This window comes from Cervus elaphus, chromosome 32 (genome assembly GCF_910594005.1).
Source record: "Cervus elaphus chromosome 32, mCerEla1.1, whole genome shotgun sequence".
NCBI classification, from domain to species: Eukaryota; Metazoa; Chordata; class Mammalia; order Artiodactyla; family Cervidae; genus Cervus; species Cervus elaphus.
This window is the reverse complement of record NC_057846.1, coordinates 33364693-33508871: the sequence shown is the minus strand read 5'-3', so window position 1 is coordinate 33508871 and position 144179 is coordinate 33364693. Positions and strand designations below refer to the sequence as shown.

General features: G+C 43.6%; 1 long non-coding RNA gene across 1 annotated transcript; it reads left to right on the top strand.

Annotated features, from left to right (window-relative positions):
• The first annotated feature begins 39698 nt into the window (after nt 1-39698).
• LOC122687914 lies at nt 39699-130826 on the top strand. Its single transcript, XR_006339259.1, has 6 exons — nt 39699-39755; nt 70227-70293; nt 70745-70831; nt 80261-80353; nt 128006-128061; nt 130601-130826. It is a non-coding gene; the product is annotated as an uncharacterized LOC122687914 (long non-coding RNA).
• The last annotated feature ends 13353 nt before the right edge of the window (nt 130827-144179 follow it).

Here is a 144179-nt window from a genome sequence, read left to right as displayed (position 1 = left end):
AAATGAAAAAAAAAAAAAAAAAGGAGGAAACAATCCTTTTTACCTTGATTTTAAGGACCATTCGAGAGTTTGATCCAGAAGATTGTTTATTTTAGGTGACACCTAAGACATCCATCCGCTAAACCATTTCTCTGTCTCAGGTTACATTGGGACTCCGAATTTTACCCCCCATCTCTTTTCAGTTTCCATGCTGTTCTTTTCTGTGAAGGTGCTAATGAGCAGTTAATGGCTTGAGGATGGACTTGCCAGCAAAAAAGAGAATAAAGGCAGGAAGCCAACACAGCAGAGAATTTCAAAACCTGTCAATAGCAAATTAACCATGTACTCTGTCGACCCTCAGATTAAACAGGTTAGAGGAGAACTGCCCTGTCTCTGGCTCCCATGAAGATCCCCACCTCGCCCTCCCCCATTTCCTCTCTGGGGTTTTTGCAATAGCTGTTGGCAGTGTCCTTAAACACCTCCAGAGAAGACAGCCTGGTATTCTTTAGTAGTTGGTGATAAGGGCAAAGAGACTTCTGGTAGTCCTAGGGATGTATTTCTTCATCTGGATGGGTTTGGTTCACGGTTAGAGCCTATACTTGAGAAATTGAGAGCCAGGTAGAGGATCACCTGGGCTAACTCTAGATGTTGGTTTAACATTTGTGGACTCCCAAACCATATGCATTACTTGCACCAATTTGAGAGTGAGCATATGAGGTCCGTTCACCTTGTGACCGAGAAGCAGGGTCAGGGCGTGTGAGCAACAAAAGAAGCAGAGTATGTGTTCATATTCTTGACCTTTGCAGAATGCCGTGACCTTTCCTCCCCCAATTCTCCAGAGTTCCCCTATTTTCATGCCCTCCCTCCCTCCAGACTCATTACTGCAGTTATTTTTGCTATGAGAGCACACACTCTCCTCCCCAGCAAGGCTTGGAGCTGGGGATCCACGCAGTGATCTGACGGAACGGCTTCTGTCTTGCGTGGATGTGACTCACACCAGAGTTTCTATTCTTGGCGCCTGCCGGTCAGCCTGTCCATTACTTGTGATCTGTCCGTCCTCCCTAAGCCTGTTAGCTCATCTGTCTCTGCCAGGCTGACTCTGGGTTTTCTTCCTTCATCTGAGACCCTGGGACTGCAGCCTCACCTTCTCATGGGCTCCGTGTCCAGTATATGGCCACGTGCAGCTGCCATTAACATGCCATTTCCACTCTCCTGGATCACAGATAAAAATGTCAAGTGAGTCAGAACCTGACATGGCCATCTGCAGTGTATTGACATTTGTCATTACCACAAGTGTATGGCCTTTGAAGGCAGGAATCAGGCCCTATCCTCCTAGCAGTCCCAGCTACACCCATTTGAACTTAACTTTCAGCACATGCAGTGATAAACGCTCCCATTAACGGTAATCACCAGCTGTACCATCCACAGGGGCGGCTTAGGTAGCACTCAAAGAGCTGACCTGGGTGGGGGTAGGGGACCGTGGGGGTGAGGGGATCTGAGCCCACGTCGCCAGATCTGCAGGCCAGTGGACTCTGTTCTCTGGGTTTTTGAAGTCTTCAAGCACATACCAGTGGCATCTTGTCACCAGATTGGGTGGAGAAGGGAGTGCTGACCCAGGGCTAGCTCTGCTGTGTCATTTGGAATACAGATTCTTTTTGATTCAAGTTATTGGGTGCCCTGTCCACTGTGATGAAATTGACCCTTCAGCATACACACCATCCAGAGATTTCTACAATACTAGTTATCTTATTTCCTTGGCTGAATTATTAAATATTGTATTATCTTCCAATTTTGTGGTTTGACTTCTCTTTTCTAGAAGTTATCCTGGTTGCTTAAAATTTTAATTTTTGTATATTATTAATTTACTGTTCTCTTCATTTATTGGCTTGATTTTCTCGAGAGGAAATTTTTTTTTTCTTTGAAAATGGAACTTACTGTGTGTGTGTGTGTAACTCTGGACTATAGACATGGGTAGAACACAGTCTTACAGGTTTTCATGTATTTTGTCTTGGGTGTGGGTTATTCTTTTTTTCTGTAGAGGCTTGAGTGATCCTTCAAAAGTCCATGCTGTAGTTGCTGTTTCTCTAGAGAACTGAAATTTCACTTTGAACTTCCCTAGCTTGATTTCTGCACTTTTAATAGCCTCTATGATGGACTGTGATTCTTCTGCCATTTTTGACCGGAGAAGGAATGAGACATAGATGTAAGTGACATAAACACAAGGGACAAAGTGATAATTGGCATCGTGCTAGTACCAGTGGCTGAGGCAGTGATCCAGTCTCTGCCGCAGAGGACATGGACAAACCAGTGTTGTCACAGAGCATGCGCTGGGGAAGAAACCAGACAAGTTCTGTAATCAAGGGTCTGTTTATTCGAAGCCCTAGAACCTGGAACTCCTGGGTCGGGAATCTGGAAACAGGAAAAGAGAGTTTTAGAATTAGCAGTTGTACATATCATTTCTCAAAACAATTTCCTGGCAAAGACAGTAACAGAGGCAAGAAGAGGGTGAAAAATCAGCCTTTGTGAACCTTGAACCATTTATTTAACTGTGATGGATTGTGCCAGGCACTGAATTGCATGCTGAGCTTGCATTAATAATAGTAATTATGATTATCTTAATAATTAGGGAGAATAATATTTCTCAAGAATCCTCCCATCAACTAAGTCAGCTCAGAGAGAGGAAGTAAAAAAAGCTTTTCAAGGTCACACATCTTGTAAGGGGAAGGGATAGAATGCCATCCTATCTGATCTCCAAGTCTGAGCAGCAAACTATTGCTCTAAATGTTAGAGATGCAGACAGGGGTCAATGGTGCCTGCCCTTAAGGGTGTTATAATAGAACGGGAAGGAAGTGCGAGTCATGAAAGCAAATTAGAAAAGTAGTGTGATGGTTGCCATGGTAGAAGCATGCACAGGAGTCAAGGTAGCAAGGGGCTGGGTCTTGAAAGATTAGTTGGCCAGGAACTTCTTTCAGACCAATTTTCTACACTTTTCTTTGGCTTCTGAGTTACCAGCAATCCTGGATTCAATCTGTATTCCCATATTCACTGCAGTATTATTCATACTAGCCTTCAAGATGTGGAAACAGCTTTAGTGTTTGCCTAAAATGGACAGATGAATGGATAAAGAAGATGTGATAGAAATATACGGAATATTATTCAGTCACAAAAAATGAAATTGTGCCAGGTGCAGCAACATGGGTAAACCTGGAGGGCATCATGCTAAGTGAAATAAGCCAAAGAAAGGCAAATACTGCATGCTATCACTTATATGTGAAATCTAAAAAAAAAGTCAAGACCCACAGAAATAATATAACGGTGTTGCCATTGTGGGAGAAACAGGGAGAGAATGGTGAAAGGGTACAAACGGATTTATAAGATGAATAAGGTCTGCACAACTTATGTATTACATGATGATCATAGTTGATCATATTTATTGTATAATTGAAATTTGTTGAGAGATCAGAACTTGGGTTCTCACCAAAAAAAAACGTAAATTTGTGAGGTGATGTGTTGATTAACTCTATAGGGGGAACTTTCATAATTTCTATAGATATTGAGTTATTATGTTGTACACTTTAAATATATTAGTTATTTGTCAATAATTTTAATATACGTGAAAAAAGTTAATATTGTTGGGAAAAAAAGCACCTGAGGATGAATTGGGACTCATTATGTTGGGACACTGAGTAGAAAAGTAGTTTCAGGCAATGGATTGTCTGAAAGGTAAGGGAGATGTTATGGGCGGGAAAGAGTACTTCTCCAAAATGTTGGAGCAGGTTTTGCATGTTGACTTGTATACTAGGCTATGTGAGCTCTTTATTACAAACTCCAAAGTGTATAGTGACTCCAACACAGTAGTTCATTTCTGCCTCTCTGTGATCCTAAAGAGGTGTTTTTGGTCAGCGGAGTTTTCCTCCAGGCAGTAACGAGGAGGCCGGGGCTCCTCCATCAGAGCTCAGCTAACTCTAACATGTAGCTCCCAAGGTCTCTGTGCTGGGCTGCGTCAAGTCAGCAGACGGGAGAGAGAGGGGAGGAGAAGGGACTCTAGCTTTAGTGACCTCAGTACGGCCAGTCCTTCTCATGCTTCATGTTACTGGAGGTTGGGCACTCAACTGCACGCCCCGTGAAGGAGCCAGAAGTGTAGTTTTGGCTGAAGAGACTGGAGTGTGTTGGAATAACAAGTGGAGAATCTCATTCTAAGGCTTTTCCTGAACCGCGTGTTTCCATCCTTTGGTTTGGCAGTCCAGCTAGTCTTGTTCCGGGTCCAGCATTCTCAGGTACCGGGTACCATCTTCCGATAGCATCTTCCGTACGTGGGATTGTGGAGGCTCTTGGGCGCCATGTTTCCTTCTGCTCCTCAGCCCCTCAACCCAACCCTTCGCCCCAGTGTCCTCAGGGGGGACTAGATAAGGGAAGACCTGCGGTGTTATCTAGCAAGGTGGTTTTCTTCTGGCTGTAGGACATCAACCAACCACAGGAGAGCAGAGCGGTAATGCTAAGGTGGGCAACCAGGCATAAGCATTGCTTGAAGAGATGCTAACTCTGAGAGTTATTAAAAACATTTTCAGTGAGTCTTGACTGATGTTGAAAATGGCCTTAGGTTCTGGAAAAAAGTTATTTTTGCATTTACTGGGTGCCTTTTTTTTTTATTAGAGAAGTAATATATGGATAACAGTTTAATGCTGCTGCCTGCAGTGTTAATTTGTTATAACACTGTTTCCCTTGGAAACATTTTTCTAAAATAGACGTGTGTGTTTATGTAAACAGTCAGTTACAGAAAACAGTATATCATATACATTATCTATATAAAAAAATTCCATTTTCTGAGTGTTATTGAACCATGGAAGTAACAGTGTATGCTTTAAAGAAACAAACAAAAAAACCCACTAGAACTTTGAATCCACCTTACATAAAATTACAAGAAATTATGGGTACCAGTTCTAATTTATGGAAGACTTGATAGGATACATCTTGTTGAGAGAAGTCCTCTGAAAATTTCAGTGCAGGTTGCTCTACTGTGTGGCTCAGTGAGGTGAACTAGAGAAGGTTGTAACCTCTTACATTTTGTTAACCACGGGGTACAGGGGACAAAGACCCCTGTTAGTTACTAACCTGGGGGGCAAAAATCCTGTTTGAATTTACAACTTCCTGTGTTTTGTTTCTTGTCATCATGTTATTCTTCCTTTTTTCATACTTGTGGATGTACAAGGAGAAGACGCAGTAGGCTTTCTAAGTCTTTCTGTTTTTTCACTGTATACTTTTAATTCCTGGGAAATTAACATTTTAACTGGAAAGTTGCTAACCAAAAGTGTTGAAAAAATGTGTTTATTGTAGAAAACTGTAGTCGTTTACATAAGCCATAAATTGTATAGGATATTGAATTTGCTTACGTAAGCTATATATGACCTTGTCAGCCCCATGTTAATTAACTCACCGTGACTCTTGTAAGTGAATGTGCCAACTGAGTTAATTGACTTTCCACTAGATATACTGTGTCTATTCTCTTGTTAATCGGAAAGCAACTGTTTGTAAACTACTTTTTCCCCTTTAGGCCTGTTTGAAATAATGGATGCTTGATGCAAATTCATAGTACAGAATTTCATTCTTCCATAGTATGCTTTCTTTACACACATTAGCTATTCTGTGTAAACTTAGCATTAATTTACCACGCTGCAAATATTTTCAGCTAATGACTGCTCTATCACTCTATCCTGAGTTGACTACATTTTGCAATGTGTTGTTTATTATGGTCTCTCTTTCTGCCAATTACTTTGTATTCTGGTGAATCATCTTGACCCATAACAGTTGTCAAAAGTGTATTAGTGATGGTGCTGGCCTGCCGTGAACCAAATGAAAACATCATGGTGGATATTGAAGTTTGAATTCCATGGTATCTGGAGTTTTTTCAAGCACATCATTGCAGAAACAGGGGGTAAAATTTAGTAAGCACTTAGGAACTGGTGGGTATCCTTTTACATTAAGAGTAAAATGATAGGGACTTCCCTGGTGGTCCAGTGCCTAAGACTACGCTTCTAGTACAGGGGGCCTGGAGTTTGATCCCTGGTCAGGGATCCCACATGCCACAGCTAAAGATCCCATGTGCTGCAACCACCACCCAGTGCAGTCAAATAAATAAATAAATTAAAAGATCCACTCTCTCTCTAAAAAAAGAATAAGAACATAAGAACGATTGCAACCTGGGAATGACTTGCAGACTGGAAGTGAAGGTGGGTAGAAATTGTTTGAGCTGGAAAAGGCCTGTTTGACTTCAGAGGATGTGAAGGGAACAATCTGTAATTGGCAGTGGAAGATTCTGGGGTCACATGTTTACCTAGGTGATACCACAACAACCCTGTGAACTTCGAGGGAGTCAGTGTTCCATATCCAGGGACGTATTCTCCCCACTGCCTCTGCTGAGTGAAAGGGGCGTTTATGTTATAGCTCTTGGTAGAAAAACTAGCCACATGAAATGAAAAAGACAAATCTCTATCCTCTTCGCCAGTTCCATTCTGTAGGGGTAACTACTGTTAGCCATTTCAGAATTTTTTTCTACATATACCTGCATATAGGTGAGGAAAAGCAGAGGCAAACTTCAGACCATACCAGGTTGCAAGAACATGGTTAATATATATTTTTTCTGTAGTAGAAATGAATCCTATTTTTAAGTTTCTTCCTCTTTCTTATTGAAGTATAATTGATTTACAGTGCTGTGTTAGTTTCTGGTGTACAACGAAGTGATTCAGTTATATATATATATATATATATTCATTTTCAAATTGTTTTCCATTATAGGTTATTACAAGATATTGAAATTAGTTCTCTGTGCTATACAATAGAACCTCATTGTTTATCTACTTTGTATATAGAAGTGTGTATCCGTTAATCCCAAATTCTTAGTTTATCTCCGTCCATGGCATCCGGTCCCATCACTTCATGGCAAATAGATGGGGAAACAGTGGAAACAGTGGCTGACTTTATTTTTTTGGGCTCCAAAATCACTGCAGATGGTGATTGCAGCCATGAAATTAAAAGACGCTTACTCCTTGGAAGGAAAGTTATGACCAACCTAGACAGCATATTAAAAAGCAGAGACGTTACTTTGCCAACAAAGGTCCGTCTAGTCAAGGCTATGGTTTTTCCAGTAGTCATGTATGGACGTGAGACCTGGACTATAAAGAAAGCTGAGCGCTGAAGAATTGATGCTTTTGAACTGTGGTGTTGGAGAAGACTCTGGAGAGTCCCTTGGACTGCAAGGAGATCCAACCAGTCCACCCTAAAGGAGATCAGTCCTGGGTGTTCATTGGAAGGACTGATGTTGAAGTTGAAACTCCAATACTTTGGCCACCTGCTGCAAAGACTTGACTCTTTTGAAAAGACCCTGATGCTGGGAAAGATAGAGGGCAGGAGAAGGGGATGACAGAGGATGAGATGGTTGGATGGCTCAATGGACATGAGTTTGGGTGGACTCTGGGAGTTGGTGATGGACAGGAAGGCCTGGCGTGCTGCAGTTCATGGGGTTGCAAAGAGTTGGACACGACTGAGCGACTTAACTGAACTGGTCTGACTCCCCACTTTTCCCCTTTGATAACTATAAATTTGTTTTCTATGTCTGTGAGTCTGTTTTGTAAATAAGTTCATTTTAACATATTTTAAGATTCCACATAGAAGTGATATCCTATGATGCTTATCATTCTCTGTCTGACTGACTTCACTTAGTTATGAAAATCTCTAGGTCCATCTGTGTTGCTGAAATAGTTTTTTAAGTTTCCATTATGACGTATGAACTTGATCTTAGACATTTCAACATTTACCACTTCTCTTTTCTGGACCTGTGATTAAGTTTTGAGGGATTTTTGAACGGAGGATGGTAGAGAGTCAAGGTGTGGGGTGGACAAAGGATGCGTTCCTCCGTGTCACCTGCCGCCCAGGTACCGCAGAGCTCTTGTCTCTGATCCGTGTCCCGTCACTGGTCTACGCAGGTGCTAATGGCAGCTTTTCTCATTCTGGCTTCCAGGCCTCTGAGCTCTGGCCTCGCAGCTACTTCTGGACCCCTTTGGGGTCTTCAGGAAGCATCCCAATCTTCCCATCCATGGTGGGTGTTACTCAAGGGGAAATTGGCTGTGTCTCAGGGTTACCCCACTTGACTGTCTTGGCTCTTCTGCCTCCAGGTCACGGGAGGACTCCGCATGCCTGCCTCCTTCCTGGGGGCTCTTTCCCTGCAGCCAGGCCCAGGTCTTCTCTGCCCTCAGATCTTCCAGCTCCTCTGGGATTTCTCTCTGGTCCTCCCAGGGCACCTGGTGGGTGGCAGGGCACAGGGCTCTTTCTTAGGGATCTGAGAGCATTTCACTCACTGCCTTCAGCTGGTCCAAGGGGTCTTCATTTAGGCTGAGAGTGAGCAGAAGTTTTCTAAGACTATGGCTTGAGGCATAAAATGATAGGCATCTCAAAAGCCCAGCTTCTTAAAACTCAAAGGCCTTGAGTTTTGAACCCCTCACGCCTATTTCTGCCAGGATTATCAAGACCTATTTAAAAACACAGAAGCCAGGAGCTGACCTCTGCGTTCTGGGTAGTGCTTCCCCGAGTCAGCCCACCTAGCCCACCCGGCGTATTCTAACTGCTGCCTGACCGGGGGAAGGGTCACAGAGTAATGGGAAATACAGAAACAAAGATCACAGCCCTACTAAAATAATGCCCTCATGTAAATATCTTGCTAAAGTACTCCTGGGGTCAATATTTGCCTTTTTGCACATCAGCTGTTTTTTCCTGTTTGTTTATTTAATAGTATATTTTGGAGACACTTCCAGATCACTGCATAGAGACCAAACTCACCCTTCTGAACATTTGCTTACAATTATTTTGTGGGGCTGCATCATAAATTTGTTCAGATGGAATATTCTTGTTTCTTTTTTGGTTGATGTGTTATTACAGAGAATGCTCCAGCGGGGCATTGCCACCCAGCTACCCCTTCCCCAAGGGGGTTTAAACCCACACTGTGTCCTGCCCTTTTCACTTCAGCATTGTTGAGTCGGCTGGTTCCTAAGGGCTTTCCCAGGACAGAGGAGAATCCTGTCCTGCTGGGAACACAACACCCTCTGGAAAACAGTTTTCTATAAACAGTAAGTTTTCACTTAGCAGTTTTGGGTGTGGCTATTTCTAGGAGATGAACAGAGAGCCGTCTGGCCACCCAGGATGAATTTGGCTACTTGTTATCGAGGCCCCTTGCTCATGCTTCTGTCTGAGTGCAAATCTGGGACCTGAGCCATGGAGAAGGCTTGTCTAAGTGGCAACACCTCCCATGCCTGCCACTGATCACTGAGTTTTGCTGAACCGGCAGTGAAACGGGGTGACTGCCTTCTGACAGTCTTCTCTGAAACAGCTCCACTTTTAGTCAGGAGTCAAGAGGACAACTCCATAAGTCTAATACTCAGGATCTTTGAATCATTGTAGGGGGTCCTCTGGGGAGAAAACAATTGGCCACATTTAACCTCAGGGTGGAGTGGATGCTCTTAGGACCAGACGTAAGTCACTAAAATAAACTTTTTCAGATTCCAATTGTTTGAAGTTGGCTTCAGTGGCAGGAATATATAACTCTGAAACACTTCAGGATTAAAAATCTAAAAAGCTCTTCAGTAAAAAAGTGATTTTTAGGCTATGGCACTGAAGTTTTGGGTTCTAGTAGTCTGACTGTAGCAAGGGAGAGATTCCCTCATGTTAGACTTTTAAAAAATCTTTAAAATTTTTATTTATTTATTTGTTTTTTTGGCCGCACCTTATGGCTTGTGGGAGCTTAGTTCCCTGACCAGGGATTGAACCCTCACCCCCTGCAGTGGAAGGGTAGAGTCTTTCTAGAACCACTGGACTGCCAGGGAAACTGAAAGTGAAAGTGAGTCACTCAGTCGTGTCTGACTCTTTGTGACCCCATGCACTGCAGCCCACCAGGCTCCTCTGTCCATGGAATTCTCCAGGCAAGAATACTGGAGTGGGTTGCCACGCCCTTCTCCAGGGGATCTTCCTGACACTGGGACCAAACCCAGGTCCCCCACATTGCAGGCAGACTCTTTACCGTCTGAACCACCGGAGAAGCCACTGCCAGGGAAGTACCTAATTTTAAAATTAAAAAATATTTCCTTCTTCTTGATTTGTTCTTGAATTAAAAGACATTTATTGGGTGTAAATGTTTATTGATACGTACTGTGCGACAGCCCCTATGTTAGGTCTACGTTATCATTCATCTCATCTACTCTCCCGCTAGTATTTTCTCCCGCCAGAAAATACGAAGACAGCACCCCCTTTCTCCTTAGCACTTCCTCTCCCATCCCACTCTCTCCCAGGCTGCTCTGACAATGTCTGACACAGTTAGGTCAGGAAAGGACAAAGCCTGCATTCCAATCTGCATTCCACGCCCATCTCTTGCTCATATCAGGGCCATTTGAGAATCACCTCCTTGGAAACGGGGTGGGGTGGGGGAACAAGACAGGAAGGGCGATTTGCTGTCAGGGGTGGGGAGGACTTTCACTAAGACTACAGAGATTGATGTGTATGAAATTCTTAGCATACAACCTGGTCCATGATACGCTCTCAGCAGGCATTGCTGTTTGATTATCGGTCTTGCCTCTGGGTGGACATAAATCCGATGAGTGGGGAAGACTCACCTCCTGCCAGCCTGTTGACTACTCTCTTAATGTGTGAAAACTCCCCCGAGGATCTTTTTCAGAAGAGACGCTGTGGCAGAGCGGCTCAGGATTAAATTTAATGCAGCTGTTCATCAAACTGATGAGGCTGAAGGAAAGAAGGATGGTTTCACAGGAAAGGAGAGGCGGTCAGGTACACGGCATACCTCCTCTCCTTGTCCCTGACCTTTCTGGCTCAGAGGAAAACAGTTAACTGTAATTACCTACAGTAGCTGAACTTTAATTCACTTAGGGACCCCAATGGTAAAAGAAATGCAAACAGTTCAACCTCAAATCTAGACCCTCCCCCGCTACTAAAGTAGCTGACAAAGAGATTTTTATCTCCAGACTTGAACATAGAAAACCTGCTCTACCCTGGGAATAACCAATAAATTCACTTTGCCTTCCTACCAACTGCTGGTGGAAGACATTCTTGCCTGCTTTTATTAGCCAGTTCTCCCAGGATTCATCTAGTGTCTCCCAGCATGACCTGAATTGGTCCCTGTTTCTACATATTAAAAGTTCGGTAGATTTGGGAAACTTTTAGGAGACAAATGCCAGCTTCTTATTTCAGAGGTGGGGAACTACAACAATGGTAGCGATTAATGTACCCTCTGTTTCCAGCCTACCAGTATTAGTCTGTTCTGGGGGCTGCCATTACAAAATGCCACAGACTAGGTGGCTTCAATGATGGACACTGATTTTCTCATAGCCCTGGAGGCTGGAAATCCAAGATCAAGGTGCTGGCGGGGCTGGTTTCCGGAGAAGGCTCTCTTTCTGGATTGGGATGGGTGTCTTCTTCCTGTGTCCTCACATGGCCCTTCTTCTGTGAATAATGCTCAGAAATGGGGGAACGCAGGTAAAGGGAGGCAGGGGTCCCTACAAGTAACAATACCAGCTTTTCTTGGCTTACTGCATGCCAAGTGCTGTGCTTCTTTGCACATACACAGACATACACACGCTCACATATAATTTCATTAAAACCTTACAATATACTTCTGAGTTATTAAGGTTCTGCTGCTGCTGCTGCTGCTGCTAAGTCGCTTCAGTCGTGTCCGACTCTGTGCGACCCCATAGACGGCAGCCCACCAGGCTCCCCCGTCCCTGGGATTCTCCAGGCAAGAACACTGGAGTGGGTTGCCATTCCCTTCTCCAATGCATGAAAGTGAAAAGTGAAAGTGAAAAGTGAAAGTGAAGTCGCTCAGTCGTGTCCGACTCTTCAAGACCCCATGGACTGCAGCCCACCAGGCTCCTCTGTCCATGGGATTTTCCAGGCAAGAGTGCTGGAGTGGGTTGCCATTGCCTTCTCCATATTAAGGTTCAGAGAAAGCTAAATAACTTTTCTAAGGTCACAACCAGACCTTACAGACACCCAGATCAAACTCATGTCTGTCTGATTCCAGAGTTGGTCTGGGATTTTATAAGTAAGGGAGGAAATGTCCAGCCCTACCTTCTAAGCATGAGCAAATGTTTTGGTGTATCTCTTTCCAGTTTTCTCTTTCTCATTTAATTATAGACTTCTATTGCAGGTCCTTTTAGTTGTGAGGGCTTAGTACTAGACTGAACTGGACACTCAAAATGGGATTTTTCCTTAATATATTGTATATAACAATATTTCTGTTAATTCGAAGAATTTCTTTCCTTTTTGTCAGGGCTTCCCTCTTCCTCCCTTTAAAAAATTCCTGTCTTTCTAATAAACTCCCTTTTGATGAGATAAGCTCTCTTTCTCTTTGCTCATACCACTGTGTTTCTTGGTTATTAACATTTTTTGACATAGAAGTATTTATTTATGCTGCATCGCCTGGCATTCGGGATCTTAGTTCTCTGACCTGAGATTGAACCCACACCCCCCTGCAGTGGAAGCATGTAGTTCTAACCACTGGACCACCAGGGAAGTCCCCTTGTTAATCATTTACTCCTTCTGTTCTACCTGCTTCCATCCTGCTGCCTAGAATGCGGCAACTGCTTAGGGCCATGATGGTGAGACACTTCATAGTGGGAGGAGTTAAGTCCCTGAGGACTTTGCTCAGCCAGGCCTCCATGCCAGCTTCGGACTGTGAATCTCTGAGCTCCTACCTATTCTAGAGAGAAGTAAATTTCTATCCTGTTTAGGCACTGCTGTTTATTTTATTGTCCACCGCAAAGTCTGTCATCAAACCTAACCCTAACTATATATTGAGACTTGGAAAGATTTTGTGACTTGCTCACGGTAATATGACTGGTAAGCAAAGGTAAAGGGTTGAACCTGGTGATTTAAGTAACAATGACTGAATCAGTGAGTATCTGGTATAAGGGAACTACTGCATCAGATATTCTAAGCCAAATTTTGGTTTGTTTGAGAGCTCTTTCATTACACCCTCCTGACTTTGCCCAGCTTTCCCCCACAATCTGTAACACACAAGTCTCCCTTTGTGCTGGCTTTCCTGTGTCCCTTCGTTTGTACTGGTCTGATTTATGCTTCTGGGCTCACTCTGGAGCACTAGGATTTCAAACATAAAACAATCATTGAAAGACTGAGGAATATTTCAAGCACGAGAGGGAGAGCTAGAGCTGGAGCTTGAATCGAAAGATAAACAGGATTTGGATGGATGAGCGGGGGCAATGGGAGGAAAGACATGAAGGTCCTATCAATTTTCTATCCAAGGTGGTCCCCAGGCGATCTTTTATGTCTCTCAGTAATTAAATTTTATGTGCTAGGGAGACCACATTAACATTATGAAAGAGAACTGGTGAATGGACCACGCCTTTAATCGCAGTGAAACCTTTCAAGACTTAACTTTGCCTTCATTAAGCCATTTTAAAGGTTATAAAGACAGCATAGATTATTGCTGTAGGATATACTGGAGTTTGCCCTTTCAATCAATTTCTTGCTAAAATGGACAACAGAGCAGTGCTAATATGAATTGCTGATTTAAAAGTCTTTTTTTTTTTTTCATACCTTGCTTCATTTGTATCTATCATTCTTATTTTGGACTTTAAATATTACCACTTACATTAATAACTGAGGCTTTTGTTTACATTTTAAATTTTTTTCCAGGCCACATTGCACGGCATGCTGGAGCTTAGTTCCCCAACCAGGGATCAAACCCATACCCCTGCAGTGGAAGTGTGGAAACTTAACCGCTGGACCACCAGAGAAGTCCCCTTGGCTATTTTTTTTTTTTTTAATGTAAGGATTTTGGAAAGAATATTTCAAAACGTCTGCTACTTCTCTTCTTTCAATACAGCTATTAAATGACTGATTTTAGAGGTCTGTAACCTGATAATAACCCATAATTTGAGAATATCTGGATGTCAGCACTGTATTCTGAGGTCTGACTCTAGTGTATGCACGTGGTTGAAATGATAAGTTGGTCAGATGCCCCCTCCACCCAGAATTGTGGGTGATGGATGAGATGATTTGAAACATCTTACTTTCTTTGCTAACACGTGTCTGGCTCACAGGTGTGTGGCTATCTGATGCCTGCTATTCTTTGCTGATGCTGCTTTGAGGCTCCAAAAGAAGAAAGGAAGGCTCAGTGTGGTCTAAAAGAACTAATTATCCTTAATCCAAGTCACTGTTTGACATAGTGGGGCTGCTGACAGATATTTAGTGCAAACATTTATGGTAAACTTAAAGATGTTCACCTGAGCAAGTATACTGGCTTCTTGGTTGTGGGACTTTCCAGGGTCCTTAATATGGTGGCATTCATGCCCCATGGAAAATCCTTTGGTAACCCTGATTTAGGTGATAAGGAGTTTCAGGCTGTGTTCTAGTAAGGATTCAGAGGCTACTGAATGACCATGCCTCAGTATCTAATCTGTGGGACTGGGTCATGACTGTGCACAGAATCCTTTCCGTTTTCAGTTCAAATACTCTGTAGAGATCTCAGTCCCAACTGCTCACTTGATAACTCAAGGTACTGAGGCCCAGAAGGGTTAAGGAGCTTGTTCAAGGTTGTACCATAGTTAGTGGGGGAGCTGATATAAGCACCACAGCCCTCTGACACTCAGACCAGACTCCATGGCCACGCTGGGTGTGACCGGCCACAGGACACAACTCTGAGTTCAGCCAGGGGAGCAGACACTGGTTGCCGAATGAGCAGTGGGGATGGGCTGAATCAGTGTTTAGAAGACTATCTGCATTCCTTCAGTCATGCCTCGGGTGGCATCGTCCAGAGGCCTCACAAACTGCTCACTCAGATCCAGACAGCTCTAGTTTGTCAGCTTCCTCTTAACACACGGAGCCCAGACCTCAGCCCAGTTCTCCAGCTGCGCTTTGGCCAGTGCTGAGTATGCTGGGATTCCTCTCTTCTTGGATCGCTGTTGATATACTGTTCTTGAATTAATGAAGATCAAGAGCAAGATAATTATTTTTCTAGGATCCATGCAGCACTTTTGGCTTGTATTAAGCTTGTGGTTAACCCTAGCTCTGTTTTATGAGTTACTGTCTAGTCAAGTTTTCTCCTAAGCTTAAATTAATCAAGAAAGATTAATTTTTCAAACCTAAACATAGGTCTTTACATTAACCCTGTTTCATTTCATCTTGGTAGTTTTGGCCCAGTACTCTTGACTGTCAGGATTAATTTTGAATCTTGACTCACTTATCCTTTCAGGTCTTTTTTTTTTTTTTTCTAGTAGTACTGTAATAATTGCAGATGTAGTATGCAAGTCGCTGATGTCTTTGTTTCCCAGCCTGATTATGTTTCTCTGTAAGGCGAAAGAAGCAATGCTGAAGAATTCTTACTCCCTACTATTTGCCAGGTACTGTGCCAGGTGCTTGTACATATTTTGTTATTTAATCCTAATAGCCATATATGATCATGACTTCCTCTTCTGTAAAAGGGGAATGACAATTACCATCTCAAAGCATTTTGGAGAATAAACAAAAGATAATTTATGTACTTATTATAGTGCCTCACAGATAGTAAGCACTTGATGAGTATTAGTTGCCTTTATTTCTGCCCCTCTTCTTTCATCTTCTCTTTGGACAGAGAGGGATAAGGACAGAAAACTAGGACATTCCATCAAAGAGTTCATCCCTTGGTGCCACAGAACCATCAGCTCCAACTCTAATTTTCACACCACGTGACTGTTGTTTATTTCTGTGTTACACATTATTCCAACTTAGCAGAGAACCCAGAATAACCAAGGCTTGAATTCCTGACCCACAGAAAAATAGATGTGTGTTGTTTTAAGCTGCTGTTTATTGAACTTCACAAAACTGTTCACTGTTGTACCCCCAGTACCTATAATAGAGAGGCTTTTCTTTGTTGAGAGGCTTTGCCTATTGATTCAGTCTCCTTACTTGTTATGGGTTTGTTTAGACTTTGTTTCTTCATAATTCAGTCTTGGTAGACTGCATGTTTCTACACGGATTCCTGTACAGTATAGGAATAGTAAATAGAATATGCCCATTTCCTCTAGATTGTCCAATTTATTGGTGTGTGACTGTTCATGGTAGTCTCTCCTGATTCTTTGTATTTCTTCAGTATCTGTTGCAGTTCCTCCTCTTACATTTGTATTTCATTTTTTCTTGCTTAGTTCTGCTAAAGGTTTGTCAATTTGTTTATTCTTCAAAGAATGAACTCTTAGTTTTATTTTTCTTATTTATTTCTGCTCTGATCTTTATTATGTAATTTCTTATGCTACCTTCGGGCTTAATCTATTCTTCTTTTTCTGGTTCGTTGAGGTGCATGTTAGGCTGTTTATGTGGGTCTTTCTTACTCTCTGCATTTATAGCTATTAACTTTCCTCTTAGAATTGCTTTTGCTGCATCTCATAAGTTTTAGTATGTTGTATTTCTGTTTTCATTTATCTCATTCAGCTCAGCTTGAGGGTACTGGAGAGGTTGGTTGGTAGCACCTGTTGGCAGGTGGGCTTGCTATCAGGATCTTTAGTTGGGCTCAGGATCTTTCCCAGAGCTCTGTGGTTTAGTGAGGAGGGTGTTGCTGGCTGGGCTCCATAATTGGTAGCCCTTTGGCTGAGCTTCCTGTTCAAGCGGAGACCCTGGGGTGGGCTCCCTAGTTGGGTGGGGCTGCTATCGGTTTTGCATTCAGGTGGGGCTACTAGCGGGGCTCTGCAGTCACTTCTGATCAGGCAGGGTGGCAGGCTTTATTCAGTATCAGGGTGATGCTGCTGACTGGACTCCGTAGAAGGTCAGGGCTATGGGCTGTGCTCCACCATTGCTCCTGGACCGGTGGGGCCTAGGGGGTCTGCCTTCACGTGGGGTCACAGGCTGTACCCGGAAGTTGGGCGGGGCCACTGCTGGGCTTTGCAGTCCGGTAGGCCGTTGGCTGGGCAGTTGCTGGCCCGGCTCCCTAGTGGGGTGGAGCCTCCCGTCCTGTCGCGTGGGTGGGCGGGGCTGGAGAGTGTGCGTCAGGGCTGGGCGTGGCCTCTGTTCAGAGCTCCCTGGTCCAGTGGGGCTTCAGGCTCTGCTGCGTCAGAGCGCAGAGTCACTGGCTGGGCTCCCTGCCCGGTCCAGGCCACAATGCTGTTGTTCAGCAGAGGGCAGGGCTGTAGGCTCAGCTCCACTGGCGTGGGCTGTAGGCTCTGAGGCTGCTCAGTCTCTCTGGCTGTGCGCGGCCTTTGCCAGTGTTCACCCGTTGTGCTGGGCTGTTTGCGTGGCTCTCTGCCTGGACGGATTGTAAGCTGTGCTCCATGCCTTCCAGGCATCAGTGGCCGGACTTCCTGGAGGGGTGGGATTGGGGGCTGTGCTTAGCGGTTGGGCGGAGCTATGAATTTGTTTCCCTGCGTAAGCAGGGCCATAGAATGGGGTCCACACTGGTACTGCCCGTTGGCTTGATATCCAAACTGGATAGAGTTGACCAAGCTTCCTGGCCAGGTGGGGCTATTGGCTCAGCTATGCAGAGAGGCAGACCTCTGGCAGGTATGTGTATTGGGGGCTGCTGCAAGGAAGATCTTAGTCCACTAACCATCTGAATGCTGCCCCCTTCTCCATCTGTGGTCAAACTGCACATTCCCCTAGCGAGCCCCATGAGGTGAGACCTGAGTGGGCCTTCTGGGAAGCATCCTGCAAAGTGAGGTTGCTGGGTGTCCACCTTGGGCTGTCTTTTTCTGCTGGAGGAACTGGAGGCCTATGGGGGCCCTCTCTGTGGGGCTCTGTGCTGTCCTTGGGGAACGTTCCATGCGTTCCAAGTGAAGGCCCTCCTCCTTCCCTTCAAGTGAGATCCTTCTTGGTTTCTGTGCCTCTCCACCAGGCTCTGGGATTTTCCCAGTGGAGTCTTGTCTCTGGAGAGCTGTAAGTTGGTCTTCTGGCGATGGAGATCGAAGTAGGAAATGACCTAAGTTGCCATCTTGATTCAAGAAGATAAAATGTCTACAGAAAGGGGACTGGTTTACCTTGTTTAACCCAGAGTTTCTCAAGCACATCTTACCAGGAACCTCTCTTTTCACAGAAGCCCTTTTAATATCTATACAATCCACTCTGAGAAATGTTGCTAAGATGATTCCCTAATGTAAGACAGAGCTGGAACCCCATAAAGCCCACTCACTTATGTTTTCCCTATAAAAATTTAATGAATAGTTATAAATGATTCATATAAAATTTATATTAAAAGGACTAGAGCCTTTATAGAAATATTGTGATAATTTCTCATTACATTAAGACTATTTATTTTCATTACCTTAATTTTGTATTGTCTTTTAATAACGCATTTGAAATTGTATTACCCTCTAAGGAGAAATGTTTAACTGTCACTCACTTATTCAAGGTGTAAAAAGGCCCTGAGCCTTATTCACAGCTCCTGCCTTCTTCTTCTTTTTTTTTTTTTTTTTAACTCCTGCCTTATTCTTGCAACTACCTTCTGCTGCTGGAGTTAAATGTCTTTGCTGCAAATTCTAATGGCAGTAGCAAAAGGTTCTAATCTTATGCTCTGATAATCTTAGGCTGCCACAGTTTCTGAATACGTTTTGGATGTCTGAGCCTGAGTTTTCTGTTCACACAGCTGCTGTCTGCTTCTTTTAACTTGGCATTCTTTTGGGAGACAGCCATTATTGAGTGCATGGTTTAAATTGGCATTGGCCTGGGTCCCTCATGATGGGCTCTTTCAGATAGAAGATGCTTGGGCACCTGATCCCTTGTCATACCTTCAGCGATGTTACTCCTTAATTTAATAATCCCAGCACACAATGGGATACTTCCGGTCCACCTGTTCTCTAGTGCTCATGTCAGCTTTAGTCTTTGGTTTTTAATCTGACCAATGCTTTGTGAAGACTGCTCTTTTTTTTTTTTTTCTTTCAATCTTTAAACAGATTATAGACAGACTGGGGGGAAGAAAGGAATGTAGAGGTTATTTGTTTGTTTTGTCCCAGGAATATGACACTGTGGGCATTGGTCAGTTCTCCATGGGATCTGACCTGCTTCCTGCAGATGCCTCTGGCCCATTATTCCCATCTCTCGTCGCACCCTGGGGATCCCCTGTTGTTGCAGCAGGGGGTGCCATGGAAACCCACTGGACGTCCACACATTAACAACTTGGAAATGTTGGGGCATTAATACTGATGGGGTGAACTTTGATCAATGGACATTGGGAACTGGTAGATAATATTTCTTCCTCTCTACTCACAGTTCTAAAACATTTACAAAATGTTATTTATTTATTATTTATTCGGCTGTGTTGGGTCGTAGTTGTGGCACAGGGGATCTCCACTGTGTCATGAGAATCTTTCGTCGCGTGCACATACTCTTTCTAGTTGTAGCACATGGGCACAGTGGTTGCTGCATGCATGCTTAGTTGCTCCACGGAATGTGCGAATCTCAGTTCCCCATCTGGGAATAGAACCTGCATCCCCTGCATTACAAGGCAGATTCTTAACCACTGGACCACCAGGGAATTGCTTCTGAAACATATTTTATACGGCATATCAGACCGTCCTGTAGGGCCGAGAAGTCAGTTGTCAATAGTGGAGACCAACTTGATAATGAATATTTATAATGGCTCCTCCTTCTGGCCTGCTTTGCTGACACTGTCACTTATACCTTTTCCTTGGAATCCCGTATCTCAGTAAAGGACTCACAGGAGTCTTTCTTCCAAGCTCTGCATTCCGGGGGAATCCATGTTAAGACAAGTAAGTTATAGCTCTATCTGCTGTAGTTCATGAAAATATGGGTTAAAAGAATCATCATTATATGAGTCTGAATTTATTTCTGAAATGTTTAAAGAGGTATAAACATAGGATCAAATTTAATTACACATTTAAAGAAGTGGAACAGCCTTAAAACTGTATCCATCAATTCTTCCTTCCTTGTCTCCTCTTTATGACCATTCTGAGGAAATGTTTTTAAGACATTTGGTAAAACACACATTCAGAGAGTGACCGCAGTTTGTGGATCCTGGCATTAGAATCATTGGTACCATCACAGACATTCTCTACCAGGACTCTTCTTTCCCTGCCCCAAAGCTTATGGTGATGCCGTTTACTAACCTGCATAAATTATAGACAGATATCAACTTGTGGGTTTCCCAGGTGTCAGGGGTAAAGAATCCACCTGCCAATGCAGGAGACACGGGTTTGATCTCTGGGTCAGGAAGATTCCCTGGAGAAGGAAATGGTGATCCACTCCAGTATTCGTGCCTGGAGCATCCCATGGACAGAGGATCGTGGCGGGCTACAGTCTATGGGGTCGCTAAAGAGTCGGACACAACTGAGTGACTAAACAGCAAAATATAATGTGTATTGACCTGTCTGGGAATTACTTTTTATATCCTACAGAAACAAGAACATAAAAAAATAAACAAAAAAATAAGGGTGAAGGAAAAAATGAGGGAAAAAATAATAACACCACAGAGCTTATGTAATGACCACAAAGGCATGTCAGTTGTATGTGTGCATTATAACTGTATGTGTGTTTCCTAGTAGCCAAAGCAGAAAGATATATATATATATAGAATGAGTAATGATAGTTATCATGCCTATAAAATAAAAATTTAACTTCTTTCCAGGAGATGCAGAACCTGTATTGTATCAAGAGCTAAGGAACATTTCTCTGGCGTTTCCACAGAATAGGTGAGTTTTATATGGCTGATTAATATACTCCATGATATACCTGCCACACAGGTAAGAAGGACTTCATAGGACTGTTTCTTTTAGCCTCCTTTGGTGTTGTCTAGGCGGTGCTCTGACAGCCTCATTGACTGAGCAGGCCAAGAGCAGCTCATCCCTGGGACCAACTTCAACAAATAGGATTTCTCCCATGTGAACGTTTGATGAGAACTGAGTCAGCCTGGAGTTTGCTGGGAGTACAGTTGAAGTCTTATTGGATGCCACATCATTTAAGTATGCATACCCTAAGGTGATAAGCACTTAAACTCTCTAGTACTGCTTCAGGTGTTTGGGTGAAAAATGAGTGGTTTGGTCACTGGTGAAAGGGGACCACATTGTCTGGACAGCAGAGAGTCCTTTGACATCTCTCACATTCCCTTTTGGGAACCTCCCCTCTGCTAACATGCTGATTAACTGGTATTTGAATTTTGCTGCATATTATGCATCTCAGTCTTTGTGATGCATCTGTGGGGGTCTGATGTCAAGCAGGTTCACCGCTTGAAATATTTTCTGCCTTTTTTCAGGGGTATGAGCTGTTTCCTTGGTAAGTTTCCCCCAGATGACTTGGAGGTGGTCAGAGGAGGGGAGCTGTCTGGTGCAAGGCTGTATTCTGCCAGACTTGAAGTGCAGCCTCCAGGAATGGGCGTCATGCGGAGAGTATGGACACATTTTTTTTTTTTTTTTGGACACATATTTTGCACACCTGCTTTGGAAATTATTTCCGTTCTATCAGAAGTGTCACGGCATTTTTCACAATATCTCTTTGAAGGGAGGTGATGTCAGCCCCACTTTATAGATAAGGACCTGACAGATATTCATATTGGAGAAGAATTCTGAAGTCAAAACTTCTCATTGAGAAACATACAGTAAAAAAAATTTTTTTTTTTCCAAGATAGTCTTTTTCTTGGCTTGTGTCTGTGGTTGGAAACCTTTTAAAACTAACTTGAATCTCAAATTTTCTGTAGTTTTTCTTGACCTCTGTTTTTAAAGAATTTATTATTTTTTTTGGCCACACGGGTCTACGTTGCTGCTCAGGTGCTCTCTAGTTGCAGTGCTAGGGCTTCTCATTGCAGTGGCTTCTCCTATTTCGAAGCACCGGTTCTAGGGTGTGTGGGCTTCAGTAGTTCTAGCTCCTGGGCTTTCTAGAGCACAGGCTCAGCAGTTGTGGTGCATGGGTTTAGTGGATCTGCAGCATGTGGGATCTCCTGGATCAAGAATCAAACCTGTATCTCCTGCATTGGCAGGTGGATTCTTTACCACTGAGCCACCAGGGAAGCCCTCCTGACCTCTTTTGATTGAGTAAAAATTTTTATTCCTTCTGGCTTCAGTGGAGCTCTATATAAACATTTGTTTTGGCATGTTTTACTTTATAGTTAATTGCTGTTGTGATTCTTAAGGTTGAGAGGTCAGTCCTTTATCATCTCTGTAAGCCTGTTGCATTGCATGATATTTGAACATAGACCCTAGAGAGTTCTTTAATATGACCTGCCTTCACTGATCAGTTTCTGGTAAGATATCATTATATGCACAAGATCCCATTGTAGAAACCAACAGTTATTTTTTTGATAGGCAATGGAAACCGTTTTGACCTTCTTAACCTTCTAGGAAAGTAAGAAATTTCACTGCTCACATGAGAATGCTAATGAAGTCATATCTTTGCAATGGGAAAGATAGGCAATTCCATATTGCCGTTCCCTCTCTTGACTGATACCTTAAAAGCAGATACTAATAAAATGCAAATACCATTTTAAATAGAATTGCATTATTGTGACCCAATTGCCTGTGTGTTGACAGTGGGAACTCATAAGAAGCTATAATGTCTGCAAAGTAGCCCCTGCGCAGACAAGCAGTATTCCAGCTATCAGCTGGCCTTTGTCAAATGGTTAAGGTGACTTCTATTGAAAACTGAAGCCATTTATCCCGTCTTTGATCTGGGAGGAGCTGTTCTGTCTCCTGGCTCCCCTACCTACTGAATAGGATAATATAGGACTCTCAGTACCTGAGAGTTAATGGTAGGCTTAGAAGAGAAGAATGATTGTGATCTTTCAGGTTGAGAAATTTGGGTGGATTAAGTGGCTAGTCATTGTTAGAAGAGGTAAGGTTGAAGGGAGAAAAGCAGTTTCAGTAAAGGAAGATGGAGAAAGGGCATCGTACCTTGACTGAACCAACTCTTAGCCTGTTAGCTTGAGGGCTGAAAACTGCTGGGAAAAATCTAAGAGATTCTCAAAAGCAGGGGCATGTGTTACTCACCTTTGTATCCCTGAGATTAAACAGAGATTCTCAAGCAGATGGTAGACACTGTGAAAGGTGTAGGAAATGGCACAGTGGAAAGTCATGGGCTTTGGGATCAAACAGATTCATGTGCAGATATCAATTCTACTGCTTTTCATCTGTGTGTCCTTGGGAAAACTACTTAACCTTTCTGATCTTCAGTTTCTTTGTATGTAGAAATGGAAATAGTACATGTTGCATAAATTTTTGTGAAGGTTAAGTGAGGTCTCGTCAGAATGTGCCAACATAGAAAGTTGCCCAAGAAATGATGGTGTATTTGATGAGTAAATTTTTGATGACTAAATAGAGATCAATGTCTCTTTTTTTCCTTATATGAAATATGTTCTTTTATGATTTTTTTTGTGAAGGATAAAATGATAATAAAAATTTCTACACAGGACCTAGGATAGCTGAAACAAAACTAAAAAAAATACTGTGAGAGGAGTCACTCTATCTGATTGTAACACATATTAAGTATCTACTGTAGAAGCCAGAATTAGACCCATACAAATATGCCCAACTAATTTTAAATTGTTTTTTGAATTTTTTAACTGTGGTGAAAAACACATAAAACTTATCATTTTAACCATTTTAAAGTGTACAGTTCAGTAGTGTTAAGTATATTCATATTGTGCAAAGATCTTCAAAATTTTTCCTCCCCAACTGATTTTTGACAAAAGTGCAAAAACAATTTAAATAGAGGAAAGTTAATTTTTTCAGTGAATTATATTGGAGCAGTTGGACATTCATAGGCAGAAAACTGAACTCAACCTCACACTTTATACAAATGTTAATTAACAATGCATCATGGGCTTAAATGTAAAATGTTAAATTATAAAAGTTTCAGTTAAAAAAGAAGTAACTTTTTGGGATCTAAGACTGGGTGAGAATTTCATAGATTTGGCTCCAAAAGCATGATCCATAAAAGTAAAAATGGATAAATTTACCTTATAAGAATTAAAGACTTTGCGAAGGACCTCATGATGAGGACAAAAAGCTGCAGGCTGGGAGAAAATACCTGCAAATCACACATGTTACATAAGACTAGTGTCAAAGATATGTAAAGACTCTTGAAGGTCGATAGTGAAAAAACACATTATCCAATAGAAATAGGCAAAAGACATGAACAGATATCTCACTGAAGAGTCTATACACACAGCAAATAAGCACGAGGAACATGATTGGCATCATCAGCCATTAGGAAATGTAAATTAAAGCCACAAAGATATTTCTACACACCTATCAGGATGGCAAAATAAAGCGACTTAGGATGCACACATTTTGGCAGGGGCTTAAAAATAAAGCAAATGGGTTTCAGAGATGTAGTGTTTGAGAAGACTAAGGAATTCGCAGTCTATTTGGGGAGAAATCTATAGCTTCCAGGGCAGCATTGTCCAATAGTTTTCCTTGATGCTGAATATGTTCTGTATCTGTGCTGTCCAGTCTCGTGGTCACAGTTCACCTGCAGGTAGTCAACACTTGATATGCAGATCATGTGACTGAATTTTACATTTTATCTAGTTTTGAGGAATTAAAAAAAAATAGTTTGGCTGTACCCCACAGTATGTGGGATCTTAGTTCCCCAACTCAGGATCCAGTTCACACCCCTTTCACTGTAAGCATGAAGTCTTAACCATTGGACCACCAGGGAAGCCACTGAGTAATTAGAATTTAATTTACATAGTGCATGTGGCTAGTACTGGACAGTGTGGAGAAGCAGTGTGTTCAGAAAGTAGGAGGAAGTGTTTCAAACACAGGCAGCTCAAGGAGGTTGACCCAAACCATGTTTTCTCACTGAAACATGGCAAGTTTAGATCAGATCAAACAAGTTCTTGGTTGGAATCTTGGAAGTCACTGAGTTAGATGGCTTCAAAGAAAAACTTGGAATAGTTATGGAGAGGTAGACTCAAAAGACATTACTTTCCCCACTACTTAGGGCAATGACTTTACACTGGGGTTGTACATAATGGTGACCCATGGAGAAGAACTTGTCTCAAGAGATAAGATGAATATAAAATTATATGTAGCAGTATTGACCAGAATGGAATATCATGTAACTTTGCATCCCCCAGTTGGTACATCACACATGCCTTGAGATCCTTTAGTCCTACAGGGGTAAAGAGTAGGTGCATGGAAGGATGTCTGCTCTGCTGGTAACCTGAATCTGAATGTCAAGGGGCTTCTTGCCCTAACTATGGGATGTTGAGCCCTTTCTGGGTCTCGATAAGAGCGTCGGACTAGTGATTTTAAGGTTCTTTCTAATTCTCAGGTTTTGCTTATTTTTTATTTTTGTTTATTTAGTAGGCACACTTTAATCCATCAAATGTGAGAATAACCTGTGTTTTTTAGATGCAAAGGCTCTCCTCTCCAGCCCTCGTGTGTGTGCTAAGTCGCTTCAGTCGTGTCTGACTCTTTGCAACACCCATGGACTGTAGCCCGCCAGGCTCCTCTGTCCATGGGCATTCTCCAGGCAAGAATACTGGAGTGGGTTGCCATGCCCTCCTGCAGGGGATCTTCCCCACCTGGGGATCGAACCTGTGTCTCTTACATCTCCTGCACTGGCAGGTGGGTTCTTCACTGTCACCTGGGAAGCCCCCTCCCCAGCCTACCCCATCACAAAATGGTGAAAGTAGAGGGCTGAACTATTATTCAGAAAGTCATAAGGGAAATCCCACTTGGGGTCTGATCTGAATTGTGATACCGTGAGTGCAATATTTGAATCTTTTTTTTTTTTTTGGCCATACAGTGTATCTTGCATGATCTCAGTTCCCTGGCCCAGGGATTGAAGCCAGCCCCTGGCAGTGGAAGTGCTGAATCCTAACCACTAGACCACTAGGGAGCTCCCAATATTTGATGTTAAAAAAAATAAGAAGAAAAACCAGACTTTGTCCAAGAATGATTTATTACAGAAGATGAATTTTCCTTGTGTGCCTTTGAGGGTCATGGCTTCACCATGATGTGTTAAGCTTAATAAATAGTTTGCATCTATGGGAGCACTTTCAGGTTTCTTAGGGTAAGAAACGCTGCTCCTGCTGGTAACCTGAATCTGAATGTCAAGTGGCTCTCGCCCTAACCATGGGATGCCTTCACAGTAGCTCCAAAAGTGCCCTCAAGTGTCCCTATGACTCGAAAGAACCAGGAGACATACTTTCTGCTGGTTTCTGGGGTGACACTTTGGGGATTCAGTTTGCAAAGGAGAATGCTTTCAGAAAAGAGCGTGTACATTAGGCCTCTTTTCCCCAGGGACCCAGAGCGCTTAATTGTCAGTTTCCTGTGAAGGGCGCATGGGGAGCTGAGGCTCGTCCTCTCATGATGCATGGAGGTCCCTAACTCGCAGACTGACTGGTCCAACCTCCCTCTGATCTCTCTGCTAATTAGACTTCCTCCCTTGAGTTAGAGGTCTGGGCATTTAATGGATGAAATGGTGAGCAGCTGGAGAAGGCTGAACTCTTTGATGGAATTAAGTCCCAGAGATCCCCAAGGAGAGGTTTGGTGAGGGAGTCTTTGGTTGTTAGTCAGGAGGTAGGCAGACTGCAGTTGGAAATTTTCACGGCTAAAAATCTTTACTCAGTGGGAGGCTGTAAGCACAACCCATCCTAGATAAACACAGAGCAGGGAGAGCTGATCTCCCCTGCACTGGTTGGTCTGTGTGTTTACCTTGAGCTGGCTGGGTGAGTTTGGCTTGTCCAAGAGCGGAGTGCACGGACAATTGAGGGTCTCGGAGCAATTGACTTTGTGTGCATTTAATATCATGTATAACCCACTCCAGTATTCTTGGGCTTCCCTTGTGCCTCAGCTGATAAAGAATCTACCTGCAGTGTGGGAGACCTGAGTTGGATCCCTGGCTTGGGAAGATCCCCTGGAGAAGGGAAGGGCTACCCACTCCAGTATCCTGGCCTAGAGAATTCCATGGACTAGTCCATGGGGTTGCAAAGAGTTGGACTCAACTGAGCGACTTTCACATTCACTTTCATAATTTCACTTAGAATTTGGGATTTTATTTTAGATTCTGGCCAAGACAATTCATAGAGTCAATATAATAAGATGATAGATCAAACTTTTTACCCAGTTTAACTGTTCCCCTCAGGAAAATGGGTACTTTCAGTAGAGGGAGTTAACTACGAAGATTAGCAAAGGACCCCTGGGACTTGACCTTATATTTCTAGCTGGTTTTTCTTCTTTTTTTCTGAGTCAGAGGGAACCTAAACTGATGTCCTAGTCAGCTGAGACAGCTGCTGCTTTGTCATTTCCGGTCTTGGACTTTGACGTTCTCTTTCTTTTGGCTCTAAGTGTGTGTGTGTTTGTGTGTGTGTATGTTTTTGGGGGAGGCAGAACCTGAGAGGAAAGTTCTCTGAGTTTTTCTCCCTTTGAGTTCACTGGTTTGTATCTTTTCATCTATTAATTTCTTCAGGCTAGTTTCCTTCTTGGCCAGAGTATTACCCCTGTTCAGTACTTAATCATTACACCATGCGGGACTAAAGCAATGTAATAAAGGGGTCCAGCTGATTTAATGGTGTAGAAACCTTTTTCAGATTTGACTTGCTTCCCTGGAGGCCCAGGCGATAAAGAATCTGCCTGTAGTGCAGGAGACCCGAGTTCGATCCCTGGGTCAGGAATATCCCCTGGAGAAGGGCATGGCAACCCATTCCAGTATTCTTGCCTGGAGAATCCCGTGGACAGAGGAGACTGGAGGACTACAGTCCATGGGGTTGCAAAGAGTCGGACACAACTGAGCAACCACAACTTTCATGAAGCCACTTCAGAGATTATGAACGAAGTGTAGATTATTGCTTTGGGATACCCTCTACTTGTATCCTAACAATGAATTTTTATGCTAAAAACATCAGCAGTGAGGTACCATTATGAATTGTGGGTCTATACATGTTTTCCACTGATTATTTTTTTATGTTACCATCATGCATTCTTCATTGTGTGATTGAAATAAATCTTTGTGAATGTAGGGACCCCCTTATCCAGCTCAAGTCATTAATTACTGTGGACCTTCTTCATTAATTACCTATTTAAGAAGTGAATTTTCTCATGTCCATTTATAATCTTACAGGGAACTGTAGAAGAAGTTTTAGGAAAATTTGCTCAGTTGTTTGGGAGCTTTCCAAATGCAAAAGCAAAAAAGTATTTGTCAGCCATTCAAAAAATTATTCAAATCGTCTGTTGTACTCAGAAACCTTGAAAATAGATCAATTTACATATGACATTTATTATAGCTATTTATAGTTTGATTTACAAAATATGCTCAGCATGCAAACTTGCTGGATGCATACTAAAAGAATGAATGCTTGAAGGAATTTTTAGCTAAAGTTTAACTGAACTCCTGCTCAGCCAGGCTTGGTGGAAATGTGTGTTCTTGACTTGCATATGTTTTGTCTCAAAAAAAGATAAATGAATATGCCTTTACTAAAAGAAAGTATTATATATTGAAGGATTTAAATGGGGGGGTTTTAACCTTGCATTCTATTACTTCTCTCATTAAATTCTGGAGTAAATAATGCCATGTACTGCAGAAAATACAAAGGAAATGTAAGACATGACCTCTTCTTTTGGAATCCTGCAGTTCAGTTAGGGAGATAACAGCTAGCATGTATGAAACTATCATCACTGTCAGCAAGACAGTGTATAATCAGATGGTACATTGTGAGGTATGGATTGAGATTACCAGAGAACTTCAATTTTAGTATATGTGCTGCCGAAGCGAGCACTACCAGAGAACTTCAGAGAAGGGGGAGAAGAATATGGGTTGAAATGATCAGAGAAAAAGAATTAGTGTACCTGTTGGGCCAACTTGGACAACTTAACATTCAAGCTTCCTAGGTTTATCTGAGTCTTCAAAAAGTAAAATCCATTCCATTTTCTCTTGGTTGAATGAATCCCCTCCTGGAGCTCTTTCAAGGTGTGTGTTAGTCCTTCTTTATTGGATCCTCTGTCTCTTACCCTTGCCTAGTATTTTCATCTCTTTTTGTCTCTTTGAGATTCGTGTTGAGCAGTTTCCTCAGATCGATCTTGGCACTAGTCCTCTTTTCCTATGTTGACTCTGCTCTTTAATGCATTTGCTGAATTTTATAATTTCAGTCTCTCTTTCTATATATATACATATAAGTATATATCTATCTATCTATATATATAAAGTTCCTAGAAATATTACTTTCTTGTTTTGATGCCTTCTCTCTGAGCTTTTTCTTTGCTGATTTTAATTTTTGAATAATATTCTGTTCTTACACTTTTCCCATATCTTCCTTTATGGTCTTAATCATTTGAAGCATAGTTATTTTTTAGCTTATTGAGATTATCTGTATTTATAGATCGAGGATCTAATCCTGCAGTTTACTTTGATAGTGCATAGATTCGTAGTGGGTTTATGAAATATTGCTCATGTGTTTGTAATTATTGAGCTCCAAGTTCATCATCACTGGTACCTTATCTGTGGGCTCCTATGTGGCCAGGATTGGGAACATAGCCTTTCAGAATTGGTTTGCATTAGCATTCCAGGGGCTTAACAACCTGAGACAAATTTTTATGTTGCTATCTTGGATTGAGGGTTAGCACGTCATATACTAGTATAAACTCAAACCAAAAAATCTGGGTGTTGCCCGGACCCAGATAGATGCATTCTTAGGAGAGAATATTTTTTCCACCCAAGATTAGGCTTGAAATAGACAACTTTTTTTTTTTTTAATCTCCATGCCTCTGGTTAGTTTGTTTTTTCCTTAATCCACTTTTCATGAAAGTGAATCTTTAAAAGGTCCCAGCTTAAATCAGAAGCCTGAATTCTAATTCCAACACAGACAAAAAAACCAACACCCTTAAAGTACCCCCCAAAGAATAATGTCCCCTTCCTTCCTCCGTACCTTGCCATGTGATGCCAATTGGAAGGCTTACCTCTCTGGTTTTTAGCTGCTTCTTACTTCTGGCATTTGAGAATTTTATTTTCTTGCAAATTCACCTATACATTTAAAGAGTGCTTGCTGTATTTTATCCAGCATCTTTAGATTATACTATAGAAGTAGAATTTTCAGGACTCTTTTCCCCGCTTTTGTCAGAACCGGAGGTCCTTTTAGTCACTCAGTTGTGTCCAGCTCTTTGTGACCCCATGGACTGTTTGCTGGGCTTCTCTGTCTATGGGATTCTCCAGGCAAGAATACTGGAGAGGGTAGCCATTTCCTTCTCCAGGGGATCTTCCTGGCCCAGGGATTGAACCTGGGTCTCCTGCATTGCAAGCAATTCTTTACTGTCTGAGTCACGTATTCCAAACCTTCTTATCCTCATGAGTTTCATGGCTGTGATTACCCTTTTGCTTGCCAAAGTTATTAATCAGTCTCTCTTTTGGGGGCATCTTCTTGTCTGCCTAAAATAAGCATAGATTTCCATTTTGAAAAGGTTTCCTTCCACTTGATGGATATTTCTGTCTTTCTATAAATCTTCTTGAGCTCTGTTCTAAGATGCAGTTAAAATACTCAGAAACAGTTTGATCCTTTCCAATATTGGCTTTATTCCTCATGCTGTGGGCTTCCCTGGTGGCTGAGATGGTAAGGAATCTGCCTGCAATGTAGGAGACCTGGGTTTGATCCCTGGGTTGGGAAGATCCTCTGGAGAAGGGAAAGGCTACCCACTCCAGGATTTTTACCTGGAGAATCCCATGGACAGAGGAGCCTGGAGGGCTACAGTCCATGGGGTCACAAAGTCAGAGACGACTGAGCACCTAACACTCTCACTTTTCACTTCCCGATGTTGCACAATATATCCTGGATTTGTAGAGTATTCAAATAGGTTGTAAAGTGCTGGGTCCAAAATCTCAAATCTGAGACAAAATAGTGAAAAAACAGGACATGGCTTTGATAATTTAATGACTCCGGAAGTCTAGATGTACTTTTTCTTAAGTTCTGAATGTTCAGAATCTCTGAGCATTTGGATAGAATTGCATTGCCTCCCTCATTGGAATGAAGTCTCTTTATTATCTGAGTTCCTATCCTGTTTATTCAGACTGATTTTCTACAAGGGAGACATGGCCACACATGTTTTTGTTATGGCTAATGTCATTGCTTCCTTAGGACAGTGGCCAGAGGAATGAAGTAACTGAGTTGGCTGAGCTGGAGCCAGTGACGTATCCATTCAACCCATGTTCTTCTGTTCATTCTGCCTGTCATTGACTCAACAAAGAGCTATTGAACCCCTGCCATGGGCCAGGAATTGTATTAGCGGTGGGAACATAAAGATGAATAAGAGATGAACCATGGGACACCTGAAGGGTAGGTGGGACGCTGCATACTGGAGTGTCAGAATGGGGCCACTGGCCAACCCAGTACTCAGACTCTGTGAAAGGGTGGTGCCCTGTGCTGGGATTCAGGTCAGAGAGAATCTTCACCAAGTAGACTAGCGTTCTCGGGGAAACTGTGGCAGCCAGAAGCAATGGCAGGACGTCCCTGGCGGTCCAGTGACTATGACTCTGTGCTTCCAATACGGGAGGCGTGGGTTCAATGCCTATCTGGGGAACTAGGTGTGTGGGAACTAGGATGCCATGTGTCTCCTGGTTTTGGTTTTAATCAGAGTGATATGATGCATGAATCTGCTTTGAAACTCAGAAAATGAGTTCAAGCCCTGAGTTTTTATTTAGAAACTTCATGGCCTCAGGGAAGTTATTGAGCCTTTATCCCTTCATCAACAAAATGGAAGTACTAATACATGGGTAAGGATTACTATAAGAATTAAATGAGTGTTCTTATAAAGTATAACATGGTGTTTAATATATAGTGTAAATCCAATAGATGTTTGGTCCATTTCTCTCTACACATCCAAAAACAAAACAAAACCAAAAGAACTAGGCATTGAGGCATGAAAAACAGCCATGAATCTTCCGTATCATCTCACAGTGTCCACACAGGTAATTATATGGATGAAATCAGCTCTTCACTTGGCTAGGATTGTGGCCCAGTCAAGTGGCTGTTAGCGGAAATAAGTTACCTGCCACTGTTTCCACTGTAAAAGACATCTTGATTATGGTGCCCTGTGAGTTTTCTGATTAAATAAATCCAAATCATCATTTTCGTTAAAATGCTCCTATATTATCATGGGTAGAAGATGTAGGGAAGTAGATTTGAATCAAATGTAACATAGCAGCGATTTTCTAATTATGACTGTTTTCTGAAAGTATGACACAATAAACTTAAGTTCAGAGACCTGGTTGTGTTCAAGAAGTTGGGATCCCATTTGTCCAAAATGGAACAGAGAGTTCATCCAAATTATGTTCCAACTGTGATGTTTCCTAGATGGATGATTTGGCATTTATTAGATCCAAAGGAGGGAAGTCTAGCTATCTTTTGAAAAGGTCTTTCTGTTAAGTGAAAACTATTCCAGGGAGCCAATTTTCAGCCAATGGGTAATGCTTTTGGAATGCTTATGAAGACTCTAGGCTGTCGTCTTTGACATGTGTGAACTTGGTGAGAAAAAAAACATTTCTTCAAGTGTTTTATAAAATTTCTGATGTTTCAATAACTTAACCATGGCTAAACGTTTGTTATTTTGCCCCTGATTTATTTCACTTTTGGGTTCACCCAGAAGGCAGGGAATGAGATGCTTTGGTTGTCCAGAAAATATCTACAGTATAAAGAATCAGGAGAGAATAGTGGAAAGAAAATTGGGCTTGGAATTGGGAGCTTTAAAATTATGTCCTGGCTCAATTTTTGACAAGTCACTTAATATGATATCTCACCTGTAAGTATGTTGTTGTTTAGTCGCTGAGTTGTGTCTGACTCTTTTGTGACCCCATGGACTGTAGCCCACCAGGCTCCTCTGTCCATGGGGATTCTCCAGACAGGAATACAGGAGTGGGTTGTCATTTCCTTCTTCAGGGATCTTCCCAACCCAGGGGTCGAAACCGAGTCTCCGGCATTGGCAGGTGGGTTCTTTACCACTGAGCCCCCAGGGAAGCCCCTATATTACCTACTTGGAAATAATAATGAAAATTGCCCTTCTATCTTACCCAACAAGATCATTGTTCTGGGATCAGGGTTCTGAGATCAGGGATTCCTGCCTTCTCCCAGCAGCATTAGTGTTTCCAGAAGAGTCTGGAAAATGGGTGAGCCCGTGTGCTTGTACCACTTGCAGCCACAGATATTCACGATGAGACATTGGCACCCTCAAGGGGACTCACTCAAGTTTCCCATCCTGCCTCCAGTATTTCTCAAGAGTAGCTGGTAAAGCCTCATAAGAAAGAACTTGGGCAGGGGGCGGGGGGAACGCAGATTCTGCTTGTGCTTGGGGTTCCCACGGATTCCACACTACTTCATTAACCCTCATTTGACCTTTACGAATTTGTTAAAATTTTACCCATTTTCTTTTTATCCACTTTTAGCTGCCACTTCTTTTGGGCTCTTCCAAAAGGGAAGTAGTTTGTATCTTCCATCCCTCCTCCGAGGGGTTCAGTACTCATTGGAATTTAGTTCACTTGAATGCTCTGTGCTCTCAGCTCTCTGATGGGCTCAAGAGTAGTTGTAATTTTGTGGATTACTTTGCCTTTTCTCATTGTTAGGGTGGCATCAATAGTCTCTTGTGGCTTTCTATATCCTAAATGGACGTGGAAGAGTTTAGTAAACTTTAGTGAAGGAACTGTTTATAGGAATGCATATAGCATCCAGGCATACCTCAGAGATCTTGTGGATTTGGTTCCAGACCGCTGCAATAAAACAAGTATCCCAATAAAATGAGTTGTGTGAATGTTTTGCTTTCCCAGTGCGTATAAAAGTTATCTTTGTACTATACTGTCTACTCAGTGGGCAATAGTAGCATTACAGCTAAAAAAAGTGTACATACCTTGATTTAAAAATAAAAAACAAGGTAAACAAAAAGGATTTGTTGTATAGCAGGGAAATAGATTCAGTATCTTGTAATAACCTATGATGGAAAAGAATCTGAAAAAAACTATTAACTAAATCACTATGCTGTACACCTAAAATTAAACCACTGTGGTAAATCAACTGTGTGTCCATGCTAAGTCACTTCAGTTGTGACTGACTCTTTGCGACCCCATGGACTGTAGCCCACCAGGCTCCTCTGTCCATGGGGTTCTCCAGGCAAGAATACTGGAGAGGGTTGCCTTGCCCTCCTCCAGGGGATCTTCCCAACCCAGGGATTGAGCCTGAGTTTCCTGGGTCTCCTGCATTACAGGCGGATTCTTTACCACTGAGCCACCAGGGAAGCCCATACTTCAATAAAAAACAAAACTATGATATTAGAAAGATCACCAGCCACAGATCACCATAACATATTTAATAATAAAGTAAATAAAGTTTGAAATATTGTGAGAATTACCAAAATGTGACACAGAGACAGAAAGTGAGCGAACACTGCTGGAAAATAGCAGCAATGGACTTCTCAGTGCAGGGTTGCCACAAGCTTTCAATCTATAGAATCCAGGAAATGCAGTACAACGAGGTCTGCCTGTACAGGAAAAAGAAGTGATAATACAGCACCTGTACACAAAGACACGGGTGATAATTCCAACCCTGGAGCTGGTAATTGCCAAGCACTGTTACCACCTTGTTATGGGTTGAACTGTGTCCCTCAAAAGATCTGTTGAAGTTTTAATCCTCGGTTCCTAGGGATGTGGTCGTATTTGGAAAGGGAATCTGTGAGTGTAACCAAGTCAAGATGAGGTCACAAAGGCAGACCGTCCTCCAGTATGACTGGCATTCTTATAAGAAAGGAGAAGAAACAGACAGAAACACGTGCAGAACACCATGTGATGACAGACGGAGAGGGGAGCGACAGCTCTACAAACCGAGGCTCACCCAGGGCGGCCAGAAAAACCCCGGAAGCCAGGACGGGACCAGGAAGGACCATTCCTTGGGCGTTGAGATCATGGGCCTGCCAACACTTGCATTTCAAACTTACAGCCTCTGGAACTGTGAGACAAATTTCTGTTATTTTATATCACTCAATGTATAGTACTGATTTTAATGTTTATTTGTATTTATTTATTTTTAGCTCGGCTCCACTGGGTCTTAGTTGCGGCATGTGGGATCTGTTAATAGTTCCTGGACCAGGGATCAAACCCAGGCCCCCTGCATTGGGAGCGGGGAGTCTTAGCCACTGGGCCCTCAGGGAAGTCCCAGCATATGGTAATTTGTTATGGCATACCCTAGGAAATGAAAACACAGCCTCAGGCATGAAGGGGCAGGGAATGGAGGCAGAAAGAGCCAGGGGGGAGCTGTAATCTCAGAGCAGCGCCCATAGGGAGGAGAACGGACACTTCATCTCTCTGTCTTCTGTTTCTTCCTTCTCCTGCTGGGAAGCTTTTTGACTAAACTCAGCTGGAAGCGGAGGGCAAGGTTGCTGGTTGAGGGAGTTGGTGGTACCTGTTAGCCTCCTGGGGCAGAGGGCATACTGACTCCAAGATGTGGGGAGGACAGGCAGGCTGGCCAGTCCAGCCAGGCTCTGTATCACAATGTAACTTAATCTGTTTCTGGTAGGTGGAAGTGGGTCACCAGAAAGACCACAGAGTTAGTAAATCTGCGGTTTTGTCCCAGCTATGTTCTGACTCACTGTGACCTCTAACACTTCGCTTAACCTTTCTGACCCGCTTCTTTCCTCATCTGTAGTCAGTGGTGAGACTGGGTGACCTCCATGGTTTCTTCTTGGCCATGTGCTGTGTGTACAGGGATGAGTAATCTTACATCAGGCAAAAAGAGGTCTAAAGTAAATTTTCTGAGGTCTGTAACTTGAAGCTTTTATGATTTTGAGCCAGGTTCAGTGAAGACAACTATCAGTGTTGTCGATGATCTTTGTACCTTTTCTGGACTTGTCTTTTACAAGTTAAAAAATGTATTTTCATGTCTACAATCTCTCTCTAAATTTCTTTCTTTCTTTCTTTTTTTTACCGTTTTTATTTGATTTGCACCATTTTTAAAGTCTTTATTCAATTTTTTACAGTACTGCTTCTCTTTTGTGTTTTTTGGTTGCAAGCCATGTGGGGTCTTAGTTCCCTGACCAGGGATTGAACCAGCACCCCCTGCATCAGAAGGCAAAGTCTTACCCACTGGACTTGCCAGAGAAGTCCCTACAATCTCTTTTTAATGTAGCTGTTCTGTGAAAATTTTGTCACTTAGGGGTTAAAATTTTTTGTGTGTGTGTTTTTTTTTTTTTTTTTTTTACAGTTCAAGTGGTCCATCTGAGAGAAAGTTTGAGTTTTTGATTAATGCCATTTGCTTTTGTCAAGGAACTCGCTGCTTTATCACTTTATAGATCGTCTTTTCAGTTATAGATCGTCTTTTCAGTTAGCATAGAGTGGACAGGAAAGAGTATGAGTGTTAAGGAGCCAAAGGTTATCTTATTGATTTTTTTTTTTTTTGGAGGAGGGTTCCTTTAAGTCAATGGTGAATATACTGTAAACTCTTTGTTCTTCCACATGGGCTGTAGAGTTCTTAATGTGGTGATGCCCTTGGGGGCTCTGATATCGTTGATCCAGATGCTAGAGTTGGCTTTGAGCAAAGGCAGAGGCTAATGATACAATAATGTTACACATCACAGACAAAGCCAATGGAATCAGAGTTATATTTCCTGGTGTCTGCAAGGTGAGCTTTTCCCCTTTGCGTGACACCCCACTCAATTCATAGCTGATGCCCCAAATTTTCTTATCACATGAAATCACTGTTACCATTTTGCTTCTGCTCTCAAAATACTCTTGGGTAACAGTTCTTCAGAAATGACCTTCTGATGTCAACCCGTTTCTCACAGCAGAAATCAGGAGGACTTACAATACGGTGACATGGGGAAGGGTATACCTATTAGGGACCAAAAAACCCAACCAAAGTTAGGATAGACACATACTCATGAGAATATATGACTGTGTTCCTTTTCTTTTTTTCTTTTTTTGCATGTATATAACAGGACAGTAATATGTGGATGGAAATCAGGGGTCCACAACCCCCTGTTAGAAACTGGGCCACACAGCAGGAGGTGAACAGTGGGTGAGAGAGTGAAGCTCCGGCTGTATTTACAGCCACTCCCCATTGCTCGCATCCCCCTGGTCCATAGAAAAATTGGCTTCCATGAAACCTTTCCTGGTGCCAAAAAGGTTGGGGACCACTGATTAAACTTGGCAGTGGCTCATCTGATATGGAAGAGCCAATTGCAGACTAGCTAAGTGTGAGTCAGTGACTGCACAGGAGACATTGAGGCAGAGGGAAGCTCGGGATGTAGAGACCCCAGCTGTCAGCAGGAGGGAGAGAGTCAGCCCATTGGACAGATTTCTGTATCTGCCTCCATGAAATGTATTTGCAAAGTTAGGAGAAGGAAGGAATCCTAAGTAACCCCAGGGGTCTTTGGATAGAACTGCATTCTCATGTATCATTCTTGTTTCTTTTGTAATCCTGTGTGTTTTAAGAACACCTTTCTGCCAAAGGGGCTTCCCTGGTAGCACAGATGGTAAAGAATCCGCCTGCAATGCGGGAGACCTGGGTTCGATCCCTGGGTTGGAAAGATCCCTTGGAAGAGGGCATGGCAACCCACTCCAGTATTCTCGCCTGGACAATCCCCATGGACCAAGGAGCCTGGCGTGTTACAGACCACGGGGTTGCAAAGAGTTGGACGGTACTGAGTGACTAAGCACACATTCTGCTGAAGAGGTAGAAAAGAGTTCTTGGATTAGGAAAATAAGTTAATCAAGAGATACCCAGGTGACTGATGTCAGTACATTTACCAGGTCCCATGCCAGTAGATAAACTGAGGCCCGGATCAGTAAGCTGCACACAATTCAAGGTCATCGTTTAGGCAAAATGAAGAGCTCATAAGGGTTGAAATGGCCCTGGCCCACTCAGTATGTGGTATATATGCAACATAAGTTTTTTTGTTACATGAACTAAGCGTGGTTTCCTGGTAAGAGAAACTGTTCCACCTGGTGAAGTTTGATACTGACTTCCTTTCTTATACCAAAATAAATTCCAGAAGGATCGAATGTTTAAACGTTAAAATATGGATCTATAAAAACACTAGAATAAAACTTTTGTGAATTTTAAAAATGATATTGGAATGGGTATGGCTCTTTTAAGCATGATATAAAGCTTAGAACCATAAAGCAAAGGATAAACAGATTTGCCTATATAGAAATAAAAAATTCTACTTGAAAAAAATAGTGTAAAGAAAGTCCAAAGACAGACTGGGAAACAAAATAACAGCCACACTTGTCACAAAAGGACTCATGTTCCATAATATCTTGAGAACTAAAAATAGAACAGATCAAAACCAAAAATTCAGAGACAAATGAGCATAAGACATAAAGAAGGAGGTTGTATAAAAAGAATGAGAAGAGATGCATGCTCACTGATAACGAAATACAAAATAAATGGGCAGATGAGTGTTTTGCCACCACTGAATTGGCAAAGATTAAAAAGTTTGATCATCTCCTCAGTTGGCTAAAGTATATGCCAACAGATATTCTTGTATACTGTTGTTTGTAGAAGAACAAATTGGTGCAAGTGTTTGAAGATAAATTTGGCAATATCTATGAATTGCCTAAAATGCTCAATTCCTTTGACTCACTGTCTCTACTTTTATGAATTTATTTCATACATGAACTCACATAAACTTGCAAAATTATGTTTACAGAATGTTCTTGGCTGCTTTTTAATAATGACATAAACAAACACATAGACACTAAGAAATAGCCTAAGTGCCCGTAACTCAGTGGCCATGTACATTCATTATGGTCCACACACACCATGGTTCATAGCTACTAAAATCAGGTAGATATATATGTGTTTATAGGAAGAGCTCACATGTATTAAATTAAAAAAAAAGAAAACAACTTGCAGAATAACATGTTTAGAATGATCCTATTTGTATCTAAAAACATTCAGAATATTCACAACACATGGAGCTCTTGGCAGTGGTTACCCCAGTAGTATACAATGGTAATTTAAGATGGAGAGTTGGGGGACTTTCCTGGTGGTCTAGTGGCTAAGACTCTGAGCTGCCAATGTGGAGGGCCCCCTCAGGTTCGATCCCTGATCAGGGAACTAGATCCCGAGTGCCACAGCTAAAAGATCCCACATGCTGCACCTAAGACTCAGTGCAGCCAAATAAATAAATAAATATTAGGAAAAAGATGGAGAGCGGGAGAAAGGTGAGGGATGACTGGAAAGTTGCAGAATTTCCCCACCCACTCCCACATGGAGCCTTCTCTACTGTTTTATTTTTAATATTAAAGCTATATTTTGTAAAAACATTCAAAAAAGTTTTATTGGAAAGTGATTACTTACCAAATAAACACATGAGTACCTCCCTCATATATCAGATATCCCCACTTGTGTGATGCTGAGAGCTGGAGAGACACTTATTAAAGTAAGTGGCTTTGGGTAGTGGCCCTAGACCCACCTCTCCTCTTGCATTTTTGGAGAAAGAGTAGTATTCAAGAGATCAGGCTCTTGACATCACTGAAGTTTGGCTTGAATCTCAGCTCTTCTGTTTATTAGCTGTGTCACCTGGAGAAGTCACTTTACCTTTCAGGCAGAAAAACAGTGGGGGCTACCTGCCTGATGCATGCAAAACAGCAAAGTAAATCTGCATTGTTTGGGTTAATTCAGTGGAACACTGTAAAGAATTTGTTGTATGTTTTATAATTTTCCAGGCAACTATAGTAGCATTATCTTATTTGATTCCCAAACAATCAAATAGGTGAAGAAAGTATTTATCCTTCTTATTTTATAGGATAAACTATTGGTTTGGCCAGAAGGTTCGTTTGGGCCATAACAAGTGTCTCCTCAGAACACCTTGCATAGGAAACAGGTAGACATTTCACATCTTGTCTTGGTTTGCCTCTGTGACTTTCTTGGATGGAAGTTCTTTCCTTCTGGATTCAGGGTGTTTGACTTGATTGTGTCTGTGTTGAGTGAAAGCTGCCATGTTCCCCCGGTGCTAATGTCTGCTCTAGACTCAGAGGCGTGTTTCTCTCTGGTTTAGGCCTATAGACCAGCTTGGGAATAAGGGCAGCACTATAGGCTCCATGTTTGTGTTCCCTTTATAGTCACCTGTTGAAAACTTACTCCCCGTGTGATGGTATTAGGAGGTGAGACCTTTAGGAGTGGATTCCCAGGAGGCACTAGTGGTAAAGAACCTGCCTGCCAGTGCAAGAGACATAAGAGATATGGGTTCGATCCCTGGGTTGGGAAGATCCCCTGGAGAAGGGCGTGGCAACCCACTCCAGTATTCATGCCCGGAGAATCCCATGGACAGAGGAGCCTGGCGGGCTATGGTCCATAGGGTTGCAGAGAGCCGGACACGACTGAAGTGACTTAGCATGCATGCACGTAGTTATGAGGGTGGAACCCTCCTGAATGGATTCGTGTCCTTATAAAACAAGCCTCAGAGAGTTCCCTTGCCACTTCCACCATGTGCAGTTGTAGTAAGAAGATGACCATCTGTGAACTGGAAATCAAGTCCTCACCAGATGCTGAATCTGCTGGCCCCTTGGTCTTGGACTTACCAACGGTCGGAACTGTGAAACATAAATTTATGTTCTTTGTAAACCACTCAATCTTTGGTATCTTTGTTAGAGCTGCCAGAACTAAGAGAGGAAGCATAAGAAAACTTTAGAATTAATTTTCTGGAGGTAGAATTGTAGCCAAAGGAAAATGTGTTGAAGTGGGAAAATGTCAGTGGCTTTTTTGGTGGTGGTCATATTTGAGTTACCTAGGGAAAAAAAAAAAGAGTAAGAATTTGGGGGGGTGTATCATGCTTTAATTGGAGCCTTTGAGACAGACCTACCTGAATTTTCCTAAGCAGAGAGAAAAAAAAAAAAAAACAAAACACCCTCTGTTTTCAGAGTGAAGGGAAAGGAGAAAAGGCTGAATTAGCATCTCATTCCATCTACCATCCTTTAAGCATTTTTTTTGTCAAGCATCTGCAAGTTGACATAACGTTGATCTGTTCAATCTGGTTCTAAATTGTTCTGTTAAATGCTAGACAACTTTTGTCGCAGAAGCTGTCCCCCCTCCTTGAGAATGATTGTCTATAATTAAGGAGGAAACTGGGAAATAATGATAGGGTTCTATTTGCCTTTCTAATGGCTTTCTCATTAAGTATGTCTGAAAAAGCTACGGAGATGTTGATTCCCCACGTAACCAGAAGAAGTCAGCCATTATATAATTACCTCTTTTTAAAGACTACAAAAAGAAATGTATGAGAAATGCTTTCAGTGGGCTGAAGACACCATGGAGCACAAAGGAAAAGCATTTCACTCCAACAATGAAAAGCAGTGAATCAAATTAGTCGTTAAGAAAATGTCTTTCCCAGCAACTTGGAGGTGTCAATGGCATGGCCGTGGGAGGTATGATTGGGGATGGAAGATGAGGTCAGCAAAGAGAGGAAGGGGAAGAGGGCAGTGGGGCTGGGAGTGGTATAATGGCACTTGTGCCTTTTAATTAAGTCCTAGCTTACAAAAAGAATCCTTATGTGTCTTTTCTCTTTTGGAGAACTCCAGGATGTTCACAGGCTGAAACTTGCTTCAGATCCCTGGTGATGTCACTGCTGTTAGTCACATGTATTGGGAAGGGGTGAGGTCCATGTTCTAAATGCCCGAATTTTCAGCTACCAACTGATTACTATTCTGGGTGCCTGAAGGATTGAGATAAATATGTGGCAGGTTGGGCTTCCTTCTGCCTTCATTGCCTTCTTTCCTTTTCTCCTTCCCTCCTCCCCAGGAGAATAAAAAGAGAGACATTGTTAGTATAATTATCCACTGAAGTTACTCAGTGCAAGGTGACCAATATGAGCAAGACCAAAATTTGCTTGCCTCGTTGATGTTTTATTCTGCAAAATCTGAGGGGTGGAAATGCCTCTATAAGCCAGAGGTTATTTGGGGCCAAGGCCACAGGCTATGAATGGCTGGGAATTAATTTCCAAATTCTGCTATTATTTCCTCTCTGGTGATCTGGGTCCCTCCTCTTCAGATCTCCTTTCCCCTGGACCCCATTATGGTCCTTTCAGGTTGGGTGTGAGTTCCTGCTGAGAAAAGGAGAGCTGACCCAGGAGAACTTTTGGGCTACTCCAGGAAAATTTTGCTCCCCTCTTTGGCAGTCCAGTTTGTTCTTGGAGTCCATCTTATGCTGTAGTTATCTAAGAGTTGCTCCTCCTTGAAGGTAGGTTGATGAGCAGGGTGCAGAAAGACTTGAAGTGAGCTGAAGAAGTGATGTGTGTGGCCAATAATTGCCTTGAAGCGTCCCTTTAATACCTCAGATCACGCTGTGGGTCTGAAAAGAGCCTGGACTGGAAGACCTGGATGGTAGTACTGGGATGAGCCATTTAACCTCTTCAAATCTCAGTTTCTTTGTCCATAAAATTTCTTGTAGTTAAAAGTAGTTGGCATGAAAAAAAAATAGTTTGCATAAATTAACTTTTTTTAGTCTCACAATAATGGGATATTAGCATCAGAAGAAACCACTATCAGTTTGAACATTACTGGGATTAGAAGTATACTGTCTCACAAGTGAGACATTTTGGTTTTCTTTTTTTTTTTCACAACTCCAGCTGATGGCAAAATGTGCATCCTGGTCTAATTCCTGTCGTGATGGTTAATTTTGTCTGTCAACCTGACTCAGTCATAGTACCTTGATGTTTCATCCAACACCAGTCTAGATGTTGCTGTCAAGGCATCTTTTAGGTGAAATTAACATTTAAACTGGTAGACTATGAGTAATGCAGATCACCCTCCATCTGGGTGGGCCTCATCCAATCAGTTGAAGGCCTAAAGAAAATACAGACTGAGATCCCTGGAGGAAGAGGGAATTCTGCCTTCAGACTATCTCCAGACTGAAGCTGCAACACCAACCCTTCCCTAGGTCTCCAACCTTCTGGCCTACCCTGCAGATTCTGGACTCACCAGCCTTTACAATGGCATAAGCCAGTTCCTTAAAATCTCTCTCTTTCTCTCATATCAGGCCTTCAAATATTTGAAGAGTCTTTTTTCACCCCCTGTTACTTTGGATCCCGAGAATGGGCAGATGGTTGGAGAGTTCTTTCGGGGGCAGAGACAAAATGGGATGAGACGGAAGCAAAAATAAAGAATGCCAAGTACTGAAGGGGCTAGCCCAGAGTTGTGCACCTACCAGATCCTGCTTAAAGAAGAGTTGTTAGGATGAGTCAAGAGACACCAGACCAGGAAAGACACTCATCCCCGCCAGTGTCCTCTACATTTGTAGAACGTGTTGGGCTATCACAATATTTGCTTTCACGCTTGGGAGATAATTGGCACTTAGCTCTTGCAACAGCAGCAGTAGGGGAGTAAAAAGCCAGGAAGAAGAGGATAGGTCTGGTTCATCTGCGAGATCCAGCGCGTGCTTATGTGAGTGGCAAGCAGCAGCTCCGGGATGGCTCAGCGCCTGGACATCTGTTGTCACTCTGTCTGCTAGCTGTGCTTTCTTCCTTAAGCATGAATGAGGGTGACTGAGGGGGAACTGGGAAATCTTGGCAGTGTGGGAGCCAAGGACAGCGCCCCTGAAATCTGCCTGCGGGCTCATTCTCTGTCTGGGAGCTTACTGTGAATGCTCGTACCAGGAGTGGGAAATGTGGCTAATTTTTGCTTGAGCTTCCCTAGGGGCTCCCCCTGCCCCTACTCTGCATGTGGTACCAACGCTTTGAGAATATCACAGAACAGCAATTAAATAAAAAGTCTTACAAGTCCACAGCCCAAGCACAACTGCTTTTGGTTTTTTAAGTTTTTAATCCACCTGCAGTGTAATACACTTTAGTGTAATTATAATCAGTGAATGAATAGAATTTTGTATTGTGTATTTTTTTTCATGTAACACTTTTATGATAAACATGTTCTTTTATTGTTTCTGTTCATCAGTGCTGTTTTAGAGCTGTGGTATTATGGTATTTCAGAGCTGATGTGCCATGGTTAAGTTAAATAACCATCCTTCATTGTTAAACATGTCTAGTACTTGTTACAGAAACACCCTGCAGTGAGTGTCTTTTTGTGTATAGCTTTTTCCTTCTTTTTAATAACTTCCTTCAGCATTTCCAGAGAAGGAATCTTAAGAGATGTATTTTTGTTTTGCTACGTATTGCTGTATTATGTTGCATTATACCAAGACAAATTGTATATATATTATTTGTATTGGTATAAATTGCAAAAACAATGTGCAAATGTGTGTCATATTTGCCAGAGTGTTGCCAGATAGGATGTTAATTATAATGAATATAAAGTGACATCGTAGTGTTTTCATTTTATTAACATAGGTAACCATTTTCCGTACATTACTTACCAATTACATTTCTTCTTGTGTGTATTGCCTGCTTGTGTCCATGGAGGTATTGATTTTCACAAATTCACTTATAATTCATTTAATCTAATTTAAATGAGCTCTTTACATATTAGTCATATTAATAGAAATATCCCTCTAGTGTGTTCTCCTTATCTTTATTATTTCTTTTTGCATAATGATTGAAATTTTTCTAATTCTTAATAGGCTTTCCAATTCTTTATTGTCTTATAAGAAAAACCCTTTAATCAATCAGGTGTTGCCTTGTTCTTATTTTTTGTTTTCGTCTGCCATTTGAACTTGGTGAAATATTACCTAACTTGTGAGAATATTTTAATATTCAAGGTTAGTTCTGATTCAAAACGGTTCCGGTTACCCTCAACTGAATCAACCAACAAAGTTCAAAAATAAACTTTGGCTCATTTTATTATTCAGAATATGCGATTAATAGTTCAGTTTCTGGACTCTTAAAGTATGATTCATTCTCATTTTTTTTTGTTACACAGAGTGCTTGAAGCTTTTGAATGATTTTAGTATCTTTCATGTATGCTCCATCTGTATCCTCTACCGGGGTGGGGGAAGTAGCTTTTGAAGGCAGGGTCCATGTGCTCCATTTACGTGATGTTAAGTCCTTCCCACCCAGCCTGGGTAATTTCCAGCTGCGTCGCCTGGATTGCCCTTTGCTCTAGATACTGTCTGGGTCAAGGTCTCTCACTAGCCACTGAGCAACTATGCCTTAGGGTTGGCGTGTGGCTTGCCTCCCTCCCACGTGGCAGCTGTGAGTTCGGACAGGGACTCAGCCCCAGTTTGGTGGGCTTGTATTTGGCCCACCTCTGCTCTGCTTGGTTAAGGCCAAGGCTCTGCTGTTCACAGCAAAGACTGTGGTTCATATGCAAAATGGGCTCCAGAGTGGAAGCTTGGAAAGCATTGCCGTATAGAGTGCTTGGCTCACAGTGGCTTTTTAGTAAGTGATGTTCACTCATTTGTCAACAATCTGGAGAGTCTTTCTTGTCTCAGCCTGCAGACCTTCTTAGAACCCAGTGCCGAGGGGACAGAGTAAGACAGCAGATGTGGCCTCAGCTGAGAGCAGGGGTTCTGTAGTTCACGTTAAAATGTGCAGAGACAGTAGTAAGCAGTGTCCAGCTGGGAATTCAGCTTGAATCTTGAGTGAGTGCCTGATATCTGGGAGGTGAAGACAGAACCTCGGAATTCTTGGGGGTCAAATGAGTCATGGATGGTAGGTTGCTAAGTCACTGATTGAGTGGGAAATGGAGAAGAGGAAGATCTAGAAGAAGCAGGATTCTAGGCACTGCGGGGAGGAGGGCTCTACCAGCAGGGGTGAGGCTGTGAACTGGTACCCATATAAACAGTCTGTGTTCAGAAATAATCTGACCTCCAGCAGGGAGGAGGCCAGGAAATCGGGAGGAGCCCAGGAAATCGGGAGGAGCCCAGGAGCTTGACAGAAGTAGAGTCAGTTGAGCTAGAAGCCCCTGGAGAGGGTTAGAGGGCAAACTGGTGCTCCTGGCAGCTCCCCAAGGATTTCTGGAGAGTTGGGCCACAATCACCTGTGTGGGGTCTTGCTTGCTTCTCTGCCAGGCTGTCTTGCTGATCTGTTCCATTGAATTTGGGGGCAAAGACTCAGATGCAGACTCCTGGAGGAGTGTTTCAGCTCCGGGGTTTATTGAGGAAGCTTCAAGACCCGCCCTTCTTCCCAGACAGGGTTATATGTCCATTCTGTGTACTCTGTGTAGATTTCTAACATGGCTTTTACATTTTTTAATCATCATCATCATGATTCTGTTCTCAAAACAATATTTATCTATGTACTAACTCCAACTCCAAGAAGAAAACCCCAGAAAAGTGATACAGCAAATACCCATGTATTTGCCTGCTGTCTGGATTTACTAAATGTTAATATTCTTCTTATTAAGTTTTTTTTTTATTATTGGAGTGTAATTTTTTTACAGTGTTGTGTTAGTATCTGCTGTACACTTGTTAAGTCTTATAAAGAGATAAAATTTTAGAGATATAGCAAAAGTTCCACCTCTCCATCACATCCCCTTTCCATGTTCTTTGGACAGAGGTAAACACATAAAGATTCACCATTTTTAGGACACGTGTCTCTGGAGTGTGTGTTCTTGGAGGGTAGCACCATATCTCATTCATCTTGAATCTTTAGCTTATAGAAGTGCCTGACCGTTGACACAAGCTAGAGATAACTAAATATGGAAGGAATGAATGAATGGCAGAAATTGTTCATTATTATTATTATTAATCCTTCACTGTACCTAATGTGTGTGTGCTCAAGTTGGTCCAACTCTTTGTGACCCCACGGACTGTAGCCTGCCAGGCTTCTCTGTCCATGGGATTTCCCAGGCAAGAATGCTAGAGTGGGTTGCCATTTCCTTCTCTAGGGGATCTTCCCGACCCAAGGATCAAACCTGTGTCTCCTGCATTGGCGGGCGGGTTCTTCACTGCTGAGCCATTGGGGCTCTGTAAATGTGTGATGAGTTAGGGAATTAAAAAAAATCTTGATCTCTTACTGAGAATAATTTCCCCAGTTTTATCACGTTCCTTTCTCCTTTGTGTTGGCTCGTGGAGCATATTTGCCTCTAACTTTTACAAAAAGATAATGTTTGGGCATCTTTAGGGTTTGTAAATAGGTGACCAGAAGCATGAGCTGCCTTGAGGAACTTACATTGTATATAAAGACCAACTTGATTTCCTCAGAATTAATTTCAGATGCAGAAGAGAAAAGAGGGAAAAGGAAAGTATGTGTGAAAGCATTGATGCATCAAGGAAGAAATCAACTAAATTAATGTCATTAGAAACTGCGTTTAATTTGAGTGGAAAATATTCTAGGCCATCATATAATCTCTTGTCTGGAAATGCTAGTCCCAATAAATTGATACCTACGGATGTGGAAACACACCCACCCACCCACCCATACACACACATCCTCTGTTTACATCCTCTGTGTCTCTCCTTTAGTCTGTGGCTCCATGAATTCTCCTGGGGACTTTTAATGTCTGGGCTATATAGTGTAGACAAACTAGAATTCTAGCTTTTTTTTTTTTTCCTCTTCATGATAAGTTAATTCAACTAACCACTCGACAATACACATTTTTCTGTGGGACACTGGCGGTCTCTCCCATGCTTCCGTGTCTTAACCACCTGTTTTCTTGGTTGAAGGATATTGATGTTTCCATACAGATTTGGAGCAAAAAGGCTTGGTTTTATTCATTTTCCGCTCTGAAAGAGTGATGCTTTTCAAAATGAACACACTGAACAGCAAATTATCATCCCATTAAATGCGTAAAATTATAGACAGCTGAGCCAAACCTGTTACCGTCCCCTTTCCTTGGATACAGTCTAACAAGCCAGCTACAAATTCCACATGATCAATTTGCTTAGCTCTGATGGTAATTTACAAAACGCAGTGTTTTGCTTCAAAGCCATTGAGAGCAGTCTTGAATGATAGGCTATGGTTTAGGCACTCTTAGCTATGAAGCCTTCTGCTTAGGCTCTTGTGTTTTTCGTGGCTTTGGTGTCCATCCCCGGCAGTTTTTGGTATCAAAAAGAAGTCCTCCACTGTTGGGTTCCACTCCCCATACTGTTTTCACACTTAACTATTCATACAACCTCTCTCCTTGTGAAATGCAACTGTTGTCTGGTATATTTTTGCACAGTATAAAGTGACCGTGAGCGGTGGGGGTATGTAGTAGTATCCATTAACTCATCCAACACTTAATTCCATTAATCCATAATTCCATTATCCATTCATTAATTCATCCAACATTTACTGGGAACCATTCTAGGAGTTGTGTGGAATTCTAGTGGTTCACTATTCTAGGAACTGTGCCAAGTACTAAGGGTTAAAAGATGAATAAGAGACAACTATTGCTCGCAAAGAACTCAGAGTCTAGCAGAAAAGGGAGATGCATATATCTAATAAAAAAGGGAAATAAAAGCGTGATAGGCTGTAACAGAAACAGAGAGAAGGTGTCAGCAGTGGGTCTATAGTGATCAAGAAACTTCTGAAGAACATAAGAAGCCCTTCCAATAACCATGTTTCCTCCATCCTCACGGTCAATAGGGTTGTGTATTAATTGTCTGTAAAGGTTAAATGAGTGTCCGTTCATGATGGAAAGGATTTCCAGGAATTCCAGTTTCCCGGTATTCCCTCCATGCTACTGTTACTGAGTCCAAGTTTGTACTGCTCACTGCACAACAGGCCAATAAACCAAGAGATGAGCTCTTGGGGCAAGGAATGGAAACTTTACTCAGAAAGTCAGTCGACTGAGAAGATAGTGGACTAGCGTCCCCAAGAACCATGTTACCGGGTTAGCACTCAGATTTCTTTTATACTAAAAGGTGTGTCTGCTTGTCGCAGACTTCTTGCTGCTGGCACCCGTTGTTCTTGTAGCTGTCCAGGTAGATGTGATCACAGTGTTCCTATAAACCTTTAACAAGACAATTGTTATCTTCTGTTCTGCAACTTTCTTTTTCTGTATCAGTGGAAAAGTGTTATACTTTACAGGTCAGAGCCTTGAGAGTGGATTATCACGTATATTTCGGGGCTGTTGGCAACGTCCTTTATAAAAGGTGTGGAGCCAGCATGACTCAGCCCAGGCAACAGATCATGAATGTTACAGCTAAAGGGATAGAGCCGATATATGAAGTCAGGCGTGTTCTTTTCTGTTAGGTTACCCCCAGCATAGTACTCTCCAGTAAACTGGATTTCCTCATTATTTCCAAGTACACATTACTTATGCTCATGTTATTTCCTCTTCTCGGAATTCCTCCTCCCTGTTGCTTTGTTTAGAAGTCTTACAGGTACATCAAGGCTGGCCCACTTTGCTCTAAGCTCCTGGAGCACTTGATACTATTCTTAAGAGTATGGAGCATATGACCTTGTTTGAGTGTTTTAGGTCCATCTAAGTCTGTATAGCAGACTGTGAGCTTCCCAGGGGCTCATAGTCCCTTGAAGATCATGAAGTGCCCTATGCAATTTTCAACAACTTCTTGGTTACTGTAGTTAGACAAAGCTGTGGTTTTTCCACTAGTCATGTACAGATGTGAGAGTTGGACCGTAAAGAAGACTGAGTGCCAAAGAATTGATGCTTTTGAACTGTGGTGCAGGAGAAGACTCTTGAGAGTCCTTTTGACAGCAAGGAGATCTAACCAGTCAAGCCTGAAGGAAATCAACCCTGAATATTCATAGGAAGGACTGATACTGAAGCCGAGGCACCAATATTTTGGCCACCTGGTGTGAAGAGGCAACTCACTGGAAAAGATCCTGATGCTGGGAAAGACTGAAGGCAGGAGGAGAAGGGGTAACAAAGGATGAGATGGTTGGATGGCATCACTGACACAATGGACATGAATTTGAGCAAGCTCCAGGAGATACTGAAGGACAGGGAAGCCTGGTGCACTGCAGGCCATGGGGTTGGAGTTGGACAAAGAGTTGGACATGACTTGATGACTGAACAACAGCAGCAGCTTGCTTACTGACTAGGAACGTTTTGATACCAAGGAGAGAAAATTCAGTTTAGATTTTCTTGGCTGAGCTGTTATCAGGAAATCCCCCAGACTCAGTTTGAATCTCATCACCCTTAAAGTGAGGAATATTTACAAACCTAATAACAAAATTTTGCTGTCTGGAGACATGACCCGAAGGGAAATCAAAAAGCTTGCTATCTGTGTGTGTGTGTGTTTTGGTACAGAAATATTCCAGTTAATTTTATGCCAAGCCAGAAATAAAAAGCCTCTTCTGAGAAAAGGGGCCCCTGCCTCCAACCAGAGGTGTTGACTCATAGATCTAAAGTCATACGCATTGCCTTGGAATTTGCTTGTCATTAGCTTAGGTTGTACAGCTGTGGCAGGAGGGTCATTGTATCAGCCAACGAGGGATTCTGTTCTTGCAAGTTGGCCTGAGAAGCTGGTTGATGGAGGCAGGATCCTTCATCATATAGATCCTCGATGTGATCTTGATTGTGATCTTGTTGGGGGTCACAGGATCCAGGTCCCTGATACCACACAAGGATTTGGTAACCTTCCTCTAAGTTGGTATTTTCGTAGTTAGTGTAGTAATGATGTTTGATAAATCAAAACAAGGAGTCAGTTGTGGAACTGAAAGGGAACATACATCATGCATGTCATTTTAGTTTCAGACTTACAATTTAACAGAAGAAAAGACAAAGAACATGCATATTGCAAAAGCATGAAAGTGAAGAATAGACATTCATGATTCTATATGGCTTTGATGCCTTGCACTTTGCTCCTGGCTAAGCCAGATGGTCACTTAAGTCACTGAGGGCTGGGTGCCTGTGCACATCAACCAGGGACCGTCTGCATCTGATCCTAGGATGATGTTGGAATCCATAGATAGTCCCAGATCCGAGGAAACCAAAGGAATCACAGCACAGAAATGGGTTCAAGGGCTTGCAGAAATCCTTGGTTGACTTTATTGGCCTTTCTAGGGCATATCTAAGAGTTGGGATAGGTGTAGGTGAGACCAATGCCTGGGTGTCAGCAGCAATAATAGGTGGTAACACTGGCCATGTCAGGTTTGAATTATCTGATAACCAGATTGTAGGATGATGATCCTGGTCCTAGTTGGAGACATCTGCAAGGTTAGAACAAAAGTCCATTGATGTAAGGGCCAAAGCACGGGGTCCAGGATTCCAGGCAAGGAGGTTAAGAGAGAGAGTCTAGGTCGACACCTAGAAAGAGCCTTCCAAGGTTTCACTGAAGTGGTGAGGTTTAGCACAGTTTTGGAAGAGAGAAGGAATATATCTTTATCAAGAGGGTGGGTGCATGTGAAGGAAAATGGCAGATGATTCCTGTCTTCTGAGTGAGAAGACTAGTCCAGGATGTGTCCGGTGCTTCTGCAGTAAACATCTTTGGCGCAACCAGTTCCCTGGCACAACTGATTTTGCTGTAAAGGGTCGAATAACTGGTTGACATTTACATTACATTACATTTACATTACAGTAGAAAACGATAGCATATCAGTTTGCAAATCTTCCTGTGAGGTAATTTAAGTCAGGCTCTGTTAATTTATTATTTTATTTTTTTAACATTTTCAAAAAACTTAGGAATCATGCAGCTATTTTCTCTTGGGGGGATAGGAGGAGCTTGATACTTCTTTTGCCTCCAACTTCCAATATTTTTGTGAGAAATTGGGTGAAGATGGCATGAGATAACAAGCTGTCATGTCTAAATTAGCTAAAGAATCAATCATTAATGCTCTCCAAGATTGTTGTGAAGTGGTAGCTGCCAATTTTTTTATTTGCAATAACTTGGTCAACTTTTAGTTTTGATGATTGGAAGAGATGACTTGTGTTCCCCAAAGGATTTGCAAAAACTGGTATGTTACTTTCTGGCACGATGTGACTATCAACCAGTTATTTTATATTTTATGGCAAGAAGGCCATATGGCCAACTAGTTGTGTGGTGAAACTGCTTGAGGCAAAGATGTTTATTCAAAAATACCTAGAATTGGTCCAGGAGGCTGGTCTTTCTTTCCAGGAGATCGGAGCATTAACCCCTGACTACCTGGAAGCCAATGGATGAGAGTGGCATTGTCATACTAATAACTGGGCATCCATTTCTCATTTCAGGACCACTGTTGGAACTATCTATTTGTCTTCCTTGGCAGTCAGCAAGAGTTGGCAACCCCCTTGGCAAGGTTTTAAGGGAGTCTTGGAAATTTGTTGCCTTCTAAAAATTGTATTTTAAATTTGGGGCTATTTTAATCAGTTTAGAACTAATCTACCTCAGAAAAAGAGGATACAAATTTGAAAACTATGCCATCGTGGCTCTTTAATAGCTGATGATGCTGTAGGCAAGGAAATGGCTAGGCAGTAACTGTTAGAATGAATAATGACATTAAATGAAATACAAAACAAATCCGAACCAGTTTTATTGGATTGGAAGGAAGAGACAGACACAGGCTGAAAATTTACTCAAATCTGATTAGGGAAATAAACCCTCAGACAGAGAAATGATGGATGATGGTGTGAGCTGATTAACTTGAGCCCCATTGGGAGGTAAATGGGAGAGAATGCCACAGAGTTTCAGAGCAGGAGGGAGTGCAGATCTTTAATCCAGATAGACTGAGTCTGACAGGCTATAGTCCATGGGGCTGCAAAGAGTCGGACACAACTGAGTGACTTTCCCTTCGCTTGACTTCATTTCAGACTCATCTTAACAGATGAGAAAACCGAGGCTTAAAGAAATAAACAACCTGACAAAAGTCTGGCCGGTTAATAAGGGGCAGAGTTTGAACTTGAATCTACACCTTCCGACTGTTGAAAAGTTTGAGACAATTTGATTAATCATAGTACTCAGTCCATTGACCAGCCTGCATCAGTACACATCTGCAGGCTATTAGATGTTGGAGTCAGTTTTCCTTGCCATCTACATCCCTTTATCGCCTTGTCAGGCGCTGGGGTTGCAGGTAGGAGAGGAGCAGCGCTCTGCAATACGGGTGTGCCATCCTGTGCTCTGTGCTCTGGGTGAGGCAGGACCCTGAGCGGGCTCTTGGTTCCTTTGGTTCTCAGATAAGCTCTCAGCTCTGGGTTGGCTCAGGTCCACTTCCCTGTGTATCTGCCCTGCAGAGACCTCAGTGCCTGGCCAGCTGCCAGCAGCGCATCTTCCTCCTGCCTCTCGCCTGGGCCCAGGCTGCTCCTCCAGCGGGCAGAGCCTCCACTTTCCTGCAGCCGCAAGCCAGGAGCCTGGCTTGAGGGAGCCTCCAGCCCTATCTGCCTCTAGCTGTCCTTTATATTGTATGTGGAATCAGTGTTAAACGCAGAGTCTTCTTAGACTAGGCCATCTCACTGCCCTTTCTTTTATTTCTTAGGCCACTGTCTTAGATCAAGGAACTCACGGTTTTCTAATTAGCCTCTCTCACCCCTGACCAAAGAATTTTCTCTGCCATTGATCTGGCTATTGCATCTTTTCCATTAGGCCTGAATACGGGTTTCCACTCCTTTTTGGATCAAGTCAAAGATTTTATCACATCCCTTCTCTTGTCACCTTTTATATTGAATTTTAATACTTTTCGGTCTTAGAAATATGAATCTATGAAAACACTTGGGACCTGCAGGAAGTAAAATGTGTGCAGTTTAATATAAGAGCAGGCTCAACCCACAGTGGCTGGTGAATTTCTTTTCTAGTCAAGGAGTGTGAAATATAATCATGGGTTTTTGGGTTTTTTTCCCGACATTTCTTAAAAGGGACCTCTAGAAGGTAGAGAAGCAGTTAGCTTTCTATTTATGGTACTCTGTCATCTTTGTTTTGATAAAAAATGTCTTATTTTAAAAAGATTCAAAGTAGCGCTTTTCCTAATCTAAGCAGTCTGTTTTTTTGTGAAGATGCTTTTAGATTTCTGGGAGCTTTTTAGTCTCCAGACATGTATGTTGGAACGTGAAGTGGCTATATTTTCCTCAAGATGATGCTTTTTAAATCATAATGGTTAAAACAAAAATTCTGGGGTTTGGCTTCTGGTTGGAGATTAAGTATTGCGGAAATTATCCCAACTGTTAGAATTTGGCCACATAGCAGCAGGTGGGCAGTGACCGGGGGTGAGGAAGCCCAGAACGCAGGGTATTCTCGGGGAAAATATGTGATGCTGTGCAGTCCTGGCCCCAATCTTGCTTTTCCTTTCCATATCTCCCAATGCTATCTCATGAATTTTGGCAATATTTATTAAGGATTAACTGAATTCTTTATTAGGTGCCACAGATTCAAAATCAAATAACATCCTATTTTACACTGTGCACACAGATCGATTCCAGATGGATTGCTCATGTAATTGTGAAAAATAATATAGCTTTTAGAAAATAGGTAACTATTTCGTGACCTTGGAGGAGGTAAAGATTTATTAAAAAAAAAAGATCCAAAAGAAAAATAACTAGATAAAGGGAAAAACTGGATTAGATTAAGATTGAGAATTTCTGTTCACCAAAAAACACCAAGAAGTACATTATTAAGATGGGTGAATATAGCATAGGGACCAATAGTCGATATCTTGTGTAATAAGCTATAATGGAAAATAATCTCAAAAATAATATGTCTATATGTATAATTGAATCACCTTGCTATAAACCTGAAACATTGTAAATCAACTATGCTTCAATTATAGGTATATATATATTAAGAAAAGAAGAGATGAGTGAAAGGAGTGGTAAAAGATATTTTCTACACATATATTCCACTAAGAACTCATCTACAGAATAAAAAACTCTTCTAAACCAATAAGGAAAAAGACAAATAAGAACTTTACAAATAAGGATATCTAAAAGGCCAGTAAAAGTGTGAAAATTTGTTCAGTGTCATTAGTCATCAGGGAAATGCCAATTAAAATTGTAATGAAATGCTAATACATATATACCAAAGTGGTTAAAATGAGAGACAAAAAAACATCAAAATTGGTGAGGGTGTAGACAGACTAGTACTCCTACACTGTTCTTGGGGGGATAAATTGGTACTTTGGAAACCACTTTGGGAAGCAATTAAAGCTGAAAAAGTGCTGAACTCTGTCCTAGAAATTTCAGTCCTGGGTAGATATATACATCTAATATATACATCTAACAGATGATCCACCTTAATGTTTGGATGAAGAGTAATAGGGACAAAAGGAAATACAGACTTTTTGAAGGGATTGGCTGTTCTGGTTCATATGGTAAAGACTCTGCCTGCAATGCAGGAGACCCAGGTTCAATCCCTTGGTCCAGAAGATCCCCTGGAGAAGGCAATGGCAAGCCACTCCAATATTCTTGTCTGGAGAATTCCATGGACAGAGGAGCCTGGCCAGCTACAGTCCACGGGGTCGCAAAGAGCTGGACATGACTGAGTGACTGACACGTTTCACTTTAGCTGTTCATGTGGGAGAGATGGGAAAGTGAGAGGGGAGAATTGGTTGAGGGAGGGTTTTGTTAGAAACATACGATCAAAACATAGTGGTTAAAATATGGGAGAGATTAGATAACTTTATAAGTTCACCTATTATAAGAGGTTTTAAGTTAACAAAACACATCCCCCTAGATTTAGGAAGCAAGATGAGAATTAACGTAGATGTAGGTAAGTTATATGTAGGTAGGTGTGTGTCAAAGGGGTTTTCTATGAATAGCTTCTATTTTCTTGGTGAAATAAAATGCTGGTTAATTTGCAAAGTCAGATAGACAAGGGTTAAGTTAGGGACTGTAAAAAGTGGTGAGGTTTTAGAATAGCTGCTACAGGGGAATGGGAGAGAGAGGTGATCAGGGAAGGGAATACTAGTCAGAGTCGTTCAGTACTCAGTTGCTATGGGAGGACTTAAGCTTGCAGTGGCATCATCTGACATTCCATACGCCTTCCGGCAGGATTCCTCAGCAGCGAGGGTAGGTCGTGAAAGAGTTCAAGTAAGCTGAGCCTTTTGGCAAAAGGAATTGAAGAGGTACTTTATGGAAACTAGGTTGGATAAGAAGGGATGAGAAATAATAAGACAGGTGATGGACGGGTGGACAAGAGAACAGCTGAGAAATGAAGGTCATCCTGGGATATAGTAACAAGAAGGAAGATGGACCTGAGGGAATAAGGTGGAACGAATGGTGGTCTGGGGCAGACGTGGGCATGTTGGTCTTTGTTTTCCCATCACAAGAAGACCCCAGGTATGGCTGTGATAGCGGGTGAGAATCTCACTGTGAGATTCGATGGCGGGCGAATCTCACTGTGAGATTCGATGGCGGGCGAATCTCACTGAGTTCAAGAGGTTGAGGAGCTTTGCAGCCAGGCTATTAGCTGAGGTCATTCTCTCATACACTAGGACTGTCGGATGATGACAGGACTAGGACAGGAGAGAGAGACCAGGAGAAAGATACTAAAGTTCTCAGGTGAATCAGGGGTGGTGACCAGGTGGTCTGTGAAGAGGGTGCAAGGAAGGGTCAAAGGTGATAGAACTGGGAAGCATGGATTTCAGAGGCGGGAGTATTTTTATACCTGGGTGAAGGAGGGGAATGTTGAAGAGGTCGGTGAAGGGAAAGGGATGGTTCAGAACCTACTGCTTGATCATGTGGAGTGAAAAGTTTCAGCAAAGAGACAAGGCTTGAACTTGAGAGATTCTCTGTCTCCGAGACTTCTCCAAGGTGATGCCATGATCGTGCCAACATTTAGCATTAGAGGGAAGCAATTTGAGGGTGCAGTTCACAGAGCAGTAGGTAACAAAAGCGATAAAGAGAGGAATGTCGCACTAGATTGTAAGCTCCTTGTAGGCAGGGACTGTGCTCTGTCCTGCTGGGCTTAGCCCCCACGTTTACACACTGCTCCTGCACGTGTGTGTGTGTGTGTGTCACTCAGTAGTGACACACACACTCTTTGCAACCCCATGAACTGTAGCCCGCCAGGTTCCTCTGTCCATGGAATTCTCCAGGCATGAATCCTGTAGTGGGTTGCCGTGCCCTTCTCCAATATGATCTCCTTTGAATTTCTAAACACCGCATAAACTGTCTAAGTATCGTACCTCCTTGAGAGGTGTGGAAACTGAAGCTTAACTAGGTTGAGTGTCTTGTATGAGATTGGAAGTAGGACCATGTTTCAAGCTTAGGTCTTCTGACTTCTAGGGTAGAAGCGCTGAGAAACATTGAATGCATATATTCAGAAGAAATAGGTGCTTTAGTGAGTTATATTTTATATGGAATTAGAACCTTGATTTTTTGATAGCATATATCAATAATGATATATGTTTATGATATCATATATGCAGTATATTTTAAAGCAGTCTTGAAATGAAAAAAAAAAAACCTTAAACAAAAAACAAAACCCATCAGTCCACATTTTTTTCTCTCTTGATATCTTTGTGTGTATTTGCACTTGACTGGGAGGAAGTGAAAGAAATCAGTTTCCCCCTGACCTTCCATAAATGTGCTGACCTGAGGATGCTATAAAGGGATATGGACACTTAAACCATTCTATGATCATTACCAATTAATAGGGCCACTTGGCCTTTTTCCGACATTCAAAAATGGTTCCATCTGAATTAATCACAGTGATATTAATAAAAGGAAAGGCTCTGCAAGGTGCCCCCTTTTGAACACATCCTATATAACTAGTTTTAAAGGAGATGAAATCTTTTACTGTGAAAACCTGGAATGCATTGTCCTTCCGTTCTGATTATTTTGTGAAATGATTTCCCTGCTGGTGGAGCAGAGGCGCCTGCAGCCACGTTCACTCGCATTCCGATTCAACCCCCTTCCTGGGTCTACCGGAGTTTTTATGGCCACTTAGCAACCCTGACATTCTGCAAATTGTATGGTGAAACCTTAATGATTTCTGAAACAAGAATGAGGTAATCTTCACAGCAATTTTAAATATTCCAGAGGTCAAAGGGGCATTTATGGTTTCCTTTATCACAGACTGAATTGACTTTTTCAGTTAATCATTTAAGCCACAAATTACGTATATTATGGATATTATCACAGACGAATCTGGTTTTTGTGTTCCTTCTCCTAGGTGCTTTGGGTATTTGTCGGTAAGGCAGGAAAGTCAGACCAGATGGCCTGGATTATTATTGGAAGCAGATCATCGATTCAAGCGTGCCTTTCTTCTTTCTCCCTTCCTCCACCCTGTCTTCAGTGCTAGCAGCGAAAACAGTAATTGGCTCCCTGGAAAAAGGGGGAGATTTACTCCCTAGGAATGGCTGCCTGAGTACATGAAAGGGTGCCCCTCCTTTAGATGACCATATGTGCTTTGGTCTCGGCTCAGATTGAAGATATTAGCTTTGTACATAGTGTGATGTAGGTGCTGATAACAAGAAGGATGTTGGAATGTACTCTTGTGGCTTAGAATTTTGGTGTAAGCCTCTGAGAGTGGCTTACATAGATGTCTTCTTCCCTGCCACCCCCCCCAACCCCCGCCAAAAACCCCCCACATCTTTATGGATAGGAAGTGTGAATTAGGTCATTTTGGTCTTTGTCAGGTTTTTGAAGACAGAGGTCAGGTACCCGTCTGGGTGACACCTGGCCCAGTGTTCTGCACAATAAGATGCTTGTGTAGAGTAATAACAATGATGTGAGTGACAACAAGAGTGGGTTGCACTTTTTGAGCCTAATGTGATTGTGAGAAGGGTGTGGGTTTTTCAGATTACTGTTAAAACAGGGAAATGACATGGGGGGAGGGCTTCCACTTTCATTGCGCCAGTTTGTGGCTGAATTTGCAGCTCAAGGAGTTGCTTTCAGAACCCCATTTCCAAACACTTACAAAACTTGTAAATACTGGTCACAGGGAAGGTCTGTAGAAAGCCCCACAGAATCCGGAGTTGGGAGGGGTGTCTGTGCTTGCGTGGGGGTGTCAAGGTCACTGCCTTGGATCCTGTTTGCCGAGGTTTCTTGGTTAGGGCCAGGAAGGAGGGAGTGCGGTGGGAGGGCTTCTAAGCTATGCTCAGCATTTCCTAACTACTTCCCTTGGTTTAACCTCAACAGGCAAATGAAATGGAAAATTCTAGGAAAAACATACAAGGAAATCAAATCCCCAGTTCCCTGGGGTCTGCATATAATTTGGGTAATTGAGGAAACAGGCTTGAGATGGGGTGAAGGTGGAGGACAGTAGTGGAGAAACTTTTGCCCCAAAGCAATGGCCTCCTCCCACTCACCCCCGTCTCTGGTCTCCACTTTGCTTTCTTCAGAGAAAGCGGACTTGTGGGAGCCTCTTTCAGGGTCTCTTCTATGCCGATCCTCCTCTCCTGCCCTCAGATCAGTGTTCTTTCTGAACTGTGAGCTGTCTGTGTGTGTGTAGGAACCGTGGTGCCATCTTCAGAAGGTGGTGACAAACCAAACCTCCTCACCCTTCCATCAGAAGACACTTCGTAGCTGGACAGCTCTGCAGGGTCATATGTCATTGTTTTCCTGCCTGGTTGGTGTCATTTGCTGTAAAGAAGGCGTGAAGGCAAACAGTTATCGTGGGTTATGGCTGCTGCCCGTGGCCACTCTCAGTAGGGTCAACCCACTCGCGTGTTAGAATGAGTTTGTCTCCCTGGGGAATCCGCCCAGGCTGGGGCAGCCGTATGTGGGGTATTTGTGTGTGTGTGTGTTTGTTTTGTTTTGCATTGTCAGGGCTCTAGTCACCCATCCACATGTGTCTGATCTGAAAGCCGGCCTCTCCGAGTAGGTGGTGGCTGCGGAGGCGATATTTGCATTTCTGACCTGCGACATGCCTTTGCTGAATGAAATTGATATAATTACTATACACCATGACTGCCCCTAGAGTTGTATCCGTTCTGGTTGGCTTTTTTTTTTTTTTCTTCTTCTACTTCATCAGCATCCAATTAATTAACAGTTGCCATGGAGACCGTTGCCATGGCAGCATAAAATTCTCCCAAAGGGCTCCTCATTCATATTCTAATGAAATACATGTGCAGAGCTGGATGGCTGGAAAAAGTGGTGAGGAGAATTCAGGAAGAATGGAAGCAGGACTAGGAAAGAGCTGCTTTATCTCAAAGTTCTGCTCTCTCTAGCTTCTGCCCCAGATCGCCTTACTTTTAGAAGAATATCTTTATTTTTATATATTATATTTCCCAGTTTCCATTTTTTCCCCCTAATATTTTTCTATTTCTATAGCCTGGCTCTTCCTGGGGTTAGGAATAATATACATATTATTGGACAAAATGAGCTTTTCCCGTTCTGTTCTCATTCCTTTTTCTAGTTCATACAGTGAGGGTAACATCCATTTCCCTCTCTTGTTTAGTCTGACAGGTCTGTTGGTGGGATTTCTGATGGATTCTTCATTGGTTAGATAAAGACAGTGAAGTTTTGTTGCTTACAGCCATTGGTGGCTTCCATCCCTCAGAAGAAGATAATATCTTGTCACTTGCCCACATCTAACTTTCCGGGAAGCAGTGTCTCTGATAGATCTTAACAGCCTCTGCAGATCTATCCGCTGATTGTACATCCCTGTTTGATGTCTAACTATACTCATTTGCTCTTTCAGTTTCTTCTGAAAGGCCTAAAAGTCTCCCCTTAGCTGACCACCCCCTCCTTAAAGGGGTGCCTTGTATTTTGGCCCGAGGCCTCAGTGCTTATAGTTCTGTTTTAGTCCCCTGGTCTTGCTTGCTTTCCTGTCTCCAGGCCTGTCCAAGACAATGTCCACACAGCTGTCTATTTCTAAGTCATAATTTTTACTGTAACCTTCAGCTGTAACTTTTAGTCTTCGAAGGGTCCCACTCTCTGTACCAGTGGTCCTCAAACTTTACTTTGCCCAACTTGTGAAATGTGCAGCTCCCCAGGCATCTCTCCCAGAGACTATGACTTGTTAAATTTGGAGTGGAGCTCAGGGACCTGCTTTTCTAGTTAACATTCTAGGTTATTCTAACGTAGACCATCTATGGGCTCCATCTTGAGAAACTCTGGCCCAGAGGTGAAGCCTGAACTCTTAGCATGGCATCCAAAGCCCAGGACAATTTAATGCCTACCTATTTCTGCCTTTTTAACTTCTTTTCTGGTAATGATTCATCCTTGGATCTTCTACTCACATGCCTGGGGTTCTAACCATATCGAAATTGTCATTATTCCCCACACATGGTGCACACAGTTCCAGTTCCAAGCCTTTGCTTAAACTCTTCCTTTATCTGAAATGACCTTGCTCTTGGGGGGATCAGAATATGCCACCCTCCCAATAAGGGCTTCCCGGGTGGTGCTAGTGGTAAAGAACCCGTCTGCCAATGCAGCATAAGAGACACAGGTTCGATCCCTGGATTGGGAAGATCCCCTAGAGAAGGCCATACAACCCACTCCAGTATTCTTGCCTGGAGAATCCCATGGACAGAGGAGCCTGGTGGGCTGTAGTCCATGGGATCACACAGAATTGAACATGACTGAAGTGACTTAGCATATATATATATATAATATATATGTATATATTTACACCCCCAATAAGCCACTTTGGAACAAAGATTATTTTGAGCTGAAGGCATTTAAGAAACAGAAGACATAGAAGAAATTCTATTCTTTTCTTTCTGCCCAAAAGCAGGGCATTTATTTCCCTTTCTGAAAGTGTGCCCCTCCTGTCTCCTGTACCAGGAAGAAGAGAATGACTCAATCACCAGAGATGGTTAGACTCTTGTTATTAAAGATAAGTGATATGTAAATTTCATTTGTAATATTTAAGATTTTAGTAAGATTTAGTATGATGTAGTAAGGTATGTTCTACAGACTTGTGTCTTACTTATAAACCTTACTAAATAACCCTTATCTTCAATCAGTTTCCCTTATATATTTACCTTCTCACAATTTACTGTCTCTAAGAAGATCAGACTCCTTTCTCTGGTCATTTCTCCACAATTTATTGCTCTTTGTTAAAAGGGTCTCTAAGCTCATAGGCCAAACCGCTTCTTGGAGTTTCCAGGTCTCCCGCATTGCAGGCAGATTCTTCACCAGCGGGGCCACCAGGGAAGCCCAAGAATACTGGAGTGGGTAGCCTATCCCTTCTCCAGGGGATCTTCCCAACTCAGTAATCAAACTGCGGCCTCCTGCACCGCGGGTGGATTCTTTACCAGCTGAGCTACCAGGGAAGCCCAAAGTGAAAGTCACTCAGTTGTGTCCGACTCTGTGTGGCCCCATGGACTGTAGCTTGCCAGGCTTCTCTGTCCATGGAATTCTCCATGCCAGAATACTGGAGTGGGTAGCCGTTCCCTTCTCCAGGGGATCTTCCAATCCAGGGATTGAACCCAGGTCTCCCACATTGCAGGTAATTCTTTACCATCTGAGCCACCAGGGAAGCCTCAATATTTAAGATTTTAGTAAGATTTATTAGTAAGGTTTGTTCTCCAGGCTTGTTTCTTACTTATAAATGTTACTAAATAACCCTTATCTCCCATCAGTTTCCCTTATATATTTACCTTCCCACAATTTACTATCCCTAAGAAGATCAAACTCCTTTATCTTGTCATTTCTCTACCGTGTATTGCCCTTTGTTAAAAGGGTCTATAAGCTCATAGGCCAAACTGCTTCTTGGAGTTTCATGCCTTTTCTGTGAGCCCTCCTCCATGTGTATATGAAATAAATCTTTTCTCTTGTTAAGTTGTCTTTTGTTACTTTAATTCACTGGCCCCGGTCACTAAACATAACAGGGTGGAGGAGAAGTTTCTCTTCTCCTACCTACATTCTCTATGATCCTAATCAGACTTTCCTCAATCTAGTGTCACCTCTTTCTCGAAGTCTTTTTTTTTTTTTTCATGAAAAAAAAGTATCACTTCAGAATTTATTACTCTACTGACAGCACTTGTGTTCGAAATAGTTTTATCATAATTTGTAATTGAGGAACTGGTATCCAAAGACAAAGCTGGGAACGCCCCCCAAATTTCCCCAGTTAAAAAATGGTAAGTTCTTAAAGGAACATTAAATATTCTTGCATCACTCCAGTTTCATGCCACTTTTACATTTCAAGCATATTTACACTTCAGTAACCCTTTTGAATCAATCACTCCAGGTTTTGCATTAAACTTCACCGTCTTCAATCGGGCACGTTCCTTTCTTTCCACCCTCCGCTTGCTGGGGATGACCCCCATCTCCTCACTGTCGCCCTCCAGCGTGACCCTCCTGGCTTGCCACCACTCGTCATCAGAGGCATTGATAACGTGGAGAATATCTCCGTATTTAAAACTAAGTCCTTGACTTGGCAGCCCACTGTCCTTGCTTTTGTCATAGTCAAACATGGCTCTGACATAGAGGGAACGCTTCTGATTGGTTCGCAGGGACCCGGACCCGGAGCTCATGCTGTGGTTCATCATCTGCTCTCGTAGGTCATGGATTTTGGCCTCAAATCGAGCGTAATCTCTCTCTCTTTTTTCTCTTCTCATCTAAAAAATGCCTTAGCGCTGGAAAGGTGGTAGACGTGGACGCCTGCCCGGGGAGTCTGCTGAGGGCTCTCGAAGTCTTTTACTTTCTTCGGGATAGAATCAGCCTTTCTTTGTGTCCCATCGCTCTTTATTTCCCCTGTGCTTGTACTTACCATGTTTCATTTTAATTCTCTCTTAAAGAGTTGTAGTCCTTGCTTCTTGAAGGTTCTTGCTGATGGAAGAAAATAATTACTTAGCATCTACTAAATACTGTTTTTGGTGTCAGGTAAGTATTCTCCTTACCATAAGCTGCTTTCTTATTAAAAGCAACAATAAAAATATAACCACCTGAATTGAGTCCTCGATTCCAGGTAGTGTGCCAAGGGATATTTGTGCATATTATCACTTAATATTCATAGCAACTTTATGATACTGTTTTTATGAATACTTTTCTTTTTAAAACCAGTAAGGAAATGGCAGTAACTTATTCAAACTTGATAACTAGTAAATGGAGCAGTTGGAATTTATCCAGGTTAGTTTGAGCTTGCCTGGGTTACTAATTTAAGGTGGGGAAACCTCCCTGAGAGTACCCAGCTAGAGGCAGAAGAGCCAGGCCAGTGGGCCAGTCTTTGTGCTTTGAACCCTCTGCTCCTCCTGTAGTTCTTGACACTTGGTTCATTGAATGGAAGGAGGCCTTTTTGGTGTCAACATGATTATTATTTTACGACTTAGAGAAGCGACTCATCCAGGGTAGTATAGTTAGGAAGAGGCTGAGCAGAAGCTTAACACACTAAAGTGAGTTCAGCAAGTCACAGATACCTCCTCCATACTATGAGAGACTTGGATGAACCTGGGATTCTGATCATCATTTATGACATTGTTTCAAGTTCCTGGGGTAGTTTTTGAGACTGATGTGAACATTCAGAACCTGAGCTGAGTGGGGACTGTAAGCAGGTCTCATGGAGCTGCTATATTGCTGTGCCTGTCACCGGTGGCATTTGAATCCATGTCTTGGTATCTGCCAAGTAGCTTTTTGGTCTTTGGAATTAGGAGATTTCAGTCAAACGTTTGGTACTTAGTCCACAAAAGGACATTTGGACGAGGACTCAATAGCACTTGGCAGCTGATGAAGGAAGGAGATGTTTTCTCACCTAATTTTCACAAGTGGTTTCCACAGCCTCACCTTCAAACCACTTGCCAAACACAGCTCTGCCTGCGGAGGGACTGGAAAAGAAAATGCAATTAACCCCATATGTTCTGTTTAGAAGAGCATCTGAGTGGCATCTTAGAGCCAGAGTCTCATATCCCAGGACTTTCTGATGAGAGGGTCTGATGATTTCCTTTTCCTAGGAATTTAATAAGCCCAGGACCCATCTGTCTAGCAAGAGTCTGATGTCAGCAGGAACTCAGATTATTGGTTCCCGGTTTTGCCCCATGGCGGTGCTACTAAATCCGTCTTAGGAGAGCTTGTTAGCCTGTGGCTGGAGCTTCGCTCTGCCTGAGCTTCTTGGGAGTGGGCAGTTGTTGGCTCTTCCCCAGGGTGCAGCCGGCCTTGGGATTTCACTGGATGCTGAGGACAGAGAGGGTCCCTGTGCAGGTGATGGGGCTTCACCGATTGTCACCTTGCCCATCGTATCCCTCTGATGCACTTGCTGCTAGCTGCCAGCATGATAATATACCCTGCTCAGGCATGAGGGGAGGATGCTTTGAACAGTTTATCTCCTGCATGATTCATCAGGGCCCTGCTTCCTGATCCACTCCCACGCTCCCCTAACCCCCACCCCCCACAATGTGATCAGCAGGACTAACAAGGCATTCGCTTTGAAAGAGGTGGAGATCAGAGGGCGAAATTATTAACCTCCACGTCAATTGTAATTAATGCAGCAAGCCACCTGGATATTTAGTAACTGGAAATGAAATCAATTTGCGTTTTAAAATTTAATTTATATACAGCCGGTATGATAAATCAGTGACCCATCGCTAGGTAACTCACTGCTCTGTAGTTTGGAGAAGAATTTCTGTCCTCATTGTTGTCTGGGTATTTTGCAGCTTCAGAAATGAATCCAGAGCTGTTGGCCTGTCAGGAAAGGGCAGGCTGGTGTAATGGCTTTGAAAAATCTTGACTCTCACTGCAGCTTGGATAGGAAGAGGCAACGTGATTTCTGTATTTTGTTTATAGCTGTTTTCATTTAATTCATGATTCCCTCCCTCCCCACCCCACAGTGGAAAAAAAATAACTAAATGTCTAATTTGGTTTGAGTGAATGTCTGATTTGAGCATTTAAACAGAGCCTTCAAGGAATGCTCAGCCTTTCTAGGAAAAAAATGCTTTGAATTTCAGATTGCCTGCATGTTCCTCCTGCTTCTCTTCCCCCCAAAAATGGCATCTGGTGTAAGGGGAGGCATTCAGTGCCTGGACGAGGGGCCGTGGCTCCTAGGACCTCATGGGCGAGGGGAGGAGCTGGGTCCTTGGTTATCAGGGCTGTGTTCTTAGGTTGCTGACTCTGTTTGGGCTCCCCTGCTTCCGGTGTCGCATCTTGAATGTGGCTGGTGTGGCCTGGGGCTGGTTCCCTGGCTGACCTTTGACCCTCAATGGCTATGGTCCTCACACACAGGCCCTTGACAGGCCCTGTCAGTCAACGCAGCCTCAGTGCCCTGCTGGAAGGGGAGGTGGCTTGAGAGAGTGAATCAGGAGGGCCCTCCTTACCCCCTCCTTGCCGTGTGGCCACACTGATGTGGCCTGGCCCTAGGTTGGTGCAGGCAGCTTGAGACTGTTTTTGTTTTTGTTTTTCCTAGAAATCCATGTAAGGAGCCAGGGCCATGCCTCCTACTCCGCTTGGTTTCCTTATTCTGTGCCGAAGCTCAGAGAAGGAAGTGAGACCTACGTCAAACAGCTCTACCCTCCCGCCCTCCCCTTCCCCCACCTTCCAGGCTGGAAAGGGACGTATCCTTGGTCCCCTCAGCTCTGCTCTATGACAGTCTCCTCTGCCGTGGGGTAGCACGCATTGGCTTTCCTGCCTGGGTGAAAGGTGTTAGTTGCTCAGTCATGTCTGACTCTCTGTGGCCCCATGGACTGTAGCCCTCCAGGCTCCTCTGTCCATGGAATTCTCCAGGCAAGAATACTGGACTGGGTTGCCATTCCCTTCTGCAGGGAATCTTCCTGACCCAGGGAAATTCTGGCAGGCAGAATTCTTTACCACCTGAGCCCTGGGTAGAGGGGCATAGAATCCAAATGACAGCGGGTCTTTCATGCGTTAGTGACATCCAGCCTTGGTTCTTGGTAATTAAAGTGAGAGCACGGATGGGTTAAGGGGATGGGGTGGAATGGGGAACATCAGCTTTCAAGACAAAAGCCTGGCCTCAAGCCTACTGTTTTGCTGTGTAGCCTGGTTTCTGAAAGCCGTGAAAGGAAAATTATTCTTGCCATTCCTTTTTTACTATTTTGATAAAGATTCTGCCTTTTGTGTAGCTGGGAGCCTCCCGGGGCCTTGGGCAATTCTAGAGTGATGACGGCATCTTCAGAAATCTAGAAGAAAAAAGCACATGAATGATTTTCAACAAAATTTACCTTCATTAAAACAGTAACGTGTGAGATTTGGTTACATGTTCTCATCTGACTCTAGTTCGCAGAATGTGGATTCTCAGTCAGCAGCATTTAAGAAGCACCAACAGTAACTTGCGTGTGTCAGAGCATGTGAGTGTGTGTGTGTGAGAGAGAGAGAGAGAGAGAGGACAAGTGGCATTTATGGAATGAATAGCATGGGAGAGAATATCAAAGATACAGAAAATTTGGGATTAAACGTGCAGATAGGACACAAAAAATTAAAATGTTTAAAAGGTGACACATAAGTGAGTGAGATTAATATCATCCCAACTTAATACAGGAGTTCTGAGGGAAGATGGAACAAAGAAGTGATTGGAGTTAGATGTATTTAATTATATACAGACTTCTTAAGTGATTTGGGGATGAGACTTGAAGGTAAGCTTATTCATCCATCTACAAATAAAAAAAATCCATAAGGATTAGGTGATGGGAGCTGAAGATTTTGGTGAAGGAAACTCAACCTGATTTTCTGAAGACGCACGTAAAGGGGGACCTATAACCTCCCCAGAGCAGTGGTTCTCAAACTTAATAGCACAGTGGATTTACCTGGAGATCTTTAAAGAATACTGATGCCTTGGTCCCATTCCCAGGGTCTGGGGTTGTTCTAAATGGATTATAAAAATGTCCTTCAGTATGTACTGGGTTGAATTGTGTCCCCTCCCAAATTCGTGCTCTTCCCGGAACCTCAGAATGTGACGGTGTTTGTAAATAGCGTCACTGCAGGTGTCGTTAGTGAAGATGAGGGTATGCCGGCGTGAGGGTGAGCCCTTACACCACCATGACCGATGTGCTCATAGAAAGAGAAGAGGCCCAAAGACACGTGTCCACAGAGACACAATGACGTGATGAGTCACAGGAGCAGTGCCACATAGGTAACCAAGGAAGTAGAGTTGAAGTCATGCATCTGTAGATGCCAAGCAATGCCACGGATTACCTCCAGCCGCCAGGAGCTAGGGGAAGGGCATGGAACAGGCTCCCATTCAGAGCCCTCCAGAAAAACATTTAAAAAATAATTTTATTTATTTACTTGTAGCTGTGCTGGATCTTTGTTGCTGCGTGGGCTTTTCTCTGGTTGTGGCGAGTGGGGGCTGCTCTCTGGTTGCGGAGCTCAGGCTCTAGGGCATGTGGACGTCAGTGGCTGGGGCTCCTGGGCTCTAGAGCACAGGCTCGGAGGTTGTGGCACATGGACTTGCTGGGATCTTCCCAGACCAGGGATCGAACCCGTGTCTCCTGCCTTGGTGGGCAGATACTTATCCACTGTGTCACCAGAGAAGTCCCAGGTGAAGTCTTCTAGCCTGCAGAACTTGAATGATTGTCCCTACCACATTTAATGCAGCAGAGAGAAAGCAAGACAGACTGGAAAAGTTTGGGGATCAGTCTACGCAGAGGGCAGAATCTTGGTCCCCGAGGATTTGACTTCTAGCCTCCAGAACTGTGAGGGAATGCATTTTCGTTTACAGCCGTCCAGTGTCATACTTTGTTACAGCAGACCTAGGGAGCTGATACAGGTTATTGCAGGGTGCAGCCCACGTTGTCAGCCGTGGCCTAGATTGCAGAGCGCAGTGAGTGCCCAGTTGGTGTCAGCTGTTGTCATCACCCCGAAGCACATAGCCCTGGCTGTATTCAGGAGTCTGCTGAACCCGAGAAAAGCATCTCTGGTAGTGTTTGGTGCTCTTTGAGAGGAGTCTTATGCAACCTCTTTCTCAGAGGATAGGCTACCATAGTGAATCAGGAGGAAGCAGTAGATGTGGTTGCAAGCAGGGGAAGGAGGGAGGGAAGGGATAGTCAGAGAGTTTGGGATGGACACGTACACACTGCCGTATTAAAATGGAAAACCAACAAGGTCCTGCCGTAGAGCACGAGGATCTCTGCTCAGTGTCACGTGGCAGCCTGGATGGGAGGGGAGATTGGGGGAGAGTGGATACATGTCTGTGTATGGCTGAGTCCCTTTGCTGTTCATCTGAAACGGTCACAACGCTGTTAATCAGCTATACCCCGATATAAAATGTTAAAAAAAAAAAGAGAGAGAGGAAGCAGTAGATTTGACCGCTGTGAGGGGAGCATGGCATGTCTCTCTGCCTTGAAAAGCCCACCCTTAACAGTCTGGATGGCATGGGCTCCAAGTCAGTGGGGTTGGCTCCGGAGGAGGGGTGTGGCATCTACTCTTTTCCTGCTCGTGTGGATGGACAGTATCTAGGGCTTTGAAGCCATACAGCATGTGACCTATCGCCTAAAACCTTGACCTCCAGTTCTTAGGGTTAAAGAGCCTTCCCAAGCCAGGATGCCCAGCTGTCCTGGTTTGTCTGGGACTGAAGAACTTCCTAGAATGTGGGGTTTTCATCACTAGAATTGGGACAGTTCGAGGCAAATTGGCTGGATGTGTCACCATACAGAATCCTTTGATTGTTTTCCTCGGGGACTAAGATTCTGCCCTCTGCATAGCATGACCTCCCAAACTTTTCCAGTCTGTCTTGCTTTCTCTCTGCTGCATTAAATGTGGTAGGGACAATCTTTCAAGAATTGCGTGCTTGTTAAGAATCAGTACTTTGTCCCCTAGATTGATCTGACCCCACTCTCCTGATGACGGTAGGATTCACCATTTGCAAGGAGTCTCATGCTTCTGGAATCTGTCTGATGAGATCCTTGGAAGCCTTTTCTTTCTCACTGCTCATTAGCATCAACTTGCTATCAGCATCTCATCTGTTTTTACTCAAATAATTATTAATTTCTACATCTGCTTATACTCATGCCTTCCAGTTATCCACTGAAAATGGGAAGAAGACAGATTTCTGTATCAGTGGATTAGTTGTCAGTACTAATGGCATCTGTGGGGAACTCACAAATTGTGCATGTGTGTGTGTGTGCAAGTGTGTGTGAGCGTGTGCACACTTGGATGGTGGGCACGTGGGTGTAGGGAAGAGAGAAAGGAAGGTGGGAATGCAGTGCAGAAGACCATCTGTTCCTTGTAGCCAATTTTAAGTCTTTCCCCCGTTCCTCCAGTTATTTCATCCTCCCCTGGTTATCATTGTCTGAACAGTGTTGGATGTTTCTGATGTACCGAACTGTCAAAAACAAAACCAAAAATGACTCCTGTTTTCCATTTTTCTATTCTTTAAGATACATAACCAACAGTTGGGATGGTAGACATCATAAAAGCTGAAGGAAGTCCATATCCTATTTCATATTCACTGTAATTTCCCATGCTTTCTTCCTATTTATTTGATCTGTAGCTTTGAGAAAATCAGTCACCTCTCTGGTTATCAATTGCTTTGTAGTAAAATGTTAGTCAAAGCACAGAGCCCCAGACCTACTGAAATATTTGCAAAATGTGCTTTTGATCATGTAGGTTGTAGAATCTTTTTTATATCATTCTTCTGTTCAAAGACCTAAAACAGGAGCTGAGAAAGTCCCATAGCCTATAAAATAAAATTTAAATTACTTAATATGTTATTCTCTATCCTATAGAATCTGGATTCTGAAAGCCTGAGCTATTTATTATCTTTTGCTTCTTTTGACCTCCAACATATACTGAAGTGATTTTAGTTACTTTCACTGAGTATCCGTCTTTTGCATTTGTTTTAGAATCCCTTGACAGATGGACTTTTACCATTAAAAAAATTCCCAACACCCGGCAGCTGCTTTGCACCTAGTAAGTATTCAATAAATGTTAAGTTACATTGAAACTTTTTCTGGATATAGAAATACTTGAAAAAGTATAAATAGCTCATGAATTTTAAAATTTATCCCAAACTTATTTCCAGTCTTTGGAGAAGCATTTACTATTTCACCAGCAAGCATGATGTTAGCTGTGGGCTTTTCATAGATGCCTTTTAACAGAAAAAGAAAATTCCTTCTATTTCTAGTTTGCTAAGTTTTTGTTAATGAATGAATGTTGGATTTGTTAAATGCTTTTTCTGGACCAGTTGTGATGGTCATATGATTTTCTCCTTTATTTTGTTGATGTGGTGAGAAATTGATTTTTGATCATTGAACCAGTCTTGCATTTCTGCACTAAATAGTCAATTTCTATTATTCTTCTTATATATATCTCACAAATAGTATTAGTTTATAATCTTCTTTTCTTGTAATGTCCATTTCAGGTTTTAGGATCAGGCTTATGCTACCTTCATAAAGTGAATTGAGAAGGAGAGTTTTAGGTTAATAGAGAAGTTGCAAGGATATAACAGGTAATACCTATATACACAACACCCAATTTCTCCTGTTGTTAACAACTTACACTGCTAGGGTATGTTTGTCATAGCTAATGAACCAGTACATGTACATTATTATTATTAACTAATGTCCATTATTTATTCACATTTCCTTAGTTTTCACCTAATATCCGTTTTCTGTTTCAGGATCCAATCTAGAATACCACTGACATTTAGTTGCCATATCTTTTTAGACTTTTCTAGAGTCTGACAGTTTCTCAGAGGCTCTTTTATTATAGTTTGTTTTTTATTGTATTGACTTTTGCTCTTAATTTCCTTCTTTTTTAATTTTCTTAAGTTTATTTTTAATCTTTTAACTTTTTAAAGTGAAAATAATTGATTTTTAAACTTTTATTTTCTAATGTAAACATTTAAAACTATAGTTTCCCTCTAAGCCTTGTCTCAGCTCCATCCTACAAATTGATTTATTTTTTATTACTGTTGAGTTATAAATATTTTCTGATGTCATTTGTGATTTCTTTTTTGACCCATGGATTATTTAGGAGTGTCCTGCTTAATTTACAAGTAAAGTGGGAAGATTTTCAAGTTATGTTTCTGTCATTCTTGAACTTACGGTGATCAGTGTGTGTTTAAAGCATATATTCTGTGTATTTTAAGCACTCAAAATTGTTTTATGGTCTAGCTTGATGAATGTTCTGTGTGCATTTGAAATGACTGTGTATTTTGAATTTGTTTGGTATAATATTCTATAAATATCAGTAAGACTAAGTTGGTTTGGTATTATTGTTCCAATCTTCTAAATCCTTGTTGAGTTTCTCTACTTCTATCAATTTACTGAGACAGGGGTGTTAAAAACTCCAGTCATGATTGTGGATTTGTTATTTCTCTCTTTAGTTCTGCCAATTTTCTTCTTATTTTGAGTCTCTGTCATTAGGAGCATATGATTTATAGTTGTTTTGTCTTTTTGATGAAATGACTCTATAATGAGCTTTATCTCTAATAATATTTCATGGCTTGACATCTGCTCTGATATTAATGTAACCACATCTGTTTCCACCCTTTTTCCTTCACTTCTTTGTTTCTATTACAGTGTTTCTGATTTCTAGCATTTCCTTACAACTTTTTCTCCGATTGTCTGTTTCTGTGCTTATATCACCCATCCATTCTTGCACTCGTCCACTTTTTTCCACTGAAGCCCTTAGCATGTTCATCATAGTTGTTTTAAATTCACAATCTGCTATTTCCAAGATCCCTGATGTGTTTGCTTCTGGTTCTGATGCTTGCTCTGTGTCTTCAAACTGTGTTTTTTTAAACCTCTGAGTATGTCTTGTAATTTTCTTTAGGTGGCTGGACATGATATACAGGGTTAAAGGAACTGAGATAAATAGTACTTTAGTGTGAGTTTTTATGATTGGCTGGCTGGGGGTTCCGTCATGTTCATTGTTTACTGTAGTTGTGGGGTTGGAGGATCAGATTTCCTCTGGTGTCTTTGTTTTTGTCTCCCACATTGCCTTTTCCTAGAGGCTTCTTCTTAAATAAGCTCTGAGGTGTGTGGTTCTTTCAGTTGCATTGCCCTGTTGTCAGTAGGAATCCTCTTGACCTGGTATAAGGTCAAGTGAGAGTGGGGGAGTGAGAACATTCTATAATCCTACAATTAGGTCTCAGTTTTTTAGTGAGCGTGTGCTCCTGGGCTGCCACCTTTACAAGTGCTTTTTAGTTTAGTTCCAACACGAACATGTGGGTGAGCAGGAAAGCTAGAGGGAGGAGGATGGAGTTGGGTATTTCCCTTCTCCCAGGTGAAAGACCAGAGGCTGGAACTGGGTGTTTCCCTTTCCCATGGATGGTTAAGCTCTGGGAGAATCTCAGCTGGTTAGATTCTGAAAAGACAGCCTGTTGAAAGCTGACCTTATTATGAAGAACAGAATGCTCTAGGACGTATTTCAATGTGACTACTTTTCCCCCTTCCCTGCCAGGAGCAGGAGGGAACTTTCTTCTGATCTCCCTTGGGAGGACCTGATAGATCTCCAGGAGGTAACACTTAAAAAAGTGTGGTGACTACCCCAGGATGGCCCTCCCTTCCCTGGAGTTTTTATCTCTCTGACTTGTCTACACTGAGCCTCCAGCAATTTGTCAATTACACTTCAGGATTTCCTACCTGAATACTGGTTCCCATGGAGGTTTCTGCTCCTGGAATTCTCCAGTAAATTCCAATTCTCTGTATCCACCTATCTATTTCTCCAATTCTGAGGGACTCTGTGTTCCCTGTAACCTCAAATATCTAATGGATGCATGAAGAGCTACTGATTTTCAGTTTGTCCAGCTTTTTTCTTGTTGTGAGAACTCCTTACATACTAGACCAAAAGCTGGAAGTTAAAACCAGTTTTTTTTTTTAATTGTATAGAATTTCTTATTATTTTCAGTAGAATTGTTAGTTGGATGCAAGCTAGCACATCATTACTAGTGATCAGTAACCTCAAGTATTGTTTTTTAGTGATAATTTTTTTTATCATATTACTATTCCATTGTTCATTTTAACCAGTGTCCTATTATTGGATAATCTGTTTGGCTCATTTTTTACCATCATAAATACAACTTAATGTCTTTATACCTAATGTTTAATTTTTAAAAGTCATATCCTAAGATAAATGCCTTGATGTGAGGTTGCTGGGGCAAAGATAAGCATATTTTAAGATTTTTGTTATGTTGCAAGTATTCTTCAAAAACTTCTACCAAGCTATGTTCTCAAAAGCAGTATATGAAAATGTCTGCTTTTCTGTACTTTACCCAGTAGTGGATATTATTATTTTTATACTTAGTAATTTAAAAAGCCATAGTATCGTATATGCATTCTTTGATTACTATTGAGGATAAATGTTTTTTTACCTGCAGTTTTTCATTTTCTTTCTTTTTAGGCCATTTGTTGAAATGCAGTTTATGGTTATCTCTTCATAACAAATTGCTCAATTAGAATTTTTGTTGTAAGGATAGGTTCAGAACATAGTTCAGTTGCTCAGTTGTGTCCGACTCTTTGCGACCCCATGGACCACAGCATGCCAGGCTTCCCTGTCCATCACCAACTCCTGGAAATTGCTCAAACACATGTCCATTGAGTCAATGATGCCATCCAACCATCAGACCAGTCAAGTCCAATTAGTTGGGTTTTGTCTGAAGACTGCTCATATAGGCTAAGAAAGGAAAGGTGCATAAAAGTGCAGCCTTGATGTCAACCTGGAGAGAGCCTGGCCTGGCTGACTGGTAATGACTCAATCCCATGCAGTTTGCCTTTTGAAACTCATGCCTTGAGAAAAGTAGAGATAAGAAACAGAAAATGTTGGCTGAAATGATCATTCTCCTGAGCCAAATAATCAGTTTAGAAAGTTCCTGCAGACCTGTTGCTAAGAAAGAATCTGGAATATTCACTTTCTAACAGCCACTTCAGTGTGGCAGTCCCAGACCCCTTACATATCCCCCCTCCCTTTTTTTTTTTTTTTTGATGTGAACCATTTTTAAAGTCTTTACTGAATTTGTTACAATATCACTTGTGTTTTATGCTTTTGGTTTCTTGGCTGCGAAGCATGTGGGATCTTAGCTCCCCGACCAGGGGTTGAACCCATACCCTGTTTCAGTTGGAAGGTGAAGTCTTTTTTTAACCACTAGATTACCAGGGAAGTCCCTACATGCCCTTTTTAAAATTGAGAAAATAAACCATTTACATCTTTTAAAGTATTTAGGAACTTTGAAGAGCCAGGGCCCTTAAATTCATGATGCTATGGTAAGAACAGTTTTGGGGAAGGAGACCTGGCAGATAAAGGACTGTGAGCCCTCAGATTTATTTCTGTTTGCAACTGGGAATCAGGTCACCTGGCTCAGTCAGTCTTAGATGTCAACACTAATAAATGACAGTGAGAAAGGCCTCATACTCTCAGATGAATTTAAAAGATGCTTCTTCTGGAAAATGCATGGAAGGTTGCAGCCTTGTTTGAATGATTGTGAATGAGAAAGGGCTCATTACTCCCGGGAGGGCAGATGAATGGGTCGTTCTGGGAAGCAAGTAAACAGGAAGAAGTCAGGGATTAAAGATTTCATGGCAGGGAAAGCTGAAGAACAGAAATTATGAATGACCCTGGCACATGGATGTGAGAGTCAATCAATCCTCCTTTTCTAAATTGAAGTGTAGTTGATTTACCATGTTGTGTTAGTTTCAGGGGTACAGCAAAGTGATTCATTTATATATATATGTTTACATATATATATACACACATATATCTATACACACATACATATATGTTCTTTTTCAGATTTTTTTACATTATAAGTTATTAGAAAATATTAAGTATAGTTCCCTGTGCTATACAGTGCAACCTTGTTTATTTATTTTATATATAGTAGCATGCATACTGGAGAAGGAAATGGCACCCCACTCCAGTACTCTTGCCTGGAAAATCCCATGGACAGAGGAGCCTGGGAGGCTGCAGTCTGTGGGGTCGCAAAGAGTCGGACACGACTGAGCGACTTCACTTTCACTTTCTACGTTAATTCCGGACTCCTAACTTATCCCTCCCCTTCCCTTTCCTCCTTGGTAATCATAAGTTTGTTTTTTATGTCTGTGAGTCTGTAAATAAGTTCATTGTGTTATTTTTTTAGGTTCTGCAAATTAGTAATATCATATTTGTTTTTCTCTGTCTGACTTCACTTAATATAATAATCTCTAGTTCCATCCATGTTGCTATAAATAGCATTATTCCATTCTTTTTATGACTGGGTAATATTCCATTAGGGTTTCCCTGGTGGCTCAAATGGTAAAGAATCTGCCTGCAACACAGCAGACCTGGGTTTGATCCCTGGGTTGGGAAGATTCCCTGGAGAAGGAAATGGCAACCCACTCCAGTATTCTTGACAGGAGAATTCCATGGAAAGGGGAGCTTGGTGGGCCCCAATCTGTGAGGTTGCAAAGAGTTGGACATGACTATGCAACCAACTAATGACTATGCAACTAATATGCCCAATATGCTACTGGAGATCAGTGGAGAAATAATTCCAGAAAGAATGAAGAGACGGAGCCAAAGCAAAAACAACACCCAGTTGTGAATGGGACTGGTAATGGAAGCAGGGTTTGATGCTGTAAAGAGCAATGTTGTATAGGAACCTGGAATGTTAGGTCCATGAATCAAGGCAAATTGGAAGTGGTCAAACAGGAGATGACAAGAGTGAACATCGACATTCTAGGAATCAGTGAACTAAGATGGACTGGAATGGGTGAATTTAACTCAGATGATCATTATATCTACTACTGTGGGCAGGAATCCCTTAAAAGAAATGGAGTAGCCATCATAGTCAACAAAAGAGTCCAAAATGCAGTACTTGGATGTAATCTCAAAAATGACAGAATGATCTTTGTTTGTTTCCAAGGCAAACCATTCAATATCACGGTAATCCAAGTCTATGCCCTGACCAGAAACGCTGAAGCAGCTGAAGTTGAACAGTTCTATGAAGACCTACAAGACCTTCTAGAACTAACACCCAAAAAAGATGTCCTTTTCATTATAGGGGACTGGAATGCAAAAGTAGGAAGTCAAGAAACACCTGGAGTAACAGGCAAATTTAACCTTGGAGTACAGAATGAAGCAGGGCAAAGGCTAATAGAGTTCTGCAAAGAGAACGCACTGGTCATAGCAAACACCTTCTTCCAACAACACAAGAGAAGACTCTACACATGGACATCACCAGATGGTCAACACTGAAATCCGATTGATTATATTCTTTGCAGCCAAAGATGGAGACGCTTAAACAGTCAGCAGAAACAAGACCGGAAGTTGACTGTGGCTCGGATCGTTAACTCCTTGTTGCCAAATTCAGACTGAAATTGAAGAAAGTGGAGAAAACCACTAGACCATTGAGGGATGACCTAAATCAAATCCCTTATGACTATACAGTGGAAGTGAGAAATAGATTTAAGGGGCCAGATCTGATAGACAGAGTGCCTGATGAACTATGGATGGAGGTTCGTGACCTGTACAGGAGACAGGAATCAAGACCATCCCCAAGAAAAAGAAATGCAAAAAAGCAAAATGGCTGTCTGAGGAGGCCTTACAAATAGCTGTGAAAAGAAGAGAAGTGAAAAGCAAAGGAGAAAAGAAAAGATATACCCATTTGAATGCAGAATTCCAAAGAATAGCCAGGAGAGATAAGAAAGCCTTCCTCAGCAATCAGTGCAAAGAACTAGAGGAAAACAATAGAATGGGAAAGACTAGAGATCTCTTCAAGAAAATTAGAGATACCCAGGGAACATTTCATGCAAAAATGGGCTCACTAAAGGACAGAAATGGTAGGGACCTAACAGAAGCAGAAGACATTAAGAAGAGGTGGCAAGAATACACAGAACTGTACAAAAAAGATCTTCATGACCCAGATAATCACGATGGTATGATCACTCACCTAGAGCCAGACATCCTGGAATGTGAAGTCAAGTGGGCCTTAGGAAGCATCACTACGAACAAAGCTAGTGGAGGTGATGGAATTCCAGTTGAGTTATTTCAGATCCTGAAAGATGACGCTGTGAAAGTGCTGCACTCAATATGCCAGCCAATTTGGAAAACTCAGCAGTGGCCACAGGACTGGAAAAGGTCAGTTTTCATTCCAATCCCAAAGAAAGGCAATGCCAAAGAATGCTCAAACTACTGCACAAATGCACTCATCTCACACGCTAGTAAAGTAATGCTCAAAATTCTCCAAGCCAGGCTTCAGCAATATGTGAACCGTGAACTTCCAGATGTTCAAGCTGGTTTTAGAAAAGGCAGAGGAACCAGAGATCAAATTGCCAACATCCACTGGATCATCGAAAAAGCAGGAGAGTTCCAGAAAAACATCTATTTCTGCTTTATTGACTATGCCAAAGCCTTTGACTGTGTGGATCACAATAAACTGTGGAAAATTCTGAAAGGTGGGAATACCAAACTACCTGACCTGCCTCTTGAGAAACCTATTGCAGGTCAGGAAGCAACAGTTAGAACTGGACATGGAACAACAGACTGGTTCCAAATAAGAAAAGGAGTATGTCAAGGCTGTATATTGTCACCCTGCTTATTTAACTTATATGCAGAGTACATCATGATAAACGCTGGGCTGGAGGAAGCACAAGCTGGAATCAAGATTGCTAGGAGAAATATCAATAACCTCAGATATGCAGATGACACCACCCTTATGGCAGAAAGTGAAGAAGAACTGAAGAGCCTCCTGATGAAAGTGAAAAAGGAGAGTGAAAAGTTGGCTTAAAGCTCAGCCTTCAGAAAACTAAGATCATGGCATCCGGTCCCATCACTTCATGGCAAATAGATGGGGAAACAGTGGCTGACTTTATTTTTCAGGGCTCCGAAATCATTGCAGATGGTGAGTGCAGCCATGAAATTAAAAGATGCTTACTCCTTGGAAGGAAAGTTATGACTAACCTAGACAGCATATTAAAAAAGCAGAGACATTACTTTGTCAACAAAGGTCCATCTAGTCAAGGCTATGGTTTTTCCAGTGGTCATGTATGGATGTGAGAGTTGGACTATAAAGAAAGCTGAGTGCCGAAGAATTGATGCTTTTGAACTGTGGTGTTGGAGAAGACTCTTAAGAGTCCCTTGGACTGCAAGGAGATCCAACTAGTCCATCCTAAAGGAGATCAGTCCTGGGTGTTCATTGGAAGGACTGATGTTGAAGCTGAAACTCCAATACTTTTGCCACCTGATGTGAAGAGCTGACTCATTTGAAAAGATCCTGATGCTGGGAGGGATTGGCTGCAGGAGGAGAAGGGGACAACAGAGGATGAGATGGTTGGATGGCATCGCTGACTCGATGGACATGGGCTTGGGTGGACTCCGGGAGTTGGTGATGAACAAGGAGGCCTGGGGTGCTGCCGTCCATGGGGTCGCAAAGAGTCGGACACAACTGAGCGACTGAACTGAACTGAACTGATGCAACTAACACTCACATGCTTAGAATATGTTTCTCTAGATAGGATTTGGAAATAATCTCTAGTTCCATCCATGTTGGTACAAATGGCGTTATTTCATTCTTTCTATGACTGGGTAATATTCCATTACACATATGTACCATATCTTTATTCCTTTATCTGTGGTTGGACACTTAGGTTGCTTTCATGTCTTGGCTATTGTAAATAGTGCTGGTGTAGACATTGAGATGCATGTATCTTTTTGAATTAGAGTTTTTCTCGGTATGTGGGCTTACTGGCACATATGGTAGTCCTAATTTTATTATTTTAAGGAACTGCTAGGGCTTCCCACGTGGCGCTAGTGGTAAAGAATTCTCCTGTCAATGTGGGAGATGCAAGAGATGTGGGTTCAATCACTGGGTCAGGAAGATCCCCTGGAGTAGGAAATGGCAACCCCCTCCAGTATTCTTGCCTGGAAAATTCCATGCACAGAGGAGCCTGACAGGCACAGTCCATGGGGTCGCAAAGAGTTGGACACGCCTGAGCATAGCAGAGTACAGAGGAGCCTCCATAGTGGCCGCACCAGTTTGTATTTCCACCAGCAGTATAGGAAGGTTCCCTTTTCTCCACACCCTCTCCAACATTTATTATTTGTGGAGTTTTGGGTGATACCTCACTGTAGTTTTGGTTTGCATTTCCCTAATAAATAACAACGTTGAGCATCTTTTCATCAATCTCCCTTCTATTTGAACTCCCCAGCTGGATATCGCTCTCTGTCTGAGGAGCTATGATCAGTCTAGGCAGCGTTTGTACAACTGGCTTTAAGTCAATTTCCTCCCCTCCTCTGTGATGCTGTGATTCCCAAAGGCCTTTCTGTGGACGATCCCTGGCCAGGCCTCCATGTCAGGGAGAAGCTGGAGGCGCACGCTGAGTCTCAGACCTCCTCCCGCCCAGCAAGTTACTGAGTATTCTCAGGACCCTGTTCCCTTCTCAGGTTAATAAATGTAATCCCAGACTCTGAGGTGGGCAAAGGCAGGCAGTCGAGGTGGATGGAATTAACTAACTTCTAAGGTGGACATAAATCATTTTGGCATCATGATTCATATGACATTTTAAGGCTGGATCAATTGTCTTTGGCTTTGCCCTGAAGCTGCTGTGATGGAGAGGGAGGCCTGCCACTTGATTACTCACTTACCTGTAATGGTGGTTAAGACGTGTGGGGCCTCTGTGATCCCCTTTTTTGAGTAGTTTGTAAAATGCTGAATGATTAGGCCCCAAATAAATAATTGTTGCAAAAATAAAACCCCCAACAGGGCTAGCTGACATTAATTGTGTCCTTACTATGAAGCAGTCATTCTATTTACGAGTCTTTTCATTTTATTATGGAGGATGCTGTGATAATTAATTATGTGCTGTCTTGACTGGGCTAAGGAATGCCCAAATAACTGGTAAGACATTTTTTCTGAGTGTATCTGTGAGGGTGTTGACTCACTGGCTCCCCTGGTTTCCAGGCTTTGGGGCCCACACTGAGTCATCCCATCAGCTTTCCTGCCTCTCCACCTTGCAGAGAGCAGATTTCGGGACGTCTCGGCTTCCATCACCCCGTGAGTTAATTCCCATAATAAATCTCTTCTTTTGAAAAATTGAGGTATAATTGACCTGTAACGTTATATTAATTTCAGGTATATATCAATGATTCAATATTTGTATATATTGCAAAATGATCACCACCATAAGTCTTATGTGATAACATTTGTCATCACATGTAGTTAAAATCTTTTTCTTGTTATGGGAACCATTAAGATCTATTCTCTTAGCACATTTCAGATATTCAGCACAACATTATTAATGATAGTTGCCATGCTGTACGTTATATCCCCATGACTTGTTTATTTTATGACTGGAAGTTTGTACTTTTCGACTCCCTTTACCCATTTTTCCCGCCCCCACCCCCTCTCTCTGGCAACCACCAGTCTGTCCTCTGAATCTATGAGGTTCGTCTGTTTATTTTTAGATTCTATGTATAAGGGAAGTCATATGGTATTTGTCTTCCTCTGTCTGACTTATTTCACTTAGCATAATACTTCCTAGGTCCACTTCAGGTTGTCGCAAATGGCAGGATTTCATTCTTTTTTATGGCTAAGTATATTTCATGTGAACTTCCTTGATGGCTCAGATGGTAAAGCCTCTGCCTACAATGCAGGAGACCTGGGTTTGATCCCTGGGTCAGGAGGATCCCCTGGAGAAGGAAATGGTAACCCACTCCAGATTTCTTGCCTGGAAAACCCCATGGACAAAGGAACCTGGTAGACTACAGTCCATGGGGTCACAAAGAGTCGGACATGACTGAGCCACTTCACTTTTTCATATTCCATATATTTTATATCTATAGACGTTTTCTTTATTCATTCATCCACTGACAGACCCTTAGATTGTCTCCATATCTTGGCTATTGTAGATAATAGTACAAGGAGCATGGGGATGCATAGATCTTTTCCAGTTAGTATTTTCATTTTCTGTGGATAAGTACCCAGAAGTAGATTTGCTAGATCAGATGGTTGTTCTGTTTTTAATATTTTGAATAACCGCTATACTGTTTCCCATAGTGGCTGCACCAAATAGTATCCCCACTAGCAGTGCACAAGTGTTCTCTTTTCTCTCCATCCTCGCCAATATTTGTTATTTCTTGTCTTTTTGATAATAGCCAATCTAACAGGTGTGAAGTGATATCTCATTGTAGCTTTGAATTGCATTTCTCTGGTAATGAGTGATGTTGAACACCTTTTCATATGCCTATTGGTACACCTGTATGTCTTCTTTGAAAAAATGGCTATTCAGATCTTCTGCCTATTTTTAGTTGGATCGTTCTTTTTCTGTGAGTTGGCAGTTCCCATCGGGTGGCCAAAGTGTTGGGGGCTTAAAACAACAGAAAAATATTCTCTGACAGGCCAGAAGTCTGACCTTCGGAGGCTCTGGGGGACTCTTTCTCTTGCTTCTTCCAGCTGCTGGTGGCCACGGCTGTTCCTTAACTTGTGGCCACGTCGCTCAGGTCTCCGCCTCCCAAATTTGTCACATGGCCCTCCCTTCTTCCTGGATAATCTCTCTCTACCTCATTCTTATAAGGACTTTGTCATGGGATTTAGGGCCCCTCAGAAAATCCAGGATAATCTCCCCTCAGACCCTTAATCTTAATTATATCTGCAAAGACCCTTTCCCCCCAAAAGTGCATATTCACAGGTCCCAGGATATGGACAGATCTTTTGTGGGGGGGCCACCATTCAACTCACTACAGGTCTCTCTTTCGACCATCAACTTATGTCCTTGCAACCCTTTAAGTCTCAACATTCTCACCTGTGAAATGGGTACAGAATCACTGACTTTCTTATCTCATGGGTTTGCTGAGACCCACACCTTCCCCTTAGTGAACGACCAGGGGATGGAATGATAGGATGGGGTTGGTGAAGGGATGGTTGCCTACCATTGGTGATGGGGGTTATGGGGGCTGGGGAAGTAGGAGGGATTGGAGGACAGGAGGAATGTGGTGTGAGCTCATCATCTGGGGAGAGGGAAGGAAAGCTTCAGAAGAGGGAATTGGGGCGGGGACTGTGGACGGGGTGAGACAGCCACACGTGGACACACCTGGACGTGTCTGTTCCCTCCTGCTCCTCGGCTGGGAGCACCGACAGCAACAGCTTTGAAGGAGGACAGTCAAGAGAAACGGATGAGCGGGAGGAGGATGAGAAAGGGAAAACAGAAGGAAGTACTGGTGTTTCTCTGGTTGCCTGTGAGGTTACATGGGATACCTCTGTTCTTTTTTTTTTGCCTGGAGGTACTTAGTCAATCCCTGACTAGGGATAGAACCTGTACCCCCTGCAGCAGAGGTGCAGAGTCTTAAGCACTGCACCACCAGGGAAGTCCAGAAACCTGTGTTCTCCTGATTTTTTTTTTTTTAAACCACAGCAGGAGAAAGGAGAAGCAGCAGTTTGAGGGCTGTGTGGTTTCTTGGAGAGGACACTGTCCTGGGATACTTGGGTGTCCTGGGAGCAAGAAACATGCAAAGGGGAGGTTTCTTCAAATAATGCTGCCGGCAGGTAGACATATATGCAAAGATTTCACCCATACCAAAACCCAGGAGGAGCCAGAGTCCATTGGAATGCCAAGAAAGAAGGGAAAATGATGCTTATTGATTATTTACTCTGGGGCAGGGTGGGGGGCGTCTAGTCATATTGCCTTGCCTCATGACAGTCTCAGAAAAGAATTTTTCACAAAGGTGAGGGAACTCAGGCTCAGAGAAGTTCCTGAGATGTGCCTGAGGTCTCACGACAGACCCTGCTAGTCCAGGTTCACACTCTGGTCCATCCGGCATTGAAGTTTATGATCTGACTACTCTCACGGGCTGCCCTTGAGGATCTGGAGGACGGCCCCACTGCCTGGCGCTCACGTATGGCGTTCCTTTACCTCTTGTCTCGGCTTCTGTTTGCTCTCATATTTAAAATGTAAATTTCAATCATCAGTGTTCAGGAAAATTCTGTTATTTAACTCTAATCCTGTATTTCATGGCAGAGGACATCTGGCAGGCCGAGTATGTTCAGATTCATCTTACTCCAAGGGTATGAGATAACCCTAGGGGGGCTCCCCAGACTCAGTGCCTGACAGGGGGTGTCACCACCCTGATGGAAAAGTACGTCTTGTAGATTCAACTGCAGATGTTCTAGCCAGGGTAACTCTGGCCCAGGTTTCTGTCTCTTCACAGTCTCATTATTGAGGGCCAGGCCAAGAACACGACCTGCAGTTCTGGATCAAGGATCAACATTAGTGCCGTAGAAACAGTGCCAGCAAATATAGACGTCAGAAAGGTTCCACTCAAAAACAACTTTTCCACACCGATGACGTGTTTCAAGGAAGTGAATTATCTACCTGAGTGGAGGACAAAAAAAAAAAAGGCATTCTTTCTTCAGGCCCAGGAAGTTGAGTTGGCTGAGTCACACAGACAGTCTGTCAACATGCTGGTCCCTAAGTAATGTCGCATTTTAATCTTCTCATTGGAATTGCAAAGGTTGAGAAGGAGGTGTCTCTGTTCCTTTCAGAACCTCCGGTGGGTGGCAGCCCCCTTACTCTTGAAGCTTGTATCTGACCAAAGGGAAGAGTCCTGCTCTTAGTGGGGAAGTCATGGATCAGAAATTTTGAGTTGATGGATCTGGCCATGCAGACATGGTCATAATGCCAACATCTAAGAGGTTTGAAATGAGAGCATAGTAAACCTATGAGGACAGATCCCCTGGTGTCATTCTGGATCTGTCATATCAGCATATACAGAACTGAACCAGAAAAATGATAATAATAACAGTGGCAGCAATGGCGGCCACATTCCCGGTTTGTTCTGTTCTGGGCTGTGGAGTAATGCCTTGGTCCTTTCTTCCAGCACAGCTTCTAGTGATATGGGGTCTGAAGGGGCTAAGAGTAGAGACAGGAGACATTGTTGGGAGTCAAGCTCAGAAGAAGGGAGATCATAACAGCAGCAAGGGTTCTGAGGATGAAACGGTATATGTGAACCACTTACACTTAAGAAGGTGTCCGTCACTTTTAAGTCCCATACCAGTGTTGGTACTTATGAATCTTCTGTGCACAAGTGAAGACATTAAGGGTCAGAGGGGTTACCTGCTTATATAACCCAGGCCCGTCTATGAAGCCCTTTCTCTCTGTACCAGATTCCTCTTCTTTTCTTTTTGTCCAGGTTTCTAGAATGGGGTGTACAGTCAAAGACACCATACATACCCAGCGGAAACAACTCTGCCCAGCAGAACTTCCTGTTCCCAGGGCTGGCGGGGCTTTAATGAATTTCCCAGGGTGAGAGTGGGCAGGGTCCATCCCCCAGGGCCCTGACCCTCTACCCCTAGCTGGGTGGGTTTCGCCTGCCGCCAGAGATTCTTAATTTTAAAGATCTGACCAGAGAAGAGGGTTTCTGAGGGAGTGATTTGGTTTGTTATTGAGTGGGTCTTGGAGGAGAAGGACGTTTCTTTTGGTTACTGAATATGATCTGATTCTGAGCTGATTTCTCCCAGGTCCTCAGGCTTTCCTGACCTGTCTGACCCCAGTGATTGTTCATCAGGCATTAGGCTGCTGCCCACCCGAGCTCAGACCCTTGCTCTGGCTCCCAGAGGCCACATGTTCTTGACTAATTAACTGATTCTCCCTGAGTCTCTTCAGTCCCATTATAATGTCAAACTAGGTAGCTCTCAATTGCCATCATTCTGAAATGAATTAGTATCTGGTTTGACTTTGGGAACTTGTATCAATCACCGATTTTCCTCTGGGACTCTGCTGATCCCAGTGGGGAACTTTTCTGAGGTTCTTGCCTCACCAGTTGAGCACAGGTGAAGACCATGCCTGGGGAAGATCTGGGGAACTCCGAGTTCTGAAGAGTCCAGAGTGAAGGGTTCAGTCGTGAGTGGATGCTGTTAACAGCCCCTGATGAACTGTAGCCTCACTTTCAAAAGTGCAGAGAAAGTGCTACAAATAGAAAAGGAAGAGTGTGTGCATAGATGACAAAGAACCCTGTCCACTCGATTCATGAATAATTTAGGGAGTGGTGGGCAGTCAGTCCATTTTATATTTTAAGCCTGAATTAATTTACACTTGTGATCATTATTGAGAATTTGGGGGCAAAAAAAAAAAAAAAAAGCCACAGCACTTTACAGCTGAATTATGAACTCAGGTATACTGAAAAACGAGTGTGGTCTTGTGTAAGAAGCCCAGAATTTTGGATTGTGTTCTGTGCAAAGGATTAGAACAGATGAACCAGTCCTGAATGTTTTTGTAGTGATGACAGTAACCCAGAGGCAGATGTGGGTGTGGTCACAGACTCCATGACAAAAGAAAACTCTAGGAGAAATGTCATCCAGACTTTGCCCTGCCCCTTGAAGTGCATAACTGTCAACAATACAGGGTTAAAAATGGGCCTGTTGCTTTACTGGAAGTGACTTCCAAATTCTGTGCCTGAATTCTTCTTGATACATTTGATAGGACAAAATTTTGTTGTTGGTTATGTATAGCCAACCCTTTCCTCCTAAAATGGGCAGATCTTGGAACTGGAAACTTTGTTTTTAAATTTTTAATGTATTTATGTATTTATTTTTATTGAAGTATAGTTGATTTACAATGAATGTCGTGTTAGTTTCAGGTGTAGAACAAAATGATTTAGTAATATTTATCTGTACCCACATATATGTAACACATATATTTATATACGCTTTTTCAGATTCTTTTCCACTATAGGTTATTACAAGATATGGAATATAGTTCCTTGTGCTATACAGTAGGTCCCTGTTATGTACCTATTTTATATATAGTAGTGTGTATCTGTTAATCCCTAATTCCTAGTTTATCCCTAACCCCCTTCCCTTTTGGTAACCGTAAGTTTATTTTCTATGTCTCTGAGTCTCTTTCTGGAGCTGAGAGTTTTGGTTTGCTGATTTCTGGGCAAGGAGATTATGTGAGTTGGCAGGCAGCAGCTGAAAGCAAGGGATGAGATAGGGGATTCGGAGGAACATTCTGGAGCTAAGAGACTGGACTCCTAGGAATGAGAGCTTCAAGGGACGAGAGAGTGAGACCCACTGACTGCAGGCTGAGGAGAAATGAACCAGAGGATAGAGATTTGAAGAGCGTGGTGTGCAGTATGTGATACAGTATCCTTCTCGAATTTCCCTACAAAATCTTCAGACAAGTCACACTGCTGTTGAGATGTGAGTAGATTCTTTCTGGAAAGTGGAAAATTTGAGCCCTGTGCTAAGACAATAGAGAAAGCCAGCGTGGGGACTAGAGGTGGATCATTGTGCATCACAACTGCACCTCAAGCCGGATGATCTTGCTTAATGCGCCGCACACACACACACACTCACACCCAGAGCTGTAGAGACCCTCACAGTGTGTGACTGTGTGTGTGCGTGTGCATGCGTTCGTGTGTGTGTCTTTGGTGTGCTAACCGTATCCATTTAATGCAAGCACACAACTGCATAGATCCCTGCAGGCACAGGCTGGGATATTCGTTTTATTCCCTGGTTTCATCCAATAGCTTTTACCCTTTTCTCTGTTTCCTCACTTATGTGTTTAATCTCTACTCTCAGCGTGCATTTTATAACCAGTTCCCCACCTCTGTGCTGGGAGCTTGTGTAATGAGGTGCCCACCATCCAGTTTCCACCATATTCTGCAGGTGCGACAAATAATGCCATAGTGGATGGGCCATTACCCTGTTGGCCTTGTTACCCAGACTGCTGAAATCACTTCCTTTCAGCTTTATTGTATTTGGAAAAAGAGTGTGATTAAAAATACATAGCAACAGAATGACTGTGTCAACGATGGACTCCTGCCGTCCTGAGGCCTGGTGGATGTCCCTCTGCCGGGAGGACCATCCCTCTCTGATGATGCTGGCTGTGGTCCCCGGAACCCCGAGCCTGGGCCTCCTGAACTGCCGTCAAGTGGAACTCGGGCACCTTGATCAGATAAGAGCTATTTTTGCTCTGGCTCCACTAAGCTAGATTCCATCTCAGATTCCATTAAAAGAACTGCCTTCTTTCTTTTTCCTTTGTTGCTAAGGAATAGCTTTTCCCCTCAGATTGATTTTTTTCCCCTTGAAGAAGCCCCAACCCACACAACACTTGGTAGTAATTTAAAATGAGCCAAAGCGCTGTGCCTTCTATTAGAAGCACAAAGCCACCCGCCAAGTGTCATCAGGGGTCAGCAGGGCCTGTCTTTTTAACCAAACACCCAAGTGCTGCGTTAGAACAAAGGCGACTTCTTCTCTTTGGCAAATGCTGAGCTCCTGCTCTGTTCTGTCCAATTATGGGTTGAGCTCGCCCCTGCCCACGAGCCAGCTAATCAGACTTTTATGAGCCTGGCTCCTCACGCCCAGGGCCCCGAGCTGAATGCAGGTTTCTGCAGAGAGAGGAGGACGTGCTTTTGCCGGAAGCCTGCTTCCCACTCCGACCTGTGAGTCAGGGATTGAGTGGGCCGCTCACCTGCTGGGGAGCAAAATTCGTTAAGTGCCTGCCCCTCCAGATCTGGAGCGTGTGTGTGTGTGTGTGTTTGTGTGTGTGTGTGTGATGGGCAGGTCAGCAGTAGGGAACCGGGCTGCAGAGCCAGCTGGGGGCAGCCCACCAGGGTGTGAATGTCACCCTCACTCACGCAGGCTCCCTGTGGGTTATTCCTGCCTGGCCTTTTCTGGCAACGCTGGACTGCACACCCAGGGTCATCGTCAGCCATGCCCCTGGAGATCAGAGTGAATCCACAAAATTCTGTTGTTGCTGAAGGAGCTTGTTATGGAGATGGAGGGCTGGGGGAACCTGGCGTGGGGGTAGAAATCCACCCTTTGTGGGATGGCAGACATCGCTTAGTTTTTATTCTGTGTGTGTGATCGATTGCTTAGTCGTGTCTGACTCTTTGCAACCCCATGGAGCCCGCAGGGCTCCTTTGTCCATGGAATTCTCCAGACAAGAATGCTGGAGTGGGTTACCATTCCCTTCTCCGGGGGATTTTCCTGGCCCCGGGACTGAACCGGGGTCTCCTGCATTGCAGGCAGATTCTTTCCCATTGGAGCCAGCAGGGAAACCAGCTTTTGTTTGATGCTCAGGCATTAAGGAGAGCTTGCATATCTTTCAGACTGGCTGACTGTCCTGCCTGTTCTTGTAGCAAACTCTGCCTACCTGATACAAAGTACAGCACCCGCATTGCCCGCCTCTGCCGGGCTGGGTGCTCTATGGTAGCAGAGCCGGGAGCTGGGCAATGCCATGTCCCCTGGCACGTGGGAAGCAATAACTCAAGCTTTGTTTGATGAAGGTGGGAGACAACCAGGATGTTCATGCCGCTGACTCAAATGTCAACGCTCATTCTGAGTGATTTTGGCAAATTTTTCAAATGTGTATGTCTTCTCTGGAACTTTCTGTCTCCCATACAGATCCTAGTTCTTTCTTCTCTTATTCTAAGGCTCTCTTCTCCTCCCTCTTGACCCAGAATCCCAGGAGCCCTGGAACCTCAAATCCTAGCTCTCCTAGGAGAGTCCAGCTTCTTCCGTCAACAGGGGCCTCAGGACCCTGGTGGGAGGAAGGGCCTGGAAGATAAGCCTAGACATCTCCAACTGGAACTCAGGATGAATTCTCCCCTAGACCTACCTGTGAATGGTGCCTGGCATGGTCAAGGCTGAGACAACTAAATGTGTGTTTTGCATACACCCTATCCGAATCTGTGCTGGGCTGCCACAATATTGAAACATAAGTGGAAACACCTAGAGAGTGCCTGACCTTGTGAAAAAGACCTATAATTCCAACTAATATTTTTTAAAGCCTAAGTTTGACCCCCAAAAAGCTTTTCTCTACAGCATCTTGAACCACACAGTGTACGTTATATTGACTAAGTTCAGCTGACGCAAAGCAAGAACGGAAGAAAGCAGTGGTGATGGGGTGACTCATCGGCTTTCAGTGCAGGCAATTATGCCGGGCACTCAGAGTCAGTGGGAGCTGCCCTTCCACTGAGGGAGCGACAAAGCGCAGGGCATCTCAGCGCAGAGGGTCTGTGTCTGTCCACGCAGTCAGCGGCCCCGTGTAGGACGGGAGTCACGAAGCTCAGCTGGTAGAGACGTGGGTCCTTTGAAGTTTCTTTTTTTAAAAGTGATTTCAATTAGAGAGCGGTTTCTATTTTAATAGTGTCCTGGGTGAAATCAGACTTTAAGATTTTGAAGTCTTGGTCAGTAGAAAGGAGGAAAAAGGTTTAAAAGAAGCTAGCTGTTTTGGTGAAAGCATCCATTTACTTAGACCGAGCCCTGGTTGTTTTCTGAAAGCCCCTGAGTGGGCCCTTGGGTGACTCCTGTGTCAAAGCAGGTGGCTGGTGTTTGAAGGGAGCATGGGGAGGTAATCTCGGTGCAGACGTCTTCCACCAAGGCACAATAATCTGCTTGGTAATGTTTATCTTGGGGTGTGGTTGAGGTGGATCTGAGCCTCTGTCAGTCAATTCAATTCAGTCGCTCAGTCGTGTCTGACTCTTTGCAACCCTATGAACCCACGGCATGCCAGGCCTCCCTGTCCGTCACCAACTGCCGGAGTCCACCTAAACCCATGTCCATTGAGTTGGTGATTCCATCCAACCATCTCATCTTCTGTCGTCCCCTTCTCCTCCTGCCCTGAATCTTTCCCAGCATCAGGGTCTTTTCAAATGAGTCAGCTCTTCCCATCAGGTGGCAAAAGTATTGGAGTTTCAGCTTCAACATCAGTCCTTCCAATGAACACCCAGGACTGATCTTTAGGATGGACTGGTTGGATCTCCTTGCAGTCCAAGGGACTCTTAAGAGTCTTCTCCAACACCACAGTTCAAAAGCATCAATTCTTCGGCACTCAGCTTTCTTTATAGTCCAACTCTCACATCCATACATGACCACTGGAAAAACCATAGCCTTGACTAGATGGACCTTTGTTGACAAAGTAATGTCTCTGTTTTTTAATATGCTATTTAGGTTGGTCATAACTTTCCTTCCAAGGAGTAAGCATCTTTTAATTTCATGGCTGCAATCACCATCTGCAGTGATTTTGGAGCCCAGAAAAATAAAGTCATCCACCTGTTTTCACTGTTTCCCCATCTATTTGCCATGAAGTGATGGGACCGGATGCCATGATCTTAGTTTTCTGAAGGCTGAGCTTTAAGCCAACTTTTTCACTCTCCTTTTTCACTTTCATCAAGAGGCTCTTCAGTTCTTCACTTTCTGCCATAAGGGTGGTGTCATCTGCATATCTGAGGTTATTGATATTTCTCCCGGCAATCTTGATTCCAGCTTGTGCTTCTTCCAGCCCAGCCTTTCTCATGTTGTACTCTGCATATAAGTTAAATAAGCAGGGTGACAATATATAGCCTTGACATACTCCTTTTCTTATTTGGAACCAGTCTGTTGTTCCATGTCCAGTTCTAACTGTTGCTTCCTGATTTGCATACAGGTTTCTCAAGAGGCAGGTCAGGTGGTCTGGTATTCCCATCTCTTTCAGAATTTTCCACAGTTTATTGTGATCCACACAGTCAAAGGCTTTGGCATAGTCAATAAAGCAGACATAGATGTTTTTCTGGAACTGTCTTAGTTTTTTGATGATCCAGCAGATGTTGGCAATTTGATCTCTGGTTCCTCTGCCTTTTCTAAAACCAGCTTGAACATCTGGAAGTTCACGGTTCACATATTGCTGAAGCCTGACTTGGAGAATTTTAAGCATCACTTTGCATGTGGGATGAATGCAATTGTACGGTGGTTTGAGCATTCTTTGGCATTGCCTTTCTTTGGGATTGGAATGAAAACTGACCTTTTCCAGTCCTGTGGCCACTGCTGAGTTTTCCAAATTGGCTGGCATATTGAATGCAGCACTTTCACAGCATCATCTTTTAGGATTTGAAATAACTCAACTGGAATTCCATCTCCTCCACTAGCTTTGTTCGTAGTGATGCTTCCTAAGGCCCACTTGACTTCACATTCCAGGATGTCTGGCTCTAGGTGAATGATCACAGCATTGTGATTATCTGAGTCATGAAGATCTTTTTTGTACATGGATGGTTTTTGGTAAGAGACGAAGGGAGTGGAAAGGTGGGATTTGCTTCTCTCTTTGAGGGGTTGCAGCCAGAAGGGACCCCAAATAAGCCTGTTCAGACCCCTCTGATGGCAGATGTATTCCAACTATCATGTTATGTTTCTCATCAGTGAGCCTCAAAACCTTCAGTGTGGTCTTGTCCACAGTTTCCATCTGGTGTCCTCCATTGCTATGGGGGGTCCAGGGAGGGGTCTCTGACCATTCATGGGAGATAGTGGGTTGAGGAGAGGGTAGCAGAGGTGACTTACAGCTGGAGGCTGGTGTTTCAGTCCAGAGGGGAGATCGCTATATGGGGTTGAGTCTTGGGGGCAAGCCTCACCAAGATCGATCTGCAGAAGGTTCGAGCATTCTTGGTGCTGGTAGAGGAGGTCTGAGAAATTATTCGGGAAGGGAAGCTGGATGAAACATTGGACTGGATGCAATGAGATGAGATGGATCTTCAGAGCTGGTGAGGTCTGGGGTGTTCACAGGCTGAGGTGGTCTGGGACTTTTCAACTGACCTTTCTGTCCCTGGGTTTCTGATGGCCAGGCTTCATTACCTAAGACAATCGGGGCCACCCCATTCTTTCCCCTGATTTTGAACTTGCTCTGAGCTTAAGAGCCACAGGCTTTGCCTCAGGATTTGGTCCCCTCTGTTTTGGTGTGTTGAAACATCCCAGGTTCAATAGATAATGGATGGAATAGAGTCTGCCCACCACACAGCACAACAAGGAATGAATCTGGTGACAGATGATGCGTTCCAGGCTTCCTACCCTGAGTGTCTCCACACAGACTTAGCACAGGGAGATGACCGTTGACCACTCTTTCTGGGCCTGTCTACCACACACCATAGCTGTTGTTATATTGTTACTATTCTCTGTAGAAATATGCTTTAGCTTCTTTATTGTTGTTGTTCAGTCACTAAGTCATGTCCAACTCTGTGATCCCATGGACTACAGCATGCCTGGCTTCCCTGTCCCCCACTTTCTCCTGGAGTTTGCTCAAACTCATGTCCGTTGAGTCAGTGATAGCATCCAACCATCTCATCCTCTGTCGTCCCCTTCTCCTCCTGCCTTCAGTCTTTGCCAGCATCAGAGTCTTCTCCGATGAGTTGGCTCTTCCCATCAGATGGCCAAAGTGTTGACGCTTCAGCATCAGTCCTTCCAATGAATATTCAGAGTTGATTTCCTTTAGGATTGACTGGTTTGATATCCTTGCAGTCCAAGGGACTCTCAAGAGTCTTCTTTTGTTCCCCTAAAATTTCTCACTCCCAGTTTTTCCATATTGGAAAGGATTGTCCACTCAGGGTAATTTGGTCCCTGAGTCAACCTGGAAAGCAAATTTTCTGACATGGAGATGCATTTCCAGTTACTGCCTCTAGGAGAATCACCATCTCAGAGCAGGAAAGGACCATTGTTACAGATACTACATGAACACCTAATGTAAAATCGTAATGTGTCAAAAGAGCTTTTGTATACTAAACTCTCCTGCTCTATGTTGGGCATTGTGCTAAGTGACTTAAGAACAAAGCAAAACAAAACCTTGTCTCACTTCATCTCCACCAAACCCCTATTTGTTTTTTGGACTTTTTATTTGTATTGGGGTATAATTGATTAATAATGCTGTGATAGTTTCAGGAGGACAGCACAGGGACTCAGTCATGCATATACATGTATCCATTCTTCCTGAAACTTCCTTCCCCATTCAAGTGTCCACGTGACATTGAGCAGAGTTCCCTGTGCTATACCAAACCCCTGTTTGGTTGAGGGAATGTTATCATTTTTCAATGTTTTCATTGGAAAATAATGAGGTGAAGGAGAGTTGAGTGCTCTGCCTGAGATTACACAGGTAATAGTTGGCCGAGGAGGGATACTCGGGCCTGGGACTGCTGAATGTTAGGCTTGAGAATTCTAGGGGGCCATGTGTTTCTCCAGTGCTGAATTATTTGAGGGGAGAAGGCATTGGCCCTGCATCTATGAAGTCAGCAGAGGGTGTTCAAAATCCTACGGCAGCCTTGGTCGGGGAGGTGGCGCGGGGAGAGTCAGGTGATGGTGGCTGGACCACTAGAAAGGCTGCAAAGTAAGAGAGACAGAACTTACTAAAATACAGGACTGAGTCAGCCACTGTATTTGTGTCACATTAAGACAAAATTACAGTCTGATCCGCACCTTGGAGGCACAGGATGTGACGAAGTAGGAAGCAGAACTCAAGCTTACTAGAGTCACTATTTTGGGCCGGTTTCTTCCTATCAACTAGTCTCTCACCGTCTTTCAGTCCAGCAGTCCAGGCCCTCACTTGCTGTCTTGATTCCCAGTTGCTCCTTTTCTACTCTACCTTGGTCTCTGCCTTCTTCCCCGGTAAAAGTTCACTACTTGAACCCCATCTCAAAACAAGACACACACTCAAGGGAGTCGGTGAGAGATTCAGAAATTCAAGACCACCATCCAGTTCCTTAGAGTGAGAGGGAGGGAGGAACTTTCTGGGCCAACCACAGCCTCTACCCCTAAAGGTCCCCTTAGGTGCAGACAAGTTCAGGGACTTGAGGCTGAAGTCATCTCATGTCATTATTTATTTTCATTTCCCCAGAAGGGAGTGGAAGATGAATACTACATATTTACTACCTGAGAAGACAAAAATGACCCTGGAACAGGTTGTTAAAAAATATTAATGCTTAGCCCCAGAATACTTATTGCAGAAGCCCCAGGGAGCAAAGTCATAGAGAAATGTTACCTGCATGTAAGCAGTGGCTACGTTAGCATCTGGGCATCCTGTTGGTTTAATATAACACTAGGCTGATGCTGGGAGGGATTGGGGGCAGGAAGAGAAGGGGACGACAGAGGATGAGATGGCTGGATGGCATCACCGACTTAATGGGCACGAGTTTGAATAAACTCCGGGAGTTTGTGATGGACAGGGAGGCCTGGCGTGCTGCGATTCATGGGGTTGCAAAGAGTCGGACACGACTGAGCGGCTGAACTGAACTGAACTGAACTGAGGCTTTTTAGGGTTATCAGGGCCTGGAAAAATTAACTATGAACAAAAGACTGGAATGGAAATGACTCCTGTTGATTACACACAAACACACCCCTCAGTTTAACTTATGGAAAGCATACTGGTGATGAATTATACCTGTAACTGAAGCTGCAGGCTGAATATGTTTCACTGCTCTCATGGATCTTGCTGAATCCTTCTTTGGCCTCAGTAACCAGGTGGTCTCTTAAAGCTACAGTAACTGGAGATTTGAAAATTTGGTGCCTTTAAGGGCCAGGGAGATCATTTTTTAAAGCATCTGTGGTTTCAGGGACATCTAGTTTGGTTCATTTTTACGTGATGGGGCTTTGGTTGACTCTTGCTATGTGAGGACTGAGTCTGCCCAGATGCAGAGAGTCCAGGAGAAACCCACCTAAGTTTGTTATTTAAAAAACAACTCACTGACACAAAGAATAAACATCAGCTGAGAGCTGCTGTATCCGTGGGAAGACTCACTGTATCAGTTGGAACATTCATATTATTAGGACACACAGACATCAAAGAGTGGTCTGATTAGGTGGATCAGGTGTGAATTCTTGTTGCTCATCAGCCCCACTGGTGTATCCTTGGTTATAACCAGCTGTATGTTGCTCTCAGCCTGTGCCTGGCCTCTGTGACTGACAGTTTTTTTTTCCTTAGCACATCCACTCTTATTTATTTTTCAGTTGTACTATGCAGCATGTAGGATCTCAGTTCTCTAACCAAGGATCGAACCTGTGCCCCCTGCGTTGGAAGCGCAGAGTCTTAACCTCTGGACCACCAGGGAAGTCCCCACATCCACTCTTAACTCAAAAAGAAAATTACGTGCCAAAGCTGGCCTCACCGCTCCCTCCCAAGGGGAGAATTCTTGGTCCTCCAGGCCATCTGTCTTCCTCTCCCGGTGCTGTCTCCGGGTGTGCCGTTATGGGGTGTGCTAACTGTTTAGCTGTGAGTGCCTCTGCTCCCCACTTCTCCTGTGGGTGTCTCGAGGGTGGATGAGTTTTACCTTTGTATCTCTGGCACCTGGCACTCTACCTGGAACACAAGGCCCTCTGGACATGTTTGTTGGATGAATAATGAAAAATAATTAATGAACTTTCCACTTTGGTCCCTCTCAAAATTATACAACACAAATTGGCTTCCCCTCCCCCTCTTTTTTTGGCTGCACCTTAAAGCCTGTGGGATCTTAGTTCCCCAAACCCATGCCCCTTGCTTTGGGAGTGCAGAATCTTAGCCAGTGGACCACCAGGGAAGTTCTTCCACCTTTTTTTTCTCTAATTGGCTTTTTAAAAAGGTGTATTTCTTTTACCCTGTATCTGCTATACTCTTATCAGTCTAAAGACACAAAAAACATTTAGCAGATGTGTTCTGCTAGGAGGTCATTTCCAGAATTAGTGTTAGGCTCTGTCCACTTAAAGTGGGTGTGACCTTCATAGGAGAGAGAACAAATGGGTTTATTTCAACTGGACTGGGAGTAGGAGGAGGAAAAATGAATCCATGAGTATAAGCTAAGTCATGAAAATAAAAGATGGATTTACACCCAGTCTTGGGGGCTCCTTAGAGGACAATTCAGAGCAGATTCAAGCTACTTCGGCATTGTCTTAAGAGGCACTTGAATCAACCTTCCTGAATTTGAATTATCACTTCATCTATCCTCTGTCAGCCTCCACCGGAATGTCTTTTGGTTATAGATCCCTTTTATAGACTTCGGCTTAACAAACCACCTGCAACTGGTCTGACATACTTCTAGGGACCAAATTTTAGCCCCTTATACATTATTTGGTGGAAAACAAAATCCAAAATAGGTAGAGCTAAATTCTTGAGTATTTTCAGTGAGAGAACTTACAACTGGCGGAGATTACAAAAACTTCCAATCTCGTTTTTCAAATCAGAGCTGTCCAACTCAGATGAAGAATTCAGGAATAATACCTGCTTCACACGTTGCTTTTCTTAGGGTCACAGAAGAGGGACAGGAGACACAGAGGCACATGTTTTTGTTTGCAGTTGTCAGGTCCTATCTGCCTGAATCATTCCCTAGAGGTCAGGGAGACTCAAAATGACACATTCAGTCCCTGAGTGGGGTGTTTGCCGATCTAATTTCTTCAGGTGGGCAGAGCTGGAATTAGTGAGCAGCCCCGAAACTTGGAGCTCTGGGGTGAGCTCTGGGGACCTGCCCTGACCTCCTGTGAGAGTAGGGCTCTGATTTCTGATGTCTCAGTCTTTTTCTTTTAATATATAATTGTCACATAATGTTGTATAAGTTTAAGGTGTACAAAGTGTGGATTTGATGGCTCTATCTATTGCAATATACAACACCCTGGTGGCTCAGTTGGTAAAGAATCTGCCTGCAATGCAGGACACTCAGGTTCAGTCCCTGGGTTGGGAAAATCCCCTGGAGAAGGAAGTGACAACCCACTCCAGTATTCTTGCCTGGAGAATCCCATGGACAGAGGAGCCTGGTGGGCTACAGTCCATGGGGTCGCAGAGAGTCAGACTCGACTTTAGATTAGGGCTCTGGTTCCTGGTGTCTCAGTCTTTTCCTTTTCTTTTTTAAATATATAATTGGCACATAATGTGTGAGTTTAAGGTGTACAAGGTGTTGATTTGATACATTTATCTATTGCAGTATGATTACCACCCTGGTGTTAGCTAACACCTTTATCATGTCACATAATTAACATTTCTTCTTTGTGGTGAGAACATTTAAGATCTGGTCTCTGAGCAGTTTTGAAGTTTATGATATGGTATTGACGTTCCTGGGCTATGCTTTAGATCTCCGGAACTTAGTCATCTTCTGATTGCAAGTTTGTCCCCTTTAACAATGTCTCCCCAGTTCCCCTGCTTCCAGCTCCTGTAACCACTATTCTACTCTCCACTTGTATGAGTTCAGATCTTCTAGGTTCTGCCTGTAAATGCTATCATGCAGTATATGTGCTTCTCTGTCTGACTTATTTCACTTAGTGTAATGCTCTCAAGATCAGGATCAAGCTCTTAGTGTGATACTTCAGAATTGTTTTTAAGTTTTATATTTGAGTGTAGATAGTTAACAATGTTGTGTTAGTTTCAGGTATACACCAAAATGATTCAGTTATACATGTACATGTATCTGTTCTTTTTCAAATCCTTTTCCCATTTAGGTTGTTACATAATATTGAACGAGTTCCCTGTGCTATACAGTAGGTCCTTGTTGGTTATACGTTTTATTTTATTTTAGTTTTGCTATCCTGGGTCTTCATTTCGGTGCACAGGTTTCTCTAGTTGTGTCATATGAGCTTAATTCCACCACCCCTAATCCCAGCATGTGGGATCTTAGTTCCCCAACCAGGTATCAAACCCACGTATGTCCTTTGCATTGGAAAGTGGATTCACCACTGAACTACCAGGGCAGTCCCTGGTTATCCATTTGAAATATAGCAGTGTGTGCATGTCGGTCCCAAACTCCCTCACTATCCCTTCCCCCCACCCTCCCTGCCCCCCTCTCTGTAACCATAAGTTCCTTCTCTAAGCCGGTGAGTCTGTTTCTGTTTTATAGATAAGTTCATTTATATCATTTTTTTTAGATTCCGCATCTGCGCTGTATTCTACCCTTCCCTTCTACCCCAGCCCCCATCATTTTTCTCCTGACCAGGGAGAACTTGATTTTTTTTTTTTTTTCTATTTAACCATTTTGCTAGTTGTTGCAAAGAAGGACAAAGGAATCTGCTGTTCCGCTGTAAGTCTGCCTGGAAAATGAAATCAAAGCCAAGTTGACTGGTGTTTTCTTGGTAAAATGTTGATTCTTATGCTTTTGTCACGGCTCCAGACGAAGGTTCCGTCTGAAATAAAGGAGGGCTGGAGGATCAGGACGGGGAGGAAAATGGCGAGAGGATATCAAACATGTTGCCAGTACTGGACTTAATTTGCCTGGCAGGAGTGCGTTGGCTCTGGGTGACGTGGGCAGAAGGATTTTTAAAAGAAAGAAAACAAGGGGAGACACAATTTGGGAGATTGAATTTGGTTTTGTTTGTTTTGTGTGCAAAATGAGATTGTGTGGGAAACAGAGACATTATCCATGAAGAATGGTAAGGTAATTTATGTTGCTTCCTTCCATCAATTACATTCTGGGAGCTCTGAGTGGAATTGCGTTCCATTGAGTTATAGGCTTTGCACTGCCAGTCTCTATAGAAATGACTCTCCCGAGTAATTTCATAACCTGTACCGACAAAGATATAATTCATACTGCACTGCCTTTTGTGGGGGCTTTAAAAAGAAAAAACAAACCACGTACCATTTCACAGTTACTATTTTTTGAAAGTTGACCAAGGAAAAAGAAAAAAACGTTTCTCCTTCCCACTAAATTATAAAACCAAGAGACTTGAGGGGGAAAGGCAAAAATCAGGCTTCCTAGCCTTGCAGAAAAAAACTTGAACCCCACAGCCCATGGTTTTCTCAAATGAAAAATGACAATCATTTCCAAGTTCAATTTCCACTTCCAAATGTCTCAGAGTCTCTAGTTCTAGGTTTTATTTCTCTGTCCCAGAAGTGTGACTGCTGAATGGACAAGCAAAGTCCCTCCAGAGGCTTTCCTTCCGATGGTCATGGTCTGTGGCAGATGTCTGCTGTCAGGCGCGGGCGGACTGGCTTCCTCTATGTGTCTGGGAGAGACGGGGCGGGAGATCGGAAGGAAGAGAGGTATTTCAAGAAGCTTCAGGCTTAGCAGATGATCCCCTGGGATGCGGTGGAGGCAAGAAGATGAAGAGGAAGAGAAGAGCCCTCATGTCAGGGAGACTGAGGACCATGGCCAGGGCTCAGGCACCAGTGAGATCAACCAATGGGAGAGCACCCCAAAAGAAGATGGGGGTGACAGGAACCAGGACTGCCACGAGGGAGGCCAAGGTGCCGGCAGCCTGGGGTTGACCTTGGTTGACCTTGACAAGGGCAGCTGGGTGCTGGCCTGACTCCGTCCGCCTGTAGCTGTGTGACCCATCTAATAGCCAACCAGCACGGGGTCTGCCGTGTGGGATGGCAGGAGATTATTACTAAAGAGCTGGCTGTGGGGGTGGGAGAAGGTGGGAGGTGGGAAGTGAAAGTGAAGTCGCTCAGTTGTGTGTCCGACTCTTTGTGACCCCATGGACTGTAGCCTACCAGGCTCCTCTGTCCATGGGATTTTCCAGGCAAGAGTACTGGAGTGGGTTGCCATTTCCTTCTCCAGGAGATCTTCCCGACCCCGGGATCGAACCCAGGTCTCCCGCGTTGTAGGCAGACGCTTTACCGTCTGAGCCCCCAGAGAAGCCTCGAGGGAGGTGGGGGGAGGTACAACGGGGTGGGGGATATATGTACACCTATGGCTCATTCATGTTGATGAATGGCAGAAATCAGACCATTACTTAAAGCAATTATCCTTCAATTAAAAAGAAATAAATTAAAAAGCAAAACAACAACAACAACAATAATAAAAAGCTGACTGTGGGGTAGCGGGGAAATTCGATCCAGTCTCCAGGCCCACTGGTCTCCCTTCAAGGGTAGAACCATGATCTGGTGGTGTTCGTTCCTCTCTGACCCTCGCGCCTCTCTGTTACCAAGCAGACCTTGCACATTGCCTTCTCTACTGGGGTATTTACAGTCTCTACAGACCCCAGGCACTCTTAACTTTTGCGTTCTGTCAAACATAATAATTCATAATCTGCTTATATAATTGGCTACCCATTTAACTGACATTTGGCCATGATTTCTCAGTCATCAGCCGGCAGACTTGGGGATTCTTGTGCAGTGCGAAAATCTAAACTAACATGCAGATTGTTTTCAGAGGGCATAAAATTTTATAGCTTATAAATTTAACAACGAAGGAAGTTGACATAGTGTTGTTTTGCTGAGTATTTACCAATTAGGTTTTTTTTTTAAAACAATGTTCTGGGCTTTGGCTCAGCTGGTAAAGAATCAACCTGCAATGGGTTCAATCCCTAGGTTGTGACGATCCCCTGGAGAAGAGAACAGCTACCCACTCTAGTATTCTGACCTGGAGAATTCCATGGACTGTATAGTCCATGGGGTCTCAAAGAGTCGGACACAACTGAGCGACTTTCACTTTGCAATGTTCTGGCACCTAATGTTCATTAGTATATGGAGCTTGTCAATGCCTTTTAATCAAGGTCACCAGGAATACACCTGCATTTGAACAAGTTAGGGTTCATTATAGGCTTCCTAGGTGGTGCTAGTAGTAAAGAATCTGCCTGCCAATGCAGGAGATGCAAGAGACTTGGGTTTGATCACTGGGTTAGGAAGATCCCCCTGGCGTAGGAAGGAACAATCCACTTCAGTATTCTTGCCTGGAAAAGTCCATAGACAGAGAAGCTTGGTGGACTACAGTCCATGGGAGTCACAAAGAGTCAGATGCGGCTAAGCACACACACATACATACAGGGTTCATTATTCATTGTAGTGATGGAGAATATACACCATGAGGAACTATCAGGCATCTCCATAGTGGGTGATGGAAAGGATGGGATTTGGGCTGGTGCTAGGTGATTTGGGAGAGAGTTCAAGGAGGTGGGGCTTGGCTCTGGATAGGATGTTGTCAGGAAGTAGGGTAATTCTGATTGGGTATCCTCATAAATCTTCTCTGGAGGTGGGAGGGGATACTAACGGAGGCTAAAGTTGTGACTGGTGGAATAGCTAAGGTCACTAATTTTAGCTGAGATGATGTTTGGTGTGTTTTGGCTTAAACAGTGTTCAGGTTTTGTCTGTGTTTTGACATGATTCCGGGCTGGTCTTGTTTTGTCTTGATCCATCCTGCTTACACAATAGACTCGTCTGATGCTGCTGTTCTGTGCAGTTGTTTCCGTTCGATAGGAGAATGCCAAGGCCTAGCTGATAGCACCAGGCCAGCTCCTGGATGTCAGGGGCTGCTTTTCTCTTTCTCAAACTAAATATTTTTTTAACTTGAGAAATCTCAAGCATTCTGTGGGCCCCTGAAAAGTTTCTAGGCTGTAGGCACGATGCAGTGTAACTACAGGATCAAGTGGGTTCGTCTCCATCACAGGGTCTTATAAGTCCCTTCCTAGGAGGACTCCATTACACCCCTTCCTGTGACCTTTCCATGAGGCAGGAGGATTTAGGGCGCTGCAGGGAGAACAGAAGGGAGCCCGAGGGATGCCCTGCCATGCATTCACATGGGGGCGGGAAGAATGAGAGGTGGTTTTCTGTGTGCCAGGAATCGGTGTGGCCTTGGCTGCATCCTGGTACAACTGGTGGGAGTGGAAGGTGCTTTAACAGAAGCTAGGATACAATTAAGCTCTTTACGACACCAGGACAAGCTTTCTGAGTTTGTGTCTTTTGTTTTGAAAGGGAGCAGAAGTCCCAACATGTTTCTCCATGTCATAAGGCAAGTCAGGAACATCACTAAAAGCATACTCCTTTGGTTTTGGGTTTTCATGAATTTTTTTTTTCCCATTTAGAGCCCCTAGAAACGTTATTGTTCACACTACTTTCTGTCGGTTGTCACCTCCTCTCCTTTCTAAGCCTTCAGAATAACTGAAGGAATGAATCCAGGGTACTCTTCAGTGGGATTCACCAACATTTTGGTACATTTCCTTTTTCTCTCCAAATCATTTGAAAGTAAGATTTAGACATTATGACTTTTCACCTCTACTTCAGCATGTATCTTCTATGAACAGGGTCCTATTTTCCTACATGTAGGTGTGTGTGTGTGTGTGTGTGTGTGTGTGTGTGTAAAGTGTAAAGATCTTTTCTCGGAATCATTTGAGGATAAGTTATCAGCATCATGTTCCATCACCCCTAAATGTTTCAGGGTACATTTCCCATAAACAAAAATATTCTCTATGAAAACACAGCACAGTCACCAACATCAGGAAATTAACATTGATACATTAGTACAATCAGGAAATTAACATTGATACATTGGTACAATCTAATTCTCAGATCCTCTTCAGAGTTCTCTAGTTGTCCCCATTATGTGCTTTATAGTAAATGGATGTAGTCCAGAGTTGCTGTTACATTTCATTGTCATGCCTTTTCACCTTCAATTTGTGGCAGGTCCTCATCACCTGGACTTTCATGACCCTGACACTCTCAGAGATTTCAGGCAGGTGATTTTACAGGACATCTCTCAATGGGATTATCTCTCGTTTAGTGCCAGATGGCATTTAGACATCAACATCTAATGCTGTGTGTGCTAAATGCACTTGATGAGTTACTGCTTCCAGGCCTTTTCAGCGGACAGAGCTAGGGAATAAAAGAATGTGTATACAGTACGTATGAATATATATATATATAATTATGAATGGATATATATACACATATGTACACTTATACACATACTTACATTTATTTCTATATATTTGTGTATGTACAGATTTTAACAAAAGCACAAATTTGTACTGTTCTCTCTGCTTCGTCTTTATCCAGCCAAGTGACATAAAGTCTCAAGATTCCCCTTGGTGTCTCTCGAAACCCATCCAGAGCCACCTCTGCATTGGTGGCAAGACTCGGGAGCGGAAATGCTTTCCGTAGGGCCCTTATTCCAACGCATGTGAGGAGAAGAGGTGAAGTCATTCAAGGAAAGGAAGGAGTAAGGCTTCCAAATCGAGGGGGCGGTGATATCACACGTGCTTCTCTCACGTTTCCTTGCCTTGAGCCGAATCGTCCCACGGCCTCGTTTCATCTCTCCAGGAAGGCTTGAGCTGATCGGGCCTGCAGTGAGGTAGGCGGTTCAGAAATCTCACAGCATCCCTCAGAACGCTTTGCTGGAAGGAAGTCTCCCAGTGCCCCTGGGGATGGAAGTGGGGAGCAGCTCCTAGAGTGGCCCAGCTCCTCTCTGTCCTGACTCACTGGGATTGACTAGGTGGAGGGTAAGCATCTCTAATTAGGCTGGCAGCTGTGGGTGCAGCTCTGCAGCGTCTTATCTACAAGAAGATCACCCCATTTGGAAATAATTTTTTTGACAGTCCCTCACCAGTTCTTTTCATGTTCCTCGTCAATCAAGAATGTAAAACGTAGAGTCTTATCAATAGTATTCACAGCAGATTTAGATTGTAATTGCTCTTTGCTGTCTTCTAGTACAACCCAGTTTGGATCATTTCCTTTGGATAAAGCAAGTGTCTTAAAGCTAAACCCTCCTTTTACCTTTCTCTTCCCTATCCCTTTTTCTCTTCCCTCCCCCTTTTTCTCTTCCCTCCTATTTCTTTCTCACCTCTCCCTATCTAAAAGGATTTATTAAGTGCTATGCCAGTCCCTGGGGGTATAAAGATACTTCCGAGCTGATGTTCACTCTTGAGATGATTATCATCCCATGTGGGGGAGACAGACATAAAAACAAACCTTCATACAGCGCTCTTTTTTGGATTTCTGTAAACATATAGCTAATTCACTTTACTGTACAGCAGAAAATAACACACCACGGTAAGCCAACTATACCTCAGTGAAAAAAGGTGCAAACCTCCCCGGAAAGCCAAACCTTCATATTGCATTTGGTAAAATCTGTGCCTCACACTGACCAGTTCTGGGGAAAGGAACTTTCGAGGCAGGAACTTCAAGGAAGATCACTTTGTGCAGATTCTTAAGAGATGAGTTGGAACTTTCCTACCTTCAGGGCTTGGAAGTAGGGAGAGTGTCCCAGGGTCAGGGGGAGAAATCAGAACTACTAGGCTGATTAATTCCAAGGCAGTTTTTGCCCTGGGGTTGTATTATGTGGGCTCTTCTCTAGCATCCAAGACTTACCTGGTCAAGACTATATTTTTGTTTTGTTTTGTTTTTCCATATTTTCAGGTCCCAACCTCTATTTTTCCATTGCCTTACCAGCACTTGGGTTGACATCTTTGCCCTCTGAAGTGCTTTTCTGATGTGCGGCAGCCTCTCTCCGTGGGCGTGCTGACCTTGGCCTCGCCCAGCCTTCCATCTTTCACTCCGGGCGGCTCAGGGCCATGAGTGATCCTTCACTGAATTCCTGTGCCCCCCAAAGAGATGCAGCCTGAGCCAGCTCACCGCCTGAGCTTCAGGTGAAATATCGAGCAGTGATTCACCATTACTCAGAAACTTGTCAGCTCATAAATTTAAAGCAACTCCACTTCCTTTGCTTTTGAACAAACAGAACTGGATGTGCATACAGATGAGAGCCATCGGGGGGATATTAAGCTTATCCCTGTGTAGGTTTGTTTCCCATGAGGCCACTGGGGGACAGCGGATGCGTTTGTGTACCTTTGTAAAGTAGGCATGCTGACGTCCTTCGGGAGCAGTAGGAGCGCGAACGTGTGGCTGTGCTGCCAATAATACGAGGGGAGGATGAAAATAGCAGTGGAAGTTGTGATTATGGCCAACAGAAATCGGAAACTGCTGCGAGGTCATTGGCCTGGTACCCAGCACTGGCCTATTAGCTGTCATTAGCCCTTATCCAGGAAACAATTCACATTCTTGAAATCCTTAGGAAATTGGATTTCTGCCCACAGATTCATCACCCTGCTGTTTCTCGTGGATTAAAGCGACAGTGGCCTGTGAGGGACTGCTCTGTGTGAGCAGGAAGTGGGATCTTCTGGCCTAGGAGAAGTGAGTTGGGTTGCTCCTCCTAGAAATAGTGTGGCCCCGTGCTCATCTTATGACAGGATGGAAGAGACTGTATGACGGTATCTTGTCTCATCTCCTGCCCAGAAGATTCCATTCTCCCTCAAATTTGGGAGATTGTAAAGTCTCCACTGGAATTTAACAACATCCTGGAGAAGTCCTTCCCAGAAGTCCACATAATCTTCAAATGTAGGCATTCTTGATGTGTTTCCTTTGATTCTTCCAAATCTTGATGATGGTTCTAAGAGGTGGACAGAACTGGGAACGATGGGTCCAATTTCAGGATGAGCCCTTTAGCCCAGGGGACGAGCCATCTGAGGCAGGTCACCATGCTGAGTGACCCTTTTCTTAAGTTCCTCTGGCTTCCTTCTGCTTCCCGTCCCCTCGGATCAGTCCACATTCTCTTCCTCTGCATATAGGATTCTGAATTAATCCTCTTCAGGATCAGAATTTTTTTTTTTTTGCCATGTTTTGCAGCTTGTGGGATCTTAGTTCCCCAACCAGGGATATCTACTTGGTATGCCATAAGGCAGGATTTCCACCTGTGTGTGTCTGTATGGAGAATCCTATAATTAGGCTATGTATCTGTTTACCAATGCAATGTAAGAGACGTGGGTTCAATCCCTGGGTTGGGAGGAGCCCCTGGAGGAGGCCATGGCTACTCACTCCAGTATTCTTGCCTGGAGAATCCCATGGACAGAGGAGACTGGCAGGCTACAGTCCATAGCTTTGCAGAGTCAGACAGGACTGAAGCAACTTAGCATAAATCATGAATTCTGTATACAGAATTGCAGATTGCCCCATCATGAAATTATGTAATCATCACAGGCTACAAGTTTTTAAAGCTAAAACCATTTTGAGGTAGACAAACCAGCTGGTCAGACAAAAAGACAGGGTGGTCTCTGGGAGGAGCCGTGGCAGCGGATCCTCAGCCTGGGGACTCAGGTGAGGACACTGAACTCTGTGCCTGGAGTTCCCATTCCTGGGGTCTCCAGTGTGGGGCCTTCTCCTGGCTGTTGCCTTGAGAAAGCTTCTTGAGCCTGTGGAGCAGCTAAAAACTAGAGGGGCTTACGTCTGGCGCAAGCTGGGATTTGCTTTGACCAAATAAAAAAGTTCCCAGACCTGGAATGAACCTGATAATTCACCAATTCAAATTCTTCCTCCATTTTTTTAACATGGAAAAATTCAAGCTTAGTGAAGGAACATTTTCAAGTTTACAAAGCTAAAGAAACCGAAGATTGATGGCCCCCAAGGTCATTTTCTCAGTGCTCCTAAATGCAAATAAGGACTTGTCCGTGGCCTTCATAATTACCTAAGACAGGTAATTAGGGTTGATTTTTACTTTTTTTTTTGCCACACTTACTTGCTTTTGCAGGATCTTGGCTCCCTGACTGGGGATTGAACCTGGGCCATGGCTGAGAAAGCCTGGAATCCTAACCACTAGGCCACCAGGAAACTCTTGTAGGATTTATTTTTAAAAGAAGCAAACAAATGGTCATCTGTATTGAAATGGAAACAAAAGGGTAGTATTCATTTCTACCCATGAGGCGAATACTTCCCATAAAGGAATGTGATCTCATCACTGACTGGCTCAAAGCTATAAACCTTATATAAACCTTACAGCTTTGAAGCTGAGTTGCACTGGGCTAGGGTCCTGAACAACAGTGTACAAATCAGTGGCATTAAGTGAACACATGATGTTGTGCAACCGTCACCAAGACCTCTTTCCAAAACTTCTTTATCATCCCAAATAGAAACTCTGTCCTCATTAAATAAAAACACCCCATTTCCTCCTCTCTCCAGCCCCTGGTGAAACGTAATCTACTTCCTGTCTCTATGAGTTTGCTTATTCCAGATATTTCAGGTAAGTGGGATCATATAACATTTGTCCTTTTGGGCAGGGCTTATTTCACTTAGCATACTGAAAAAAAAATATTTATTCATTTTTGGCTGTGCTGGGTCTTCGTTGCTGAGCAGGCTTTTCTCTAGTTGCATCGAGCAGGGGCTACTCTTTAGTTGTGATGCTTGGGCTTCTCAATGTGGCAGTTTCTCCTGTTGTGGAGGACGGGGGGCTCTAGGGTGTGTGGCTTCAATAGTTGTGGCACATGGGCTCAGAAGTGCTTGTGGCTCCTGGCCTCCAGAGCACGGGCTCAGGAGTTGTGGTGCAGAGGGCTCTGTTGCTCTGTGGCATAATGTTTTATTTATTTATTTTTATTTAAATTTATTTTTAATTGGAGGATAATTGCTTTACAGTATTGCTGATTCACGTTGATATATGGCAGGAAGCCAACACATAGCATAATGTTTTACAGGTTCATACATAGCATGTATCAGAACTGCTTTCTGTTTCATGACCAAACTATTCCCTTTTTATGTGTGTATATATTACATTTTGTTTGTCCATCCATCTGTTGATGGACGTCTGAATTGTTTCCACTTTTTGGCTATTCTGGATAATGTGCTGCAGTGAACATCAGTGTATACAGGGGTCTGAGTCTCTGTTTTCAGTTCCTTGGGGTATATATCTAGAAGCAGAGTTCCTGGATCATATGGCAATTCTTTGTTTAGCTTTCTGAGGAACTGCCAAGTTGTTGCCCACAGTGGTGGCACCATTTTCCATTCCTCTCAGCAACACATGAGGGTATGATGGGTTATTTTTATTATATATGTATGTATCAGACAGGGTTTGGTTAGAGAAACAGAAGCCACTTCGTCTACAGATAAAGGGTTTAGAATAGATTTTGGAAATAGATTTTGAATCTTGCGTATAAGTTGGAAGATTTAGGGGAGCGGAGTTCACAGAAGGTGGTGAAGGTTTGGGGGAGCTGTCCCGGAAGGTTAAAGTAGTTGACACTGAGAATGTCAGCCCAAGGCTCCAAGCTGGCTCTCAAAGGCTTGTCTGGGATTCTTGAGACTCTCCAAGTAGGTCCAGCAAGGGTCTCAGTCTGCATTGGTGCAGAACTTACCAGGAACCCATGGGAAGTCTCTCATCTCTACACGCATCTGGCTGTAACTCTTTCTGCAGACAGTTGCCCCCCTCCAAATCTCACGAGAGTTCCTCTCGATGGAAAACAAACCCAGGACTATCCAGACAAGGGAGACCTTGGGAATTATCGTTGCCACTCAGAATGGAGAGGTGGTGGTCCTGGCTGACGACAGAACGGCTCAACTGAGTCTTCCTAATGCAGAAAGGAGTACAGATAGTTTATCAAGATGTGTGAAATTTGACCAATTGGCTACCCTCACATTTGAGCAAATGAAGATAAAAAGGCAGGAGGAGGGAGGGAATATGGAGCCGGAAACAGGGCTAAGCGTGTCTGCCTCAGTCACTTCACACTGGTCTGGGTGAGCCTCGCCCTGAGCTGTCCACCACAGAATTCACACTCCCCACAGCTGCTCTGGGGCCTGAAAAATGTCCTTACGTGTTAAGCACAGACAAGAACCCCTCTCAAGGGTAGAGAAGTCTTAACCCTGAGAAGATGAAGTGGAGGCCATGGGGTGGCTCTTGGCTAGTAGCAATGGGCTGAACCTAGACGTGCTTGACAGGAGTTGTGAGGTGCTGCCAATATGCTCCTCTTATGGGCTGAATTGTGTCCCCCTGCCCCCCAAATACGTGTGTTCAAGTCCTAACATCCAGCACCTCAGAATGTGGGGGTATCTGGAGAACAGGGTCTTTACAGAGGTAATTAAGTCAAAATGGGGTCATTAGGATGGGCCCAAATCCAAGATGACTGCTTTCCTTATAAGAAGGGGAGGGGGCTTCTCTGGTGGCCCGTGCTTCCAATGCAGGGGATGTGGGTTTGATCCCTGGTTGGGGAATTAAGATTCCCACATGCTCTGTGGCATGACCAAAACAAAAACAGAAGGGGAAGTTGTGACATGGATAAATACAAAGGAGGACCCTGTGAAGATGCAGGGAGAAGACGGCTGTCCAGGCCAAGGCAGCCGGCTGGCACAGGCCTTTGGGGTCCACGTGTCCTACCCACTCCCAGCCCCCGGTTCCTAGCTGGCTCTCAGAGTCTTCTCCCCGAGTCTCACCCCTCCAGGCACTGGTGCCAATGCTTCCTCTGATCAGGCACCTCTCAAGAACAGACACACTTGAGAAACTAGCGAGTGGGAGGTGGCTGAAGACACGGCTGGGGTGGGTTTGGGTTGGCTCTAGTCCCTTTGGGAAAAAAAGCAAAGACAAGTTGCCCTGGATCCAGAAGCCTCTCGGTGTGCTGGTCCTCGACACATCCCCTGTCGGATGAAGGAAGCCATCTGAAACATTCCGACAGAGCATCCTGAGCGCCAGGCAGGGCAGAGCTGAGGGGTGACGGATGCAGCGGGAACACGGGGTGATTTCTCACTCTCGTCACTGTCGCCCCAGAGAAGAGAGGTCAGGCTATCATCCCGCCTCCACTCCGGGCGCCTGGCAGCAGGACTCATGGCTCTATCAGAGAGTGGACCTGAGACCTCCCGACAGGAAGAGCCTCTGAGGCTCCTCCCAGCCCTGGGGGATCGGAGTCTGTGAATTACACTCACTTTTCTTTTGAGCAGCTAACCCGTACACTCTGATTGGGCTCCTGAGAGATGACAGGGGTTATCCAGAACCGTAAAGGCACTGTCCTTCTCTTAGGAGAAATGGAAGGGGATCTGAGGGTGTGCCAAGTGAGAGAGGAGAGGGGAGGGGAGAAGGAGAAGGAAAGAGAGAGGAAGAAAAAATGTCCAGTGTTCCTGCCAGGGTATGTCTGGGTTGGGTAGTTTGGTTAATGAAGCCCTGGGCTGATCAATATGAGATGCTCTGTTTGGTCTCTGTTGGTTGATGATTTTCTCTGATCTGAGAAACTATTTCAGATCTGAGAAACTATTTCAGATCTGAGAAGCTCTTTGCAGATAGGCATATGATCCCAGGGAGACCCCACAGGCACACCCAAGGACAGAGCTCAGGTGGTTCTCTACAAGTTCATCCCCAGCACCGGAGAAGCAGCTCCTGGTACCTTCCTGCACAGTCCTGAGACTGTCTCGGTAGGAGTGAGCGTTTCTATTTATTGAACAGTCATGATGAGCAAGACCCAGTGTTCAGCTCTTATATGAGGCATTACCTCATATAATCCTCACAACAACCTCATAAGACAGATACAGTCATGACCCCCATTTTAGACCTGGTTTGGGCAAGTTAACTTACCTGAAGTCTGTTAGCTAGTACCTAGTGACACCTAGATCCAGACCCACGCTAGTATCTCCCCTACTCAGCGGGCTTCCTAAATAAGAGTCATTGTCTGCCCAGGGCCAAGCCCAAGCCAGACACAGCCTAAGTGCTTAGTGAATGAACGAATGAAAGAATGAATGAATGACGGAAGGGCAGTGAAGTTAGTGACTAGCGGGCTGGTAAGAAAATTTATATCCTGTCCCAAGAATCAAATTTCCCTAATAGATTTCCAAGGCAAGCTCTAAAAAGAGAGAGGGTCTGTTTTCAGCAATACCCATGAATCAATGCAATTTTTAATTTTTATTTTTGTAACCACAGAGGGCTCTGGTTGACGAAAGGTTCCCTGGTGGCTGAGCTCAGCATCCTGAAGTTTCTGTGAGGAACGAACCCTGAACCTCCCTGGACCACCGTGGTCCTCTTCCCTGCCCCGCCGAGGTGTCCTCAGATCCACTCTAAGGAAACACATGTTGGAAGGAAGGATGTGATGGAGCCCAGGGCCCAATTCTGCACTTGGCGGGGCCCCATGGACACAATCCATAGTCAGAAATATCATTTCCAGCTGACTCCACGGGATCCTGGTTTCAAAAGAGTTGTCATTCGTGTCTGTGTACCATAGATCTCTGAAATGGCCTCTTCTTTTCTGAAATTTATTATATTTTTCCCAGCATTTTGTCTTTTGCTAATTGACTAAGAAGGATAGTTCTATAACATAAATCAACCATGAAAAACAAATTACCCCTGCCCACTTCCTCCCATGCCTTTTTTTTTTTTTTTTACCTCTAATGATATTTTCTGTATGATGACTAACCCAGCCTGACGTAATTTATCAATTGATCTCCACGATGTACATTAGAGAATGCATTCCACAGGCCCCCGTATGCAGCCTTCCCGTGAGTGCCAGCTTGCTTTAGAAACCCGAAAACCTCTCTGTGCGACAGCAACATCTAAAGCGTGGCCTTTTTGCTGAGGATATTAGAACCGATGCTAATTACTGTATTAATCATCAGGTGAAACAGCAGTGCTTATGTCACGGCAGCTGTAAAATAAGTGCTTTTATGGCAAATGTAGTTAAAAAGAAATGACAGGTTGGATTTATGGTACTCAGCAGTTTAAAAAAAAAAGAAGAAATCATGCATACCAGCAATTTTCTTTCTTTAGTTAAATGTTCATTAAATGTGTACCGCTAAGAGCTGTGTGTAACGAATTCCCTGGTGGTCCATGTCCTAGGAGAACTTATTTTAAAATACAAATTAAAGCTTAAATTTGCCTTTATTAAAAAAAATATATAGTGAGTCAATATTTTATCTCCTGAGAGAGGAGAGAGAGATGCAAACCCGCTGGAGAGAGGATTTGGTGGTGGGAGCCCAGAGGTGATGTTTGCGTGGGGGATGCCGGTGAGCCCGTTGTCACTGGCCCTTGGCAAAGGCAGCTGAGTTGGGAGGCTGTGGTCCCGCCCGAAGCCCCAACACAGTCACTGTCTGAAGGCGGGGAAACCACAATGACCAAGATCGTCATCTAAGGAGATGTTTGCCTATCCGTTGTTAAAGTGAGCCTTTTGACTTTTTAATGTTTATATTTTTTAAATGATTATTTATTTGGGCTGTGCTGGATCTTTGCTGCTGAGGGGGCTCTTCTCTAGTTGCAGCGATCGTGGGGTGCTGTTCGTTGCTGTGTGCCGGCGTCTCGTGGTGGTGGCTTCTCGTTGCGGAACTCGGGGTCTAGAATGCAGGCTCAATAGTGGCGCATGGGTTCAGCTGCTCCACAGCAGGTGGGATTGTCCCAGATCAGAGGGAGAACCTGTGGCTCGTGCACTGGCAGGTGGATTCTTTACCACTGAGCTTCCAGGGAAGCCGGAGTCTTTGACTTTTATGTTTGCTGTTTTGTTTCCTTAAAGTCACTTTTGTCTATGAGGAAATAAAAATAATCTTGAGTTCCCACAAGTGTGTTTGACTTTCACATACCTAGGTGTTGGGAAAAAAAAAAAGAATTAGGATTAGTCAACATTTCACTTTCTATTTCTGATTAGAGCTTTGTGTGTGTGTGATGGAAGCAAGTATACATTTATCAGGTGCTGACTCCATTCCATACACTTTAGAAAATCTCTCTCCCTGTCTCCGAATTCTCAGAACAGCTCTGGATTTTAGGATAGCATCACCCTGTGTTTGCATGACAAAATCTAGGCTCTCTTTGAATGTATTCCCTCTCTGAAAGTAACACTGTGAGTGGCAGTTCTGGAATTCTGATGCAGAACTGCCAGATTCCAAAATCCACTCTCTTTGCCTTATGCCAGGATGTTTGCAATTGAAATACAAAACAAAATTACTGAGTACCGAGTGCCAGATGATTTCACCGGCAGAGCGGTGAGGTGTGTACAATTATTCCCATTTTACAAGTTAAGTTAGCCCAAGGTCACACAGCTAGTGTCTTTCTCTATTATGTTGGCTTTTTATTAGCAATTTAATATTGCACTCCCTTGGGCATAGGAGTACTTGCTTGCAAGGTCAGGATACACTTTCCTGAGTGCCTGGTGACCCTGTTACTTGGCAGTGTGGTCCCCCAGCTTCCAGGATCCCCTCTTGTTGGCCCCTACAGGGTCATGAAAACCAATCTCCTCTTCCTTTCAGGCCCAAACACCCAGCTCACTGAGGACGGTGTCCTCAAAGGGACTGCAGTCTCCACTCGGGCAAGTGTTTGGTACCTGGATCCGAGGTAGGCAAGAGGCTCACATGTGCCAGGATGTTCACTGCCAGGATGGGGACAGAGGCCACCAGGCTCTGCCTTAAGACACAGCCCAGAGCCTCCTAGCATCTCTGCTGTGCCCACTCACCCCCACCTGGGAGCAAAGAGATGACACTGCCGTCCCTAACCTAAGTGACTTGACTGCCAGTCTAGACAAAGGGTGGTGGTGGGGGAAGGGAGGGCAGAGATGGATGGAGTCAGGGCACCAGGAGCTGGAGGCAGCTGAGACCTACCCAGGGGAGCAGGGGAGCCAGTCTGTGAGGCTCCAAGGTGCCCAGGTATGCTCCACTTTCCCATCGGACTTCAATTACGAAACAGAACTTAAAAATGGAATTACGAATTTTGAGACAGTGACCTTAGGGCCTTAAGCCCCGGGTCAGGGGCTTGGACAGCTGCGCTGGTCACCCCTCATGAAGCCAGCCCTGACCTGAGACGTGGCCTCAGGCGCCCCAGCCTGGCTTTGGGAAAGTGATGGAGCAGGAAACACAGACATCTCATAGCAGTTTGAATTTTTAATTCCACATTTCTGATTCTATGTGCTGTTTATAAGTGTTCCATGGCCTTTTAAGAATTTGGTGTGTCATCCTTGTCTAAGTTTTCTTTCTTTATTAATACTGGTTTGTCACTATTTAGTTATCTGGCTCTGGACAGATATTAATATCTCTGGTTTTTAGTTCCCACTTCCCTTCAGAGTTTTTTAAAACCTCCTATTGGATATCGAGACAAAGACATCACTTTGCATAGTCCTCCCCTTCTGTCGGCTGGCCTGTCCTCCTTCTATGTTTAAACGAAAGCGGCTGCCAGTCTTGTCAAGTCCTTCACTCACCATCTGGGAAACTGCTTTTGAGATGATGTTTTGGGCAAGTGAGGCCCCGTGCCCACTTGCTGATTAATAAGGGAGGAAAATGATGGCCCCAACCCACCTCTTGCGAGGAGTCAGCATAGCTTTCTGTCAGCATCAGGACACTTCAGCGGGCTGTGAGGTATTCAACACTCTGGGCACAGAGAGCCCAGGTCTGGGGGTACGGGGGGGTGTGTTCAGGGAGCAGCGGAGAGCAGGGTGTGTCATGCGTCTGCCGGGTCTGCCGTCCCCTGGCTGTGTGACCACAGGCCAGTCGCTTTCCCTCTCTGGGCTCCAGTTTCCTCATCTTTAAAAAAAAAAGATTGGAGTAGGTTGTTTCCAGGGCTCCTGCTGCCTTGAAAATGTAAGCTTTTGTGTCTGTGAATCTTCTACCTCCTCTGTGGCCTCCAGTTAAGTCATTCTGGGGATCACAGGCTCCCAAAATGTGCCGAGCACCTTTCCTCAAATCAGCCAAGAGCAGTTCTTACCAGCTGGTTAGAAAGAGGATCGGAACTGAGGCACACTCCAGGCTCTGTGCGTCTTTCCTCTGCTGTGAGGTCTGGGCACGTGGAGAACCCAAGGGCTGTGCGCGCAGCATCTCTGCCTAAACTGACAACTGCCCGCGGCAAGAAGTCATCTGTTAGGTCACATCATCGTAAAGGCGGCTGAGTGAGAAACGGCCCCAGTGACTCGGAGCCGCGCGAGGACCCCCACCATCAGCAGTCTTCTCCGGAGACTGGCACCGCTTCTTACCCCTGCGGGCAAGGTTGTTCTGCAGATTGTGGCTGAGTTCATTACGGGAACAAATACAAAGAAGCCGGCAGTTAATTATACACTAAAGGAGCTCCTCCACATCAGCCTCTACTCAGCTCTCTTTTTCATGCCCTCTGAAAAGACGTAATCATCCATTACAGTCATCACCAGCTTGGTTCCCTTTTGTGCTTCTAATTGGCACTTTTCTTTTAGACAATGAAGTATAGGGGAAAACATGTCCATCGAGGCGCCAGCCGCCTGATGTTCTGGGTCTATTAATACTTCCGTGTGTAACCCTGAGCGAGTCCCTCCATCTCTTTGGGTCGCAGTTGTCCAGTCAAACAAGGGAGCCTGATCAAACACAGTTAAGCCCTGTTCCTGTTGGATTTCCGGTGTGGTCTCCCGTGGTGGGACCAGCAGTGTGCTGGTTGTCACAGGAGATCTGGGAAAGTAAGCGTGTGCTTTAGTCTCAGCTCTGAGAAGGCTCTCGGAGTTGGGGAGGTTTGATGGAAACAGAGGTATACCTCATTGTTCGGCACGTCCAGGCAGGCAGACAGGGGTGGGGGAATGGTTGGTTGGTGGGCTTGAGCAAGGCCATCCCAATGAGACCAGAGCATCTCACGCTGGGAGCAGAAGGCTGAAAGGAAGGGAGAAGTCAGACTAACAAGAATCTCAAATAAGGCAAGGGATTTTGGACTTCTTTAGCTATAAGGGACCAGTGTACACACCCTGGTTAGTGGGATTACAGCACAAGAGACACTCCTTTGAAGATTTAGCAGTCAGGAATGCATTTGACTGCACTAACCATAATGGCCTAAACACATCGGTGTTTTTTTTTTTTTTTTTCTGTTTAACAAGACAGCAAGGAGGTGGCAGATGCTGGTGTTGGTTTAGTCATTAGGTGATACCAGAGTTATTTCTGTGATTTTCCTGGCTTTTCCCTCATGGTTGCAAAATAGCTGCTTCAGGTATGATGAAAAGTGAATGTAGGAAGGGTTGTAGCAGTTGAATCTTTCCCTTTATATGACAAAATATATTCCAATATGACTCAGAGCCCACCCCTCTCCCTCAGATTAAAACTAGACCATTAAGGAGGTATCATCTGATCACATGACTCACCAGGCTGCAAGGAGGCTTTCCAACCTCTACAGAAGTCATTTTCAGCTACACTTTCCCTTGCAACCTCCTACTATACATTCAACCTGCACTGATGTTTTGCAGAGATTTTTTTTGGTGATTAACTGTGAGCAACTCGAGAAACTTTTCACCATTGTGTATTAAGTATTTGGCACACTGCTGGGTTCACAGTGATGCTTCCTTCATCACCGTGGACTGAGCTAGGATGGCTGTTCTGGTGGGCTTTCTGCCTCCATGAGCTTTCTCAACCAACCAGATGTCCGGTGATACATTGGCCAAGGTATATTATTCTGGCCCTATTCCAAGATGTTTCATGGAAGTCTTTAAAAGATATATTCTTCAGTTTGTACTTATAAAACTTTATTGTCTTAATCCATTTCTTATCACCCATCTGAAGCGTAAGCCCTGAACTGCATTCTCAGCTGCATTGCTGCATCTGCCTGTTGTGGGCAAGCCCTGAGTGACAGATTCAATTACTCTACCAGCCCTACATGGCCTCAGTCACTGGTGGAAGGTTGTAGTGGGTCTCGCTCTTTCCTGAATGGCTATTACAAATGTCTTGGTTTGGGTGAATAACTTAATTTACTTCATCCATAAATCTGCATTATCTTGGCCAAGCTTTATGTTATTAAAGAGCAGGAAACTCTGGATTTCTGCTTCTGGACACGTTTATTTATGAGCCTCCTCCACCCCTGCTGCGTTGTCCCCCTTTATCTTTACAAGCTTCTCTGGTATAAATCTGGTCATTGTTACTGACCATTCCTGCAGGCTGAATTCCTTCCTGTAAATCCAGAATCTTGTGACCTGAGGGCAAAATACATTGCTGATGTATTTCTTTTTTCCTTCTCGGTCTCTAAGAATAGTCTTTCTTGTGATGGAATTATGATGAGCTGTTACAGTCAACAATTTATTATTGCAGATGCTTTTTCTAGGATTTTAATGGACCACTTACAGCCTTGATGTTTTGCCTATTTCTCAATGAATTTAATATTTTCTTCATATGTGAATTCAATCTTTATCTCTGATTTTTCCCATTGATCTAGAACTAAAATATACATTTTCTTACACCTAGAGTCTTATGGATGGTTATTACAGTATGCAGAGGTAATTCACACATTCTAATACGCATATTAATCTCACTGTGATACAGAGCTGGTCCCTGCAGAGTTGTGTCTCATTAAAGAATGCTTTAACCTCATATGCCTTCTAAATTGATGGTTCAAACATGCCTACTGCTCAGCCACGGCTACTGTCTTCATGCTGGAAGTGTCACCAAATAGTGTACATTGTGGATTTCTGAGTGGAGGGCATGTAAACAAATAAAGCCGACCCTTGTGAGATTGGGCTGTTTACAGAACGGGTTTCACGGCGCAAGCCTCTGGACGCCCTGGGAGGGGGAATGTCATGGAAGCCTCCTGTGTCGCTGACTGCTGATTAGAGAAGGCAGGCGAGGCAGGAAGAGGTTCTGGGAGAAACACACCTCCCCACGCATTCATGTATATTCTGTCTCGCTGGAGGCTGGGTATATTTCTGCCTAGCAACCACGCTGTTCTGACATACAACCCCGGCACAGGATTCCAAGTTCCTTTGCGCCTAGGAATGACAATTTGGGTTAGCTGGAGTTTATCCACTGTTGCACAGTGGCAATCACAACTCCCTATCTCTCAATGAATGGAGGGAACACTTACAGTTTCATGAATGGGATTCAGTTTGCCTGATGTGCAGAGCTTCGTTGTCAGGCAGTGTGTGCGCATGCATGCATGTGTGTGTGTGTGTGTGTGTGTGTGTGTGTGTAATGTGGAAAGGCAGGCTGGAGAATCTCGGTGCGTGGCCATCTTTCATGCTTTCCTGGTGTTTGCACTCTACAGGGGCTGGACAGCGACCCCTCCCTTTCTCATCCTGCTCACCGACCACACAGGCAGAGATACACCCCTTGGTGGCTGGCCCTCCAGATGGAACCATCTTAATTTCAAAATGTCCTTATGGAAAGAACCCAGAGCCTGCATGTTTGAATCCCCAAGTGGCCGTTTTGTTTTGACAGTTGGAGCTGGATGTTCACATCTGTAAAAATAGTATCTGCTGGACTTAAGGGACTATGCCTGAAATCATTAAGATAAGTTGTAAAGGCAGATTTTGATGGCCGCCATCTAGAAGTGTTATTCTTTAACATTTTTTTTTAAGGGGGAGAATGAAGAGCCATGCATCTAAAACAGTTCTTTGTTGGGAAATTTTTAAGTGGGTGACTCTGGGTACAAGTAGGTGTAATTTAGGGTGCACACGTCTTATTTCTCAAAGATGGTAACACTTCAGTCTCCCTGTTGGCCCCCCACCACACCAGCAAGGGATTCCCAGGTGGTGCAGTGGTAAAGAATCTGCCTGCCAATGCAGGAGACACAGGAGATGTGGGTTTGGTCCCTGGGTTGGGAAGATCCCCTGGAGGAGGAAATAGCAACCCACTCCAGTGTTCTTGCCTGGAGAATCCCATGGACAGAGGAGCCTGGTGGGCTACTGTCCACGGGGTCACAAAGAGTTGGACACGACTGAGTGACTAACTTTCACACTCTGTGCACAACCCTTTGTTGCCTGGAAAAGATAAAGCATTTAGTTCAGGGACTTAGTTCATTTGTATATATCAACTTATATATGTCTATTGGTATATCTTAGATAGGGGCTTCCCAGCTGGCTCCATGGTAAAGAATCCACCTGCCAAGACAGGAGATACAGGAGACTCAAGTTTCGATCCCTGGGTGGGGAAGATCCCCTGGAGGAGAAAATGGCACTCCAGTGTTCTAGCCTGGAGAATCCCATGGACAGAGGAGCCTGGCAGGCTACAGTCCACGGGGTCTCAAAGAGTTGGATGTGACTGAGCAAACATACCTCAGATAATGACGTTTTATTGGGGCTGTTTCTAAACTGCATCCCACATATACTAAAAAATAATCTAAATGCTCAAACTTGGTCAGTTTATTCAGAGTCCTTAGATGCTAAGACCTTCCCGGGACCTCTGTGCTGGGCTGTGTTAAGTCGCTCAGTTGTGTCCAACTCTTTGTGACCCCATGGACTGTAGCCCACCAGGCTTCTCTCCCCATGGGATTCCCCAGGCAAGAATACTGGAGTGGGTCACCATTTCCTACTCCAGGGGATCTTCTCAACTCAGGGATCGAACCCAGGTCTCCTGTGTTGTGGTCGGCTTCTTAATCGACTGAGCCGCTAGGGAAGCCTGGGCCTCTAGCTCGGCTCATTTCTTAATGTAATGGGGAGCTTCTACAGGTGGGTAGATAGGCAGATGCCATGGGCCCTATTGGTTTCAGGCCACACAACCTGTACCTGCTTCCTCAGAGAAATATGCTTAAGAACAACAACAACAACAAAAAAATCCCTCCCTGGATTTATCCAGTGGTAGCACTCAGGTACACAAGTGGGGGGGGGGAGTAAGATCCCCGGACTCTTCTGAGGGACAAAGCTAAGGTGTTAGAGTGGGGAGAACTAGGCGGCACTGTGTTCACCCCTGGGTCCCCCCTGGTCCCCCCTAGGTTTTGCTCACTCCCCTCTCCCTCCATCCGGGGCAGATGTGCCTCCGCGTGGCTCGCCTCTGCCACCCTGCAGCAGGTAGGAGAGAATATGCTGCGCTTAGTCGCTCAGTCGTGTCCGACTCTTTGCGACCCCATGGGCTGTAGCCCGCCAGGCTTCTCTGTCCATGGGATTCTCCAGACAAGAATACCGGAGTGGGTTGCCATGCCCTCCTTCAGGGGATCCTCCTGACCCAGGACTTGAACCAGGGTCTCCCGCGTTGCGGGCGGATTTCTTACCACTGAGCCACCAGGGTAGCCCATAGAAGAGTATCTCTAGATCAAGTTACATCACGGGTGCGGCCGCCATCAGTGATTAATTAGGCATCAACAGTCTGGTTAATGATCCCATGAGGTCATGTTTAGAACAGACCTCTCTCACCTACTATTTTAGTCCACAATTATCTGTTTGGGCCCATCTTTAGAGGGGCCGACCCCAGACTTTGAGCTGGAACAAACCCATCGCCCGTCCTGGGCCGTGCGCACGCGCACTCTCTCTGGCGCGCCCTCGGAGGCCCAGGCCAAAGGATGGACGGAGCGCTTGTTGGGCTGGCAGAGTGTGGGGTAGATGCGATTGGCGTGAGCCTGATGCTGCTCGATGGAGCCGAGTGAGCGGTGCCATATGGCAAGGCTGCCGTCATTCATAACAGCAGCTGTGTGAGGAATAAAAAGGTAGCTCTCTGTGCAGTGTGTGGGGGAGGGGAAGCTGAACTACGTCATTTTCCCAAAGGGGGAAAAGAGCATCGGAAAAGGAGTTGCAGGGCGGCTTAACCTTTTCTTTCTCACGCTTGGCCCCGCTGAGGACGGAAGGGGACTCTTCATTGCGGTCATAATATGGCTGGCCTTCCCTCTTCTTTGTGAGAAGAGGGCGGGAAAAAAAAGATGTGGTCTGTTTTTTGGAGAGAAAAAAAGATGTGGTCCCCATGTATTTGGGCTTATGGTGGCTCAGCCGAAAAGAGTCCGCCTGCAGTACAGGAGACACAGGTTCGATCCCGGGACTGGGAACATTCCCTGCAGAAGGAAATGGCAACCCATCCCCGTAATCTAGCCTGGAGAATCCCAGGGACAGAGGAACCTGGCGGACGACAGTCTACATGATCGCAAAGAGTCTCACACGACTGAAGGGACTTGGCACGCAAGTCCCAGCCTTTTGCATTGATTCCAGTGGGTAACAGATTGGAACTACCCCTGTCAGGCCCGTGTTTGGAGGAAGAGCAGCGATGATCTGAAGATCTGACTCAGGGTGGGGGCAGGGAAGCAGAAAAGAGGCTGAGTCTGTGTGTCCGCGAGTTAGCATCTTGATCTTGAAATTTCTGTGGGTCTGGGCTTGAGGCGGTCTTACTCCCAGGGGGAGGTCAGGGCTCAGGATAGGTCCTGCAGTGGGCTCTTCCACATTCCTCTGAGTATTTCCACCTGGCTGGAATCTGACTAAGATCAGTCCGTTATACAGGAAAAGGAGTAGCTGAAGAAGAGCTGTCATAAAAACCCAGGCAAAGCCCGGAAAGTGTGTGGAGGGAGGAGGTGGGAGTTTCATTGCCTGGGAGCCAGCTCCAAACCCACCTGCGTTGCCTTGGCAACGGGGATGGAGCTAGAATTGATAGGCTCATTCTTCTGTGAGTACCTTAGGTCTTTTAAAATACCTCCTGGCCCCTCCACCCACCCACCATTTCCCTGAATCACTGTGGAGGGCTCTGGAGATGCGTGCCCCGCCCCCCGCCCCCAGTCTGAGCTCTGGCACAGGCCTGGGGAATGCGGAGTTGAGGGTAGGGGCTGGAGAGCAGCTTTTTCAAGGTTTTGCTTTGGTCCCTGGAATGTCACATCAAAGGTCTAATGGAAAAGAAACACTTTGAAATGTTGCTGTTCAAATCAATCCTCTTTAGTATTACCCTAAAGCTTGGACATCTGAAGGGGTTTTCTAAATAGCTGGGGTGTGTGTATATATAATTATGACTGATTTGAGTTTTTTTATGGCAGAAATCAACACAAGATTGTAAAGCAATCATCATCCAATTAAAAAATAAAAAATTAAAAAAAAAATAGCTCAGGGGGGAATCAGGAAGTCAAACTGGCAGCTGTCCACTCTGCCCTGCTCACGGTGCCCCTTTGAGTGAGCTTCCTGTCCGTGGTCAACTCCTCTCTGCATGCAGGCACCAGGCTACCTGTCCACCGAGGACGCTTCCAGCTCCAGCATTTTGTGGCCCTGTCAGACTTGCGTAACGACAGCCAGTTTAAAAGCACAGCACCTGTCCTGCCTACCACTGCCAAGAACTTGCGGAACCAAACTAAGCAAGCTGCCTTGTCAGCGCCAGCCAGGACTCAAACCAAACCCGGGTGCCAAAACCTAGAATAAACTGAACCCAGGGCTCAGCTCCCAAATTACATTAAAAAAAAAAAAAGATCCAAACTTAGAAACCAAGAACCAAATGTGTATTTTTAAAAATAAAGCAAGCCACTTTTTGAAAGACTAGTTAAACCCAGACTGGTTTTTTATATTTTTGAAAAGTATTTAATTTGAACACCAAAATATCCTCTGAAGTGAATCAAACAGATATTTCCATCAGTTTTGGTCTCTGGTTAAAAACAGACAAGCGAGCAAGCAAGCGTATAGATTGAAAAAAGCTCTCTGACATTTAGAATGAGATTGTGCTTGGAAAAAAGTCACAAAAGGGAGGTTTTAGTACATTTTCATTGAACCAACCTGCTATAACCAATTGGGAAAATATTGGCCACCTCCACTATCCAAATTTCCATGGACCTACCCTGAATCACCTCTCAGTTACTGGACCACAATTTCCAGTTGCTTCTTTCGCTCTTCCTTCTTTGCTCGGAGGTTATTTTTGGAGAATTCAGATAAGTGTAAACTACATAATGAATGCACTCCTGGGGAATGACCAAGGTTTTCTGAGGAACTTGGTTTGTCCAAAGCTCAGATGACCTTTGCTTGGGATGGTGACCCTTGAGACTTGCAGGGCAATAGGGGGGCCATAGTGCACGTGGTCTGGATGCTCATATCCGATGCAACTGGGGTATTTTACCAACAAGATGGATTTACGCATTGACCTTTTCCTAGATGATGACGTGAGGGCCGTGCTACTGGAAGTGAGCAAGTCCCTGGAGAAATAAACCACGTCAGTTCAATGGCGAATGGGCTGATTTGTTTGTGTGGTGTGTCTGAATGTCAGGGACCCTTTAATGTCCAGAGGTTCCTTGTTTACATGTTTCCTCTATCTGTGATTTTCTTGGACTTTCTTCTCATCTCCAGTCTGTCCCTGGTTAAGGGCATTTGATCATGGAACTTGGTAACTTCTTTAACTGGAGTCAGGGGGCATCCTTTGAGGGTGAATATCACTTTCTATTTTATATCTTGTCACGGTGCCTGCCTAAGATGTGGGTACCTAGCCTCGATGAAAAGAAAAGTGGATATAATTGCTGGATTATCTCCAAAGTGACCCCCTTTTCTGGGAAGCCTCCTTGACCAACCCCAAATCTGAATAGGGACATTCCTTTATTACACTTGGTCCTTTCCCCAACATAGCACCAAATGCAGGTTAACTCTTGGCTCCTCCATCTTTTCTGATAGTCTGAACCCTGAGAAGAAAAAGACCTGGGAATTCCCCTAGCTCAGATATTAAAGAATCTGCCCACAGTGCAAGAGACCTGGGTTTGACCCCTGGGTTGGGAAGATCCGCTGGAGAAGGGAATGGCAACTCACTCGAGTATTCTTGCCTGGAGAATCCCATGGACAAGGAGCATGTCAAGCTAGCGACTAACACACACACGCTGATTTGTTGGCTGCTGTGTTTTCAGGGCCTCCTGTGGGGCGTGGCAGAGAGAAAGTTCTGTCAGGGGATTTGGGCTCTTTTGAGAGCTTTCTTGTGAGGTTGTCACAGTCGAAGTCATGGAGTCTTTTGTTATTGGTTCTGTTTTAAATCTGTTTAATACTCCCTTGGTTAGGAGGAATAGTTCACATGTATTGAGCTCCTAAAGGACTCAGCACATTGAGCTCTAAATTGTGTATACTGCCATGATATGTGAATGATTTTTAAAAGTTAGTTTTTTCTTCCGTCAAAGTTATACATACACATAGTTTGATAAGTCAAGTTATCTTCCAAGGTTTGTTAGGAAAAGCACCCATCCCCACTCTTCTCAAATATTTCATTCTCCAGAGGTAGCCATTTTCAGCTCTCTTAGTAGATGTTTTTGAGTATGAGCATCTGTATGTCATCTCAGTGCTTATCTCATAGATCTCATATGCTCATCAGGCTACATAATTTATCAGGACTTCTTCTGCAAATTGATTTACCCTCAAGACACACAGACACAAGACACACACTTTCCCAGACCTGCATACTTTCAATATGGTTATATTGTAATTTCAACTGGTATAATATTTGTTGTCTTCATTTTATGAATATGTAAATGCTCTGCGCAACTCAGCCATGGGGTGAACTATGATTACTTTCCTTTGACGCACAATTTTCTACTTTCCCGGAGTTAGTAATTAGCTTGGGTGCTCGCGTGTGTGCGTCTGCGTCTGCACTTGACATTCTGTGACTTATTGCTCAGTCAACCTCAGACTCCCCTCCAGCTGCTCATCTCTCAGTACTTTCAAACGCGTGACATATTCCATTGATTTCACCTTAAAAAAAAATTAAATCTCTTTCCTCGGTCTTCTTTTGTCAGGTGAGGGATAAGAATTTTCGTGTTTTTCTCTGAGAGTTCCATGAGCCCAAACCAGTTGGTAGGGCTCCCAGAGGTATATTTCTAGATGGAATTGGTCTAAATTCAGATATTACTCTTTCAGTGCTGAAATACATGTTTTGGGGGGTTCGCCAGCCTCTAACAGCGGTGAGAACTTTTCGGTGTAAGACGTATCTGAATAAAACAGAAAACTAAGTCTTACAAGTATAAAAGCAGATGCATCCTGCCTGCCAGCCTCCTGTCAGCCCACGCATACCTCATCTTTTCATTCTAAAGAAGTCAGAGCTAAACCGAGAATTAAAATCCTTTAATATACATGTCCTATTTGAGGTACCTGCTGCTGTTGTCCAGGACTGACATCCTATGGCTTGTGCCTTCACGCTGTTTTTCTATCGAAAATGTGTAAGATCACTCTGGGAACCATGGTGTTCGGTATCTTTCCCACAGTCCTCTCCGAAGTGAGGATTACATGGACTTCAACTTAGAATTTCAAAAGGCAAGGTGGCATCCCTGGTGAGCCTTAACCCAAAGGGATCCTAAAGGCTAGGACAGAAGACGTGAGTAAGGAAGACCTGTCTTTGATACCCACATCTTTATCTTTATTCCCAAACCACCCATGCTGATAAGGAGCCAGATGCATCCTTCTTGCTTTTGAATTAGCCAGATCATTGTCTCACTAAGATAAGCAATTTAGATTTCGAGATGACGTCTGGCCTCGCTTCCATCCTCCCCTTATTTCTCCACCTGTTTCCCCCTCCTCACATTTACTTCTTTATGTATGGCCACTCGAAGTGTGGCATGCAGGATCTTAGTTCCCTGACCAGGGATTGAAGTCACGCCTCCTGCAGTGGGAGCTCGGGAATCTTAGTTGTTGGACCACCAGGGAAGTCCCCCTCCTTCCTCTCCTTCCCCTTCCTCTCTCTCTCTGCCCTCTTTTTCCTCTTCATCTTTGTCTCTCTGTCTCTCTCCATCTCTGTCTCTCTCTTCCTTTCACCTAGGAGGGGATGAGTAGGAAGTTGAAATGATAATCTAGGGTTCACACCCCTGCCTGGCTGACTGTAGGACCTGAAGAAATTGGCACAGGTTCTTTAACCATTTCTTCTTCTATCACATGGAGAAGACTACCTAGTTGGTTATGAGAGTTAAACCAAACTCTGCATGAGAAATGCTTAGTGCAGGGCTTGGGATGTATTCATCATAGAATAGATACATTCATAATAATGACAATAATGTCTTAACATCTTCACACACCCCCACCTCCCCAATTCAATCAATCTGCTGAAAAGTGGCTCTGCCGCTCTAGGAAATATTGGCAATATTTATGCTATGGCTCCATCTTTCAGGTCTTTGGAATATTAGAACAGAATAAACTATTAGTTTGGTTCAGAGAATGTTTTCATCCAGTTTTTTTTAAACAAGCATATTTTAAATAATTTTAAAAATTTATATATTGATTTTAATGTTGGCTGTGCTGGATCTTTATTGCTGCATGGGCTTTTCTCTACTTGCAGTGAGCAGGAGCTAGTCTCTAGTTGCGGTGCGCAGGCTTCTGATTGCGGTTGCTTCTCTTCCTGCAGAGCACCGGCTCAGTAGTTTCAGAGTACAGGCTCCAGGGCACAAATTCAGTAGTTGTGGCACACAGGCTTGGTTGCTCCACGGCATGTGGGAATCTTCTCGGAGCAGGGATCGAACCTGTGTCTCCTGCATTGGTAGGCAGATTCTTTACCATCGAGCCACCAGGGAAAGGTTTAATTATTGTAGTAAATATACAGGGTTTACTTGGGTTCATCTTGTGGATGTCTAAGAAGTGTAAGGTTGGGCTTTGGTTTGGATGTTTTAGTTGTAATTTTGGATTCAGAGCTCGGGGTGTACACGTGGCCCTGATGGAAGTCTTCTCCTTCTGTCTTGGGCCAGAACAGAATATCCAAGACCTATGATAGAACAGCTGTCTGCCTCGTTCAACAAGATAATGCCCAGGTACAGTGGCACAGAAAGGATTTGATGAGTCTGTCACCCAGTCACACAATGTCGTCATTAACTAGGGGAAAAAAAGCCACACAGTCCATGGGCCCAGTGGAAGAGAGCCTCTTGGTGTGGTTTCTGTTTGTGGGATTGCATCTCCTGCTCACTGGCCCGTGTGAGGGGCTACAGGAGCTGGAACATAGAAAGATGGGAAGGCAGGCTTTTATTCCGGAGTGGCCCAGTTCAGGTTAACCTCTGTGTGTTGTCTGAGGTCATGAATCCTGGATTTGTAGAGGCTTTTATCTCAAAGAAGCATTGGAGGCTGTTCAGGGTGCTTAATTAGAGAGAGGTGAGTGTTGTCAAGGCAACCTCTTTTTGATTCATTCATGGAATGGAAGTTGAAGAATACAAGAAAGAACCATAAATAATGGTTGAACGAACTACCCACATCTAGCTAGTTCAGAAGATCTGAGCTCTTAAAGAAAGGAAACCAGGATGAAAATATAGATAATCAGGCATAACTGGTGTCTGCCTTTTCTCCTCTGGGTTTGATCTTAAGAAATAGTTTGACTCAGAGAATGTTTTAATATTCTCACTTCACTCAACAGTGTCACAAATTGCCACTGTTTGACAGTTTGCAGAAAACACTCCATCTAAATCTCTTCTATGTAACATCCTGAACATGTGATAGGTGACTTTTCCCAGAAGATTTTCATGGCCTCTCTGGACACAGAACCCAATGTGGTCTGTGCACGCAAAGTTGCTCAGTTGTGTCTGATTCTTTGCAACTCTGTGGTCTGTAGCCCACCAGGCTCCTCTGTCCATGGGATTCTCCAGGCCAGGATACTGGAGTGGGTTGCCATGCCCTGCTCCAGGGGATCTTCCCCACCAAGGGATCGAACCCTAGTCTCTTGTATCTCCTGCATTGGCAGGTGGGTTCTTTACCACTAGTGCCACCTGGGGAGCCCCAGTGTGGTCTGTACCTACGTTTAAAAAAATCAAAGTATAATTGACATACCATCTTATAGTAGTTTCACAATATAGTGACATTTATATACATTATGAGATGATCACTGTGATAAGTCTAATTACCATCTGTCACCATTCCATTTAAAGTCATTGCTAGCTGTGCCTACGTTTTGTTGACTTATTCATTTATTTATTCAGCTATTTATTCAACAGATATTTACCCAGCATTTACTGTGTGCTAGGCTCTGTGTCCATGTGAAGCTTCTGTTTTAAGATACGTGTTGGTGAATGCAGTTTCAGCATTGTGTGCTCCAAGCACAGGCAGGAAGGATGAATGTGTACCTGGGGAGCCCCAAAGAGTACATGTGAGGGGGACAGCCTCCCATGAAAGAAGCTTCTGAGGCATCTCTGACTCTTCCCCGCACAGCCCACCAGAGACCAAGCCCAGGAAAACGCCTCTCATATGACCCCATCCCTGGAGCCTGGGCTCCTGTCCCGGGCAGGTCTTTTATCAGAGTATGGTCAGATTGTTGAAAGAGCCTCCTAATGTGTCTTCCTGGCTAGCAGGCTAACCCACCTAATCCAACCTATGCTGTCCTGACCAACAAGTTACCCTTAGGCGCTGTTTCCTTGAGAACCTACAGGAGCTAAAATCTAGGCTCTCCACTTGACTTTCAAAGTCCATTGTCCATCTGGCTCCAGTGAACACATCTGATTTTCTCTTCCTACTGCAGTTGCCACTCCTGACGACAGGTTCATTTCTTCCTTGTGTCCTGAACGCGCCTCCCAGATCTGCCTGCTCAGGATGCTGTCTTTCCTCACTTTGCCCACCTGCATTGCTGGCCCTGTGCTCCCAGCCCCAGACCCACCCACTCCTCTCCCAAACTCTCTTCCAAACCACGTTCTCTCCTCGCCCTTCCTGTGGCTGCGATGTGGAGAGCCTGTGAGCTGTCTGCCCTGGATGGATGTGCACCGAGAGGGAAGAAGACAGGGAGGGCATCTCCTTCCCCCACAGCATGGAGCCGTCATCCAGGCTCTGTGACCGGGCAGCCTGGATGCTGGCACTTAGACACGTGAGGGGGAAATAACTTCTGTCTAGTTTAAGCTTTTTAAAGTGGGGGTTTCTGTTACAGCAACAAAACTCCTCCAAGAAGCCTTCCTGGCTCTTCTTAGAGTCTCACTGTCACCACAAAGTCTGGTGCATCTTTGTTTTCCCTTTATTTCCTTGTTCATTTTCTCTTACCAGCCAGGGTGCCGGTTGGACATGGACCATGAATTAGACCTGCACACAGTTTGGGACAGGTAAGAGAACTCTGAGCTAGAAGTTAGAAGACCTAGGTTCTGGCCTTTCATGGTTAACAGTGTATATTTGGGTGCACCTCTTATTCATTCTGAGCCATAGGGTTCTCAGCTGCTTAAAGGGAATAGAAACTGTATCTCTCATGAGACAGGAGGTATGAAGATATCTTAGTAATACACAATACTACGGTGATAGCACTGTTTTTTTCTTCCACTCTGATGACCATGCTGCATACACAAGGGTAATCAATGTGATGAAGGCGTTTGGGGTCAGTTCCACCAATGATGTCCATATTCAGCTGTCTGCTAATCCCCAGTGGTTAATGGTACAAATGACCTATTGTAAATTACTAATTATTCAAGTAATGGTGAAATACTTCATAATAGGAGTATAGTTTAAGCAATTCACGGGGAACCTTGGCAATAACAGAACAGGTTATCTCAGCACCTGCTGTATGGATTCAGGGTCAAATTAGAGACCTATCATTTACTGTGTAGACTCCTTTTGGCGAGTCCTGTACATGGACACATGGATATTTGGGGGCTGTGATTTACAGAGAACATGTGTACATGTCTACTTACCATTTCCTTAGTACTTCAAACACTTTTCCTCCATGGAAAAGCAAAGGTCCCCCTATGTTGCAGTTACCCAAGGGTTAAGAGGAGGTTTATTCTTTCAAGCCCCTCTACAGCAGTTATCCCTAGTGAACTAGGGTTTTTTAATGGCCTTTCACAATAATTAGAAATTTAATTAACCTCTCTGCTTTGATCAGAGCCATGCTTCTCATTACCTTTCTCTATGCCTGTTTCTGAGTCAAGAGCTATTTCTGGGCCTTCCCTTTCCAATTATAAAGTACTGTTTATGCTTAATTTAGCCCGGCACAGCTGTAAGGAAAGCAACTCTCCTGCTCCACAGCCTCCGATGACTCCCCACTGACCACTGAATTAAGCACAAGCTCCTTGGCCTGGCATCTGAGCTTTCCACAGGCCGGCCCCAGAACACACACCTAATCGCATCTCTGTGTTTCCCGTCCTTGAACTTTATGACTTGCTGTTTCTCATCGGGCCTCCATCATCCTGCCTTGGGTCTCTTGCTGCTTCTGCTCCTTCTGCTTGCGTCATATACCTGCCCCTTTCGAATCCTACCTCATCTGGGAGGGAGTCACTTCCCACCAACTCCCTCCCCACCCCAATCACCAAGGGCTGTGACCTTTCCCCTTCCGGGTTTGCACAGAAATGTACACCTGTCTTATAATCCTACCTCGTGTGGTATTTACTGTGCATCTATCGTATTCTTTCTCTTTGGATTATATGTTTTATTTATTTAGTTTTAATTGCTACATAGTTGATATACAATATAAGTTTCAGATGTACAACACAGTGATTCACAACTTTTATAGGTCATATTCCACTGACAGTTATTGTGAAATGTTGGCTATATTCCCTATGTTGTACAGTATATCCTTGTAGCTTATTTATTTTATGCTTTGCATTACAGATTTCAAAAGAAGGAAATATCTTACTCATCTTTGTACCCTTTAGCAATTAAAATAGCACCTTAGTAACAACAACAACAACTGTTTCTGAGTTTCTAGTTTGTCCTAGACACCTTAAATGAACTCTAATTCTCAGATTCACCAGGGACTCTGAGACAGGTTAGGAAGGGACTCTCAGACAGGTTAAGTGACCCCCCCGCCCCCGACCCTGCCAAATCCACACTCAGGAAGCTCATATTGGACTGTGCTCTGTAGGGGGCTAGAGACACTGAGATTGCCATTTGGGGGTGACCAACTTTTCCAATGTATGTCCCCGCTTTATCATCGATAATCCCTAGCCACCTCTTTACCACTCCCCCCACCTCTCTTCACGGGGGTGGAGCCATCATGTACCTTGGATGCTGCAAGTGACCCCCAAGGAAGCCTTTGGAGTCTCTGTGTTTTTCCAAATTATCCAGTGGCTGGTGACTCACTCAATGCTGGTTGTGATCCAGCCGCCGAGCAGACTGGGCTGCAAGGTCAGGAACTCCGCAGTGGCTAGTCGTGATCTTCTCAGGAATCATCTGGGGCTGATGTAAAACCAGAGAGAACTTCCTCTTTGGGGTCAACTCTAGATTGAGTTTAGCCCAATCTAAACCCTAGAGCCTTCCTAGAGGATGAGCTAGAATGTGGTCCTCACAGAGGATCCTGTCCGCACCTGTCTTTACCCCCATCCTCACCTCCTCGGCTCTCCCTCCGTTCACTTAGGTCCTTTTTTCCTTTGTATCTTCTATTTCTTTTTCTCCTTGGCCCGACCTCCGATATTTCTGTATGTCCCATTCTGCTGACCCCCAGTGCAATTGCTGTTTCCTTCATTTCAGTCCCCTTCCGTGTTCCCCATGCAGTGTGCCAAGCCTAGGGTGGATCTTTGCTGTGCTCAGCCACTCAGCTGTGTCTGACTCTTTGTGACCCCATGACTGTAGCCTGTCCAGGTTCTTCTGTCCATGGAATTTTCCAGGCAAGAATAATGGAGTGGGTTGCCTTTTTTTTTTTTTTTTAAACTACAGGTTGGATCTGTGGGAAACTGAAAGAGAAGCTATGGTCTCTGTCTTGAAGGAACTATAAACTAGTGGAGGAAAAAAATAGTGCTGTATGAAACACATGAAAATGGAAGCCAAGAGAGACTTTATTTCATTCTCTCTCATCTCTCTTGCTTGGACCATCTTCGGATTCAAATGTTTTCCTTGCCAAATATGGGCAAGAAAGCCTCTGGCATTCTGCAGCATCATTTCCTTGAACTGTGGGTGGACTTTCTGTTACCAGAGAGGTTGGTCTCAAATTTGCATCTTATTTCCTTTTATGTTCAAAGAAATCTATTTGTAAAAGCAATATGTGATCATCCTAGAAAGTTAAAAATGCAGGAAAGTATATAAAAAAGTAAAAATCATTCAGAATTCCATGTCACAGAGATAACCACGGCTGAAATTTTCATATACGAATTTCCTTCTAGACTTTCCACTCACATATGTCTTCTTGTCTTTACATAATTCTAAGTATTCTTAGAATTATTATTAGGTGGTATTCTAAGTATATAACTTTATGTTTTGCCTTTTATCATGTGTGAGCAATTTCTCATATCATTAAATAATATTTGCAAATGTTGTATACCAAACTATAAACATGTTGTTTAGTTGCTAAGTCATGTCTGACTATTTTGTGACCCCATGGACTATAGTCTCCCAGGTTCCTCTGTCCATGGGATTTCCTAGGGAAGAATACTGGGGTGGGTTGCCATTTCCTCCTCCAGGGGATCTTCATACTATGAATCATTAACTGTTCTTCCATTAGAGATTGCTTAGGTTGTTTCTAAATTTGTGTCACCACAAATAATGCTATAAGGAACTTTCTGGTATAAAATTCCTTGCCTTAAGCAGTAATTTCTTCTTTGGGAAAGATTCCTAGATAGGAAATTACTGAACCATAAATGTGAACTATAAAGATATTTGATTGCTTACCCCCAGAAATGAATCACTAAGTTTCCACATTCAGGGTATGAGGATACCTGTGCCAGCAAAAGAGAATTCTTACCGACAGGAATTTTATACTTCTTCAAAACATTAGCTTATTTGAAAGGAGAAGGAGTGGTTTTCTGTCATATTGATTCCTAATCCTTTAATTACAAATGAGGATCATCTATGTTTCTCTTCCTTAACCATGTAGATTTCTTCCTTCATTGAATATCATATATATGTTTTTATTTATATAATGAAAATTTAATATTCATTTTACTGAGTAATAAAATTTTATTTGTGTATTTTTATTTTTAGGTCTTGTTTTCTTTATTTTTTATTGTTTGTTCATTTGTGAATAATTATAAAATGCCTACTAAGTGCCAGGCACTGCTCTAACTTGATTCTGGGAGCATTGCGGTACGTGAAACAGAGTGGCAAGAAGAGGACAGATGGCTGATAAGTGCCGTGTAGAGAAGTGAAGCAGGGAAGGGACAAAGGAGTGCTGGGGAACGCAGTTTAAAATCAGAACTCAGATGGTCAGATAAGTCTGCACAGAGATGAACTTCTCACAGATCTGGGAGGAATTAGCAAATGAACCAGGCAGGAATGAAGAAAGTTCCAGGCAGGAGGAGCAGCAGGTACAAAGTCCTAAGGGAGAAACATGTCTGGGATATTAGAGGAGAAACAAAGAGTCTGGCATATCTGGAGGAGAGTAAGAAAGGAGGTGAGTAGTTGAAGATGAGTCAGAGGGGTACAGTGATTTAGAATATACGGATATTTTTAAATCACTTGGATGACTTTGACATTTTACTCCGAGTGAGCTGGAAAGCCTTTGGAGGTATATCGGTCAGCTATCGCTGCTGCATAACAAGCAGTCCCAACTTTTCAATCGTTTATAAGAACAAACTTTATTTTTCACTCTTATATCTGTGGATCTGTTGTGGAGGCTCTGCTTCAATCTGCAAATTACTGACTGCTTCAGTTGTTTCTTGGTTTTGAGACAGTAGCTGCCAGAGCATGATCTTGTGACAGATAGCAGGAAGGCAAGAAAAAAAAAGCCAAACCAAGAAGCATGCTTAAGGGAGCTCAAATCTGCTGCTGTCTGATAACATGGAGGGATGGGTTGGGGTGGGAGGTGGGAGGGATGCCCAAGAGGGAGGGGGCATACTATACCTATAGCTGATTCATGTTAATATATGGCAGAAACCAGCACAATATTGTAAAGCAATTATACTCCAATTAAAAGATTTTTTTTTGGTAAAGAAGCACACTTAAAACCTCTGCTCACATCATATCTGCTTACATTCCACTGGCCAAAGCAAGTCATTCAACCAAGCCCAATATCAATGGGCAAGAAAGTAGTACAACCGACTGAAGGCAGATTTTGAGTAGAGGAGTCAACTGGTTTATATGTTAAAAAGATCACTTCTAGAGCAGACAGATAATCAGTAGTCTAAACTATGATTACACAGTAGCCTTTTTTTAGATGCAATGTGTTGCATTCTTTGTTCTTCAATATTAAAGAATCAGTTTTTAATGGTGTAGAAATTGCATAATAAATCCTACCACAATTAATACCCTTTCCCACTAGTCTCTGTCTAAAGACAGAGTTAGAATAAAGTTAGAACTCCAGGGAAGAGGAAGATCATGAGTTTTGACTTAGGAGGAAGTGCTGTGTAGAGAGGGAATGCTTTTACACTTAAAATCATATTGAAAAATCAGAGGTCCCTGCATTCCTGTTGGATATTTGTCTGTGCACTTACGCAGTAGGTGGCCGATCCATCTCTTGTGCCTAGTTGGGGAGTAGAGCAGTTTAACAATCATCATTATTATGTTTGTCTGGAAGTAATAAAAATCTAACTATCAGGGGCTTAGGCAAATAAGGGATTTATTCATTTCAGGCAGAACACTTTTGGAGACAGGCAATCCAGGGTCCACATGACATCACATGCCAGGGTCTTTCTGTCTTTTCACTGTGCTCTCCCTGGTTTGTGGCTTTCATCCTCATAGTCAGAAGATGGCTGCATTAGACATTATATCCCCATTCCAGGCATGCTGAATGGAAAAGGGGCAATAGGCTGAAGGAGCTATACCAACTCACTCTGTTGCCTGTGAAAGCATTCCCAGAATGCCCTCCCTATAGATTTTTATTACAGCAAGTGGGAGGGGGTTGTGAGTGGCTCTTGGGTACAACCCACAGTGTCCACAACAATAGGGAAGAAATAAAGAGAGAACATAGGACAGAGGGGACCTGCATGGAACAGCCGGCCACCGCATTGTTTGGCACAGCAGAAATGACTGACTCTCCCAGGGATCAATTGGGTGCCATAGGTGGTAACCTCACTGGAAACTTCTTGCCTAATGAAGGGCCCAAGGTTGGTCTTGCGACCTTAACGTATTCAGGAGTTATTCAATTTCATATTTCTTTTTTAATTAATAAATTTTAATAGACTTTATATTTTGAGCAGTTTTAGAGTCACAGCAGAACAGAGCAGAAAGTACAGCTCGTTCCGGTACAACACTCTCTGTTCCCACACACACAAAACTCCCCACCATCACCATCCCACACCACGGTGGCACGTTTGTTACAGTTGATGAATCCACACTGACACGTCATCCTCACCCAAAGTCCATAATTTACATCAGGATTCACTCTTGGTGAACAAAGCTTTGACATTGGCTGCTGTCCTGTCCTTGCAGACCTGTTCCATTCAGTCTTTGCAAGAATCCTGCTAAGTCAATTTAGCAAGAGTTCCCCACTCTTGATATCTGATTGCTCTTGGTATCGAATCAGTTCCCCATATCCCACCCTTAAAATCTGTCTGATCACCCTGGCCCACCCTCGTCAAGAATCCTGTTAAAAAAAAAAAAGAATCCTGTTAAGCCAGATCAACAAGAATCTCTAACCTTGATGTCTCCTCTTAGTAATTTTTCATCCACTGACCCTCTCCCTCTGCTCATTGACTCCAACTTCCCAGGTGTCTTCTCTGTATTTGGAGTTGAATCTGATCTCTCTTCCCTCTTGTGGTAGTCCTGACTCTTGTTGTAATAATCCTGAATAAAGTCTTCCAACAAGTGCTAGAATTATTTTTGTTTAACAGTATGGGTTTTGACAAATGTATGACAGGTAACCACCATTACAGCATCATATAGAAGAGTTTCACTACCCTAAAAATCCTCTGTGGTCTGCCTGTCCATCCCTCTGTTCCCTGACAACCCCTGAAGATTTCTGAAGATTTCTTTATAATTAGTCCCAAGTCTTCAGACATGTCCTGATTCTGGATGTGCTGTGAGAGTTAAGGAGACCTGTGATCAAGAATGTTTGGCCTAAGAAGTGAGTGGGAGGGGGAGCAGTCCTTACTCCTGAGTGGAGCAGAATGATACCCATGGCAATTGTCATCTCAGGAAGATCACGTGCAACAGAGACAGTGGTGGGAGACCAGGATGAGAGGAGCAGAGAGACATGATGAGTGAAGAAGGTGAGATAACAGTTCTCGAGCCCTGGTGACATAATTCTGGGGGACTCAAAACGGGGGAGATTTGAAGAAAGAAGCCTTAAAGCAAGTATGAAAATGCAACCAATTGCATCAAAACCATTTGTTGAGCAATCCTTACCTTTCTCTACAGAGTTTTGATTTGTTGTTTAGTTGTGAAGTTGTGTCCAACTATTTGCGATCCCATGGACTGTAGCCCACCAGTCTCCTCCATCCATGGGATTCCCCAGGTAAGAATACTGGAGTGAGTTGCCGTTTCCTTCCCCAGGGGATCTTCCTGACCCAGGGATGGAACCTGTGTCTTCTGTGTTGGCAGGTGGATTCTTTACCGCCGAGCCACCAGGGAAAGCCACAGAGTGTTGATACCATCTTTTAAATAATTAAATTTTATAACTTTATATATCCAGCATGTCTATTCTCTTCAACTGGACTTGTCAGTTCTAGAGTCAGTACTATGCTGTTTCACATATTACAACTTTAAGATATATTTTAATGAGCAATAGGGCAAGTGTCTGCTCATTCCTTTTATTTTGTCAAAATTTTCATCAGTATACTTACACATTTATTTTTGCAGATGAACTTTAGAACTGCTTTGTTAAGTTCCAAAAGAGTTCCCCTTGATATTTTAATTAGAATTGGGGAAGATTTGGTGTATTTAAAATATTCAGTTTTCCTTTCTACAAACCACTGGGCCATATTCACAAACTGAAGATGAGCAATCTGCTGGGAAGATTTTGAAACAAAGGTTCTAACTCTTGGGAGTCTATGTGATGAGGAAGGGTAAACAAATGGAAAAATTTAGGAAAAAACAGTTTTCTCTCTCCTGTATTTTTCTTGTATAGCCCTGAATTCTCAGATAGCGTGCCCTCCTCTGCTTAATGCTTTCCCCACAGCCATCCTCTCTCCCCTCCCCACCAGATGCCTCAACAGACACGATGGGGAAATGAAAAGAAGCCTAAGTAAAGACAGCTCTTGTTAATTACCAAAAAAAAAAAAGGATCATTGAGTTCAATGAGGCACAGCAAGGCTATAACACTTAGTTCTTTATGGTTTGCAGCATTATGTCCCTCAGACTGATGCCTTTCTCTGAAAGCAGAAGCTTGTCATGCAGCTGTTGGGTCTCTTGGGTCTGTCATGGTCATGATCACAGATGGCGAGAATCATCCTTTTGTAGCTGTGAGTCTGGAATGTAGCCCTGCCTTATATCTTCTATGGCTGTTGTTCTGCCACGGAGAATGGAAGCTGTGCTCCTGAGTTGGAGGATGAGAATTTATTGCTGGTACAACTGTTAGCATCTAGGCTTAGATTTCTTCCTTTCCTTTGAGATGGATGGTGATATATGGTATTCTACTAGATAGGGCTTCTCAGGTGGTGCAGTAGTAAAGAATTCGCCTGCCAATGCAGGAGATACGAGAGACATGTGTTCAGTTCCTGGGTCAGGAAGATCCCCTGGAGAAGGAAATGACAATCCACTCCAGTATTCTTGCCTGGAGAATTCCATGGACAGAGGAGCCTGGCGGGCTACTGTCCATGGGTTCGCAAAGAGTCAGACACGATTGAGCACATATGTGTATGAGAGAGTGTGACTTTGTAGATTCCTCTGTAATCATGAAACTTATGCCTTCTTTATACCTCTCTTCTCTTTATTTTTCCTTATCTTTCTCCATATGATTCTAAAGAATATTAATGGTTCCTAATTATATTTTTTGGATCATACACTTCCTGGCCCTTAAGTACCCTAAGTGTTAATCACTCAGTTGTGTGTGACTCTTTGCGACCCCATGGACTGTAGCCCACCAGGCTCCTCTGTCCATGCAATTCCCCAGGCAAGAATACTGGAGTGGGTTGCCATTTCCTTCTCCAGGGGATCTTCCCGACCCAGGGATCGAACCTTAGGTCTCCGGCATTGCGGGCAGATTCTTTACCATCCAAGCCACTAGGGAATCCCCAAGTAACACTAGATTGTCCAGTATTACTAAGGAACCTCTAACCTCTTTGCCAGCATTTGATGAGACTTTAGTTATTGTATGAAATTCCAGTTGCCATGATCAGGGAAACAGAGGGATACACCCCTTCTTTAGAGGAGGTTGGGTGGTACCCTAACAAGGAGGAGACTTCTGGAAAAGGGGCATAAACCTGATTCTGCCACCGAGGAAAAAAGACAAGAACGTAATTTATCTCGGTGTCAGGCATGAGCCATAGAAACGTGAAGGAAAAGTCCTGCGAAGCTTGAATCAACGTGGCCTGTGGTCCCTGCCACATCCTGAGAGGAGGACAGAGAATAGCTGGGAGGAGCTGGTCAGCTCCAGCCCCTGTAACTTGAGCCCAGCTAGCTTGGATGCAGCATTGTTTCCACCATGTAGAGAAACTGTCAAGAAAAAAGCTGATTCTGATTTTAGTCATTGACCTTTTCTGCCTGCCAAGAAATTTTGTTCTTGGAAGGACATTACAGGTAGAAGTTAGGGAGCAGCTTGGGAGAGGGTTTCAGGCTAATATTCACATGACCCTGCTGTTATAAACAAACCATATACATAGACACGGGGCTTCCCAGGTAGCTCAAATGGTAAAAAAAATCTGCCTGCAGTGTGGAGGACCCAGATTTGATTCCTGAGTCGGGAAGATACCCTGGAGAAGGGCATGGCAACCCACTCTAGTATTCTTGCCTGGAAAATTCCATCAATAGAGGAGCCTGGCGGGCTACAGTCCATGGGGTTTCGAAGAGTGGATATGACTGAGTGACTAACACACATACACAGACACAATATACCCTTATATGTACCCAGTATACCCCCAAAGCAATGTTTTCTTCTATTTGCTCATTACTGTGACTCTTAGTTCTAGATTTGGCTTTTTATTGTGTTCTCTGATAATAATAGCTGACATCAATTAATACTTCAAAATCTTCTCAGCAATCCAGTAAGTTAGGTTCTATAGTAGGATGTTCTCTGTCCCTATAGAGAAAGAAACGTGCAGTGAGGTGAGTCAGTTTGACGTGGTCTCACAGGGTGTGAGTGGTAGAGGGCGGATTTGAAACCAGACTCTTGGACCTCGAAGCCCTCTCTCTTAACCTCCCCAGTCCTACCTTCCTTAATCTGCCCCATTTGAAGCTGTGCATTATTTTAGATCTCTCTTGGGAGCGAGGCCAAGAGAAATGGCCACTGTGGGAGTTCTTAGTGTTCACATTCCTGCTCTTCTCCCTAAGCTGTCTATTCCCCTCCTCCCCAACTCCAAAAGCATGTCCTTTAGCTGAACAGGCTGCAGATTCCAAGCGTTGAATCAGTGCAGTGCCTCAGTCCTTGCTTTGTTGTTTGATGTGCAGATCTGGGCTGTGACTGCAGGCCGAGGTGACGTCTTGTTCATCCAGAGATGTGAGGGTGCTGCAGCTTGACATCTTGTTTGCCATTATGAAAAATATTTGCAAGGTGGAAAGAAGAAGGTTGACTGACTGCTGAGAACCTTGGATCAATGAGTGTCAGCACGGGCTGCAGGAGGCACAGGGAAATTCAGGCGCTGGCTTTTTTCCAACAATTTCGCCTTCCCCTGGGTTTTCAGACCCTGAAGTAAATAGAATATACCCACTATCTATGAAAAATGACTGAAAAACAACTCCCCATGGTGTTCCATTGTTTTTTTTTTAGTTGTGGTAAAATATACATCATGTGAAATTTACGATTTCAGACATTTTTAAATGTACATTTTGGTGGTATTAAGTACATTCCCAGTGTTCTGCAGCCATCACCAATATCCATCGCCAGAACTTTTCCGCATCCCAGACAAACTCTGCATCCTGAAACAGTAACTTCCCATTCCCTCCTCCCACCAGACACTGGTAATCTCCATTCTACTTTCTGTCTGTTTGAATTTGCCCGTCTTAGGCTCTCATATAAGTGGATTTACCTAATATTTGTCCTTTTGTATCTGACATTTAACTTAATGTCTTCAATGTTCACCCATGTGGTAGCATGTGTCACAATGTCATTCCTTTTTAAGCCTGAGTAAATCCTGTTGCATATATGACATTTTGTTTATCCATTTATCTGTTGATGGACATTTGGGTCGTTTCCACCTTTTGGCTGTTATAAATAATGCTGCTGTCAGTATTGGTGTCTGTTTGAGCCCCTCCTTTCAGTTCTTTTGGGTGCATACCTACAAGTGGAATTGCTGGATCACATAGTAATTCTGTGTTTAATTTTTTGAGGAACAACCAAAGCATTTTCCATAGTAGTTATACCATTTTATGCTCCTTTATGCACCACTTTATTTAAGTTAGTTTGTTAAATTTGTTATTGATGTATAGTTGAATTACAGTGTTCATTTTGTTTTGTTTTTATAATAGCAATTCTAATGGGTGTGAAGTGGTATCTTATTGTGGTTTTGAATTGCATATCCCTGGTTAGTGATGTTGAGCATCGTTTACTGTATTTTTCATTGGCCATTTGTATATCTTTTTGAAGTTAAGTCCTTTGTTCATTTTAAATTGGTTTTGTTTGTTTGTTTTTGAGCTGTAGGAATTCTTTATATATTTTGACTATTAATTCCCTACCTGATGTATGATTTGCAAATATTTTTTCTCATTCTGTGGATTTCCTTTTCACTCTCTTGATAGTGACACACACAAGTTTTTTATTGATGAAGTCAAATTGATCTGTTTTTTTCTTTTGCTGTCTGTGCTTATAGTATCATATCTAATAAATCACTGCCAAGTGCAATGTTATGAAAACTTTACCCATGTTTGCTTCTAAGAGTTTTGTTGTTTTAGTTCTTTGTTCCATTTTGAATTAATTTTTGTATATAGTATAAGAACTCAAATTCATTCTTTTACATGTGGATATCCAGTTTTCCTAGCACTACTTGTTGAAAAGGCTGAACTTTCCTCGTTGAATGGTCTTGACACTTTTGTGGAAAATCAACTGACCACATTTAAAAACCTTTACATTCTATTTTTGAGCATCAGTTGGCTTGAAAGAATTAATCTCTGATAGTGCTGAAAAATTGTTACCTAGAGCAGTAAACATATTTTCTTGAATAAATATTTTTTCAGTCTATTTACTCTGAATGAGAATATCTCTAACATACTTTTATCCATTTTTTATTGATATTTATTTGTTAATGGTGCTATCATTTTACATTTAAATCCTTTATCTCCCTGCAAGGTAAATTGTGACTTCTTCACGGAATAATCCTGAAATTTTCAGATGAGTACTTGGAAGGGTCTAGGATTTTTGTAAGACTGTGACCTTGGACTGTGGCAGAGAAGGAGGCATAAAGCAGGTAATGTCTTGTTCTGTTGGAAGTTGACACCAAATGACTCTGCTATAAATGTAATTTCTATGGCACTGATGTCATGATGACTGCATATGCCTTTACTCCTTGGGGGCATATTTTCAGCATCTGAAAATCCATGTTTATTATACTTTAAAGTTTTTAGATTGCTTACACAATGATGTTCTTACATGGTTTTTATGACCACCCTATGAAGTAAGCCAGTTAGGTCTATCTGTCTATAGTTTTATCTGACCTGCCTCTTGAGAAACCTGTATGCAGGTCAGGAAGCAACAGTTAGAACTGGACATGGAACAACAGACCTGGTTCCAAATAGGAAAAGGAGTACGTTAAGGCTGTATATTGTCACCCTGCTTATTTAATTTATATGCAGGGTACATCATGAGAAATGCTGGGCTGGAAAAAGCACAAGCTGGAATCAAGATTGCTGGGAGAAATATCAATAACCTCAGATATGCAGATGACACCACCCTTACAGCAAAAAGTGAAGAGGAACTAAAAAGCCTCTTGATGAAAGTGAAAGAGGAGAGTGAAAAAGTTGGCTTAAAGCTTAACATTCAGAAAACTAAGATCATGGCATCTGGTCCCATCACCTCATGGGAAATAGATGGGGAGACAGTGGAAACAGTGTCAGACTTTATTTTTTTGAGCTCCAAAATCACTGCGGATGGTGACTGCAGCCATGAAATTAAAAGCCGCTTACTCCTTGGAAGGAAAGTAATGACCAACCTAGATAGCATATTAAAAAGCAGAGACATTACTTTGCCAACAAAGGTCCGTCTGGTCAAGGCTATGGTTTTTCCAGTGGTCATGTATGGATGTGAGAGTTGGACTGTGAAGAAAGCTGAGCACTGAAGAACTGATGCTTTTGAACTGTGGTGTTGGAGAAGACTCTTGAGAGACCCTTGGACTGCAAGGAGATCCAACCAGCCCATCCTAAAGGAGAGCAGTCCTGAGTATTCATTGGAAGGACTGATGCTGAAGCTGAAACTCCAGTACTTTGGCCACCTCATGCGAAGAGTTGACTCATTGGAAAAGACCCTGATGCTGGGAGGGATTGGGGGCAGGAGGAGAAGGGGACGACAGAGGATGAGATGGCTGGATGGCATCACCGACTCGATGGGCATGAGTTTGAGTAAACTCCGGGAGTTGGTGATGGACAGGGAGGCCTGGCATGCTGTGATTCATGGGGTCACCAAGAGTCGGACACAACTGAGTGGCTGAACTGAACTGAACTGATGTGTCTACCTATCTATGTGTCTATCTGTTAGATCACACCCAAATCTCACAGCCAGTCAAGGGAGGACCTGGAACATGTGTTCTGACGTCTGACCCTGAGGTTTTTCTTTCCATGCATGCCCAGAATATGGCACCTGCTCTTCTAAATGAAATCATTTCTAGACATGAAATGTTGACTGTCTTCTCCTTCCTGACTATGGAACAATGAGTGTCAGGCAGAATGACAGAGATGTACCCTAAGTGCAATATTTCTCAATACTTTCCCATTATAAATGGCAGGCCAAGAACTACCCGAAAAAAAAAAAAAAAAGCTTTAGCCATGGAGAAGGAAAGATCTCTGGCTCTGGCCTTCTCCCCACGAGATTTCTGGTTTTACAGGGAGATGGCAGGCAGTGGGATGTTCGCGCTCATGAATTGTATCACACGCTGAATGTGGAAGGTCCCCGCTGAGAACAACCCTCTCGTCTCCCAGATGAATAAACCCAGGTCCAGGGAAGGGAAGGATTTCCTCCTGGTCAAGCTGCTGGCAGAGGGTAGAGCTGGCAGTGGCCCCGCCCTTCTGGTCCGAATCGGAGCCCTTTCTGGCATGCACTCTGCACTCCTGTTTCATAGCTCCCTTCTCTGGCTCCTCATTTCTGCAAACAGGCTGTCATTATTTTTAGATACCAGGATGAATCCTCAGTCATCTTCAATAAAAAGTATGAACCTAGACTAGTTCACGAAATTGTCCTGAATCTTTTTTTTTTTTTTTCCCATAAAGGAGAACAATTTAAATCTTGGGCATAGTATATTTATGCAAATAGAAGAAAAAACTGCCTCATTTGACAGGCTATCTACCGTGATTAATACAATCATTATAAATAAGTAATTTCTTTTTGACCATGCAACATGGCTTGCCGGATCTTAGTTCCCTGACCAGGGATTAAACCTGGGCCATGGTAGTGAAAGTGCTGAGTCCTGAGACCACCAGAGAATTCCCTAAGCTACTAATTAATAAAAGGATATAATATCAAGATCACAAGGAATCAAAGAAGACATAATTTCCTGACTAATCGCCTGATACATTTATTTTTATTTTTCCTTGTACGCATTTTTGAGTATGTGCCAAGCATGGTGATTTGTGCTGTGGATGCATAGTGATGGGCAAACCTTTGTCCAAGTCCTTCCCTCCACCAAAAGCCCTTTGAAATGCAGATGTCCACAAGAGGCCAATGGAATGAGCTGCTGATTCAGGAGTGAAGCCAGAACCAACACAGATATTGATCATACAGGTCAAGTTTCTTTGGGATTTTGAGACCTGAGGTTGACTTATCTATTGGTCAACTGGTTTTACTGGTCAGAGGCTTCCTCCTCTCTATGGTGGGAAGGACTGCTTTCCTGGAAGCTTCTGTTTGCTGTGCGTCTGAAGGTGCCTTTAGGGATGCTTCGCATAGTTAGGGAGGGTGGGTGATACCGACTCCTTGAATGAGACACCTGGGCCACGTGGCCTCAGTTATCAGACAGCAAGTCAGTTCAGCCTCTGGAAGAGGTTCACCCACATTTGTTCACAGCATCCCAACTCTTGCTTCAGAGTCTCATCTTAGCGAGGGTAGGGGTTGTGGTGAAGTGGGTTGGTAGGGAGGACTGGATAGGAAAGAGTCAAGTCACAGCTGGCTAAAATGTGGGCCTCTTCAGGTAAGTATAGGGGCAAAGGGACCCTCTGTTCTGATAGATTGTGTCATCAGTCCAGGCCTGGAAGGGACATGGAGATTTCATCAAATCTATTCCAAGGCTTCTAAGCAGGATTGCATTACCAGCCATACGCCCATCCCCAGGAGGAAGCTGTCTGCTCTTTCTAAAAATATCTTGAGATTTCATTAACACATTGTCCCTTTTAATATACACCACTGTCTTACTATCACCCTAGGGAAGGGTGTTTTTTTTTTTTTTTTTTCTTCTTTTGTCTAATCTAATTCCTTACAGCTGCAGTTTCTTCTGTTTTTTTCTTGTAGTTCAGCAGCTATGAAGAGACACTAGCCGGCCACCCGTGCAGCATTCCTTTGTGGCAGACAATGGCACTTGGGAAATGCCACACGCATTAGAAGCAGACGCGGATTGTCTGAGGAGCCTGTGCAATGGAAACTCCAACTGAAATCGCACAGAATCACGAACATTCTACTTCAAGGGGCTGGAAGAGGGGGGAGGAAGAAAAAGCCCGAGTATCATTTTCCAACAGGGCTGGGCTGCTATAAATACGCGCACGGCCGCAGCGACAGCATGGGTGGGTCAGAGCTGTGTGGGTGCCTGGCGAGCTCTGCTTGGGCCAGCTCCCTGCCTCGTCTTTGGCAGAACTGAGTGCGGGAGGGTTGACTTCGTATGGGGGGAGTCTGAGGTCCCTATTTCCATTGTGCACCCCTGGTTTCTGGAAGGGATGGTGGTCTCTGCTGATTCAGCAGCGGTGGGGGCTGTTCACGTCGTGGATGTGGGCTTCGTTGTGGACGTGGATCTGGTTGGTTTGGGGGATGGAGCGGGGCCTCCAGGACCTCATCCTGTTTTGCTTTGCAGAAGCATCAGAGGGCTGGGAGAGAAGCTGTGAAGTACACATGCTGACTGCCACAGTGTAACAGATGAGGAAACAG